Source organism: Watersipora subatra, chromosome 1 (assembly GCF_963576615.1).
Source record: "Watersipora subatra chromosome 1, tzWatSuba1.1, whole genome shotgun sequence".
NCBI classification, from domain to species: Eukaryota; Metazoa; Bryozoa; class Gymnolaemata; order Cheilostomatida; family Watersiporidae; genus Watersipora; species Watersipora subatra.
The window spans coordinates 67,820,323-67,955,583 of NC_088708.1; the positions used below are offsets into that span (position 1 = coordinate 67,820,323).

Below are 135,261 nucleotides of genomic sequence, written 5' to 3' on the forward strand. Positions count from 1 at the left end.
CAGTAATTCTTCTACCATTCTAAAGGCTATCCCATGTACATGTATGTAGAGAATCTATATCTATGTGCACCATGGATGATCTATGCTTTGCTTAAAAAAGATCATTGAACTTTTGCAGCAACCAAAACACATCTCTAGATGTCAGATTCAAACACTTTCTTTTCAAAAGCAGTATTCCTAATGAAAACCAACTGTTTGAAATCATGTGATATTGAATTTTCGAAGAGCTTTTATATCTTCTATCTCATCAATCTTTGAGCCATTGGTAGCTTCTTTTCATTTGCAGTTTTGTGAGTATGACCTTTATTGAAGTATACTTAGAAATCTTAAGCGACTGTAGAAACATTAGCCAATGGGAAGCTTTGTACATAACTCCAATTATTGAATACGACAGTCCACAGAATGTCTTACAAATGATCCTAAAAAGACCTAAACAGGAATTTGTCACCAGTTAATGATGGTAGCGTATCCTATAATCGACTTTCACACGCTCTGTAAGTCCATTATCGGTTTGAATGTCCGAACTTTAAAGGAACCATCGAAAGACCTGCTGACTCATTTATTCATTATATAAACAAAGCAATTGTTTTCCATACAAGTGACTCCTCATGACTCAGAAAACTTAACAAAAGAGATACACTTGAAATCTCTGCATCACATTGTACAAAATACTCCTTGATTAACCCTGTACAATAGAGAAAGACTATTTACAATGCTGACTACGGACAGTGATATCACGAATCAGACCGGGCTATAGTCCCGTACAAACTGATGTCATTTCTTCACCGTCGCTGGCTTGGGTTCAACATAAGCCTTGTTGGGTGTAGATCGGTTCAGTTCATAGACCTGCAAAGAATAATGAACATGACATTTATACCATTAAATGATCATGACATACAACATCATCACTTAAGACAATGATATCCAGCAGAAACAGTCGAGTCTCGACATACCAATTGTTTGAGATACAAGGTAAAGTTGGAGCGAACACTTGCCTCAACATACAAAGTAGTTTTGACATCCGATATCCAAAACTCGTCAAAACATCAAGTACGTTACAAGTAAAAATAAGACACAAGAAGCAGTTAATAACCAATCGTATAAGCAATAGGAAAAACATATTTAGGGCTAATTTAAACTAGTGTAAGTAATAGTAAGTTCAACCGTAGAACTTACACATTGCTGTGCCTACACTTCCATTCACTTGTCTCTAAAGTAAAGAAACAATAATCAACTCTTTTCTATTAGTTATTACTTTATTTTTCCAATTTAGTTTTACATATAATATAGTTATTTTTACACTCTTTTTGTTATGCATTTGCTTCAATACCGTATGTGATTACTTGTATTACAATTTAGCATTGTTATTATTCTCGAGCCTAAAACAATGCTAAATAGTAATTCAAGTAATCACATAGGGTATCGAAGCAAATGCATTACGTTTACTTGTGAAGTTAATCCATTCCAATATTTGTTTTGTTAGTCAAAATCATCATAATTATGTTAAGCACATATTTTTATCAGGATATGTTATATTTAATCTAGTTTATTCTCGAGCCTAACTAGATTAAATATAACATATTCTGATAAAAATATTGTCTTAACATATGATACTTTTGACTAAAAAAACAAATATTGGAATGGAATAACTTCACATTTAGAGGTTTGACTGTGTGTGTTTGCAGAAAGACATCTATTGGAGAGTCAGTATTCCATCTGGTGGTCAAGAACCAATCGCAGTCAACCTTAATTTTACTTACTCTGTCCACCACTAAAAGATTTCACAAAGTTTCCAGGCTATCATGGGTGCTATAGCATATTAATGTAGTAGAAGACAATGGTATTGAATGCGGTAACCAGGCATAAAATTTAACAATGAACATGTTAAAGGGGAAAGTCAGTCAACCATCACACGTGCTTTGTTTACATCAGGAAGCGGGTGAGTTAACAGGAGACGAGCCACACTCATCTTTTTTACTTAAACGCGTACCGAAGTTTGCGAAGACATAAAGAGATTCATATAAAGATGCTGAGAGCGTCACTAATAGACAGAAGAGACAATTACCATAGCAGGTGCGGAGTAAAAAGAGTGTACAATACAAGACAGAAAGAATAGCAAGTACACTTCCTTTCATCGAACCCTTTATGTCATTGCCATCAGTTAGTAAGAGATATTGTTGGGGAGCAAAGCTGAGGGAGATATGCACCTGCCATTCTATATACTAAATTCAGACAAATCTATCCAACATTGCTGAGATTCACGCACCTAGGCTTCTTTTGTATTTCCGCAGTAGTTACAAGGCAAACATACAATCAAACCTTGATTAAGAATCACCTCTACATATGACTGTTGAGCATATCATGTAACATTTGAACAAATGTTTGTTCAGTTCATGTGTTTCCATGATATAATAACAATAGAAGTTTACTTTTATTGTTACTACTTTATTAAGTCAGTTTACACTTTTACAAGTACATTTTTACAAAATTAAAAGGTTACACTAATTTCAATCCTAAATTTAATTACTATATGAGTATATGTAATTGTTTTTATAGTTGATTTTTAGTCTCTGGAACAAATTAAATAAAAACAACTTATTCATATAACAATATTTACTCCAACATATGAAAATTTTGATACACAAAGCAAATATCAGAATAGATTAATTTCGTATATCGAGGTTTGACTTTATTTATAGCATGGCGATGTAAGAAAAAATAGATCGATTTGCCTGCTCACTTCACATACTTAGCTGCCCTCCATGGCCTGAGCTCAAATGATGAGTGAATATAACCTAAACTATACGAGTTGTAACCTCCTGAAGATGCGCATGATCCAGATCTGTATGTAATGTGCTATTAGAAAATGCACTAGCTTTTCTCGTACCCTAGTTTAAATCTAGACTTACGACAAGCTGTGATACAGCTCTGACTCACAATTAGGCAGATTTCCAATCATGTTTTCATACGAAGTAGTTTAATATACTAATCAGTTAGGTTTTAAATGCATGAATTGATGTCTTAACAAATTCTCCAAATCTGTCCAATTCTCTGTCTTCCTTGTAAACCGCAAATGCAAGATTCATAACATGACCAAAATTCATAATACCCTACAGGATGAAAATATTCGACGAATTTAATAATTCGCGAACAGACGATTCCGCGAATTATTGGATTTCACGAATAATTAGTTCTATTTTTAAACACAAGGGAGAATAACTACTGCCTTCAATTAAAAACTAGTCGCTAGGCAGAAGTAGTAAACGTAGCCGAGTTCCAAATTAAAAAAAAATTATCACCGGGGCTTTGAGTTAACCTCATTGTCAATGCATCACACCTCTTTACAAAATTATTCAAGGTTGTCACAAGTTATTCGGAATTCAGCACGGCATCATCATCGAAAAAAATCTCCTGCAGTTCTTAACGTTGAAAAAACTCATAACTTATCACAAGTTGTTGGTTCACCAAAAGCCTCCAAATCAATGAACATTCATGAAAACCTCTATATGAAGCCAAAAATTTATAGCTTAGCATGAATTATGCTTAGCTTATGAATTAGCTTATGTATAAATATTTTACAATTGATTACAAATTTAAGTGTACAAATACAATATCTCAAATACAAATAAAATTTTACAAACAATGAATGGTGTAAACAAAAACAGTTTGGCCTATATAGCGGTTGTCTGGTAATAGAATTAAACTGTTACTCTTGCTAAGTAAATACTAGCGTGTAATGGTGCTCTCTGACTAATTATTTTGGTAATAGCAGCGCTATATCACCGTCACTGTCTTGGGCAGATGTCAAAGACAATTCTCTCGCTACTACATGGCTGGTAAGGCAGTTATCATCAGAACTCTCCTCGTTGATCACTATTGCAACGTTCTTCAGGTTGGCTAAAAATTTGTGATCGTAAAAGCGTTTTTGTTCCTTTTTTAAAATAGATATATTCTTCTCGTTAGCAGCTGCAGTCACTTCTACATCAATTTCAAGACCTCCCTGAATGATTGGTGATCCTCTAGGAATGACATCCAATACCCTTGCAGTCATTGTGCCTCCGCGTATGATGAAAAAGCTGTTTACTGTACTTATTTCACGGGGTAGATGACCAACCGTTGCGCAGTCTGCATTTATTATGGGTCGTGCAGATTATTGGGCTCCTCTCTCACACTAAAACGAATAACGAAGCGGTAGGGATAGAAAACATAAATACTGTGTTTTACCAAAGAACCAAAGTAAAATTCAATTATTAATTTAGTAAACAGTTTTGAAAAAACTCATTACTTACCAAAAGTTGTTGGTTCATCAAAGGCCTCCAAAGCGTTGAATATTCGTGAAAACCACTAGATGCAGCATAAAATTATAGCTTAGCATGATCGACTCGTAGTTGTCAGCTAAATAGAAACCTAAACATGCGGTGTACGCGTGCGAAGGGTTAACTCTATTGCTAGCTGCAATAGAGGTAACTCTTAATAGAGAGTGACTGTGTTCGAATGAATTAATGCTGAATGCTGCGAATGAATTAGTCCGCGAATATGCATGAAAAAGGCGATTTGCGCGAAACTTTACTTCGCGAATATTTTCACCCTGTAGGGTATATGGTTGTAGCTGTTCACACACTCATCTACATGCACTTTAAATGGGCCACAAGACTTGTCATAAGTATCTCTGGTGCGCGATGTCATTTCATTGGGCAGTTTAAAGAAAACTCTAGATAAGCGAAGCCTGCATTTTATGTACTAGAAATTCCACTGTTATACAGCCCACGACCAAAGTGATATTAGAAAAAAGAAAGGGTACTGATGGTTGAGAAATGCAATATTAGCAGTCAAATAGGATAACTGCAATGGTAGCTGTAATGTACTGGGTCTGGGTGTTATTATATACAACAAATAGCAATAATGAAAGGAAAAGATTATATGTTTATATCTCTCCTCCTGCAAAAAGAGAAATGCAATATTGGCCAATATTAGAAGTAAAATGCACTGATATTATTAGAATAACCAATATTATTTATATAGTAATAATATAAAACCAATGCACAATTTTTTTTACATTTCAAAATGGCATAGCTAACAATATCACGAAGTTGTGATATTTATATAGATTTTTAGAAAATCTGTACTACGTAGTCATTGTTCTGTAGTCACCCAAACTTATAATTAATAATTGTAATAATCTCATAAGAAACGTTAAAAAAATATCATCGTCTTTTGCTTTACTTACACTGCCATGGACATCAGTTTAAATGCGAAAGTATTCAAATGTGTCGGCAAATGAAAATGAAAAAATTGAAATCGGCAAAAATGAAACGATTTCTGTACTCCTATGTTAATTGCCGAAACCTTCGGCAATTCGACAATGCCATAGACTGGTGAAAAGTGCACGTTATTTTTTCGTGAAATGCGCAAGACTTTATCATTCTATTATCTGTCGCTCGGCGTTTCAATTTCCGGTCTTAACTTTTATTAAACCAAGCTTTTCAAGCGTTTTGTGGCGATTTTCGTCCAAATTAATTTGTCTATTTGTGTATATTCCGATCAGATGGGTTAGTTTTATGAATTTGTGGTAACCCTTCAAAGGCTTGGTAACATATTTAAATAGGTTTAAATGTGTTTTGTATCGTTATTATACTTTAACAACTTTACAAAATGATGCTTAAATTTGTTGATGAAATTTCTTGACGAGGGTTCATCTCATTGTTGATGAATAATTTTTTCGTAAGTTGTGTGCACATGCATTTATCATAAAAACTCCCACACTTCGCTCCGCTCATTTGGTCGTGGGACAATTTGCACTCTATCAAAGTAAAGTATATTGAAACATGGTTCATTAAGCATTTGAGAGTTTTTAAAAAGAGTCAAACTAATACTAGAAATGAATGATTAATACTAAAGCTGGTGTAATGCATGATTCAAAAGGTTTAAGGTGATATAATTTAGCACAAAGGACATGTATGCAAGTTTTTATAAGTTCAGACTAGAAGGAATATTCACTAACACAGAAATGTGCGTAATCTTAGCAGTTTAATCACTGCTTGATACTTATTGGGTAATGAGAAGTCTACAACATGTAGCTAGTGACTAACGAAGAATAACTCTAGTATCGATGGTTGAAGATGATGTGAGAAGCTGATAAAACTTCAAATGATTCATATAAGCTCAAATTTCCAAACAATATGAACCGCAGTTTCCTTTGACTTCCACCCAATCTACTGGAACAGCGTGAGAGTTACTGTCCTTTGGCATTCCAAAAGATTTGATCGTTTTTTAACTTTCATGCCTTGTCAATACTACTGATAACGGCAAGGTAAGCTGAACGTGTGAACCGTTACGGTTGTTCATATCAACAGACTCCACTAACAAAACTATTCTTGTCTGACACGATTCATAACAAGATACGACTACTGCAAGAATAGCTGCAGCGTGAAGTACAAGCCACTTTTGAACAGAAACAGCCACCAATAGTAATGACCTTTGACTATCTGAACTTGCTATATATATAATATTCTTAATTTTATTCTACTTATAGAATTACTCAAGGGACAATTCTGATAGTCAATTATTTCAAACATCTGAAATGCATTCCTTGGTTAAAAATCTCTTGGAGCTTAGAAGAAGAGAACCATGGCCATGAGTCAGAATGAGTGCCAGTGAATTCTCAATCAATACTTGTGTCTAGCCCTTCTATTCAGACACCTATCATTTTCCTTCCCAGTAGTCAGCAGACCATACGAACTGATGATAACATATAATCATCTAATAGCACGCCTCAGACTCGAGGTAGATGCAATATCATTAAGAAATCGGCATACACCGCAGCGCTATGGCTCTACCACCAATACACGCGTGTACAAAATGCCAACTTGACTAGAATGTTACACAAATTCAAAGAGAGCACCTGAAAATTGACCCATTCAAAAGAAAACAACTTTATAAAATAGCACCTGTGCCCAAGTGTAATAAATGAACGCCAAAGAATCTACCTCGATAAATCATAAATGGAGCCAGCCATTCATACTGTAACAGTATCAGCTTTAGTTGAGGATATCTTGAATAGTCTATGATGTAGAACATGTGGAAATCTTATAAAGATTACTAATAGAGAGAATCCTGTAAGACATAATTTTCTTCTGTTTTTGAAGAAATCCATTGGTTATACAAACGACCTGGTGTATTGAACTGAGGGTTTATGTTATTGCTGCTTCATACTATCATTAGAACTTTTACACTGTAAGCAAGACAAGCCTCTAGAGCTAAATAGTATGTCATTACTGTGGTAGCCATACCCAGCTATGGATATCCAGAGTCACTCCTCTGGCTGCGTGTCTTTTATTCAGTGTATTTAAACATTATGAGCAATATAGGCCAAAGCCCCTCCTACTTAAAGATGTGGTTGCGTCAAAAAATTCAATTTAATGAAATTAAGACCCATAAAAGGCTAAAACATCAGCTACAATTTGATGCCATTTTTGTCTTTGTAGACCAACCCTGTCCAGAGATATATGCGTTTGAATGAGGCCCTCTTTTAAAAAGCTCAAGTTCCAGCGGGTGCTTCTTTCGTAACGTCACAAGCAAGATATCTGAAACGAAACCACGAGCGATAAATATGAGGTCGCTTCGTTAGCCAATCATGAGCGCGAAATTTTTATATAGGCCGTAATAAATGTTATCACTCGTAAAACGCGTTGTCTGTGATCTCGAAGATTCTCATCGTTAGAAAATTCTCATCGTTACTGATTCAACGCGTTTCAACAATTACTAAGTTATACATAGTTTTAAAATGGCTTCAAGTTCGAGCGACTGTGACTCAGAGTTATTTGAGCAACTTTTAGTAAAAGATTGGAGTAGACAGCCTATGGTCAAAGCTGACAGGCGTCAGCAGCGTTTTGCTGCAGAGGAAGACAGAATGGAGGTAAATTAACTGTACTAATACTAATTCCATGTACTAATTAATAAAATTATAACTTTTTGCTATCACTAATCATCGTTTTATATTTTTTTATCGGTTCACCTAGCTACATTCGCTTCAAATTTTCTGTGGCATCTTTATCTAGTAAATTAGATTTATGATTTGACATTAGATGTTCACTTTTCACTTGTAGAAAGTGAAGAAAATCGATTGATCAATGCAAATCTTTAATTTCCAGAACCAAAGCTTCGAATCGTTGGCTTGGCGTACTTGTGCCTTTGTTAAACGTTTATTCGTTTTTAAAATTACACTCGCAATCTATTTAACTCCCAATCTGGAAGCTGTCAATAGATACGCTTTAGAATGACATATCTATGAATGACATATATTTATTGCATTTGTTTTACTGATTACAGAATGTTTATGTCGTCCCCCACCAGCCGAAGAAGCTTTGTCAGTGTGGAAACTGCCATAAAGGGGAAAGAGAGACTTGAATGTGTGCTGCATAAGCCATGATGTTTTATTTGAGTTTGTTGCAGTAGATGAATTTGTCTTATTGTATCAGCTAATACTATGTGAGTGGCCATGACTTGATGAATATTTTTAATAAAAGCTTTACGCCGAGATGAAAATATTTTTGCTTGTAAAAATTATATAATAAAATAATATTGTTGAAGATAATGCAAAACATGATTTGCAGAATATTGTAGTGAATTGGATATGGTATATGGATGTCCGCAGAACTGGAGAATGTGAGTTCAAATCCAGTTTGCAGCAGACTTCTCATCCTTAGAACTCTATCCCTATCTATATTCTTTTCAAAGACGTGGCTTGCTTATTTCACTTCGGTAGTATTCGGTAAGGATACTACTAGTAAGAAACTAGTACGTAGACGGTGTAGGCAATGATATACAGCCCCGCCCCAAGGATAGGCGACAGACATAATGTGAGCGGGACTTATGGGAGGCTGTATATCGTTAGTATGGGTAGCTGCAGAACTGTGCTGATACAAAGACCTCGTTCTACATAGTTGACTTGACAGAATTACCGTAGACCGGTAGAATTGGTAGTCGGTACCCAAATGTTTACACAACATTTGGAGAAAGTGAGTAGAACAAATTTTCAATTTTCGTTATTTGAGGCCTTTGAAAAATTCATAATAATGCATCTGTAGCAGGATTTAAAATTTTATTCTAGCCAACATGAGCAAATACAAAATAAGATATATGCCAATAGAGCCGCGTAAGACTAGACTTTTATCGCAAATAGCCGATGTGAATACGAGAGATAGAGACAGGTTGTCTAACGCGTGACATCATTTTGGGTAAGTCTGGACACGTTTTTGTGGCCTGAGCGTTTTTACGGCAATCAGATTTTTTTGGTTTTAATCTTCAAATATCTTGGCAATGCGATCGCGTAACACAACAAACAACATATCAACTGATAGAGAAAAAAAGCTTTCTTATAAGATCAACTTAAATTTGACGCAACCACATCTTTAATCTAGTTAAACAGCTGGTAATAATAAATAATCTTCAATAACTGTAAGCTCCACCCACTTTATTTGTAGTAAAGAAAACTCTGACCAGATCCTAATAAATTTGGTTATTCCACGACCAAACACGAGCGGAGCGATTGGTTGGGAGATTTATGATAAATGCGTATGTGCACACAACTCCCGAAAAATTATCCGTTAACGGCCGTCACCAAACCAATTATTTACCAATTATTACCAGATCCTAATAAATTTGGTTATACATAAAATATTTGTTATTCAAATTTATTATATTTTTTGTTTTATATAGTTATAATATATGCATTCATGATAGCTCAGTATGAACATATTTGACAAGCATTGAGCCACTGAAGGATCAAATTGATGTTTTATTGAGCAACTTAAAAGCTCAGTAATAGATGATTAGATATCATAGTAAATATAATATATAAATGTATATTAATATATACTAATAATATATATCAATATAAATATATATACAGTATATGTATATATATACAATATACATGTAGTTTTTACAAGAAGTTAGAAGCGCTATCATCGACAAAGTAGCTCTAATTTATTTTACATTACTGCACTATAATACTGTTATTGTATTTTTCTCAGCAAGCATGTAAACATGCGCTGTGTAAAGAATTATTGCTTGTACCAGCATCAGATTCCGAGACGGTACCAAACCAATTGTAAGGTAGAAAAACGATGAACTATATATTTAGGAAAGTACAACTAGAGTAAAAAACCTTCTTGAGAGCTGCTATGAAAAAAAATCTAAAGTTTGAGACAATATTGGAAACAGATTCCTTGAATGAACAGTAGATCATTAACCAGAATTAATCATTCTAGGTGAGAAGAAAAGCAGAAAATATAAGTCATATAAGCATCAAATGCATGAATTGATGTCTTAACAAATTTTCCAAATTTGTCCAATTCTCTGTCTTTATTATAAACCGCAAATTGAAGATTCATAACATTTTGTGGACCTTCAAGGATACTTGAAGGATACGTCAAGAAAGTGATATCACCGAACACACACTTCGTGAAATGAAACAAGATGAGACCAACCTGCACATAGCTCTCTGATAAGGGAATCATTTGTGGGAGCCTGTCCATAACATGAAGGTCCTGCAGTTCGAACCATTTCGTGCTTCCCTGAAAATATGGTGACCATTGATATATGTAAATACTGTGGAGCTCCATTTGGAACATACATGTTTGTATGCACTACAAATCATACCAGCGAAAGAGACAACTTATGTTATATAATATATTATTATGTTATATAATATAAATTCTATAAAATGAACTTTGGTCGTAATTACTAATGCATGGTTTTTGCTGAGCCAAGCCATGTTACAGCCATAGCCAGATAGATGTAGATCAAGACTTGAAAAGACTAATAGATTATGAACGCATTGAATGGTAGACAACCTACAGCGGTATATGAAATAAACTGAACTCCTTTGTTAAAAAACCAAATTTCACAGTTACAGCAATGTTACGCACGACTCATTACACCAATAAGTTTAAATTTCATCCACATCATTCCACAAATTGCGCTAATTTTAACTATGGAAACCAACATTTTGAAATTTTTTTATTTTTGAATTGTTATACAGCCAAAGTCAATTTCAAATGGTTGATGATAATCTGTACAAATGTACTTGGAATAGCGCATGCAGAGACAGTGACAGAGACACTGCTACTAGACAAATTACTGTAACAAAGATGCATACCTTATGCAGCACATGTGCGAGGTAGACACCTGACTTAGGGTCACCATCATGAACAATATTAGACAGCAAGTCATAGTGAGTGTATTTATGTCTTGTTTTTCCCTCATCTGTCAGCAGCTCACCAAAGTCTACATTCCTAAAATGCATTCAGACAAATATAAAGATATTAAGTCCCTATTAAGATACAAAACTAGCAGGTTTAACAGCATGTGTTATTACAATACGTTGAGAGGATAACTCTTCCCAATTACAAGAAAAAAAGCATCAATCTTGCCGCGTCAAAGGAATTTGGCTTCACCCTACCATAGCATATGTAAGCCACAAAACATCTTACTCTGAATATTTGGGGGCTGATGCTGCAGGTATTCCAGATAATAAAGACAACGCTTTCGCAAGTTTGTGGAGCTGAGATTTAACATATTCATTTTGTTCAAAGACTGATAGAGAGGGTCTCATGAACAATTGACTTCTCTTTTCACAACATACAAGCCCCTTAGCTTGACTGTTGATGAATTTGCTAGCAAAAAACAAACCTATGCATACATGGGTGGGTCACGAATGTTTTTGCACTCAATTAACTCTGATATCATTAAAAAGATTTGTGGAATGTACCACTTGGTGTCAGACTAGAGCAGTATTACTTCACGCTACAGTTTTCATGACACAAAATAATAGTTTAGACTTATACCTTTGTGCAGGTAGTGCATGCACAAACAGGATGTGCATGGCGTGCAAAACAAATAAAAATAAGGAATTTTGTTGTGGTTTTGAAACAGCACAACTGTAAGCTGATGCCTTAAAAATTTACTTTGGTTTTTCCTTTAAAAAAGGAAAGATTATTTTAAAAATACAGCTGTTTTAAGCAAGTGACAGCAAGGCAAATAGCAAAGATATTGTTTAGTTGATGTACAGAAATTAGCAGCATAATCCTTATTTAATTGAAAAATAATTAATTCCCATAAAATTGCATTAATAAACAAATGCTGCAGTCAATAAATCCATTTATATTTACTGAATCATATTTAAAGTATTTTCTTATCAATTTCACTAACTGAAAATAAGTATACTTCTGGTGACTTGTTACATTTTTTAATAACTAACACTTGAAACACTAAAATTAAATATTTTATATAATACGAACAACAAGTACAGTCAAACATGGATAACTCGAACTTCACGGGACCGAGCAAAAGTGTTCGAATTATCAGAGCGTTCAAGTTATCAGAGCACTGTCACAAGTCCATGTATTTACTTATTTATTAGTAGATACATGTACATATGCAAACTATAATATAAATCAAAAGCACAAATGGCTTGTTTCAAATTAAATGCTTCTAATGGTAAAGTTTAAAATGTTTTTATTAAAAAGTATAGAGATTTTTCTATCACTTGAGATTGGTTTGTTGTTTGAGGTGATGTTATTGCCAGGAGGTTTTTTTAGATTGACATTGGCAATACTTGATCGTTGTTGAAATGCTCAAAAGAAAAGACATCTTTTTCTTTTGAGCGTTTTACCCACGATCAATTTTGCCGATTTTTCTTGAAGTTTATGCAACTTCAAGAAAAAGTTACCAAAGAAAAATCCCTTACTTTACCTGGGATTCATTAAGAGCAACACTCCGAGGCAGTTCAATTAAAAGTTTTACGAGGTTTAACGGTACATTGTATATCACTCACGCTTTTTGAATGGGTACTTATTGCATGTACACACGTATTCTGTGTTTAGGTCAAACGATGAATAGTTTTTTTAGCTAAGACAACGTATACGTTTAATAAAAACAATTTTAAGACGTTTTAAACATTCAACATTCCGACGTTGATTCAACACGGAATCAACGTCGGAAAACTATTCGTCACGGGCTAGCCGGGTCATGCACTCAAGGATTTTCGCCACGCATATACAAAACAAAAACAACATGCTGTTTTTGTTTTGTATGTGCGTGGCGAAAATCCTTGCGTGCGTGACCCGGCAAGCCCGCGCTATTAATCGTATAGCAGTATAAATCAAATTTGACCAAACCTTTAGAAAAGTCGTTGACAAAATTATTTTGCCGATGGTGGTAATAACAACGCTTATGAATTACGAAAAGATGAGGTTTACCTCCATGGCTTTGAATAAAGTGATTTTCTAAAGCGATAACAACCGTTTTGGTAGCCGTTGGGCAAAAAAACAGTTCGAATTAACAGTATTGAGTTCGAGTTATCTATAGCAATTTATCATTACGTGGGAACGGACCAAAGAAACCGTTCGAATTAACCATGTTTTCGAGCTATCCGTGGCCGAGTTATCTATGTTTGACTGTATTTGCTAGTGCTGTAGCAGTTGCTATCTGAGCCTAGGAGGTGATATTTTAATGTAGCATTGCACTATTTATATTAATTAATAGTGTAACTATTATAATAATGTATCATATGTATAAACAATGCAATTATCATTATTTAGAAAATAAACGTAAATGGTGAACTACAATCAATCAAACATTGATTGATTACTCAATCAATCAATGTATTGATTGATTGAGAAATCAATCAATCAATACATTCAATTTTATGTAATACTATTCAATTTTATGTAAAAATAACAAATCGTAATTAAAAAACAATATAATAATCATATTCATAATGTTAAAGAAGAAATCAATTAGCTTTTATTTGCCTCGTTTACTTTATCTTTATTTACCATGAAAATAACAAGTCACAAGATTACTGTCTCTCAAAAGCACAATAACTTACTCATTAGTGGAAGGCAAACACATAGTAAACAGTATAATGTATAAAAACTTCATTTTAAATGGACATTTGCTACCAGTCTTGTTATTTGTTAACATCGCAAATAACTCACAGAGATGTAGTCATACACCAAAGAGTGGCGACTGTGATGATCGTCATTGTTCATACATACCCTCATCGGTATTACTATATTTAAAAAGGAGTAAAGCCAGTCTATGGTATTGAAACCAATAGAGAGCATATTTTGTGCAGTTTTCTGTATATTATATTTTGGCAATGAAGTATAGAACTCTTTATTCATTGTTAAAGATGGAGACCTGGAGAATTTTAAATTATCACTGCTGGAGTGATAATCATAGTTGATTTAGAGGTTTACGCTCACAATGTAAATTTTTTTACAACGCTTGCATTTCAAGACCAATTATTATTATTGTACAAAATTGCATGTGTCAAATTTTCTATTTTGCTAAAAGTTGGTCTGAATGGAGTAATGAGGTAAGGTTTACAAGTGTTAATTTTTACAAGTGTTAATTACTGTAAAACTGGTGCTTGGAGATCAAAATGCTTATGAGTTATATTTAAAATGTAACAAAAGTTCTTTCACTTTACTTTGATATTAATATTTCACTTTACTCTGAACATTTTAGAATTTATATTTTATCTTTATACAAAGAACAACAATGATAAAAACTGAATGATACTTCTGGACGCATTACCATCGCCACCTCATAGACCAATAAAACATTTATTTTAATTTATTTTTATGTTAGCTTTTATTATACTGTACAGTTTATAATAGAATAAAATGTGGAGATTATGACAATAAAGAACTTTTTTTGTAAAATGACACATTACAGTATAGTTTCAATCAAATCTTAATAGGTTCTACAATCTGGCGAAACTCATGAAAAATCTTACCCATAATAGCATTACTAATTATAAGTCGAAATACATAAAAGCTATTTTTGTACATAATGTACAACTTCCTTGAGCCTTTTGCAAAACTGGCTAATTTGTTGAAATTTTGATAACACTTATCATAAGCAAAAATTAGCTAAACCATACCAATTAACTCCAGTAACTGAAGTCGTTTACCCACAATAGGAGCAAGTGAAAAGACAACTCCTTTACTATGTCTACTTACTTGATAGGAAAGTTGACTATTGTGTGATTCTTTTCATGAACGAACTGATTCTTTGTGAACCTCTGTAAAACCAAGAAGGATTATAAAAACATGCTAACACAAATATGCTGCCTCCATGTAATCACTGCTAGCAAGCATCGCATATCCAACTTGCAATGAGATAAGTTTGGGCCCGAATTCAACGCATGACTGTATTACATGACTGAAAACTGACTCTAGGAGATAGAAGTTGGCCCTCTAACCAAATAAAATCAAACAGATGTCACAACAAAAATACTTGAGACCATGGCCAGCCAGCTAGGAGTACTATAAAGAGTTTTCTTATAGAGATGTGCTACTAACTGTATTTCGGTAACCTACCTATACGACCACAATGCTGTAAGACAAAGAGTTAGGTCAAAGGTAGAACAACCTTGTCGCAACATGATATAAAAGTGGAGGTATCAGACGGGAGATAACTAGGTACGGACCTTAATGAAAACAATAATGTATGGAGGCAACTTGGTGATCTCAAATCTCTTCATGGTTGACTCCTTGTAAGTCTTGTACTCCTTCTCCGTAACTCCATTAAACTTTGCTAAAATGCTTGCGAGTGGAACCTGCCAACATTTTAGCAAAGGATCAAATGTTATCTTACATCACCTGAGACTGAATGACTTGCGTAAATAAAAATAGTAAAACCTTATCTTGAAGATATATCATAACTAGTCGAATGCCCGGCGTTGCACGGGTATTAAAAACAGCTTATAAACAGTTGCAGGCAATCTAATTGCCTGCCACTTGCCATTAGCCTGGCACATTGCCAATGGCTAATTTGAGTAAGCTAGCATTGCTAAAATTACAAAGAGTTGTGAGAGCAAGCATTAAATGACATTGCCCCATCACGCAGAGCGGTGTGCGTATTTTCATCCGCATAACGCCATATATCGCCTAATGAACCCATCAATCTCAGTGGTTTAGCATATCGTCTGGGGAATTTAAGGTTCCGAGATCAAATCTTCTGCGATATGAATTCTTCATTCCAAGATTTTAATAGCCATAGCTGGACAGGCAGACATCCAAACAGATGAACAACTTCTAGATTTATATATATCGATAAATGCTAAAAAATAAAATTAAACGATAATGACACCAGCAGTTGATGACTCCTAACATCAACAAATTCATACTAGCTATATTCCTATACAGTAGCTTCCTTGTTAGAGCCAGCAAAAATATATGGATTATAGTTGACAAGATTATTGATGACCTATTCTCACGGTAACAAGGATTGGTGACGCGTTGTCATAGTAAAAAGGATTGATGACGTGTTGTCATAGTAAAAAGGACTGCTGACATGTTGTCAACTGGTCATACCCATCGTTGGGTCTCAAACAATTAAATATGTAAAAAAATAAATTATTTCAAAGATACAGCTGATGTTTCAAACAAGTGACAACAAGGTAGATACAAAAGGATCATATATATACTATTGAATGCCGGCATTGCCCGGGTAATAAAAAAGTCTTGGGACAGAAAATTTATCTTTATTTAACATATACAACAATTACCATTCTAACTTTTAAACTTCATATAATGAGAAAAGTGTTTTGTGCAGTTCAAATAAAATAAGAGAAAAATAAAGCAACTGTACAGGTGTTTAAATGTGGAATAATTAACAAGTAATGGCTAGATAGTCTGTTTTGCTACAATGACTACAATGAAAAATGATTTGACACTGTTACAATTATTATGATCTGAGAAAACAAAACATAAATCATGAAAATTTTGATATAAATGTAATTATAACAATTATTACATAGAAATGTTGTATAAAAAGGTTACTGTTGTAACCGAAGCGATCCATCCAACCTTTGAATACAAAGATATTGGTACCTCTCGACACTGGCACAAATGTAAAAATGAGATCTCGCACTGTTTTTGTTGGATGCTTTGTCTGAGCAAACAGAGAAAGAATGTAGATGCAAATCCTACTCGAGATACCACGAGAAAAAAGTTTGAAATTTAATAGTTTGTAGGGATCGCCAAGATGAAGAATCGGAAATTGAAACGCCACATTTGAAAATTACAAATTAAAAAATAGGTAATGAATTTTAAAAGCTTTTTAAAAAGCAAAACAAACACAAAAGGTAATAATAATAAGTACATCCTCATTTAGCGATAAAGATACTGTAGATATAATAGTTAAGAGTAGCTTAGCCTTGCGGTTAAGTGAACGTGTTTGCAAATTTGCGGTTTAAATCTTTGCGAGTTGAAATCCAGTATGAAGTGCATTTTATTGCCTAAAACTTTATCGCTATACTTGGACAGATGACAAACAATGAGATTTATCTATATTCTAGATGAATGCCCGGCGTTACTCGGGTAATAAAAAGGTTTTTGCACAGAAAATTTATTTTTATTAAACATATCCAACATTTACCGCTCTAACTTTTAAACTTCATATCATGAGAAAAGGTTTGTGCAGTGTTTTTGTGCAGTTTAAATAAATCAAGAGAAAAAATAAACAATGAGTAAATAGGAATTGTGTGTATACAAAAGTTTACTGCAGCAGCAGGAGCTCGTTGTGTTGAAAGTTTTGATATTGATACTGATACTCTACCTCTCGATATTGGTACAAACATAAAATGAGATATCGGACTTCCTTTGTCTGACCGAATGGAGAGAATGTAGAGGCAATTCTAACACCCGATGATATAATTGCATTTAGCAATTAATTGCAAAACATTTAACTTTTACAGATTTATCAAAACTGAAAATATGAGTGTAACGGCACATTTGAAAATTAAACATTACAAAAATAAGAAATGGCAAAAAAATTAGCTTTTTAAAAAAACGAAAAATTATCCAAATGTCAAAGGTAATATTAATTAATAATATAAAGTGCACATTTAGCGTGTGCAATCGTGAAAAGGATATACAATACATTATATGGTAAGAGTAATGGGAATGATAAGAGCGGCTTAGCCTTGTGGTTACGCACGCTTGTTAGTAGACATACAAACTTGAATGTTACGAGTTCTAATCCAGTACGAAGGTGATTGTTTGTTGTTGTAACTGTAACTGGACAGACTAACAACAGAAAAAAATTGATATTCATGTACACACATTGTAAATTGCAGATGCTAAAGCTAAATCCATATTAAACCTATATGATAGAATAAAGAAACACGATTCTTGCATGGGTAGATAAAACCTATAACCAAGGTTTGTCTCCACAGACCAATTAATGTGCGAGAATACATTGTAAAACACCTATACGTAGCAAACACAAAACCTTAAAGGTTGACTTGCAACAAAATTCACATTACAGTTATTTGGTATCAAAATATTCACCATGTCTTACTCTGTTGTGTTGTAGACGCCAAATATCTGGAAATGTGATTACAAGCGTTTAAAAGCTCAAAAACGAAAAGTCGCCGTAGATTGGAATATCTTTATTTATCTGACGTAGTCATTACAGTTTGGTTATCGTCTTGTCACGTGATGTTCTCACGTGAATTGAAAGGCCAATAAAAAGCTCAATATAAAACTTATCGTAGCACTAGTTTATGACAAACACTTTGGGTTTTACCGAAGACCCCGAATCAAATATAGATGCTCGCTACTTTACAGTTTTGTTTTGGTATTATCTAATCGTCAAGTCGTAACCTGATCATGTGACCCAATACTTCGAAAATAATTTTTGCAGCACTTTTCGATTATCACAGGTGACCAACAGGCTCGTCATGATTATCAGCCAATGTACTCCTTCGAGGTAAGGTTAAACAATTAAATGAATTTTTACGGTAAGTTATAAGGTATCACTGCTAAAAGTGACAGCATTAAAATGACGATAAAACAGACGCGTAAGAACAATAGACATGGTTTTATTGAATGCGTGAAGTATATTTGTGAAAATATTTCGATGAATAAGGTTGCATGAAAGTGTAAACAGAAACCATCTACCACAACTATGTCACATTTGAGCCGTTTTGGAAAGATAATCCAAACTATGGCGGTCTCATGTGGCTGCGATTAACTGTTCGATTTTGAGCTTTTAAGAGCTTGTAGTCACATTCCCACATATTTTGCACCTACAACACAACAGAGTAAGACATGGTGAGTCTTTTGATACCAAATAACTGTAATGTGAATTTTGTTGCAAGTCAACCTTTACTGATTTGAAGGAGAAACAGCATATCAAACAAAGGAAATAAAATCCTCACCTGAGGAATTATGTTCTCTTTAAGCTCATCAGGATAGAGGGGCATGGCAGGCAAGTCACAGGTGAGATAGAGAAATTGTGTGTCCTCAACCTTTTCCTCATATGCCCCAGAGTTGAACATGACGGCCTTTTCTGCTTCACTCGTTTCTGAGGTGGGTATTTTTCTAGAATAAACCTTCATCTTCCCTAAACAACAGAAAAAGTGAGGTGTCTGTAACAGCGGTTTGTCTGTGCGCAATAGTGGTGTGTATGTTAGCGGTGTGTATGTTAGCGGTGTGCACAATAGTAGTGTGTATGTTAGCGGTATGCATGTTAGCGGTATGCATGTTAGTGGTGTGTATGTTAGTGGTGTGTATGTTAGCGGTGTGTATGTTAGTGGTGTGTATGTTAGTGGTGTGTATGTTAGCGGTGTGTATGTTAGTGGTGTGTATGTTAGCGGTATGTATGTTAGTGGTATGTATGTTAGTGGTGTGTATGTTAGCGGTGTGTATGTTAGTGGTGTGTATGTTAGCGGTGTGCATGTTAGTGGTGTGTATGTTAGCGGTGTGTATGTTAGCGGTGTGTATGTTAGGGGTGTGCACAATAGTAGTGTGTATGTTAGCGGTATGCATGTTAGCGGTATGCATGTTAGTGGTGTGTATGTTAGTGGTGTGTATGTTAGCGATATGTATGTTAGCGGTATGTATGTTAGCGGTGTGCATGTTAGCGGTGTGTATGTTAGCGGTGTGTATGTTAGCGGTGTGTATGTTAGCGGTGTGTATGTTAGCGGTGTGTATGTTAGTGATGTGTATGTTAGTGGTATGTATGTTAGCGGTGTGTATGTTAGCGGTGTGTATGTTAGCGGTGTGTATGTTAGTGGTGTGTATGTTAGCGGTGTGTATGTTAGTAGTGTGTATGTTAGTAGTGTGTATGTTAGCGGTGTGTATGTTAGCGGTGTGTATGTTAGCGGTGTGTATGTTAGCGGTATGTATGTTAGTGGTGTGTATCTTAGTGGTGTGTATGTTAGCGGTGTGTATGTTAGCGGTGTGTATGTTAGTGGTATGTATGTTAGTGGTGTGTATGTTAGCGGTGTGTATGTTAGCGGTGTGTATGTTAGCGGTGTGTATGTTAGTGGTATGTATGTTAGCGGTGTGTATGTTAGCGGTGTGTATGTTAGCGGTGTGTATGTTAGCGGTATGTATGTTAGCGGTGTGTATGTTAGCGGTGTGTATGTTAGCGGTGTGTATGTTAGTGGTGTGTATGTTAGCGGTGTGTATGTTAGCGGTGTGTATGTTAGTGGTGTGTATGTTAGCGGTGTGTATGTTAGTAGTGTGTATGTTAGTAGTAAGTATGTTAGCGGTGTGTATGTTAGCGGTGTGTATGTTAGTGGTGTGTATGTTAGCGGTGTGTATGTTAGCGGTGTGTATGTTAGCGGTATGTATGTTAGTGGTGTGTATGTTAGTGGTGTGTATGTTAGCGGTGTGTATGTTAGCGGTGTGTATGTTAGCGGTGTGTATGTTAGCGGTGTGTATGTTAGTGGTATGTATGTTAGTGGTGTGTATGTTAGTGGTGTGTATGTTAGCGGTGTGTATGTTAGCGGTGTGTATGTTAGCGGTGTGTATGTTAGTGGTATGTATGTTAGCGGTGTGTATGTTAGCGGTGTGTATGTTAGCGGTGTGTATGTTAGTGGTATGTATGTTAGCGGTGTGTATGTTAGCGGTGTGTATGTTAGCGGTGTGTATGTTAGTGGTGTGTATGTTAGCGGTGTGTATGTTAGCGGTGTGTATGTTAGTGGTATGTATGTTAGCGGTGTGTATGTTAGCGGTGTGTATGTTAGCGGTATGTATGTTAGCGGTGTGTATGTTAGCGGTGTGTATGTTAGCGGTGTGTATGTTAGCGGTGTGTATGTTAGCGGTGTGTATGTTAGCGGTGTGTATGTTAGTGATGTGTATGTTAGTGGTATGTATGTTAGCGGTGTGTATGTTAGCGGTGTGTATGTTAGCGGTGTGTATGTTAGCGGTGTGTATGTTAGCGGTGTGTATGTTAGTGGTGTGTATGTTAGTGGTGTGTATGTTAGTAGTGTGTATGTTAGTGGTGTGTATGTTAGCGGTGTGTATGTTAGTAGTGTGTATGTTAGTGGTGTGTATGTTAGTAGTGTGTATGTTAGTAGTGTGTATGTTAGCGGTGTGTATGTTAGTGGTGTGTATGTTAGCGGTGTGTATGTTAGTGGTATGTATGTTAGCGGTGTGTATGTTAGCGGTATGTATGTTAGTGGTGTGTATGTTAGTGGTGTGTATGTTAGCGGTGTGTATGTTAGCGGTGTGTATGTTAGCGGTGTGTATGTTAGCGGTGTGTATGTTAGTGGTATGTATGTTAGTGGTGTGTATGTTAGCGGTGTGTATGTTAGCGGTGTGTATGTTAGCGGTGTGTATGTTAGTGGTATGTATGTTAGCGGTGTGTATGTTAGCGGTGTGTATGTTAGCGGTGTGTATGTTAGTGGTATGTATGTTAGCGGTGTGTATGTTAGCGGTGTGTATGTTAGCGGTGTGTATGTTAGTGGTGTGTATGTTAGCGGTGTGTATGTTAGCGGTGTGTATGTTAGCGGTATGTATGTTAGTGGTGTGTATGTTAGTGGTATGTATGTTAGCGGTGTGTATGTTAGCGGTGTGTATGTTAGCGGTATGTATGTTAGCGGTGTGTATGTTAGCGGTGTGTATGTTAGCGGTGTGTATGTTAGCGGTGTGTATGTTAGCGGTGTGTATGTTAGCGGTGTGTATGTTAGTGATGTGTATGTTAGTGGTATGTATGTTAGCGGTGTGTATGTTAGCGGTGTGTATGTTAGCGGTGTGTATGTTAGTGGTGTGTATGTTAGCGGTGTGTATGTTAGTGGTGTGTATGTTAGTGGTGTGTATGTTAGTAGTGTGTATGTTAGTGGTGTGTATGTTAGCGGTGTGTATGTTAGTAGTGTGTATGTTAGTGGTGTGTATGTTAGTAGTGTGTATGTTAGTAGTGTGTATGTTAGCGGTGTGTATGTTAGTGGTGTGTATGTTAGCGGTGTGTATGTTAGCGGTGTGTATGTTAGTGGTATGTATGTTAGTGGTGTGTATGTTAGTGGTGTGTATGTTAGCGGTGTGTATGTTAGCGGTGTGTATGTTAGCGGTGTGTATGTTAGTGGTATGTATGTTAGCGGTGTGTATGTTAGCGGTGTGTATGTTAGCGGTGTGTATGTTAGTGGTATGTATGTTAGCGGTGTGTATGTTAGCGGTGTGTATGTTAGTGGTGTGTATGTTAGTGGTGTGTATGTTAGCGGTGTGTATGTTAGCGGTGTGTATGTTAGTGGTGTGTATGTTAGCGGTGTGTATGTTAGCGGTGTGTATGTTAGTGGTGTGTATGTTAGTAGTGTGTATGTTAGTGGTGTGTATGTTAGAAGTGTGTATGTTAGTAGTGTGTATGTTAGCGGTGTGTATGTTAGTGGTGTGTATGTTAGCGGTGTGTATGTTAGTGATGTGTATGTTAGTGGTATGTATGTTAGCGGTGTGTATGTTAGTGATGTGTATGTTAGTGGTATGTATGTTAGCGGTGTGTATGTTAGCGGTGTGTATGTTAGTGGTGTGTATGTTAGCGGTGTGTATGTTAGCGGTGTGTATGTTAGCGGTGTGTATGTTAGTGGTGTGTATGTTAGCGGTGTGTATGTTAGTGGTGTGTATGTTAGCGGTGTGTATGTTAGTGGTGTGTATGTTAGTAGTGTGTATGTTAGTGGTGTGTATGTTAGTGGTGTGTATGTTAGCGGTGTGTATGTTAGCGGTGTGTATGTTAGTGGTATGTATGTTAGCGGTGTGTATGTTAGCGGTGTGTATGTTAGTGGTGTGTATGTTAGCGGTGTGTATGTTAGCGGTGTGTATGTTAGCGGTGTGTATGTTAGCGGTGTGTATGTTAGTGGTGTGTATGTTAGTGGTGTGTATGTTAGTGGTATGTATGTTAGTGGTGTGTATGTTAGTGGTGTGTATGTTAGCGGTGTGTATGTTAGTGGTATGTATGTTAGCGGTGTGTATGTTAGCGGTGTGTATGTTAGTGGTATGTATGTTAGTGGTGTGTATGTTAGCGGTGTGTATGTTAGCGGTGTGTATGTTAGCGGTGTGTATGTTAGCGGTGTGTATGTTAGTGGTATGTATGTTAGTGGTATGTATGTTAGCGGTGTGTATGTTAGTGGTATGTATGTTAGCGGTGTGTATGTTAGTGGTATGTATGTTAGTGGTGTGTATGTTAGCGGTGTGTATGTTAGCGGTGTGTATGTTAGCGGTGTGTATATGGATGTGATGAGTACATGGGTGTGGTTCCTCTTATACCCGCATTGTTGAGCATCTTTGACATCACGCATGACCTTGACAGAAGTTCAATGAGACAGCATATATCCTCTTCGAACAACTTACCTCTGAAAGTCTTATTAATGATGCTGCTGTTGAGTTTTCGAGTTCCATTGAGAGCCGTGTGCAGTGCGTTGAGAAACCAGGACATGAAGTCTACAGGGTCACCTGCATAGACACCCAACAGAGTCACATACACATAGCCTTAAAACCCAGCTAATGACAACCAGCAACTATGTAAGATCATTTACAGCCCACGCTATGAATATGCTAAACTTGCTGTCTTGTTGACAATGCAAACAGCCAAATAACTTTGGTGCAGATACCCAAAAAAATTTCGAAAGTTTATACGCTATCTATAAAAAGTAGATTATTACGACAAAAACCTATTCCTTTTGAGCAAAACACATTTGAATGATTTTTACAAGCCTAGCATGAATGCAAAGACACCTTCTGGACGTTAGCTATTTATTTTAGGCTGATGCCTTTGACAAATGACGAACAACCGCAAATTCCAGCGTACAAGTCGAAAATTTGACACTAAATTTCAAGCTTAAAAGCCCATCACGCTTTTTATGACACGAATTCTACTAAAATTCAACTTCAAAAACCATCGGAAATAAAAATTACATGATATGATGTTTAGGAACTTATTTATAAAATAGCAAAATACTAGTAATCCAGCTCAACATGAGATGGATCAAACAGCAAGTCCCAATCGTCACAATTCAAATTCACACGGATTAACATGTTTTTTAAAAATATGTTTTTTTGTGGTATCTGCCTCAAGCCCAAATTTCAAGTCATATAAGCGTTAATATGAGAGCGGAAATGACTCACAATGTACAGCTCATGAACAGCTTCAGTCATGAGAGTGACAGTGGATTGCTATTCGTAAACAAATGAATGCTATTCCATTTTCGAGGGCATCATAAAAATATGACAAAAAGAGCACAACGAATAATTTTAAAAACTAAAATTTTATAAATAGTAAATTTTGAATAATGTTTTTATGAATTCATATTTTTACTGAAGTACGGAAGCCATGAAAGCTGGACCATGAAGTAGCTACCAACCTTGTTTAGTAATCTGAAACCTTTTCTTGCTGCAGAGAACGACTGCCTGGAGCATCTCGTGTGGACTCACATGAGCCTTAAAGTTGCGAGGATTCCAGAGTTTGCGTATCAGCTCGCCGAACCTGTGTGGCAGAAGAGACATTTGATCACCAGGTGGTCGCTTTATCCCCTTATAGTTTTCCTCTCGTAAGAAATAGTCTCTGACAGGAGCCACATGCGAGAGTGTCTGTAACAGATAATATAGATACACATCAGTAAATAACATGAAATATTCAAACATGTTTTGTTATATCCTGACAGAACAAAGGACAGCCTGTTAAATACGCATTCATTTATTTCCAAATTTATGACAAATAAAGTGTGCCATATGACTTCCTTTGGTGACATGAAAAGCAGCATGTTACAAACAGCTTTTATATATTTGTGTGATACATAATTCACACGAACCTATGTATGTAATATATGACATTCACCCTTCAGATCTTGTGACCTAATAATCAATTTGACCAAACTCTCTGGTATTATGATTTCTATGGGCAGTACATACCATTTATACTTAGGTAAAGACAAACTATAGAACAATAAATTTTAGAAACACTTTAGAAAATACCCTACAGCGATGACAATGATCGAAGCTTCTCCTAGTTACTAGAAGAAATTATAATATAAAGCCGATATCTTACCTGCATAATAACGTTGCAATAGTCGTTAGCCTTGATGTTGTTGAGACCGACGATGCCTGCCAGATAGGAGTTACCATCGTAAGCGATGCATTGCTTGCTTGTGGTGTCCAACTGTTCGATCATAGTACGGGTAAACACTGGGTTGAGCACATACTGCAACATGGAAATATAGGAAATGTCGAGCTGATACTCGCAAGGACTAGATGGTGATGTCTTAATCATCTATCTCAATTCATTCAAACACATAATATCAAGTTTTAGAGTCATATAGCGATTCCGGTAAAGAGACATAAATATCGCAGTAACTTAATTTTTACTCCCAAGCTACAATCTTAAAGAATTGTGACTTGAGAATTTTACAAAATTTACCGAGTAACAATCTTTTCTCAATTTAATTTATGCTAAACTAAATTTCGGACTTCTCCCTCGATTTGTCATTGTGCTATGAAGAGCTCAAAAGCTGACGGTTACACTTATTGTACTGATGTCTGGGTAATCTATATACAGTATATAAATCTCAAAATCCTTGTAAATGCAGTTCAGTTTGTCCAGCTATAGCTATTAAAATACTGGAATTAAATATCCGTACCGCACATGATTTGATCTCGGAACCTCCCGTTCACCAGGCATACGCCTTACCAATTTAGCTGCGCGAGATTGATGGATTCAATGGCCGATATATTTCGCCATGTGGGTGAAAATACGCTACCGCTCTTCATGACAGCGCAACATAATTTTATTCCTGCTTTCCCGTGAGAGCAATTAGTTAGCTCTTATTAGTGAGCTTACTCAAAGTAGCCATTAGCAATGTGCCAGGCAACTACATAACCTTTCATTTTTATAAACTGATTTTTAATACCCGTGCAATGCCAGGCATTCTGCTAGTACTTCAAATATAGCCAAAATATGAGAGATGTATCAATTGGCTATATATTTCTTGGGCAACTGACATGGACAGTTTGCATGTAGTTTGTGTAATATTTAAACGGGTTCATGAACAATAAAAATTAAAGCGACTGCCATAGCAATATAATATTTCCATAGCGATAAACAGGGGCACGGAATATACTGTAATAACATGGAAGTATGTTTCCAAAAAATTAAAGCCATGACAATGTTCATAGTAGACTTATTTTGATGACATATTTTAGTTTATCTTAAACAATGTTTTACAAAATCATCTGCCAATAAAAATGAATAGAGATACGTAATGCTGCAACTTCAACACATTAGCCGATATCTACTACAGCAACGATAGCAACTATAGCAAGGATAGCAACTATAGCAAGGATATCTACTACAGCAACGATATCAACTATAGCAAGGATAGCAACTATAGCAAGGATATCTACTACAGCAACGATATCAACTATAGCAAGGATAGCAACTATAGCAAGGATATCTACTACAGCAACGATAGCAACTAGTCATGCCACTTCGCATGTATTTTTCTTCCGAGTGTTTTAACCGCGATCAAGTTTTGTCGATTTTAATCTTGAAACATACTGGCGGTCAGATCATATCAAAAGGCAAAAACAATCACAAATGATAGAAACATACTGATCCTTTCTGATAAAATCTATTAAAATTTTGTGTAAGTTCATCTTCAACTACAAAAATCACAGATAATAAACAAACAGCCCAATTTTAATCGACTTCACGTATAAGATTCTATACAAAGTTTCATACATCCTTATCTCTCAACAATGTCCACCCTGAATTACACAATCAGGAGTACCTAATATATTCTAAGGACTTATACTTGGAAAAAATCAGCAATCCAGTGGCTTTATATAATAAAAGATCACTTTTACTATAAAAAGCCAATTTCACAAGTAAAATTTCACAAATTTTTATACTTGTGAAATTTACTAGTTACTAGTTTATTTGTGAAGAAACGCATGAATTTAAAAGGATTGAGTGAAAGAGAAAACAACTCACAATGATGTCATCAAGAGAAGAATCTATGATCTCATAATTATCAGGTAGACAATAGAACTTGTGTGTTTCGAGGTTGAGAAAGACGTGGTGTCCTTCGAGTACACTATGAGTGTAGGCGTGCGACTTTTGCCCTCGGCCCTGGAAATACTTGCCACAGACGAGGCAAGCATAGCAGTTGATATGAGACAGCGAAACAGAGCACAGCTTCTCGAAATCAAAATCAAGCACAGACCTGAAAAATATATCAATAAAATATGCTGCCTTGTATCTTACAAACATGTACACCTTCTCTGTATGAGATATGGAATGATATAGTGAAAAGCATTTAACAGATTGTCCAGTTAACAATGCACTGTCAGTGTCACCACTGAAGCCTTTCATGAATTATACATTGTGACAACTGAGAGTTACCCTCTCTCTCATATTGGTTAGAAGAAATATCAGCTGTTAAATAGCACTGGAAGAATTTGAAATACTTTTTATCTACTCTGGCTAATAAAAAGACCTTAATGCTATGAGCAATATATTTTGATATATTGTAATGGAAAATGGCTCTCTTGGTTAAAAGATATTTATTAATAGTACTACTTGCGATTCTAAAACAGCAGTAGCTGCCAGATAAGTGCCTAATCATTTCACTCGAGTCATATAAATTCCGGCAAACAAATCCCACAAAGAGGGATGAAAGTTACCTACCGGTTAATAGTGTCCAAGTATGGACATTGCCTGCTCCTTGGGTCAACAGCAGCACGTTTCTGTTGCACAGTCACATTTTCTGCAAATCGAAAATGCATATTGATGTATAGGGTTTAAATAAACATTATATTGCTAACAGAGAATATATACAAGATTGCCAATTTAGCAAAGATACCTTCAGAAAAATAAAAAGGTTAGAATGTGGTTTGACATGTTCATTGAATGATGTAGCTATAAGGCAACATCACTGCCAGACGAGACACACGCACAAGTTTTTAAACTAGTCTTTTAATCTAGGCAGTACTAAACTGAAGGTGTTACACTCCCATTGGTTGAAAAAGTGACTACAGTACATATTGCACAATTTTATTAAATTGTTATTCATCTAATTTAATAACACTAAATTTGATGAATTTTTATAAGTTTGCCAAAGACAACATGAGTAACAAATTAAAAAATCTTTTGGAAGAGTATATCAAATTTTACATGATAATTAAAGGTTTTGTAAAATTTTTTGCGAATTATGGTTTTGTGAGGGAACAAGGACATTGTCACCTAGGCTTAAAATACAGAGCTTGATTGGTCTTTCGAGTTGTGAGAAAAACCGATTTTCTGCTATGAATGGTCGCCATTGGTGAAACCGAGTTTCCTATCATCAGCCAGGATTTATGAGATAGTCAAGTAGATATAGGCGCGTTACAGTAGAAAAAAGTCATATCTTCAAAAGCTACAGAAAAATCTTGCCAAAGTCTTTGGAACTGCGAGAGCGGACCATGCAAAAATGATGATGAAAAACCATACAAAGTGAAGAGATCACAACCATAAAACTTCTTAACCTATTGTAGTTAATGAGCGAAAGGGACATAAGCAGCTCATATACATGTAACAACAGCAGACACACCAGAATACTAGGTAAGGTTATGAACAGTCTCATTCCATAATAGTTAACTCTTGTACATAAACGTGAAGGCTAGATGTTCAAAATCTATGAATGATTATCTGTTTTATCTACTGTAGCTGCATCAACCAGTGTACTTGCCTAGATCAATTTTAGAGGTATTGCTTTGTTTGCGTGTGTATTATCATTGTGGCAGTGCTAACTAATATATACCTTCAATTTAAACAAGTAAAAAGAATGATTTAATTTTGCAGACAAAAAATTACTAAGGAGCTGAACTGACGTTTTTGGGCATTCGAGAAGCAATGTTTGCAACAAAGCAAACTATTGATGAAGGACTGCAACGGGACAGCAAACAGGAAGGACAGCAACGGGACAGCAAACAGGAAGGACAGCAACGGGACAGCGAACAGGAAGGACAGCAATGAGGAAGGAGTAAGAATACACATGCTGGCAGGTCATGATAATCTTTGCCTAGAAGAAAAGCTTACACGACTAAAGGTAGGGCCACACGTATCGTGTAATTTCAACTAATCTGGGAAATTCCATTCGTACGAAATTTCTGACCTGCCACACGGAGTTTCCCCACCACGGATTCGTACGAAACTAACTTTCAACTAGCCAATCAGAACGCGGTGATAAATTGAAGCCGATTCCGTTTCAATCATTTGCCTAAGAAATCACCATGCGCCAAAAAAACGACCTTCAACATTCAACTAACCTTTTCAACCGACCAATCAAACAACGATTCGTAGGAATATCTGACGTTTCGTCCAATTCAGGATTCGTTCATCATGCGCAACCAACGATGGACGAATTCGTCCAAATGTCAATTCGTCCGAATCGTTTCGACCAAATTTCGCCGATTTCGTGAGAATTTTGTCTCGTGTGGCCCTACCTTAAGTCTTAATTGACCTGTTGATAGAAGGGTCAAGCATACTGCTTGTTGAATCTGGCACCGGAAGAGTCTTAACAACCTTGCAAGCAAAACAAAGAAGCACGGAAATAGATGCTTTTTTACAATTATTACAGTAGCTTGCACTGTAATTACTGCTTTTATATTTTTTGACTTCAACAAATTATAAATTATGAATGGACGATGGATTCAATTGTGATGCTTCTTGTTATAGAGCAATGTTAGGTTTCAGTAGTCTGAGTTACCAGCACACTTTCATTTATCTGCAAGCTTTGTTACTGTAAAATACGAATGTACTACTAATTAATCTATTCTTCCTTATTAGCTAGTGTCACCAACCTCAATAGGTCCTAAACATACAAATAGATCAGCTAATAATTGTCAGAATGCTCATGTTCAGACAATAAATCGTATAATTTCACTAAAGAAAAAATTAAAGACAATAATATCGTCTGATTTTTTTGTTCAAATTTTATATAGCCAACAATGCAAGATAAACCTATTTAATAGCAACTCGAGTGAATAGCAGAACATTGAGCAAACACTGATGTGACTTCGCGATGTCGACAATAAAACCTCAACAATAGTTTAATGATTCTGCATTTCTTAGCTTGTTCATGAACAGCAAACAAACTTTCAACTCTGAGAAGCACTATTATAATAAGCTTAGAACGTCTACATAACTTCTCAAAGGTTTGTATAGCTATTAAGGCATATATTCTCAAGTGAGCAGCTGTTAAACTATAGTAATGCTGGCCTTGTATGATATTGGTTGTTCAAAAACCATTTAACCTCGGTTTGAGAAGTTGTGTGCAATATGTTTTTGTTGATTGTGTTAACCGTTTGGTACTGTAAAGTCATTGATTGCAATCGTAATGTATTTGTTAACTATAGCCTAAATATCGCTTATGATTATGATCAGTTTTTGACAGCAACTTATCTAAAATCTGCTCTATTCGTTTTATGTGGATCCATCACTACCAAACAATGTTTGTCAAATTATCAATAACTTATAAAAATAAACACACACAGCCTACATCCTATCCTTTCGAGTGCCATAATAAAAAGGCTTACTAAATGCCTCATCATAACACAAGTTTAATACTTTGAGACAATAACTTCCCTTGTGATTGTTCATAGCTTGCCCTGAAAAGTTTCAATGGGTTTTACACAGACTGATGATTCGAATAGTAAGGTTTCAATCTTAAACTGAACTTTTATAAAAAAAGTTTCACATGTTATTGAAATCAACAGACTCATCAATGTTAGTCACAGACTTTAACGAAAAATAAATGCAAAAACATTCATTGCCTTCTCTTGAACTTGCGAATAATATTAACAAAAATAATAATTTTAACTTAAGTTAAAAGTTCTGAGTAAATTGAATGTATTAACAAACTTCATGAAGTAGCTACGTAATTTTTATGTAAGTGCGAAAATTGATAGTGTTTGTGTAAGTGAAAACAATTGAGTAAATTATCAAGAAAAAACAATACATATAATAAACACATAAAACGAACATGCATTTGTGTAAAAATAGGTCTAAGTATCTCTAACACTAGAGTTGTCAATAAACAATAACGACAAAATAAGTATTTATATAAAAATACTAGTCGAATGCTCGGCATTGCACGAGTATTAAAAACAGCTTATAAACAGTGGCAGGTAATGTAGTTACCTGCCACTTGCCATAAGCCTGCATGGCACATTGCCAATGACTTTAGTGACACTGCGGCAAATCGCAGAGTCCTATGCTATTTTAATCTAAATATCGACTCATATCGCAATCAATGAATCAATTGCGTCTTGCAGAGCACAATGGGTTAGTTTATCGCCTAGTGAACGGGAGGTTCTAAAATCAAATCCAGCACAAAGCGAATCTTTCATTCCTAAATTTAAATAGCTATTGCTGAACAGACCGAACGATGGACTTTGAGAATTATATATATGGACTATTAATGAGTTAGTTTTTTCCTGATATGGCAAGGTGGCCACTGGTTAGAGAGACAGACTGTGAAATGGAGAATCCAAGTTCAATTCCCTAGCGAGGCAATTTTATTCTTGTCGCTCCAAGCGTGGCTTTGGGCAGACGAACAGTGCTCTTATAATGGTATAGATAGAAGAACAAGTGCGGCATTTGTAGCATAAATGACAGTGAACAATTACAATACTGACGATCGGTATGCGTTGCAATATGTACAGAATTGCTACATGTTTCAGATTTATGTTATACAAGCGAAAACAGGTTTTTAATGGGTGAATTAGTCGTATTTTGAAAAAGAATACTCAATCACACAAAAAGGTAAAGCATCTGAAATTTAAGGCACAAAAAACTATTTATTTCATTATATACATACACTTACGGATTTTATAATGAAACCAGGGCTAATTTCCACATCCAAAAACCCTAAAACCCGAAAAAAAATGTAGGGGAGGGTGAGGCATATTGCAACAAAAAACGCATCTTTGGCTATATATTTTTACTAAAATATTGGAATATAATTTTAATATACAGTCAAACATGGATAACTCGTCCACGGATAGCTCGAACACATGGTTAATTCGAACATTTCCTTTGGTCCGTTCCCACGTAATGATAAATTGCTATAGATAACTCGAACTCAACACTGTTAATTCGAACTGTTTTTTTGCCCAACGGTACCGAAACGGTTGTTATCGCTTTAGAAAATCACTTTATTCAAAGCCATAGAGGTAAACTTTATCTTTGCGTAATTCATAAGCGTCGTTATTACCACCATCGGCAAAATATTTTTGTCAACGATTTTTCTAAAAGTTTGGTGAAATTTGATTTATACTGCGATACGATGAATAGCACGGGCTAGCCAGGTCACGCGCGCAAGGATTTTCGCCACGCACATACAAAACAAAAATCGCATGTTGTTTTGTATGTGCGTGGCGAAAATCCTTGAGTGCGTGACCCGGCTAGCCCGTGATGAATAGTTTTCCGACGTTGATTCCGTGTTGAATCAACGTCGGAATGTTGAATGTTTAAAACGTCTTAAAAAATGTTGTAATTAAACGTATACGTTGTCTGAGCTACAAAAAACTATTCATCGTTTGACCTGAACACAGAATACGTGTGTACATTCAATAAGTATCTATTAAAAAAGCATGAGTGATATAGAATGTATCGTAAAACCTCGTAAAACTTCTAATTGAACTGCCTCGGAGTGTTGCTCTTAACGAATCCCAGGTAAAGTAAGGTAATCTGCATAAACTTCAAGACAAAACGGCAAAATTGATCGTGGGTAAAACCCCAAAAAAAAAAAGTCTTTTCTTTTGAGCATTTCAACAACGATCAAGTTTTGCCAATGTCAATCTGAAAAACGTCCTGGCAATAACATCACCTCAAACAACAAACCAATCTCAAGTGATAGAAAAATCTCTATACTTTTTCATGAAAACGTTTTAAACTTTACATTAGAAGCATTTAATTTGAAACAAGCCATTTGTGCTTTTGATTTATATTATAGTTTGTATATGTACACGTATCTACTAATAAATAAGTAAATATATGGACTTGTGACAGTGCTCTGATAACTTGAATGCTCTGATAATTCGAACACTTTTGCTCGGTCCCTTGAAGTTCGAGTTATCCATGTTTGACTGTATATTTCTCAAAGTATGTGTGCATGTGAGCTGTGTGTCCTTCCGGCTATAGTTATTAAAATCTTGGAATAAAAAATCTGTACCAAAAAGGATTTGATCTACTACCCTACCTTTCACCAGTCTAACACCCTACCCAATAGACCACAGAGAATGAGTGGTTAGCCAACTGATATAAGTCGTGATATGAGAGCTCACACTCAATGGCTTTGCATACCACACAGGGTGATTGCGTAAGTGTCATTAATTAGTTTACTAAAATTTTTCATTGGCAATCTGCCAGGCTAATAGCAAGTGGCAGGCAACTCTCATTACTTCTCATTGTTTATAAGCTGATTTTTAACATTAGGGCAACGCCGAGTAGCACAGCTAGTAGTCTCATAAGATGCAGAAATATGTTTTACATATGTTTGCCAAATGCCAATTCTGCTGGTTGTATACTTTGGAAAATATCACAAAAGTACTAATTGCATAATGGGTATGTCAATGTGCCCCGGTAGGAGGTACGTTGAAACACCCTATGGGGCATATTGAAATGTCCTTGACTTTCATACAAAATTTTAGTTCTAGAATTGTGTTTTTTAAAATATATTTTTAGCCAAACAATTCAAATTTCCACTGAGCAAGAAAAACTCGAAAAGAGTTGGCTATGAACTTCAGAACACTGTGTACAACAATCATAACAAACAAACTTCAACAGTACAACAAAACATATATATACATGTTGATCGAAAGATCAAACTTTTCTATTTATATGTTAGCATTTGCAGTCATGATATTAATATTGTCCAGAAATTTAGCAGTTCATCGTGAAGATTAACTTTTAACTATGTCAGCAAGGTTTGTATTAAACTGCAGCTTTAATGCTACTCGAGCTATTCCCCTCCATAAAAATAAAGGGGTAAGTTGAGACATGTTGCAACTTGCCCCTCTAATTTTATCATCAAAATATGTTGCAACTTGTCCCATACCCTTGGTGTTTCAACGTGCCCAAAATGGCTCTAAGTAACCAAAATGTTCACCCCAACTTAGGATTCTGTAACATCATGAAGTTGGTGGGCGCATTGTGAAGAGAACATGGCTATAGCTGCCTCCACTGCAGGGTTGAAAAAAATCATGATTTTTTAAAAAAATCGGACTTTTGTGATTTAAATTAGATTTTTTTGACTTGAATCGATTTTTTTAAAACATAAATTACCAGCTTTTTTTTCGTCACTGCTAACATAATGTTATTTTATTTTGTTGAAGTGTGCCACATGAAAACATTAGCAACATAACAAAACATTTTTGCATCACTTTAATTTATTAAAATTTGTTTTTATTTTAATTTTGACCAAGTTGTGCAGTTCATATTCACAGTAAACCCTCTATAAGTCCCATTTTTTGAGGGTCAGCCTTTGAGATAAGAAAGTTCTGAAGAAAATAAACTAAACATGATATTTTAGGATAATTTAAATCACAGCCTTTGACATGGAAAAAATCAAAAAAATCAACAAACATGATTTTTAAGATGATTTAAATCGGCTAACCCTGCTCCACTGAATGGTATGGCATTGGATGATGTACAAAGAAGATATGCAATTCTCTAAATTTTAATATAAAAATCAAAAAGCAAAAAACTACCAATAAATTTTACAAAATCATGGCTCACCTAAATTGCTGTTCTTTTTATTTCATGCAATCAAAATATTTCATAAAATGATCTAGAAAGCTCTTTATTTGGTGAGGTAAGAACTCAAAATGATGTGAACGAGGAAGAAATTTGAGGTGTGTTTCAACGTGCCCCACTCTCCCCTAAATAAGAATAGGGTGCCCATTTAAAAGATTTACAACTTAAAGGCTTGAATAATAAAGAATAATAAAATAAATATTAAAATAATAAGGCTTTAAAATAAATAATATTTTAAAGCCTTCGATCACGATTATTAAAATACTGTTTCATCTAAAACCAAGTGCTATTATGGTCATGTTGGCAAGCTGAAACCACCAAAATATTAGAAAGTACTTGGAATGTATCTATAGTGAGTTCATCATACACCTTTTCAGCAGCTACATTTCTTTAAACCAATATAACAACTAAATTTGGTAAGAAATCAGCATAACAAACGCCAACTATTAACTGTTGAAATTAATTAGCTGTTGCTGTCACTACCTCCATTGTTGTAGTATGAGGAAAGCTCAGTGTATAAATGAAAAACTTATTTTTTGGATAGAGGATTTTTTATCGAACCGAAGGCAATTTGTTTCCGTGGAAGATGCCAACTCTCCATTTTGTCCAATTAACTCAGGAGTGCCCCAAGGGCCAGTTATGGGACCCCTTCGTTTTTTATTGTACGTTAATGACTTGCCAGACCTTATGGTGTCAGAATGCCGACTGTTTGCTGACGATACTTTTTTATTTAATTCCCGCGTCAACAAAGCGGTATTGCAACAAGACCTTAGGGTACTCCAAAAGTATTCTAATGAGTGGCAATTGACTTTTAATGTTTCTAAATGTGCTGTTCTTTCAGTTGGAGAGTCGAATTCAAAAGCAAGTTATTTTTTATGTGACCAACGTTTAGACAATGTTGATTCACATCCATATCTTGGCATTGAGTTGCAAAATAACCTGAAATGGGAAATTCACTATGTAAAAATAATAAGCAAAGCTAATAGAACATTACATATGCTAAGGAGAGTTTTAAAGCATGCTGACACAAAAACTCGGCAGATTGCTTATTTTTCTTTGGTGAGGCCACTTTTGGAGTACGGTTGCACGGTATGGGACCCGTTTATGAAAAAAGATATCAAAAGATTTGAGAGAATACAGAACACCGCTTTAAGGTTCATTTTTAAACTAAAGGGGCAAGTCAGTTTTACAGAAATAAGAGCAAATACAGGGATCGAGAGTTTAGCTAAACGGCGAAAAGATATTAGGTGTGCATTTTATTTAAAAGCAGTGGAAAGGAACTTTACGGTCCCTGATTTTAAAAATACTATCAAGCACCACAACACTCGACAGAAAGCAGGTCTGTTTGTGCCAACAATCCGGACAAATACGTTTTTTAATTCTTTTTGGCCGAGAACAACTCGAAACCTGAGAGGTTTATAGTAAAGAATTTTTGTAATAAAAGAGTTCCTACACCTTTCCTTCTTTCTAGAAGGGTGTAGTGGGAAAATTTTAGATTAGATTAGTGTAGTGGCAAGCTGTTATTAATGCTTAATGCAAATATGAATTCTTTAAATGAATTCAGCTAACGAGTGAGTTTATGGTAAGGCAAAAATTTACCAATTCAACACCAACAAACGCATTGGATAAATGAAACAAGCACGACCGGCGTAATTTGGGACACTGTACTTGTTATTTTGACAGATATTTGTTGGGTAATCATTTTAGTGGTGGGTTAGCCTGAGACATGTATTTGCTGCAGTGATGCTATTACTCAAATACATGATGGCATGTGCCCCAATATGAAATCTTAGCACAATCAGCAACCGATAGAATGTCAGTGAACTGTAAACTGATTAAAAATAATCATGTCTTAGTAAAATAATTTTCGCAGTTGCTGGAAAGCAACTTATTATCACTTATTATCGCATGAGTTATGAAAGGTGTTTTATACAATCAATAAAACACAAAACATTACCTTCTTCAGCAGAAAATTTTCTTTTCTGTGTATTCACTTCTTGCAGCAATTCGGACATGTTTGTTTTGCAGAGTGCGGCGTAAGAAGTAGCTTTAGTAAGTTTTCGTATTTAGTTTGATAGCGTAAACAAATTACGTACTTCTACACGTAAACGTCAATTCGCTAACTTTACCTGCAATTACGCTACAAATAACAATATATTCGCTCTTGGCATAACCTGTGAGGCAAATTTATGCATACTTTTACATCGTTAAAGTTAAACAAGTCGCCCATATTTTACAAACTAAGGATTTAATGCACAGGCAACTGCGATAGAAATGACTCCTTGACGTTTTGTTTCACAGCTTATAGTTCTATATAAGTATAGTGATTCCTCGTTAGTTTTTAAGATCAAGTTGCATTATTTGCCATTATTACTGAGAGCAGAAACATCGAATGCCTAAGTTGATTTACTAAGGCCCAGCACTCTTTTGTAATGTATCAGCTGATAATCGGATGCAATTTTTTTTATAAACCGAGTAAGCTCTGAACTGATACATTCTATTTTTTAAATACTTTTTTAGGTATAAAGACCTTTAAATATTTAACGTTCTGAAAAGTACTATAGGTCATGACTATATAAATTTCAGGAAGATTGTCCACAAAGTATTGAATAGGTGTGATTCAGTGTAGCTCAACTTAATTATTTGGGCATACGCCACGAGCTCCGCATACAGGTGGCCGTTTGAAGCTGGAGGTGGATATGGGGGATGAGGAGAAAAGCAGAAAACGTTCAAAATAATTGGTATAAATAAGCACTAAAATAAATAATGGGCTTAAAAGATTTGTTTAAACATTCACAGTATAATCCACTTTTTTCTCTCACCTTGCCCCACATGTCAGTTCTTCCTCTCCTCATCTTGCTCCACATGTTCTTTCTGAACTGATGCTGCTACTAACTGCTCACGGTTTATTTTAATTACGTTCATGCATATCAGGTATTTTTGTATATAGGGTAGCAGGGGTGTCCAAACTTTTTGCAAAGGGGGCCAGATTTAGCGTATTAGAAATTTAGGAGGCTAACCTTGGCTGACATTTTTTTACATATAACAGCAAATAATTTAAATAGATCTTGCCGAGCCAATCTGTGTTTCAAATTTGCTTTTTTATTTTAATTTCAGCTATTTTAAGCATGTGTTTTGGTTCGTTTGAAACATGCATATCAAAATTGCATTGACATTATAACTGAAATTTAATAATCACTTAACTTCACTTTTTTAATACTAACTTTTTTTATAACAGTTGAACAGAACTAATTGTACTCTTGGATACAAATTAAATTTGAAACGGGAAACAGTATCTCACTATGGCAATTTAATAGTTATAGAATTTTTAAACACAATTACAGAAAAATGAACAAGTAATAGGCTTATCAACAAGTGCAGGCCTCATTTAAAATATGACAGTAACTATAAATGTTGATAGGATTTTTAAATGTTTAACATGCAGGTAACAGCGCTTCTGTCCAAGTTAGTAGCTCTTTCAACCCTGGTAATTTTTGTCAGTGGTGTCAGTAACCCTAAGCAATCTGTCCAACAATCTTAAGTTTTTAAACTTTTATTAAATATAACTAAACATGCTCATAATGATATTTAGTAGAACATCAGTAAAAAGGTCGAGCAACCCACAGCAAATGTCATCAAACAGAAAAAAAAACAATGCGTCACCATTATTTGGGCCAAAACTATAAAGGTTTGTATGATTTAAAAAAGACTCGTAAAAACATTAACAGTAGCATCATGTCCATTGAGCACATGCTCATCATCATTTCATGACTCAAAATATGTGGAAATTATAGTTAATATCATGAAATTATTTATTTGCATCACAATCATTTATGACCTACCAACAAATGAGTCGTATCAATTTTTTCGCGATACCGTTCTAATACAATTTGTTATCAAACTGAAGGAAGTGAAGTTATTTGAAAACTGTTACAAATGGATGAGACATTTCTGGGCAAAAATCTTGTGCAGGAATTAATCTGATTGGTTTACGCTGTTACTTAGAAGCTGCTTTTGTAAACAAAGCCATGTGAATGCCAGAATTCCAGCTGTTAGGGATTTTGACACACTCTACTCAATGCTGGAAAATTGCCCGTTAGGGTTCAAAGGGTTAATTCTTCAGGCGGGCCCATTAAACTTAAAACCCCTGGGGTTTTGAGTTCAATGGGTGGGCCAGACGTTATTGATTTTATGACAGAGGCTGCGGGTCGAATGAAAATTGACCCTGGGCCGCATTTGGCCCGCAGGCCGGACTTTGGACATGCCTGGTCTACATGAAGACTGCTAAAATATTACCAGTAGACAAACAGATCATTATCACGTAATTTAGTATGAATCAATTTTAATTGCTAGATACTTGAAATTTCAGCATTTGATATACGAACCAACTGAACTTTAAAAGATTCGTAAGCTATATGATTTTTCTCCATATTAGTAAAACTTGCTTCGTAGGCTGACTAGATTATTTTAAAAATCCAATCACCACCATCTATACTGTGTGAAGGCTATTAAACAAAACAAAAACCTATGACAAATTAATCAACCACGAATGCATAATAAAGAGTACCAATGTTAGGAACCCTGAAAACAGAGATGCTTTCAAGCAAATCACTCGATAAATAAAATTAATCTTTTAAACTTGAGCAACAGCACAAGCAATCAAAATCATTAAAACACAGTTGTCTCAAGTACATGTGTAATTGCTGTCTTTTAAAGTAAAATAATGGTGCAAGGTGTTGACTTAGCAGGATCTTCAACAATTTCTTCACTCAGTGTTGGAACCTTTTTTAATCATATGTCCTTGTTATTTGACTTGCTATTGAGCCTATTAGTTGGATCAGCATTACGTCACACATGTACTGACATTTTTAGTCATCCATAACTATCATCAGTGATGTAGATAAATGTTTCCCAATTATCACTGCCGTCTTCCAGGTATCATGTTTGTCTGTCCTTATCACCTGTATGAAAAGGCAGTCAGCTTTTAACTCATCACAGTAAACTCTGTGAACACAGCTGTCGGTGCTGCAGTGCAAACTTGTCGTCATAATTTTCCATGCACCACATTGATAATAGCTTAAGAATTTTAGATCTGTATTGCCTACCAAACAATATAATTTCAAAACTGTGTTCACAGCTAGAAACAACCTTTTCTTTCTTTTTCTAACAAAACGCATAAGCACCTTGTTTGACCTCGTCAACCTTCAAGAAAAAAGACCTATGTTTGACCATAGCTCTCAGTCATACCAGCATGAAATAGAAATTGTTTCCTTGAAATCTCAATAGTCCAGAAAGTTTGCCTTTAAAAATAACTAAAAAGCTTGTTGTGTGCAACCATTTTTTGGTTTGCATTATGTGTTGCAAAGATGAACTTGAGAGCTTGTGTGGAATACTAGCTATGTTTCTAGTAGTACTCTCTGATTTATATAATTTACTAAATCTACTCTCAAAAGTCTACCCTAAAAGCCACTAAGCCTATCACTTTATGCCTAAGACCATGTTGTACGTTGTGTGGCCAAAGGGATCTCCCGATGTTTGCTACATGCTTGAAAGGTGCCTTTAGATCAGTCTGAAGATCTGCTTAGTATACAGACTGGCTAAGGTAAACTCTTGTGGGTAATCTGCAGGAGTTCATTAGTCACAGTATAATTCTGCTCATCTGACATCAACAAGTGTGATGCATAAAAGGTGGCATGTTCATTCTGAACTAATACAACTCCTGAGCCCCACCTAAAAACAACTGTATGGCAATAGACTTGTTTGAGTCGCAGTAAGCTAAAAGTAGCCGTCTCATTACTACATTCTTGACCTCAAAGACACCAATCTACATTTGTTTCTATACAAAGTACTAATTCTCCATCAGCACTTTCAATAGTTGAATTAAGTAGAGAGATTAATAATATTAATCAATGTTGAATGCCTTTTTCTATCTTTTGGACACACTATCTCAGTGTTCACCTTGATCTTACCATGATCAGCTCTAAAAGTTTTGTTTCACACCATATGACCAAGGTATAGACTGAGCGAATTAGACACAAGATTAGTTGAATTTACACTTATTCTTAGTTACTTGGTCTAGCAGTGGCTTTAGATTGTTGTCACACTCATGTCGGTCCTGGCCAGTTATTATCGAATTCTCAAAATCCATAAACAGGAGTAGTAAATCAGTAGAAAACTTGCCATCTCATTTCTCAAAAGCTTTCGTTGAAGATTTAAATCCAAAAAAGTGATAGTGGCCACCATACCTATTAACTATACACCATCAACTATACACCATCAACTATATACCTATTAAGTATAGTTAATAGGTCTATGGTGGCCCCACACAACATTGGAGCTAGTAAATGCGCTTACTAGGACTTGGTACATGGTCAGAATAGAGAACTAGATAGATTGTTCTTTCTCACAAGTGCTTTAGTGACATAATTAGGATCTAATAAGAATTGAGAGACTCTTTCATTTTGAATTTGAGACTCCCAATTCTTTATATCCTAAGTATTTCAACGAAGCAGTAATTATTGAAGAGATTGCACTCAAATTTGAGGGAATAATCTATTTTTCCATTCTGACCATGTGCCAAGCATGAGCGAGCCCACTTATTACTTTTAATGCTGTGTGTGGCCACTATCATTTTTTGAAAATTTATGATAAAAAAATCTTGAAGAAAGCCACTCTCTTCTTTAACCATAAGCTAAGTTATTATTGATTATAAATTGTGTTTTTAGCTATCTCAAAGCTTCAATAGTTAATAGATTTAATAGATTTAATGTCATAAATCTTTATACTCCAGAGTGTCTTGACTAGCCAGCTAATCATTGGATGAAGTCAGAAGAGCCAGGCCAGTCACAGAGGTGAAATTAGTGAATATAAAATTAAACTAGCTTAATAAATCATATAGCGTTATGATATCAAATATAACAAAAATCTTTTACCTACATAGGGTGTTGGCATGTCGAAGTTAAATATGGACCATGGGTTTATTCGTTATATCACCAAGAACCAATGGGATAGGTGAGTAACATATCCGTGGTTATTCATTTCAAGTTGTTATGTTGGAATTATTGTTTATACAGATAGTAAAAATATATGTTTTCATCGGAAGCACCTCTATGCTGGAAGTAATTTTACCTAACGAGTCTAATTTAGTATAAAAAGTACCTTTTAGACTTTGTTGATAACAGTTTATTTTTACAATTTATTTTTCACAGTAGTTGGAGCTCAGAAATGTGAATGAACAGACAAAACTGGCTAAAAACCAGCTTTATCGCAAATAAGTTACACAAATTTATGGTATTATGAATATTTCTGTATAAAACAAACTATACAGTTAGTTTTTCATAATTTTGTAAACTATGCTCGGCATGTGTTTTACAGGGATAAATATGAACAAGAGTGTCGTCAGAAACAACATAAACTATCAACTGGCAACAAACCCAGACGTCCTCCTCAGGCAATTTATACTCCACCTTCTCGGTCACCAGCTCTCTCTTCACCTTCATCTGAAGGCTCAGAGAGGACGCAGGAAAACAAGCGTAAGTATTTTTAGTTTATTTGGTTTGATTGAAGCTGGTTTTCATCAGTTGGCATGCGCATTGGCATAACAATTTTAATAAATAGTGCCATCTCACTTACTCATTATGCTATACATGATACATTACAACATAAAAATGAACATTCAATCTGGTTGTGGATTTTGTTAGACTAGTACCCTTGGCAGTCCCGTGCACTGTGAGAGGTCGTAATGAGTAATCACTATATGCATAATTAATTAGTCAAGTGGCAAAGTGGCTGATTGGTTCAGTGGTTAGGATGCCAGATTGTCTAATGGAGGGTCTGAGTTCTATTCCTGAGTGAGGCAATTTTTTTTTCTAAGCTTTTAGCATGGCTACAGATGAATTGATGAACATTGATCTTATTATAGTAAATATTTTCATTTCTCTCCTGAACTATACTTCATGCTTATTCATCTACAATCGTATCTTTTAGCCGTTGGTAAGCTGAAAACATCATCATTCAACTCAAGGGTCCACTCCATTACTGCATCATCCGTTAAGTTTTTGGAACTATTTGATCTATGATGAATGCATTATTATGTTAGCTACACTATACCTACCTATATATTGACCTATATATTGACCTATATGTTGACCAGCTGTTTATTTTTTAGGCGAATAAAAACTAAACCGCTAAAAATATTTTACCAATTTTTAGTGTAAATTATCCCTCGAGTGACTCTCGGCTGCCTTAATGAAACTCCTGGAGCTATATAACATTTTTTTCAGTTGTAGTCAAGTATCATATATTTGCATTTGTCTATCCCTGGAAACGACCATAATTATTTATCACTTGTTTATTGTACCTAGAAATACTTGCATTGTAATAATAGCAGTGATTGTGATACAAATGATAACTGTAAGAGTTCATTTTGACATCCTTTTATTATTTTTTAACAGCGTCGAACTACAGCTTTGTGGACTCGCACAAGTATATTCGTCTTCTCCTTTATCTATTATTTATTTATATACATAAATCTCAGTGTTTGTACATCGTCTGTGATTCTGTGATTCGGTCTGTTCAGTTATAACTATTAAAATCTTGGAATGAAAAGCTTTCTTCTTGCTGGATTGAACTCACGAAGATTGCGACCGCAAGTTTGTAAACCAATCATGTTATAATCACAAGTCTATGACGGTTCCTACGATTCCATCGCTTTTACCATATACCCTTTTTCTGATTGCTCACGCTAAATGATGTATTAATTGATACATTATGCCTATGGGTTATAATGCCGCTGCTATAAAATATTTTTCGCCTAACTCTATGAAACACGATGCTTTTTCGTCCTCGCCATACTAGGGTGAATTTGTTTCCGCCATACGATATCGACAAAAAATGTATCTCGAATTTAAAATTCGGCGATTATTTTACTGATTACGACGAAACAACAAAAATGTCCGTATGCTATTCACTGAAATACCTCCCACAACGCCGGAAATAGAGATATACGTTGCTCGCTATCTCAGTTCAGCATATTCGTTAGGGTAAAATGGATTCGCAAACAAATAAGTGATGAAATTTTAGTTTGAAGTTTAGTAGTAAAATACATACTAAAACTGCCTTCAAGTATGTGTTGAGCAAGCTAAATTCATTTAAGTTAGATTCAGCGTTTATGTTATACGTCTGTCTCGAAGGTAAGAACTCCCTATGGTACGTACTGCACGTAGTACATTGTAATGTTACATTTTCTTGCTGATCATAACCTTTAAATACACAAAGGTTATTGTAGGTAACTATAGTCACTAGGGTTAACATATCGTTTTATTACTCAATATTAATGATGATCATGATTTTTACCAGGAGGTGTTTGCATTAGATAATTACTATAAATTTCTATACTACTCTATACATTATTTTCGCCCTATGATGCCAACAATGAAATGAATTAAAATCATATATATATATGATTTATAGATATATATGATATCGTATACCAAATAATTTTTCATTATAATCGTAGCAAAACAGACTTTATTTGGCCATTACTTGCTAATGATTTCACATTTACATTTAAATACTTTTACAGTTTTATTTTTCCTCCCAATTTATTTCAACAAAACACTTTCATGATATGAAATTTAAAAGTTACAGTTGTTTGAAAAGTTTAAAAACCGTTACAGCTGTTTTCTTTTTTCTCTCAATTCATTTGAACTGCACAAAAAAAACTTTTCTCATGATATGAAGTTTAAAAGTTAGAATGGTAAATTTTGTATATGTTAAATAAAAATAAATTTTCTGTTCAAAGCCTTTTTTATTACCCCAGAAAATCCGGGCATTCAGCTAGTTAGTATATGTATCTATCTCAGTCTTTGTTTGTCATCTGTCATTCGTGTGTCCAGCTATGGCGATAAAGTTTTAGGAGGAATGGGAAAAAAACTGCTTCGCTCTGGAATTGAATTTGAAACCCCGGTTCAGCGGACACATTCTGCGGTTCTTCTAACCACTACACCACCCAGCCTTACATTACACCCAGTCTGCTAGCTGGGTGTAATCTGGACATTATTGTGCACATACTTATTACACCTGCCAATCTTTAACGGCGACTGATTAAAAGAATACCCACGCTTCAGTAGCTCGATTGAACTAATTTAAAAGAAGATTTTACTAAAAAAGAATATGTGCCCAGACTTCCCGAACATGCTATAAATATATGTACAGTAGGTGCTCCTACAACATAAATAATTCGTTCCAGGAATGTTTACATTATAGGGATTTTACGTTATAAGAACAGTAAAATACATGTTAATTACCTAATCCATTTCAAGATCTTTTTAAACTCGCCCCTTTGGCCATGCATAAGAAAAAACTTGACCTAACACTTCTAATTTACAGCCCACAAATTAGAAGAGTTATGTCAAGTTTTTTCGTAACTGCAGTATTATTGATTTGCATCGACAACTTCTCTCCTTTTTCTGATTACAAGTTTTATGGACTATGATTGCGGAATCTTTTACAATAAGTTGATTGGAGCGCATATTTTCGACATTCATTTACAACGATTTGCTTTTTTGTTTAAACGGCAGAGTCTGTTCTGCAAAGTAAACCTAAGAAGAAATATTTCATACGTCTCCAATAAAGCAAAACAACAAAATATTTTTACTATGAAAAAGCAGTACTACTTTTTCGTTGTCTGTCTGTACACAGGGGTCAAGGTTAGGATAAAAGAACTTTCGACGATACTCCAACTCGTTACATTTAGATTGGTAGACCGATGCTGGAACACCTGCACCAATCGATCGCCTTTGTATTTATGAACATTTGCGCAGCAACTGTTCTCCGTTTTGTCAACACATCTGACGGTCTATCACAACGAACTAGAATGTCACGAAAGTTGTATATACAGTCAAACATGGATAACTCGCCCACGGATAGCTCGAACACATGGTTAACTCAAATGGTTTCTTTGGTCCATTCCCACGTAATGATAAATTGCTATAGATAACTCGAACTCAACACTGTTAATTCGAACTGTTTTTTGCCCAACGGCTACCAAAGTCCGAAACGGTTGTTATCGCTTTAGAAAATCACTTTATTCCAAGCCATAGAGGTAAACCTCAACTTTTCGTAATTCATAAGCGTCGTTATTACCACCATCGGCAAAATATTTTTGTCAACGACTTTTCTTAAGGTTTAGGGAAATTTGATTTATACCAAACATCCGCTTAGCGATCGCCCTTCGGAAGCAAGGTAAAGTGAGGTAATCTTTGCATAAACTTCAAGAAAAATCGGCAAAATTGATCGTGGGTAAAACGCTCAAAAGAAAAAGATGTATTTTCTTCTGAGTATTTCAACAACGATCAAGTTTTGCGAATGTCAATCTAAAAAACGTCCTGGCAATAACTTCACCTCAAACAACAAACCAATCTCAAGTGATAGAAAAATCTCTATACTTTTTGATAAAAACGTTTTAAACTTTACATTAGAAGCATTTAATTTGAAACAAGCCATTTGTGCTTTTGATTTATATTATAGTTTGTATATGTACATGTATCTACTAATAAATAAGTAAATACATGGACTAATGACAGTGCTCTGATAACTTGAACGCTCTGATAATTCAAACACTTTCTCTCGGTCCCATGAAGTTCGAGTTATCCATGTTTGACTGTATGTAACAGATGTAGTAGTAATATACATCAATCTCACGCGCGTCATTTTTCTCTCGCAAGTGCGGTGAGATTGAGTAACATTCAAATAACGTAACTTTATGTTATGTGGAATTTACATTATAGGAGGTATACGTTATAGGAGCATTTACTGTATATGTAGCATAATCTCAACCTCTTAGCATACACAGAAATAAACAAACACCATTTAAAAGTAAGAACGGTGAATGTCATATATATATGTTGATTTAAAATAAATTTTCTGTGCAAAAAATTTTTTTATTATCCGTGCAACTCTAGGCATTTGCTTAGTAGGGTATATATTATAAATGGCTAATTGCACTCTTTTGTTAAGCATTGAATTACGATTGTTGCTGAATTATCACCACAAGGTTGTGTGACACAATATACAGTAGGTATATAAAAATGTGTGTTGGAGTCGCCTCCTCATGAAACATACTGATGTTCATTTATTACTCCATTCTTATGAATCGTAATTATTTTGTTAACAGAACATAATATGAATATATATTGTATATACATGTATATACATATATACATACATATATATTCTGTTAAAACAATTAGGATTCATAACAATGGATTAATAAATTATTCTACAGTATGTTTCGTGGTGAGGCGACTCCAACACCTATTTCTTCAAGTTTTATCTGGTATATATGTAGCTGTAAAAAGTATTTCAGCAAAATACCAGCTAACTCTTTACAGCATCAGCAGTAAAGTCTTGCATGCACTGTGTCTTTTCATCTCTATTGTTTGATACAGTTTATATAGAGAATAATATTAACTTCACTCTTGTTTTTCTGTCAGCTTAGTTTTGGATTCTTGAAGTTGAGATTGCACGGAGTCCGCTGTTTCACGTTGGAAGAATTCAAACAAAGCTTTGCTCATCAGTTTTATGGGTACAATGATAGGGAAATGAGAACTACAAAATGAGAAATAGCAACTTACAAAATGATGCATTTTATTCGGTGTTTGTCTATTTTATTATGTGTGTATTTGTCTATTTTGTTATGCGTGTTTTTGTGTATTGTTCTGCATAGAGGCTTCTCAGGTATTAATTTTGCTTATAGCTAATCTGGTCCAACATTCTAAAGTAAGGGTTTGTTTCACTGATGAACATGGACAGACTCACGACTTCATGGTTCATAAGGTTGGTAGGTTCCCTAATTCTCAATCATCTCTATGACAACCTTACCCAAATCTTTCATCAAAAGTTTTAATGACAGACTTTGACAAAACCTGGTTCAGTGCTATTCTATTGTAGCTTACATGTCAGCACCTGTCTTAAAACTACAGTTTTTTGTCCATAGTGTCCATTTTTTTATCAATTTTCTCATCATGAATAATACATTCAATAGCATACCTGATATAATCCCACGACCAAACGAGCGGAGCGAAGTTGGAGAGTTTTTATGATAAATGCATGTGCACACAACTTACAAAAATTATTCATCAACAATGAGACGAACCCTTGTTTTGAAATCTCATCAACAAATTTAACCATCGTTTTGTAGTCGTTAAAGTATAATAACGATACAAAACACACTTAAGCCTATTTAAATATGTTATCAAGTCTTTGTAAACCGTCGGCATTATCTTAAAACTTACCCATCTGATCGGATTATACACAAAGAGACAGATTAATTTGGATGAAAATCGCCACAAAACGCTTGAAAAGCTTGGTTTAATAAAAGTTAAGACCGGCCTACGATACGTCAATAAAGCCATGCGACAGATAGTAGAACTATTTAGCATTGCGCATTTCACGAGAAAACCGTGCTCAATTCACCAGTCTATGGCATTGTTTACTTGTAATCGAATTTATTCGAAGGTTTCTGTAATAAACGTAGACCGTTTGAGGCGTAGACCGAATTACAGGTACGAAATTGTGGTACACAGTTTATCAGCCTATGTTTTTTTGTCCAATCACCGAAGGTTTCATTAATTAAAATGTTAGCCGAAATTCCTTACAACTTATGTACAAGCTAGGGCGGAACTACACGCCCTTTTATGACATTTTTTGTTTTGCTGCAGTTTCAGACGCACGAATGCTCATACTTGCTTTCTGTTAAAGATCGCTATCAAAACCATTCTACATTCAACGCAACCAACTTTGAAACTGTGTATAGTACACAGTAGCTTGCCATTTTACTTCTAATTTTGCATTTCAGAGTTATAATAAACATATTTCCTTATTGTTGTTGAATTACATACATTACAGTAGATTAGGCCTACAGCTTTATAACACTTTTATAACAGCTTTTATTTTGCTGCAGTTTGCAGAAATCTTCCAGACGCGTGAACGCTCATACTTGCTTTCTGTTAAAGATCGCTATCAATACCATTCTACATTCAACACAACCAACTTTCAAACTGTGTATAGTACATAGTAGCTTGCCATTTTACTTCTACTTTTGCATTTCAGAATTATAACAAACATAAATTATTTCCTTATCGTTGTTGTTAAAATACATACATTACAGTAGGTTAGGCCTACAGCTTAAATTAATATTTTTTTTATCGTTGTAAAACAGGTTTGAGATGGTAGTAGATTAGGTGTGATTTATTATTGTATTAAACCAAGCTTTTCAAGCTATTTCTAGAACATTTCTATTTCAAACAAGTCTCGTTTACACTATACTCTGTCAATTCCTGCTGAGAACTACTTTTTCAGCAATCAACAATACCCTTTCTTTTTTCCATTATCACTTTGGTCGTGGGCTGTATGACAGTGGAATTTCTAGTAGTAATAATAGTAATAATGATATTAATAAGCATACTTGCAACTTTTGTATAAAATCATCATACTTTCAGAGTGACGACCCTGTGGAAGTCGCAAGACAGTTTTGTGCTCGGATGGGCTACATTGATGTATACATCCAACCTCTGGCTCAGCGAATTGTAGAAGAATGTTCAGTCTACTTTTCCCCAGCTACTCAGTGATTAACAAGGGCATATGACTTTGTCGACGATCAACTAAAAAGTATTTTTATTGTGTACGTGTGCTCTTCAACTTAGCAAAACAAGTCAATTTTACAAACCTGATGTTTTTAAGTTAAAGATGAGAAGTCATCTGCCCTTGCTACCTGCTCAACAAATAATTACAACTGACAGCTATAGCATTCTGTTACAAGCATGTTTCAGAGGTGTGAAGCAATCATTAAGAATACTCAGCAAATATAATTTGGTGCTTCATATTTTACTAAAAGAATATGCTAAATAATCTCTTTAAAAGGCACCCAATCTCTGCCTTCATCCGTCTTGGTCTGTTATATCAGTTCTTGTTTAGAAAGCTTTACCTATAAGGCCATATCATACATAGTTGCTAGTCAAATCTTATCAAGTTGTGTATAATAAACATACATTTATTTTATCATTTATGTCTGTATTTTTCGTCTGTTTGTGGAATTTATTTTGAATTGTAATATAATGTTCAACTGCATGGAGTGCAATTATTTATTTAAATATAAATAATGCTTCCGATACACTACACACTGTATAAATGCTTAAAAATCACTGCTAAGCATAACACCATGAAAAATATGAAAAAGCCTATTGGAAGAGAGGTACTAGACAAGAAGGTAATGTTTGTGCAGCCAGGGTCTTGTCATGTACCAAAAAACAGTTATGCAGGAAACCAACAGAAGAAACATGGCAAGGTTTTCTGCCCGCAACTCCGCTGGGATTTTTCCCCCAGCTACAGGGTAAAGAAATGCCTCTAGAGTCCAAGGTGGTTCACAACTGACACACTCATCCATTTTCTTTTTCTCATACCTGCAAGACGAAACCAGATAACTGATGGCAATTACTGTCATACCAACAGATTTATCTTTTATGACAACTGTCATGGCAGTCAATCTTAGAGAAAGGAGACAATAATAGCGACTGCAGAAGAGATTTTAGTTGATGATAATATACGGTGAATGCGTTTGGGTTAATGACAACAAAAAGCTAGCCTGCAACGAATTCAAGCTAAATATGTAACCGTAATCAGGGAAATGGTAATTGTAGTGCTCTGCCTTTATTCATTTCTAACCATAACTTTTAGCATTTCTGTTTAAACATCGAAAGACAAGATGACAAGTTCTATCAGCAATCATTAAAAATACCGGCTATGCCATGTCAAAGAGTGTCATTAAGTGACCGCCGTCATGTCTCAGCAAGCACCTGCTATGCAGTGCCATTAAAATACCTGAGATAGGTTTGTGCGAGACCACAGATCAAAGCAATACACCTGCAGATTTTGTCGACACTGTGAAGGTTGTGCCCATGGAGTTTTTCATAATATTTTCACATTATTTACTGTGCATCTCCATGGATAAAAGCAATATGATAGTTTCGTTGTTAGCTCAGTTGATGTGGGGTGTGTGTGAGCAATTGGTTCTCTCATGCTCGAATTAGGGTTTCAAATATTATTTAAAACAATTTTTCCCGTTGTGAAATTACAGGTTTCACTATGCTAATTAAGCAACAAAATTCAAAGAGTGATAGATTACATCAGACAGGAACTTTGGATGATGAAGAAATGGGGCTTCCAAAAGATGCGTCTGAAGGTCACACCTCGCCCTTCATTTTCAGAATTTAATTAATATAATGAGGCAAATTTGTATTCCTAGCAAACTCATTCTTAGATGTGTAGAGCTTATTATATAAACTCCCCGTAGTACGAAACCAAAATATACTTCATTCATCATTTACTAACCTCAGGACAACGACGATTGAATCTAGTGCCCACGCAAGCCAGTTGATTGGATAAAGGGCTTTAAATGATTGCCGATGATTGGATTACCAGTGCTCTATTGGCACGCATCCAATATGTTCGTACAACCCTCTTTGTAACGGAAGGCACAACACATGGAGAGTATGTAAGGCAGCTGACTACACAGCTCTTCATATGGGTTCAAGGAAATCTTCTAGGCAATAACCCTACTATCTCTTAGACAGTACCATTACTATCACTGAGAATAAAAGGTTCGACAAGGTGCAAAAAATGATTACTTCTGGAGGACTATTACTGCTGTCTTGTATCCTATCATCGATCTTCTCTCAGGTTTTGGCAGGTACTGTATAAATACACACATGTCCATGCTTCAAGCAGTCTGTGCAAAAAAGCAACCGTTTGTAGCTTAGTAACTACTGAATAGCCTGTAGTTTTATAGCTTAGAGTTGATGGTAAATTGTATGTGAGCTTGCTCTTGTTAAAAATATTGGTTACGTTATATGCTAGGCTCCGAGGCAACGCATTTAGTGAAGTAATTGCCCGTATCAACAATTCTCTAGTATTTGCTGTGTCAGTCTGGGCTGGAAGGCTATATGAGCTGTCACTGTAACGCTATTATTGCCAGGTTGCAGCTACGACCATGATAGAAAAGAGTTCCACTGCGGGGAACATGGAGTGTGTAAAACAACAGAACTCAATAAGCTTTTGGTGATGAGGTACTGCGTCTGTGACAGAGGATACAGCGGAACAGAGACATGCAATAAACCATGCGGTAAATTTTTTCATATAAAACTTGGCTCGGTTGGTCTGTCAGTATCCAAGGATAAATGGCAGCTATGATTTGACATTTGCTATTCAAATAAGTGTTGCTAGACGTTTTTCACAAGCCCATTAATTATCAAAAGGTGGCAAAATAGGCATTTGTGGCCAGGTGGTTTGCAGTTGACACTAGATGACAGGTAACTTATTGCAATGTAGTCTTGCAGTTTTGCAGTCGACAAGGAAAGGGGAGATGGGTGAGAGGATTAGGTAGGGGTGAAGCGGGTAAAGGCTGACCTGGTGGTCTTACAATTGATAAGGATGAAGGAGATGAAGGGTGAGAGGCTGGGACAGGGGTAGTGGCTGACCTGTGGTCTTGCAGTTACTATGACTCAACATCTAGCGGTTCAGGGTTCAGGTGAACAGCAGTATCAACTTTGGAGGTCAATGATAATTATGGTGAATATAGACTGTGTGACATGAATGATAACCACCGTCTGTGAATATGAAGCACGCTTCCACGTGAATAAAATTTCAATATATTTTTATATCGTTATTTTAGTCCAAAAAGATATATAGCACCAAATTTATTAATTGGAATAAAATAGATTTAAAAACTAGTTCATGAAAACCTACCAAACAACAAAAACATACTTCCTGCTCTTGCTTCTACGCTTGTGAATTCCCCAAGAAACGCCGAGAGTGATTTTAGTTTGAGGCGACTTCAAACTCGGCTAAGAGTGTATCTCAGTCTATTATAGACTGATATTTGCATAGATATTTGCGAGAATACCTCAATAAGTTATGCTAAGCATATAATATGCTTAGCATAACTTATTGATATATTCTTACAAATATCTACGCATGCAACTCTGGATGGCTAGTTTTGAACTGAGAATAGTCATTCCAAACCTTGATTAGAGTAGCGATCAGTCTTCAATTGAGATCACGTAGTACTTACTGTTTTGCCGACAAAAACAATGGTAACGTTATTGTTTCTACACGAACAAGTGATACGTCGAGGAGAAACTGTTTTGTGTTCTCTGTTGAGTGTTTTAAAGAACTCAACTACTACCGACTTCAACACTAGAATAATATTGCATTATTTTGATGCCACATCATTGGTTCCTACGGTAGAGAGAGCTTCGATCCGTGCGGAGCAGAGCATAGAATTACCATCTTAATGCATATCCACTTTTTACTTGAATATTGGAATTTTTCTACTCATAGTTCATTCCGTCAATATTTTCTTTAATTAATAAAATTACATTGATATGTTTTATATTATAACAAAACTCCTCATTTATCAAGCCCATTGACTGGGTGAATGTTTGCAAACATGCGGCAAAGTTCCAGACAGTCAAATATAACTACCAGATTTGCCTGGCCTTATATGAAAACACTAACTATCGACCATCGAAGAACTTGTGATTGCCCCTGCTGAAGTTCAACTGTTTAAACGTAGACAATAGTAAAAAGATTGCTGTAGATAACAGCTAAACTGCTGTAGATAACCACCAGACTAACTGTTAGTCCGTACTAAAACCTAGTCTAATGATTCTTGCCTCGTCCCGTTGTGTTTCTATAGTGTAATTTGCTGCTAGTGTGATGCGACGCCAATGCATATATTCTAGGGCTTCTCTAAGGAGATTCAACCGGAATGTCAATGACCTTGAGACACTTCAAAACCTTGACAAACATTAAATACTTCAAAAGGTATTTGAGCAGGAGAAAAAGGATTACCACTGATCCATTAGTTTATGCAGAGGCTTTCAGCCACACAATTTCTCTTGAATGAGTTGATCTTCGCGCAACATATTTGAGTCACCTCATTGGTTCTCAAGCTTAGTCTGTATCCAATCAACAGCAAGATGGACCCCCAGGGTGCAAAAAGCATACCTTTCCATCCTTCACTACGTTTTTGGTGGTTACAAGTAAAGCTATTTGTGTTTAGAAGTAAGAATCGTTGATGCTGGGCTAGCCACTATCTCCCAGTCTGGAGACATTGTTTGACTTGACACTGATGAGCGATTTGCATATTTCTATAAGGGAAGCCTCATGAGAGGTAGCCAAAACATTACCACCAGCCGAAACATTGCCACTCGGGTCACCACAGTTGGAGGTCATTGCTGAATATGAAAAAAAACTGCCGATCAATAAACCCTGTTGGTGCAGACTCAAGTATTTCATTTGTTCTTCGAATGATTTAGACGTGTTTCTTTTGCAGACGATTGCTGCCAACAATTAGCTGACCAGTGCTATAGTAAACGTGTGACGGCTCACTGCAGAGTGCCCAGATGCTTGTCTAAGGCCCTCAGTAACAGGAAATGCCCTGTAAACTCTCCATCACGAAAGGAAATGAATGAAAGGATGCTGTCATACTTATCTGTATGTAAAAGGAAAGCAAGGGCATAGCTGACTCATAACAATCTACTTTTACCGAAGCTCCGCTGAAATTTATAATCACTAAAACGGTATATTTTTTTATTGTAGCATTTAAAATGGAATGTTTTGCATTTATTGTTGATAATATTTATTGACTTGGCTGGTTAACTAGTTAGTCTTTCTCTGATGCCTACCTCACCTAATATATTATCATGAATGGCACAAATGGTTCTTAACACAAACACATTCTTATTCTGATCAGATCAAACTGTGACTAGTAATTTATATTTCAAACTTGTAAGCTTATAAAACTTGTTCTGGCATTAGCATTCAACAAAAAATGATATTTTTCATTACATGCCAAAACAAAAAAGAGAAGACAGAAATCAGGAATTAGTGAATGAGTTGAACAGAAAGTGTTTTAAAGGTTGATGATCTAATAGTATAGGAGTTGGGATAGTGACGGCAGGTTTAAGTAACAGGAAGTTCATAAACTGAACCATATGATGGCGGATGTAGTATGTTGGTATAGGGAATAATATTTGTCCTATGTGTGGAAGGATAAATAGAAATATTTGGGGTATTCACTATGTTTCCATGACGCGCATCATGCAGATTTGGAGTTGTGCACAAGTTGTCTTACCCTGCGAATTAAGTGTTTCTATGGACATTCGCATGATGCAGATTGACTCCAGCGCCTTTTTGAGAAAAAGGTAAAGAATTGTACACCATAAGTTAATAACTAATACATTAATAATTGATAACATGCGATGCAGTTAGCGACGTACGTGTTAGCGACACAAACACGTGAAACTCGAGTGAGAGAGGAGGACAGAAGTATTGAAGATGATTAAAGTTGAGTAGCTGGTATTTCAATGCGCGTCATTTGCAAGTACTGTTTCTATTATTCGCAAGCATTATGGATTCGATAAAGTTTTGTGAATTGCAAAACTTGCATAGCTTGCGGATTTATGCCGTTTCCATGATGCGGGTAACTTGCGGATTGGCTCAAATTTGCGCATCATGCTCGTCATGGAAACATAATGATCGTATGCACAGGGTTTTTAAACCTGTAACTTGATTAACATTTGTTAGTTATTTCATTACCCAAACACGCTTATTCACTAGAGCATGCCATGAACGGATCTAGATATGCCTTTACGCAAACTGATAGTCTAGGTTCTCAACCAGCCTGGTTCTAAATTCTAATAGTAAATATTGGGTATTGATGAATAATAAATCACTATCTAAGTAAGAAGTTATTTTATAACCTCTGAGTGAACCTTTGGTCTATTGCAAGTGAATGATTTATGACTTTGTCATGTGTAAGTGCTGACTAGGGCAGAGTGAGTGGCAACTGAAAGGGAACCTAGTCTAATATTTCTTCAGAGCCCAAGAACTTAATGAAAAACGTTCCTACATAGAGAGACCTGCACGATTATTCAATATAAAGATATTGAAGAAAGGAATTTTGCTATTATCTTGGGAAAGAGAAGTGAGCAACTTCCTGTGACACACTCCTATGAACATAGCACCAGCCTATTTCTCACATGGAAAAATCTTCTCAGCAGATAACAGAGATTTTATCACTTGATTGTAAAATCTCTAGTGTGGAACTCTCAGCCATAAGTTGGTGAATGCCATACTTTTGAGGATTAGATAGAGCAGACACAACAAGTTCCCAGCATTAGTATTGACTGTGAAGTGTTCTGTTTTGAAAGTTTGATGCTAAATTTCGCTAAATTATGCCTGAAAGATTTCAGCAATGTATGACTGAAGATCCTGTGAGAAAACTTTACCGATCGACCGTAATCCTAATTTGAAACAAGCGCTTTGTTTAAATCCATGAAAAGACACTTAGCTTATGCCACAAACCTGGAAATTAACGAAGGCCTTGTGGATGGTATCTCTATGTATTCTGTGCTGAAGGTCAGAGAAAATTTTCCTTCCTCGCAGACATCATGCTGACAGCGAAACTGCCAATCGCTTGAAGTAACCCTGATAAGAACGTATACATAGACGCGTATACATAGATGCGTATACATGACCATATATTGCAGTGCAATACGCTACAGACAAAACCTTTTCAATAGATGTGGCGATGCTAGAATGACTTTGATCAAAAAATGTACATGACACCAACATAATTCTTTCAGCCAAATCGTCTACAGACGCTAGTAAAAAAGCTAAAATTAGAGCTATTCTACAGCAGTGAATTGTGTCAGCCCATTCTTTATAACGCTTTTGAATAATTTGTCAAAATAAAATATGTCAAATATTTCATTCCTGAATAAAAGAACTCCCAAATCTTCCACTCGCCTCCAAATGTGAAGGCAAGCATTTACTGGTGAGATGTCAGCCCTAATATGCATCACTGGCACAGAGCATATGACAAGCAACCTGAGAAACCGTGATTAATAATTTCTTTGAAACGTTGTGAGCAATATTTAGAAATCCGAGATGCTCATGGGTGATTTAATTAACATGACTAGCATCTCTACGTCTATTACAAAAGCAACCGTAGAGACCATGAACATGTGGGTAATAATAATGATTAAGGGGTGATTCATGACTAGACCGTAGATGATACTACTAGACCATAGATGATACGGCATAGACAAACAAATGAGCTGAGGTAAGCATAATATGGAGTAGGTAGATGTAGAGATGAAAGGTTATTTACAAGAAGAGAAGATATGAAAGCTTCGGTGTTAAAAGGTGATTAGAGATGTAATGGTTATCCACTCACTTAAAACTAAATGCACAAATAATATTAAGTGAGTGATGATAGCCAAGTGCCGAGGTCAGCGGATATGTAGGTAGGAGAGCTAAAATATCCACACAAAACAAAACTAAGATGCCATAGTAATTATTCCATGTTTGTAGTAAAAGTGAAGTATACAGTATTTAATAAGTGAGAGTGAAGTATATGTAATTAGTAAGAGTGAAGTATATATAATAAGTGAGAGTTAAGTATATATAATAAGTGAGAGTGAAGTATATATAATAAGTAAGAGTGAAGTATATATAATAAGTAAGAGTGAAGTATATATAATAAGTAAGAGTTAAGTATATATAATAAGTGAGAGTGAAGTATATATAATAAGTGAGAGTGAAGTATATATAATAAGTGAGAGTGAAGTATATATAATAAGTGAGAGTGAAGTATATATAATAAGTAAGAGTGAAGTATATATAATAAGTAAGAGTAAAGTATATATAATAAGTAATAGTGAAGTATACAGTATTTAATAAGTGAGAGTGAAGTATATATAATAAGTAATAGTGAAGTATATATAATATGTAAGAGTGAAGTATATTTAATAAGTAAGAGTGAAGTATATATAATAAGTGAGAGTGAAGTATATATAATATGTAAGAGTGAAGTATATATAATAAGTAAGAGTGAAGTATATATAATAAGTAATAGTGAAGTATATATAATAAGTGAGAGTGAAGTATATATAATAAGTGAGAGTAAAGTATATATAATAAGTAAGAGTAAAGTATATATAATAAGTGAGAGTAAAGTATATATAATAAGTAATAGCGAAGTATACAGTATTTAATTAGTAAGAGTGAAGTATATATAATAAGTAAGAATGAAGTGTATATAATAAGTAAGGGTGAAGTATGTATAATAGCAATATTCACAATAACACCAGATATAACACATATTCAAAATTCATAAAAACACACCATTGAGTGTACAGCTTGCATGACTAGACTGTTTGAAAGTATGTTAATACCTTACTAAATATTCCAGAAGCAATTTATAACTTTAGCATACTATAATTCTCTTTGAACAATAAATGGCCAGTTTATTTCACAACTATACATGTACTTGTTGTTAAACCTCTTCTAACTGGCCCATTTGCTGCCATAGAACTGGCCCATTTGCTGCCATAGAACTGGCCCATTTGCTGCCATAGAACTGGCCCATTTGCTGCCATAGAACTAGCCCATTTGCTGCCATGGATGTTACAGAACCCGAATGGACTATCAAACTTACTGAACTTTCACGCCATAAATGAGGTATATGGGGTATCCGGCTGATCGACCTGCGAGTGCATATAATACAACCAGACGAGCTGACGTGGGGACACTCGCACATTTGCCCATCAGTGATACCTGAGGTTCTTCGGTGATCGTCTCAACACCTGATAGAGGCATATTAGTGGCAGTGATAGGATCTGTAGTCGCAGTTGTATTCTCATCTGATGAGTTGTAGGCACTTACATCTCTGTTAAAAACATGATGTACAGTGGAGATAGTTAAAGATGTTCAATTTATAGGAGGGGATTGACCGATTCTGAAGTATTTAGTAAAAATATCCCTTCCACTGCGGAGATTTTTAAATGAGCAGTAAAGATTAAATAAACCACTCATAATGCAGAACAGCATTACCAACCAGACAAGCAAACACTTGTTAATAGAGTACATGTAATCATGTAATACCACACGGCTGAACAAACTTATCGTAAGCATTGCCTGATCTCACAAATTGACTAGAGAAATGGAAGAGAATGTAAAACTCAAACCAAAAAGTAATAAACTAACGTGTTTTGTTATGCAAAATCAGAAGAGCCGTACTGTAAGCTGTGGTATCCTAGAGCCTATAACTTGTTCTACTAACAATGGTGTGCACAGGAATGCTCTTTACTAAGTAAGCTGCCTTTTTGGTCTGAACAAAGGTTCATCTCTTCTAATCACACACTTTTGAAAAATATTACCTTTTGCTAGAGAGTAATACAACCACATTACCTGAAATATTTATACTGCAAAAACCCAACAATCCCACAATTTAAGCCTATAGATTATAGACTTACAGCCAACACTCCAAGCCATTATCTGCCCTTGATAAAACATGTAAAACAGAATAATACTGTGATGTGCTGAGAACCAAATGACAAAGGGTACAGTAAGAAATTATTCCTCCGCTAAACAAGTTTTCCTATAAACTCCAGACTTGGACAACATGAAATAACTGCAGTATGTATATGCTATAAATTGAGTGTTGTTAGACTGTTTGATTATGATGTGTCTACTAAGATTATGATACTCCCTAAGAGCAGACTCCAGCTTATAGCACAACTCACTGCTGAGCATCATATACAATGTTTGATAGATCATATAATTGCTGGATTAGCATAATTTTCATTACCTTATTAAAGGTAGCCACTGGCTCCCATCCTTGTAGTTGGGGGTGCCAAACTTGCTAATGTAGATGTCATCAGAAATAGCAGGGAAGAGCAACTCCAACTGCTGAAGCACGTCCAACCTAAATGTGAATAAATAGATCCTACTTGGTAAACAAGTTATACAACCATGATGATGACGTCTTTCAAGAAGCTTACAAATGAGACAACTAGTAATAAACTAGTCACATATCAGCTGGAAATTCAACAGAGTTAATCGCTTGCATATCTTTTAGAACCATCTATTGGACTAAACCCGAAGATAGCACTGACCTGAGGGTGTCACAGTCTGTGAAGGACTCAGCAGGTATTATTAACTGACACTGTGACATTTGATTGGATGCAAACTCTAGCAAGTTACTACCAGAATTTTTGCATAGTCCATCAACACCTTGAAACAGATCAAATTATACGGAATTTGAAACAAGGGGGCGACTGACACTTTGAAAAAAGGAGAGCAATACTTCGACAAAACCTCTTGAACTTAAATACAGCTGTAGGACTTTTTACTACTTAAGAATATATGCTATTTTTGATGACATTTCTCTATGAATATTAGCCTCGTCCTGTAACATGCATTAGGCAAACACGCCTACACGTATATATATTAGCATCTGGGATTCTATGCTAAGGTATGTCCTATTTTCAAAACCACTTATTACATTACACATAGATATATATACCTATGACAGGTATATATACCTATAGGTATATATATCTATGACATTACATCATAGCAAAATAATCAACTGGCAGTAATTAGTATTGTTCTTGAAGAAGCTCATGATTTGACGAGTTAAGTAAGTGATGGCATGCTGCTGTCATGTAGTGACAATGCTTGATAGTGTTCTCATGTCCTCTAGTAGAGAAACACACCGTTTTTATAAGCTACCTTGGGTGGTCCTAACACTGATCAAGGGCTGCTTCTGGAACTGTCAGATTAACCCGAAGGAATGCATTATGCAACACATCCAGTCTGATAGAGCCCAGTAGCCATTTAATTTGCCCAATGCGCAAAGGACAGAGGTGGATTTTTAACATGCCCACATTGTTAGTATGGTACACGGAGTACATCCAAAAAACTCTTTCAACTTTACAGAAGAAAGCTTGCTGAGAGTTTTTGTCAGATCAGCATTAGGCAGAACTTGAACCACCAACCTCATGGTTGATAATCAAAGACACTACCACTAGGCCACCCTGACACCCTAGACTGATTTGACGATAACGTTATAATAACGCTATGCAAGGGTTGACGTTTATAACCACTGACCACAGTAAGCTTTATCATTTTCCACTTTTAAAATGAAAAACAGCATGAATTGTCAGAATGAACTTACTTGAATTTACTTATAGCTTGTGAATAGTCTAGAATATTAGATTAACGATACTAGTCTAGTTGTCTATTAGCCCCTCACCTGCTATAGGAAGTGTGAGATGTGGTTCTGATACCAAAGTCGTAACATTGGTCTGATTTACTGAGATGACATTAATGGCCGAGCCGAAGTTGTAGCCTAAAATATCAAAAATTTTAAAGCATGCAATTCCTTTTCCATTCTGTCTAACTTGATAAACTCTTCCTATACATTTACTAGCAGTCTGCCATCACTAGTAGTCTGCCATCACTAGTAGTCTGCCATCACTAGTAGTCTGCCATCACTAGTAGTCTGCCATCACTAGTAGTCTGCCATCACTAGTAGTCTGCCATCACTAGTAGTCTGCCATCACTAGTAGTCTGCCATTACTAGTAGTCCGCCGTTAGCCCTCTTCAAAGCTAATCTTTACTATAATAAGAGCCGTGTGCATCTGTCTCTCTGAAGGCACGCTTAGAGCGTTAGGAAAAAAATGCATCACACAGGAATTGAACTATGACATTCAGCTTAGCAACCAGGCACACTACCCTCTGCACCACTCGACCACCCTGCCACATATAAAAATAGTATTACATATACGTATTACACCTGACTATCTTTCACAGCACACCTGGCTGCCTGGGTACTCATGAGCCATAATTCAGAGTGTGCTATCAAAGTTGCCCATTTTAAAGAAAAAATTTTTGTATTGCAACACAAAATGATGGATTTCGTATGGCAGACAGCAAAGGCTGCAATATTTCGAGAGTAAGGCTATGTAGGCTCGCGTCTCCTTTGTCAAGTGACAATATTTCGAGAGTAAGGCTATGTAGGCTCGCGTCTCCTTTGTCAAGTGACAATATTTCGAGAGTAAGGCTATGTAGGCTCGCGTCTCCTTTGTCAAGTGACAATATTTCGAGAGTAAGGCTATGTAGGCTCGCGTCTCCTTTGTCAAGTGACAATATTTCGAGAGTAAGGCTATGTAGGCTCGCGTTTCCTTTGTCAAGTGACAATATTTCGAGAGTAAGGCTATGTAGGCTCGCGTTTCCTTTGTCAAGTGACAATATTTCGAGAGTAAGGCTATGTAGGCTCGCGTCTCCTTTGTCAAGTGACGATGCATACACTAAAAGAGTCAGATGCTTATTTTGTAGAGCTTATCAATCCTTTCTTACGGTGCATCATTTGACAGTCAAAAGTAAGAATGCACTTATGACAAGCGTACTTTAGAAATCTACAAAAACACTGTTTAGAACAAATCCTTGTGACATTCTATTAGGCGCAGTGAGATTAGAAGCAAGTGGATGTCAGATGTAAGCGAACAAAAGGTGACACTCACCTGGCCTGCCGGAGTACCTAACACTTTCTGTGAGCCCAAATTGTTTGAACTGCACTCGGTATCTAGCAGCAAACTCCACAGTTCTGGAGGGCCATGTGTGGGTAACCAACTGAGTTCTGAGGACGGATACAAAGGTCGGAGCGGAAGTTGAATTAGTAGTATTTGAAGGAACAGTTTGATTGATTGGGATGCTCTCATACCATGAGCGAGTGTATTGTGTGCTCTCTGCGACCTCCAATGGAATGTCAGCCATGATGAAGCTAGCAGTTATCTTCTCTATGGATGTGTTGTTGTACTCGATTACATAAGTCACACCGACTACAGCATTTTTACACACGTTACTTTCCATGAATGGCGATGGTGGGTACGTCTGATCATCGTCCCAACTACAGTAACTTGCAGCTTCTGAATCAGTATAGTAGCTGTCTGCGCAGCGGAAACTAGTTTCAATAGGTACTGTATTAGAGAGTCCATGTTTACTGGCTACTTGTATCACAGGCTGAAAAGGAGCAGAGTTAAAAACACCATCGTTCCTTTGGAGATAGTTGGCAGCGTTGAGTCGTGACATGCTGTCTGTGCAAAGCCTCTCCTCCATGGTCATAGTGCAAGAGCTGTCCACATCATTCAGATATCTGGGAGATGAAAAAAGGACCTCTTGCACTGTATAACACATACTCAACACATACTCTATAGTAATGTTAACGAAGAGTGACACACTTGCATTCTAATAGAAAGCACGACAGGAAGTTACTGTGATTTTCAAAAAGTAACAACTTTTTATCTTTGGATTCTTGATAAAACTAACTTGAGATTTGCTTCCCATAGCCTACCATACATTCACATTTCATCGAAAATGCACTCTAAAGTTGCCTACACAATGGTATGTGTAATACAGCAATTTCATCACTCAAGGTCAGCTAAAATAAAAAAAAACTAACATGCTATGTTATGTAATACTTAAACTAAAAATAATAAAAAAGTTTAATAATTAAAACCTTGCTAACTTCGAATGATTCAGAATAGTGTTTGTTTTACAACTATACCAAAAAGGTAGTACATCCCTGAATTAGTTAATAAACACTAAAGAGATAGAGCTCCATCATAGACCAGCTGCACTCTGGTCAGTATTAACAGTCTGTGGTGTTTAGTAATCATAGGCAGTAATGATAGTAATCATCTGACATTCTAGAAAAACACCAGATATAACAACCGGGCATCAACTAACGTGCTAACTATACCAAATACTTGAAACATTATTTTATGAATACGTAATTTAAAATTAAAACTAAATCGTGTGTACAGTAATTGTTTGCCCAAGCCTGGCTTTGTTTAAGAGATTGGAGTTGTCTTATTTTTAATTACTCTGTCAATATGTCAAACAAATAGTTCGGTTGCATTTTATTACAAGCTTTTAAAAGAAGAGAGCTATAAGATAAATCTTGCGTTACGATCACCTTTGCATATGAATCTTCCAAAATACGATATCTGAAATATAATGAAACTTGGGCAAACATTTGTGTCGATCTACAACGTAGTTCTCAACATGCGATGTTTGAGATTTCATCTACATGTCCCTAAACACCTTTATGATAATCACTTTATTAATCTAGTTTGTACCGTTACTATATACATTTACACTGATCCACTTTGCTCACTCAACTGTCTACATAGTCTTATACTCTGCACTTGTTTGAATGCTATACATATACATGTATATGTACATATACATGTATATGTACATATACGTGTATATGTACATGTACACTACATATACATGTACATATACACGTATATGTACATATACATGTATATGTACATATACACGTATATGTACATATACATGTATATGTAGTGTACATGTACATAAACATGTATATGCAATTATAAGAAACATTTATCTTCGAGCTCAAGAATGCATTAAACAAAATACAAAATATTCTTATGGGCATATTCACGCCAATATATGACAGTTTCAACATATGAAGCAATGTTGCAAATCACCATTTTGCATCATTGCATCACTTTAAAGACATCGTTAGATTTGCCATTGAAGTTACCTTATAGGAACGGTGTCTGTACACATTCCATTATATGTAGCCTGAGGGATGGAAATGTAGCCTTCATTATCTCGATCTATCCAGGCACCTTTGTTATACCCGACAGACAAACCGAAAGGCGTCGCGAGTGGATATTCTCCAATTCTGCAACAATTTCAAATGCAAAACTGTTTTCAGAGTTAGCAGAGAGCTATACAACAAACGACACAAAAGATAAAAAATATAGAACAGTAGTACAGAGAATATTTTAAATATTAACGGATAAATTATCCTAGACAATTATGATGTTGACATTCTCTTTTGATGTAAAACTATAAGTTCACCATTTCTGTGTTAAACAACATATGATTCTCATAAACTAGGGAAATATCTTTTGTACTGAATGCTTACCTATAAAGCCATATGTACACAGATAACATTGACGACTAACTTTTGTCTGAAATTCATGAGCTCCATAAAACTGTTGTTTTAGATGAAAACTGTTGTTTTAGATGAAAACCGTTGATTTAAAGACCACGTAAATCTTTAGTTGACATTAGTTTTTATTCTTACCCACAATAGGCTAAGCGCACAACACCATGATTGTGTACCAGAGGAGTTAATTCAAGGTCAGACAACTCTAATAGAATTATTATTGTGAGATTATTAGTAAGTTTCTATAAAGCGATAGCGTAGCTACACACCCCCTTTATGGCGCTGTGATGCCGTCATGGAAACAGTCGTGACAATCTCATTTTGTCATGATTCAGTGTCGTTGTTTGGAGGCAAAACACTCACTCGATGTGCCAATTTTGTGACAAGAAAATGGCCTTGGCGCCATGACGTAGCACTTCCATGTGCGCATAGGTCTTGCTTTTATGTTGCTACATATACTCAAAGATACAACCTTGACATGAGCCGTTACATAACCATCACTCTACTATAGCGCCCTATCGAAACATGATCTGCTTGTCAGCCCGGCGTAGCACTTCGCCACTGGCACACCAGGTGTCACTACACTATCACTGTAAGGACACTTAGTATATAATGTCAATGACTGCTCAAAGGAGCTTACGTGACAAGTGTCACAAATCAGCTCTGAGTCATCAAAGAACAGGCGCCCTGCCATTCGATCAATCTAATAGACTTACCGGTATGAGTTGGTGGTTTGACTGGGAAGAAGGTCATGTTCTACGATAGGAAGTTGTGTGGCATAGAAATCACCAAGATAAGCACTATTTTCAAACTGTGTACAGAGAAAAGGGGCCCAATCAGCTGCCCCTATCCGATTGTTTTGACTGCACACATGATCAGCTGGCAAAGGGGCTTCTCCCCCAAACAAACCAGTAATGTTTCGGCCAAATATGGATTTATCTTCTAGGGTACAATCCTAAAAATAAGAAACTAAATTCAGAAATATTTCTCAAGCAAAGTAATACAACATAATGCTTTAATGTAATGAAAATTGAAGATACTCAACATTTCTCAGCTGAACAGCTGCTCGACGTTGAATTGCACCAGCAATTTTAAGGAACTAGCATGATTGAGGAAGGTTGCCTATATTCATAAATAAGTCCATATAGAACTCACATTGTCACAAAAGCAGTCAAAGTCACAAACGTCCTTGGAGAGGTCACAAGGACAAGGAGCTAAGTTGACATATGCAGGATTTAGCAGGGTGGTTGGTCCATCTACAAAGAATATTTGAGGATCAATGCTGCATACGTAATCGGCACGAAAGACAAAGTGTTGTATCATCGCTATATTACAAAACTTTATATGTATTCTAATGAATGTGTTATTCTGATAAAAGAAAATGCTTAATATAGACACTAGCAAAAAGCTGCCAGCTGATAAAGAAAGATGAAAAAGTTGAAGAACACAGAAATCACTGCCAAAGTAGATTAATTTTTGGTAGACAATAAATATCAGTGCTGCTGAAAAGACTCGCCTTTATAGTGCATTCGTTGTCGTGAAAGGGTTAGGTAGGTGGGCAAGCAAAAAAGTTGGTTGGGGCAGTTCGCCCCTCTGACCCAGCTTGAGAGAACCCTGAACAGGAGTACTTGATACCTAGGTCTTATAAAAACTACACCTACTACAATGTTTTATATAAAATTGAGAATAAAATTTGATGATAAATAACAATGTTGAAAGTGCATGTTAAAAATGTAAAATTCATGTTGTAAATATTATAAAAGAAGTTTGATCTAGATGACTGCTGTACACAGTGGGGAGTAATAGATATTGACGCAGGTGAAATTTGTATAGCGAAAACTGCCTTTATAAAATCCTATACAAGTGCTGCTCATTTTTTAGCCTACAGAATATGATTGCAGGTAAACTCTCTTGTTAAACTCACACTCAACAGCTGACTCATTTACGGGGTCTGTGTAAACGTAGTCAAACTCTATTCTCGAGATAGCACGCGCTCCTCCAAATCGCTCCTCTGACTTGTCCCTTACGGTACAACAAGAAATAACTAAAAATTCTTGAATTGACGACTGGGGTGGTTGGATCCGTGCCACTTCAAACGAAAGCCGTTGCTGATTCTACAAGTTATAAAACACAACTTCACTGTAACAGCTTAGTAAATATTACTACCAAAACAAGTTGCGCTGTAGATAAGACGACAAACTCACTATACTTACCACTGCTAAGCTGACAGTTGTGTTAACATAAGCTGGTAAATCCCATGTTGAAGTGTCTAAAGGTCTAAAACCTATATCTTCAGTGGTGAGCCTAGCGGTTGTAGAGGTAGTAGCATCTGTGGTTGTACTAGTAGTAGATGTAGTAGTACTCATACTATCGGTAGACGTTGTGGCACTAGTTGTGGTAGTGACGGTAGTAGTAGAAGTAGTGGTGGAGGTGGTAGTGCTAGATGTGCTACTTGTAGTAGATGTTGTGTTACCTAAAACACCCCATTCCATTTAGTGAGTGAACCGAATAAAATAATACATTCTGTTACACACCTGCTATGCGTTAGAACTACAAACCAAACAATTAAAAAAAGACAGCAATCTAGTTACAAAATTAAAGGAGTAATATTTAGAGCGAGTATACAAGTCTAGAAGCTGGTGAATGCATAGGAACCAATAAAGATAGTGCAGAACTGAACATCAGGCTAAAATAATATTTCAAATAGCGTTAAGCAAGCTAGCATAGCAAGAACAGCTAGAGTTTAGCAGGTAGCATAGCCGTGATAGCCGTAATCTGTACAAAAAAATGAAAACTGGAGAAAACAAGAAGCCAGCCGCCAAAAGATATAACTTAAAAAACAAATAGAAGAGTTTTCAGCGACTCATATATTACTGCCTTAATCAGACCTATTGACTTATAATTTTATTCATTTCTATTCATAAACAGATCAATGATACAATATAAATAAACATTTAACAACCCGACAGCCCGCTAGGCATAACAAATACAACGTCAGTGAGACACTATACCACAATGTAATGTAAGGTGCCAGATAGGAGAGAATCATTCGACAGTTATTTTCATTTCCCAAAAACCAGAATATACACGTACAAGAACTTTCAAAAAGATTTAGGAGTCATGGAAAGCAAAAGGATTTTCATTCTTGGGAGTGTATTGAAACAGAGGCTTCTTTTCGGTACACCGCCACGAAGAATACTGGTAAATGCAGCCGGCTGATAGCGATCATATAGCATTGATCAGGTCAAATCAATATTTTGTATGAACTGCAGATTTTAATGTAGTGTTAGAAAGCCATGAAGTTTTTTACCATCAATGACAGGCCACACAGTTTAGGAAGCTACAAATAACACTGCAGGTGAAAAAGTAAAATGTGTTAATGGGTTGATACACAACATGAAGACGTTACCTGCGTTTAGACTAGACGTACTACTACTACTAGGCGATGAGCTGCTAGTACTCATTTTAGTTTGTGTAGAGATTCTGGTACTTATGTTTGTCATTGTACTATCAGTTAAGTTACTGTTCCCAGTAGTTACTGATCTATCTGTGACCATGCTGTCAGTAGCAAGTGTAGTGTTAGGTGCTGTAACGTTACTGCTAGTTATACTCATTTTATTAGTGGTCACACTCGTGCTAGTATCACACTCGTTAACTGCGTTAGTTGCGTTTGTTATATTGACGCTAGTGCAATTACTCATTTCAGCTGTGGTTATGTCATTAACAGTGCTAGTATTGCTGATAGTAGTAGTAGAAGTGGTGGAAGTGCTAGTTGGTCCTAGAGTAGTAGTAGCAGTAGGAGTTGTGTTCTCTGTAAAAGTACAACATATGACAATTTAACGTAAACGCTGTTCTTTTAATAATAATCAAACCAATAGAAGCTTCTCCATTACAACAAAATTTTTACTCCAACAATTTCCATTAAAAATCATTTCCAAAACATTCTAAAACATAAAAATCGTTAATATATTTAAAGTTATATGAGGAAGGACTTTCATAGCCCTTGTAGACGTCTAACCCGCTTACCTATAGCAGGAGAAACGACTTCAGGGGTTGTTGAGTTGCTATCGATCATGGTGGTACCAATGACAAGGTCATCAGTAGTAAGAGCGAGAGGAGTAGATGTGGTTGGTACGGCTGTAGTTGTTGATGCTTTAAAACAATGGATAATGCATGATTAAATACGATCTTCACCGCTGAACCTTGTGTATTTCCATACCTGTCCCTAAACTAGACTAAGCCTGAGGTCTGTAATAGGAGAGTATTTAGTTGAGAGAAATAGCATTGTAAATAGATCCTTCATAACCAAGGGCTACGAGAGATGCACATTACAGAACAATCTGAACTAAGATTGAAGCAGCTAATAACATGTTATGTATTGCTTATTCATATAATCTATTTCCTCACAATTGAGTGATGACACAACGTCAATACTATTTTATGTATCACATAATCTAATTTACATTTCTTTGCACAAATAAAAAACACTGGGAGCTACCAGACCAGAACAAAGTTTAAATTACTGCAAGACAGTAGTACTTAGTCAATGGAATTATGACATTCGATGCATGTGTAAACCTAAACCAAAAAGATTACGAAAAAGCCAATTTGGACATAGCTTTAGGTAATCCAATATTGCAAAGCCTTACTGAGCCTTATGTCCTAAAATTAACTAATTATAGATAAATATGTAAGTAACCTGTAGAGTCCAAAATGTAATGGCAAACCGAAATAGTACAACTACGATAATATTAATAAAATTACGATACAAACTAGTACAATACAAATGATGGAATAAAAGTATTTAGGACATGGAGTGAGAAACAGAATGTTGAAAACCTGGAAAGACCAAGACTAGGTTAACCGTTAGCAGACCATTTAATAAGGAATTGAACAAAATAATATCCTGAAACTGAAGCAAGTTTCATGGAAAATATACGTATTTTAAATACTTTCTGTGCTCAACTTATGAACAATAAATTTGAAGCAACAACGAAACTGAAAGCACTACCAACAGCAACTAGTAGAGTCTAACTTAATAAATCAAAAGAGAGAAGATAAATCTTCAAAGGAGGAAAGTGATTGTAGAGGCAACTAAGACTTACGTCTGGTAAGAGGAGAAGGTACTAGACACTCATCACTAGGGTATACGGAGGCCTCAAAAGCAGAGACAAAAGATGCGACGTGGCATTGAAATTCAACAACACTCGCAACACTTTGGTCTACAGACAACGTCACCTACAACAATTGATAGAGACACTTGTATAAACATTATTACAATTATATGTAAGCGAACAAACATTGTGGCTAAATATTGTAGGTTGAGTGCAGCAAAACTAACATGGTATGTTGATATTTCAAGACAAATACAGGGAGGTTTGATGGATAGTCATGTCTAGCCATATATATGGGTTTCAGATACTCAAGCTCGTTGCGGAAGAAAAACTTTTCACACACAAATTTCCAATAAATCGGTCAATTTTTATTAGCGATTTTGTAGAAACTCAGAAAGCACTTTGATCAATCCAGCAAATGTCACCAGCAATTGTTCCTATGCAGAGATAGCTAATCATTACTAACTAATTCAACAAAGTGTTTATGCAAGAGCCAATTGATGACTACAAACTACAGAAAATGCCTTACTAGTTGGTTTACATAGTCTTCAGTTCTATGATTATAATTCAAAAGCTTGTACAAAGTATAATTTTAAAAATCATCTCAAACTAACTTGAAAAGAAGTCTCAGTAACTGTGCCATTAGGTGGGGAGAGTTCTGCTACACCACGGTCCAAGTTGAACGTCGTGTTGGAGGTAGACGAGGTATCGGAGCTATACTGGCTGCCTGTAGTTGACTGAGCAGAGCATATGACTATGGGGCTAACTCCGGTAGCCTTCCTATTGATTAAATAGTTCACCTATAAACACAGAGAATTGAAAATAGATTCAGCACTTTTTTAAGCGTTGGTACAAAGGCTTGCTAGGATTTTATCTCTATTCTATGTCTATATACTCATCATAACAGACATGAACCATCAATTTTTAAAATGAATCGATTTCTATCAAACATGTACAAACATTAACAGCAAAATAGTTAGCACAAGATAACAGAATGGACACAAACAAATCAAGTACAAGAGATTGGGTAACATTAGTTCATATAGTGAACCACAAGAAAAGTAATTTCCACTGATTCTTGATGGCTTCATTTTAAAAATAGAAACAACTAGGTTCACTTACTGTAGCCTGAGTACCTCCGGGTTGAACTGTGGTTGGTGAAAACGTCAGATCGGCTGTTTGAATAAAATATAAATATGCGTAAAAATGATGAATTATTTTTCTATATAATAAGTACATGCTATTTAGTTTATATCACTAATACAACACACTTGCCAAAAATATGCAAATACCAACCTAGCGTAGTCACATCAGTACAGAGCGGTCTCTGTAAGCGGAACACAAAATGGATAAGAATAATAGAACAGAACTTACTAGAGTTGTCGAAGGAAGTGACAGCACAGCTGATAGTCACCTCTGATTCAGCTGTGGTGCTACAATAGTAAAAACATACTGATAAAATAGGGCAGACGAGGGATAGTACTAAAAAGTAGACAGCAGGTAAAAACTAGTTGATGGTGTAATTGCGCTGAATGTAGCCTTGTCTGTGTTTTTTGTTGTTAACAACCTGCTTTACTGAAATGGATCTGGAGCTTTCCAACTTTAATGATTTACATAACTCCAAATAATCCATCAACAATCCCACTACTTGGATGTTTTACTTAGTTGATTGAAGCTCCGGACTCTTTTCTACAATGTACTCAACAGCAAGTTATAAATAGTTAAATAAAATTTAGTAAATGAGCAACTGTGCAACTGTCAACCCTTATAGTCTTATTAGCTGTGCTACCCGGCATTGCCCGGGTAATAAAAAAGTCTGGACAGAAAATTGATTTGTATTTAACATGTAACAACATTTCCCATTCTAACTTTCGAACTACATATCATGAGAAAAGTGTTTTGTGTAGTTGAAATAAATTAAGAGAAAAATGAAAACAACTGTAATGGTTTTAAAATTTTGTCAAACAACTGTAACTTTCAAGCTATCAGCCTGGAACATTGCCATTGGAAACTTGCAGTAAGCTGCTAGGCTTCTAATGACGGCACTCAATGACATTGCGTCAGCATTGTTGTCCAGCTGCAGTTATTCTAATAATAGCTATAGCCCGAATGCAGACAGACATACGACATACACATGGACATACTTTGAGAAATATATTTCTAGATTAGATGGCAAAATAAACAGGCTGCAGATTTAAATATACATGTATTTATTTATACCATTATTTACACATGTGGTTGCTTTGGAATATTGAGTATTGATTCCTCTCTAGAGAATATGTCTGCGCTTAGTTTATTTATGACAAGTAAGCGCTAGTAAAACATTTTTATCAACACAAAAAGCAAAGTCGATGATTTCAAACCAGCTATTTGATCATGCCTTAGAAATGTTACTAATAGATACAGAGTTAGGTGAGTAGTGAACTGCTTATTTTTTCCTGCAATAACAATGAGGATATTTTAGTCATGCATTCTGAGCTACTGTAAGCATACCATCAAATATGTTCAGATGTGTGAAGAGTGCTAGCTTTTGACTAAAGGATCAATGTTCTTACTTAAAATCCACAGTGAAGGAGTTGATATTTGCTATACAAACAGTCAAGGAACTGAGCTAATGTGTGTAGCTAAGTTAGTGATTGTGGTTTATTGTTATTTTCATATATTGCCATAAGTCAATTTCTGGTAAGAATTGATGAAGATTTGATTTTGTCTATTTGGGTGAATTGAATTGGGCTGATTCCTTGAAGTTATAATAGCTAAAGAATTGTGAATTGAATAGTGGTGAATTGTAAATTGAATCGATTTTCACATGACCTATGATGCAAAAACATTGGGAATTGAATTCGTTAATGTTTTAAAAATTGAATCAAACCATTTTTTAAAGTTTTAAAACATCTGTAGTTCTTAGCGATAAATCTGTCAGACTGTCACCAATAGCTCTGCATCTCAGGACATGCTGCTCCTCAACAATCTCATCACAATATTAATCATCAAATTATCAAATCAAACTTAGGGGACTTGAAAAAAGTTTAAATTAAATTATATTTTCAGAGAAAGTTTTGCGATCATAAGAAGCTGAAATAGGAATATTTTTCTTTCGGTGTTATGGGGTAAGTACAGATGTAATGCTATACATAGCAGCAACACTCAGATGTTTTGCAATACTCACTGTAATTTGCTAGCTAATATTAAATGTGTAATTGCACAACTGAGAGGTCTGGTAGAAGGTGTGTTTAAACATTAGTGTTGTGTACAACTCAAATACTGCACTGAGTGTGAGAAATCCCTCCCCAAGATCGAGTCTGATGTCTGCTTATTTAGTAGGTTGTATTGCTCTTAAAATACTCATAGCTCACTGCGAGCAGAAGCTATGAGTTATTTTAAGAGCAATATTTCATAAAAATGTTTCTCTGGTCATGGCTAGACATGTCTTGGCCGGGTGGCAAGGAAACTTCAATGATGAGAGATATGCAAGGTTGGAGAAAGCAATTTTAGGTTGAATGCTATTCCTGCCACCACCTTCCTCACCACCACCACCACCACCACCACCAGTGGCCTTTTCAGGAATTGAATCTCAACTTGTTGTTTGCAGGTCAGGTATTTCAGACTGCTAGAGCATGGCTGCTTTTTAATATTGCAGTTATATATGATAATTTCATTTAATGACAATAGAAAAGTGTGGTAAGATATAAACGTGTAAAAAATTACAGTAAACTTATGCAACCTCCTAGACTCATACGCCAACCTCGAAACTAGCAGAAAATTAAGCCTCGCGTGTTTATTAGTAGTTTTTGCTTATAAATATATTTTCATGTTTGTTTTCTTCTAAACTGATGACATAAAATATTATTTAAAATAATTCAAAAATACTGCACAACTACCAAAGCTGTATATTATTGTCTGTGTACAACATATCTGTATATCTTCAAAATATAAAACCATTTATATAAAAATAGAGAGTGAAGATACGAGATGCATTTTTGTGTGCAAAAACTTTCATGCATTCAAATACGATTCCAACTCATGGTAATAAAAAATAATACAAATAAAATAAATAAGCAGTATAATTTTGTCTGTCATCAGACTATTTCTCCAACCAAAACGGTTCAGAATCAAAATAACAATATTCAATATTTTCCTTTTTGAGGTCACATCAAATCATTACTTCTTATAGTTAATAATAGATTTTTAATACCGTTGCCCGGTATTAAAAATCAGCTTATAAGCAATGAGAAGTGATGAGAGTTGCCTACCACTTACTATTAGCCTGGCACAATGCCAACGGAAAATGGTATTAAAAATCAGCTTATAAACAATGAGAAGTGATGAGAGTTGCCTACCACTTGCTCACCTACCACTATTGGCCTTGCACATTGAAAATGAAAAATTCCAGTAAGCTAGTTAATAAGCGCTAGGCTTCCAATGAGGGTACGCCATGACGTTGCTTAAGCATTGTCCAGCTACGCTATTTTAATAATAGCTATATCTAGAGGGACACACATACATACACACATATCCACATACTATGAGAAATATATATATATAGATAGACGTCTATCAATTATGTAAAACATTTACAGTAATTGCACCTCTAAAAAGATTTTGAGAACTTACTTGTTCAAAGAATGCAAATCAAACACTTGTTTACTGACAGAAAACTATTTATGCAATAAAAACTACATGTAACTGTACAAAAAGTTAACCCAAACCTGACTCACTGCTATCTCTGTTATCTTAGTTATTTATGTTAAGACCATAAGGGAACAAAAAGCCCTAATATTGGAGTAACTCACCTAAGTGTAAGTTGAACAGAGGCTGTCCACTGACCAGCAACATTAGGTACTGTGATAGTGTCAGATGCAAAGTAGAGTTTTCCTGCTGCCAGTCCACGAATGTTGCTTTTAAACAAGGATCATATGCATCAAATACTGACACCAATGTACAGTAAGAGATAGCCTTGTGAGAGGCCAGAAAAGACAAAAAGACTATAGTGATTATTTGTAACAAACTTGCAACTCTTCAAGTGAAAAACCGAAATATGAAAAGCAATATTACATGTAAGTCAGTGTAAGTCACCGAAGGAGCTGTATAACTACGCATCAACTTACACTTCATTAGAAAGGGTGTTGACAAACTGATACTCTGTTCTATTCCCCAATGTATTAGCTTCGCAAATCACCTGGTTCACTCGGCCTGACTGCGTTAGCCTGCAGATAACATCATTTGAGTATGATCACATATAAATACATGTAACTACATTACAACATTCCAAGGTCCCAGTAATATCATTTAAATTAATCTACAAATGACACCAAGAAAATGCTGTGATAATCTCATATTTTAACACATCTCTCTTCATCATTGCATGTCTGTTAGTCTGCGCAAACGCTCTGCATCTCCACATTTTTTGCGGATTTCATTCAAACTTAACGAACATATGCTTCATGCTTGATGCCAGGTCACAAAAAAATATTAGATTTCAAAACTCTATCTGGTTCCTCAGATTCAGCCTCTTAGACACTCACATGCAGACTACCTGATCGTAAATGAAAGAGATCTCTTGACATCGCCGGGCTCTCCGCGAGTAAAATATAAATTGGAATGTAGGCTCACTGACTGTTGAAGCTAGTAAACAAAGATGGCAGTCATGAACATACCGAAAGTTGACTTGGAGGCTGCCTGAGGAAGCTGCTGTGCTGTTGTACCAAGTTGGGGAGAATGTTGCTTGAGTATAACCAACCGTATTGTAGGGGATACGAAGGCTGCAGTTGATCTCCACCTGGAGGATAACAAACCAAATGCAGCTGTTGCCAATGTGCTTAACTAGTTTCATAAAACTAATTTTGTCTTCAACTCGATACACTTCAGTTTGGAAATACTTGAACTAAAAATTTAAATAGTGTTAAAGTTAGTTAACAATAGTTAACCTTTTTTTCTCTCAGCTTTTTTATTTATGGGTCACTGCCGCAAATGGTGCATCCTGGTGCAGAATATATTGTGGCCAATTGCGTATGAGGTTTGGCACAGGAGTGATTGTGGCTGGATGCCCTTCCTAATACCACCAATGGTCCTTCTGTGATTCGAACCACTGACCTACTAATTGTATGCCAGCGCACTAACCACTAAAAAACGGCTGCCTCCTGGTATTAACGTACCTTGGTGTTAACGATACTTAACAAACTGTTACGAAAGTTGGAAAATGCTTACCAGCCCTTCTATGTTCACTTGTGAAGAAGAATCAAAGGCTTCAAGCGACACAGACAATGAAACATCTGGAGCGTTAAGTGATTGGGCTGTCAGGTTAGATAGTTTTATTGTCCCAACACCTTCAACAGCAATTATCAACTAACTATTTTACACCCAAAATTATTTTTTCAGAACCTAGTCAGAGTATTTACAAGGCTACCACTAAATTGAATCGCTATATTTGAACGCTATTACTAGCAGGCAAATAAGAACTCAGGCTATTTGCTGCTTTACTGTTATGATTCCATCAATTATAAGAAACCTATGAGTGAGCCATTTAAACATTTTTATTTGGATGGTACATTTAGATTATATACAGATGACATGCACTGTGTTAGCTGATTCTCATAGTTTAAGGTTCAACTTGTCAGTGAAATGTTTGAATTGCTCCAAGTTACAGTGTAGTGTGTTGGCATTAGTTATTCCTAATTTATAAAAACAGTCAATATGAAAATGGTTGAACACTCTTCTCCTTCAGCTATCACTTCTGATTATAAATCAAAGTCCATGTATTTCCATGTATCCAAGTCTTAGCAGAACGGAGCCATATTTTGAGCGTATTTTTGGCATAATAGTACTTTACCTAACACTGATAATTAGCTGTATTACTTTTGGATCTTACCTTGGGTCTAGCAGTATTTAAGAATTTGATTGAATGGCCCACAAGAACATGGATCGATAAAACTGTAAACTACAATTTATATATGGCCAAATAGTATAACATAGTTTCAATGAAGGTGTCAGTCAGCGATCGTGTGCTGCTATACTATTTACAGCTGCCACTACTTTTGAAGAGTATTGAAAAAAAGAAGAATTATAGACGCCAACTATATGTTGGCTAAAGATGCTACTAATATAGCAGTTCTTGCATTAACACACACTGTTCTGCGATTCCAATGGAAAGGACTAACTTGAATCTTTGCATTGGAGTTTGTCATGTTCCATAATTTCTAGAGTATTAACCAAGTAGATTTACTGCAGTTTGTTATTGTTAAAACTTTTTCTACATGTTCTGCTGTTTTATTGGTGCTATAGTGATATAGCTAAATATTTTTCAAGGAGCATTATACAAAAACTAGCTCATGTAGTTATGAATTACTTGAGTTGATTAAAAATGGCTCACTACTAATATCATAAACAATAAAACTAAAGGAAGTTCTCAATTGAGCCAGCACAAGGCTGCAACTTGCTCTGCTAGGCGTTATAGCTTTTCACAACTGTGATTTTCTCATTTTTCTATGTCAGTTTTATCAACTGGCTTCAAATCCATTAAATAGATATAGCAGTAAATAATACTCAACAATATCAGACTTAATATTGATACAAGAAACTGTAAGTAATATTGTGGAAAAGTAGTGTAAAAAATCAAAAGTTGCAAGCAAATAAGAACACAAAGCAAGTAAAATTCCTACAAGCAAATAAAAACACGAAATAGATTCTCCTACGCTGTACAGCGTTCAGTAGGCGTTGATATTTTTTTATTTGTGTAAAAATTTTACAAACTATACTTCAAAAACAAACATTTTTATCTACTGACTTGTATGAAAGGTTCGTTCGTCGATTAAATGAGAGCTTATTGATTGCCTGATAATATTCTAATATTCGTAATCACTGAGGCTGGCCTCTCTTAATTGCTGATCCTGACCTAGCTTATCCACATATCGTAACGGCCAAAAGTCATAAATGTCTGTGTATTTAAAATGTACATCGTGCTTCTACATAAATATTTTTTGCAATATTTTTTAATGTAAAATTGAGATAGCTGAATCAATATAACGCTAAATGATTCAACTAATATGCAAACTAAACGAGCGTGATCAGCCTTTTGCGGTAAAATAAAACTCCTACCTTGACCATATATTAAAATACATGATAGCAAAAAAGTAACTAGGTGAATTAATATCAGAAATGAAGAGCTTCTATTCATTCTTCTCAGATGAATTGTCAGCCATTCCTCGTTGCATAGAAATTCCAAGCGTAAAGCTGGTCGACATTGGTTAAACTACTTTGTCCCTGACATAAGTTTAACCTTGACAGCTTTAAACGTTTTCACTCCGTTTCAATTTTGTAGTTGATGGAGAACTACGCATCGTCATAAAGAGTGTTTATATGGAGCGTGTATAGCGCACTATCACCCACTCGCAGGTGCCCGCATCGGACAGTAAACAAGAAGAATGCGCACTGACAGCTGTTAGCCGTTTGAAGCTAGAAACTGTGTAGAGTCAAGCCGGTTGATGATCTATTATAATCAGTAATTATTCAATTTATTATTAAGTAGATAATTTTGCAACTTTCTTTCAAAATATCATTATGATTAGGATGTACCGTTAGATGCTATCATATTGAACCTCTGTGGAGTCAACTGCGCTTGGAAGCTCTTGCTAGTACTGATTCGATGTAATGTTATTGATTAGTACATTTGTTGAAATTTTGATTTATTGCTAGATAAAAACATTAAAAAATCCATTTTAAGTAAACTGCATAGGGTAAGGTTTTCTGTGTGTGTTTTAAGCTGTAGGCCTATGTAGGTTAAGTTAATGGTATTGTGGAATTATTGACTGCCTGCTGTGATGAAATTTTGTAGTATAAAAAACACTAATGGTTATTAAATATACTCATTTTATTAGGTGTTTGACCAATCAAAGGCACAACGAAAGATCTTTTGTCGAATTATGATGCACCTACGAACATAAAGTTAAAGCATACATGAAGCATGGCAACTGTAGCCTCCATTCAGTCAATCTCAGATGACTCTGAATGGCCAGACTCGGATACTCCTGCTGAGAGATGGGCACCTCTTGGCGCTGTGGCTGAGTCACCTCCTACCTCAACAGATAAGCAAGGGTGAGTCCTTTCAATCCTTCATACTCAGTAATGTCTAATAATCTTTCACCAAAGTATAATTATAAGAGATTTTAACAATAATCAGGAGCAAACAAATCTAAATGACAACTGTAGTGATTAAAACTCATCTCCATTGTAACAAAAACATCTTTTACATAAAGATATCATGTAACTGGTGGGTGTAGAGTTGGTGGAGGTTCTATTGAGAAATTTTGCAGTTTTTTTTCTACATATAAATAATTAAGCTTTGGTTGAATTGTAGCACATACTTGGGCCAGAAGGAACACGATGTCCACTCCTTACTTACAGAAAATGATAAGATGGCTAATTCTCTGTTGTCTTTAACATCTCATTTTGCCCAAGTCCAATTCCGACTCAAGCAGATTATTGAAGGTCCAGAAGAATCCAAATCGGTGAGAGTTATATTGAATCAAATGGTTTTTTGATGGATTTGAATTTGACTCTAACGAAAAAGTGTTAATAAATATATGGCAAAGGATTGAGGCATGACCTGTTTTTGCTTTGAAGGAACGACTCAAAGAGTTAGAAGAGTTTGCTGAGAGAGGAATTCCTGACATTAGGTCATGTGTGGTACCTACAACACAAGCTTCGTCAGACGAAAAGGTAATGATAATTATTAATGTAATTTTGAGGCTATTTATTACTTTTATAGTTTTTGTCCTTTATTTTAAGGCTTTTCTGGTTTGGTTTGTAATCCACTTTTCATCATATAAATTTGTGTGAATGTATCTTTGTTTGTGTCAGTTTCGCTTTTTCTATATATTTATATTATATTATTATTTATATTTTATTATATTATTTATATCTTATATTATATATATATATATCTTATGTATTTATATGCTCTCATTTTAGCCCATTTGTTCTCTTTTGTATCAGTCGATAGTCCTTCGTTTGTATACTATTTACTGCCAAAAAAATTCCAATTATTTTGTAGTCGTTTTCAACTTTCGGCATGGTCTCCATTGTCTTTAGGTCATTTAAACCTACGTATCTAGACACTCCATTCTTGCCTTTTCATCCGATGCATTTAACTGCATTCACCTTTTTCTAGATAGATTACAATAAAGTTGATTTTGGTATAATTGCTCAGGTTTATGTTAAACTGAGTGTTTTATTGGCTCAAGCAGGCTATCTCAAGACCTCTAGAAAGTTACTGGGCTGTAGTTGAATGTTGTTAACGAACCCAAAATGGTTTACATCTTTATTGATTACATTTAGAGAGAAGAAGAATATAAAAAGAGATTAAGTGATAAACAGCGAGAGATGATTGGTGAGCTGAAGAGCTCATTAGCAGACCTAGAGAGCTACGCTTATGAGGTAAGTGATTATCAGTGGTCTCTAGTGGGTAGCCTGGCCACAGTTATTATGTTATGCCGACTTTCATGCTACTCACGCTTTCTGTAGAACGGGCTCGCTCAGGAACTGCCAACTAGTAAGAAGCTTGAAAAGCAGGACATTATCATAGAAGAGATTAGAAGGAAGTTGGAGATCTCGCACTTAGATAATCTTGCTTCTCTCAGGTGTGTTTGTCTCTCATTCCACCTTGCAGCCATGACAAGTTTATTGTGGTTCTGTCATGCGCTTGAGTTGTCCCCCATTGTATGATGTTATACGCTAGCATTATCTTTCATGCATCATCACTACCCTTCGTTTGTACGTGGGGCACCGCGCCTGAGTGACTGGAGCATGTAACGTTACGTCACGTCAGCAAGTTTGGTAGGAGACTCGCTGACAGGATATGAGCTTTATTGATAGTAGAACCGGTCACTGGTCAAGACATGTAACCTGGAGGGCTTGTAGTAATAATGAGCAATAGATTTGATCTTCAAGTAACCCATCTGTTATTTAGCTATGTAAATGTTTTAGATGATGAGCCATACCCTTAATTCTTTATGTAACACAGTAAGTGTTACGCCATATGATTATTGATCCTGTTCTGATTGCAGTGCTGCAGAGCTTAGAGAGTGCGTGGATGAGGCTATATCTCAGGTGTGTATGGACCAATAGACATAGTTTTAATTATTGCCTGCCTTTTGACTGACTTCAATGCCTTCAGCTAATGGGTTGCACCACAAAATATTACCGTAGTTACTTCACAGTGGTCAGGTTGAAACTTTTTTTTCTTTCGAGGAGCTACCCAGAGATATTTTCTGTAATGTAGGGATGTCATATGGAAGGTGATGTTGCTGTTTTCACTTAATTCTTTTCTTTATTGTTTCCTTACTCTTTTCTCACATTGCTATTAGAGATCTACAATTGTCCTGTGACCAGAAGATGGATAGAAAGCAACTAGTAACAGACATTGGTTATATATAATCAATAGCACTTCTTACTAAATATGCTTACAGATTGTAAATCCTGCCAAAGTAAGAGAAAAACAAGTGGAACAGCTACAGACACAAGTTGTAGATCTTGAACGATTTGTTGACTTTCTCCAAGGTAACATATAATTGTGTCACTCGCCGTTTATTATTCATCCTTTGAAGACGTGCCTTAGGTTGGGAATGTACGGAGTGGATGGTCATGTCTTCTTCACGCATCACTTTTATGGCTAGCTTATCAGTTTATAAAACATAGCTAAGGGCATCGAGTATGCTGTAGTACTTACATATTTAGTAGCAGAAAGGGCTGTTTCTTTTTTACTCGCTTATGTACAGCGTAATACTATGTACTCTCTTGGCTTTATTCACTTATCATAACTGCCGTGGTCCCAGACGTCAGCATAGCCTGAGCCCCACAAACCCTTTCATCCAACAGAGTCGATCGCATATTTCTTTGAAATGCTTTAACCAGTTGCATTCCATCTGTTGTTACCTCTCTGTACTCTTTTGTTCATGTGCTTTTCAAGCAATGATGACATGAGGACAGGACATAGGGTTACATTTAATTCTTAGCATGAGCCACTCAACAAGGTTGGTGCATTGACAATGAGAAGACGAATCACAGTAACCACCCTTACTCACCCGTAGAACAAGGGTGGGCTCAAACATAGAGGATAAAACATCCAATTTTTGTGAAAATCATGTGAATATATTGCTTGTAAAAGTTGAAACTTTAAACTTTAGCTCATCGCCATCATTTGTTGCACAAGTTCAACTGCTTCCATAGGACAGTTTCTTTTTCATCTAGTAGTATCTAGTTATAGACTATCTGTATTGTAGTTCACTAGCAGAATTAGGCACTAATCAAATTTATAGAGCTGTTCGTGTTGGTCCAGGCTTTACCTATATATTTCATTTTTGAAAAATTAGTTTATTTTAAAGAACAGTGTTGCCTTTGTTGACATTTAAAGTGATACAGTAAAATGCATTGTGGTGTCATGATATAACAAATGGCTTTGGAGCTATTGCTTTGTCTGATTGCTGCTTTGATTCAACTGACTTGTAAATAAAGGACTAATACCTATATGTCAGTTTAGCGTTTATTTAGATAATTGTTGTTCTCATCTTGACTAGTATGTGATACTGTTATACTGTGAACACTAGAGAAATTGCATGTTGGGCCACCTTGTTACAAAGTTAAAGAAGAGAGGTACTGGTATTGTTACATTATGGCTACATGTTGACTTGTGAAACATACCCATCACCCACTTCATTCCACTCTAGCTTAGTGACAGAGCCTGATTAATCACTCTAGGTGAACTCTTGTAGCCGAGGTAACTCAAGCGCAGAAAGAGGCTCAGAGCAGAGCTCCGACAAAAGTCAAGTCTCCCAAGAACTCTCCCCTCCTTCGTCCTCATATGCACGCTGACGCGGTGAGGACCCAGGGAACCGGCAGCAGTGTCAAGGTTGGTCTCTATTTCATTGCTCTACTAGGTGACATTTAAGAGGGTCCAACATTGCACACTGTCACTCAAATTTTCATTGGATTTCAACTTTTCATAAACTTGGCATTTGCGGTTTCTCGCTGGTTGCTGTGGCTCAAATGTCTACCGCAGGGTTAAGGCAGGTGCGGTTCTTGAGGGCCATCAATCATAACCAACAGACAGCTAGAGATACATGTACATACATGCTGCAGCTTTTCTTCAACACACTTGGCATGTTTATGCCATAAGATATGCTTATCTCAGATATATATATGAAAGATGTCATAGTCATGATGCTATAAGGATATAAGAGCATGAGACCTTTCATCGGGAACCTTCACTGTAAACAAAGTAACAAGTTTGCCATATTGTGCTGTGTGATAATGTTCTCTGAAATTATATGGTTAGCTCATAAAACGTGAACATTTTACCTACCAGCACTGACCTGGCTTATCACATATCTAAGAATTTGCTTCAACATAGATTTTTGGTGAAAAGTTTTTTGTGTCATAGTTACTAGCAAACCTAAACATTACTTTATATGTTGCACTTACTGTTGCAAGGATGTCAAATCCCTAGGACTGAATTTTCATATGTCATGGTCAACATGACCTCACCTTATTGTATATTGGTTATCTTTTTTACATTTAATTTTACAAAGAAGACCCTTTAACCAATAATGATGATGCAGGACTTCCTTTCCATATCATCCATTCACAAACCATGTATAAGATGAAAAAAATAAACATGAGTTCTTACTTATCTATAAATAAACTTGCTTCATCTGGAGCATTTTATAAGTTAGCGACGCGTGGCAGTCATTGGTTTGTGAAGTAGTCGATCGACAGATGCTTGCCATCCATCAATGGCACAGATTAGTGTCTATGAATGATATTTGTGTGGACAGTGTAACATCTATTATTGTATCTCTGTGCCGTGCTGTGAACAGGAACATTACATTGTCAATCATATTGCTGTAGCCAAACTGTTCATGACTTCAGGCCTAATACCAACATGTATTGACAATAAGTGTGTTATATATATGTATACTACTGAATGCCCAGCGTTGCACGGGCAGTAAAAAGGTTTAGCACAAAAATTATTTTTAATCAACGGATAAAAAATTTACAATTCCAACTTTTACATGAAAGTGTTTTGTCTATTTCTGTGTACTGTGTTTATTTCTGTGTACTGTGTTTGTTTCCTTATAATTCATACTGTACTGGCTGGAGTGCCTATTACAGATCTATACTGATTGCAATAGCCTTGTTGGCCATTTGAGTTGAAGCATTTTTTTTACGCATGGCACGCATTGGCATGCATTTTTTCGTCTGGTAACTTTACGGTAACGCTAGCTGAAGTGTTAAGCGTGAAGCCATGAAGGATTGGCATCTGTAATTAGTATGTGCCCAATTTATTCCATAGTATAGCCAGTTGGTCAGTGTAGTATATTGTATGAATGCCTGTCTGCAAGATTGGAGGTTATGAGTTCAAATCCAGTGTGTAGCAGATTTTTATTCCTAAATCTATCGCTATGCCTGGACATGTGAACAGACAGACAAACAGAAAACAGGCAAACATTGAGATTTTTATACGTAGATATGTTGATTAGAGTGAGGAACAAGAGCAGGTAGTAAGTGTGCTATCTTGTATATTAGAGTGAGGAATAAGAGTAGGTAGTAAGTGTACTATCTTGTATATTAGAGTGAGGAATAAGAGCAGGTAGTAAGTGTGCTATCTTGTATATTAGAGTGAGGAACAAGAGTAGGTAGTAAGTGTGCTATCTTGTATATTAGATTGTGGAATCAGAGTAGGTAGTAAGTGTGCTATCTTGTATATTAGAGTGTGGAATCAGAGTAGGTAGTAAGTGTGCTATCTTGTATATTAGAGTGTGGAATCAGAGTAGGTAGTAAGTGTACTATCTTGTATATTAGAGTGAGGGACAAGAGTAGGTAGTAAGTGTGCTATCTTGTATATTAGAGTGAGGGACAAGAGTAGGTAGTAAGTGTGCTATCTTGTATATTAGAGTGAGGAATAAGAGCAGGTAGTAAGTGTGCTATCTTGTATATTAGAGTGAGGAACAAGAGTAGGTAGTAAGTGTGCTATCTTGTATATTAGAGTGAGGAAACAGAGCAGGTAGTAAGTGTGCTATCTTGTATATTAGAGTGTGGAATCAGAGTAGGTAGTAAGTGTGCTATCTTGTATATTAGAGTGTGGAATCAGAGTAGGTAGTAAGTGTGCTATCTTGTATATTAGAGTGTGGAATCAGAGTAGGTAGTAAGTGTACTATCTTGTATATTAGAGTGAGGGACAAGAGTAGGTAGTAAGTGTGCTATCTTGTATATTAGAGTGAGGGACAAGAGTAGGTAGTAAGTGTGCTATCTTGTATATTAGAGTGTGGAATCAGAGTAGGTAGTAAGTGTACTATCTTGTATATTAGAGTGAGGGACAAGAGCAGGTAGTAAGTGTGCTATCTTGTATATTAGAGTGTGGAATCAGAGTAGGTAGTAAGTGTGCTATCTTGTATGTTAGAGTGAGAGACAAGAGAAGGTAGTAAGTGTACTATCTTGTATGTTAGAGTGAGGGACAAGAGCAGGTAGTAAGTGTGCTATCTTGTATATTAGAGTGAGGGACAAGAGTAGATAGTAAGTGTACTATCTTGTATATTAGAGTGAGGAACCAAAGTAGGTAGTAAGTGTGCTATTTTGTATATTAGAGTGAGGAACAAGAGCAGGTAGTAAGTGTGCTATCTTGTATATTAGAGTTAGGAACAAGAGTAGGTAGTAAGTGTGCTATCTTGTATATTAGAGTGAGGAAACAGAGCAGGTAGTAAGTGTGCTATCTTGTATATTAGAGTGTGGAATCAGAGTAGGTAGTAAGTGTGCTATCTTGTATATTAGAGTGTGGAATCAGAGTAGGTAGTAAGTGTGCTATCTTGTATATTAGAGTGTGGAATCAGAGTAGGTAGTAAGTGTACTATCTTGTATGTTAGAGTGAGGGACAAGAGCAGGTAGTAAGTGTGCTATCTTGTATATTAGAGTGAGGGACAAGAGTAGGTAGTAAGTGTGCTATCTTGTATATTAGAGTGAGGGACAAGAGTAGGTAGTAAGTGTGCTATCTTGTATATTAGAGTGAGGGATAAGAGTAGGTAGTAAGTGTGCTATCTTGTATATTAGAGTGAGGAATCAGAGCAGGTAGTAAGTGTGCTATTTTGTATATTAGAGTGAGGAACAAGAGTAGGTAGTAAGTGTGCTATCTTGTATATTAGAGTGTGGAATCAGAGTAGGTAGTAAGTGTGCTATCTTGTATATTAGAGTGAGGAATCAGAGCAGGTAGTAAGTGTGCTATCTTGTATATTAGAGTGAGGGACAAGAGTAGGTAGTAAGTGTGCTATCTTGTATATTAGAGTGAAGAATCAGAGCAGGTAGTAAGTGTGCTATCTTGTATATTAGAGTGAAGGACAAGAGCAGGTAGTAAGTGTGCTATCTTGTATATTAGAGTGAGGGACAAGAGCAGGTAGTAAGTGTGCTATCTTGTATATTAGAGTGAGGGACAAGAGCAGGTAGTAAGTGTGCTATCTTGTATATTAGAGTGTGGAATCAGAGTAGGTAGTAAGTGTGCTATCTTGTATATTAGAGTGAGGAACAAGAGTAGGTAGTAAGTGTGCTATCTTGTATATTAGTGTGAGGGACAAGAGTAGGTAGTAAGTCTGCTATCTTGTATATTAGAGTGAAGAATCAGAAGCAGAAGACTTGGTATCGAAAGTGAAGAGAATAGCAAAGGTTTTACACATTTACATAATCAGTGAGTTGAGCTGTGGCAGGAGGCAGCGGGACGTACAGAGAAATGATATGAAGCACAAACCGCAACCTCATTACGGGTGCGTTAGAAGTATTCATGCAACTGGACTGTTTTATCGTATTTCTCTATATCTATGGAGCGTTCTTATCTTCTTTATATGTCACTTTGAGTGCATTTATTGCATGAATTTTTATATGAATGTGGGATGTTTAGCCACCTTCAAAATTGTTCGACAATATTGAGATCTCTAAGCGCTGTCACTGTTTCTACTGATATGCTATAGAATGCTAGAATTCTGTGACATTTCTACTCGCTACTAATTACTCAAAACTACTATTGCATAGGCCTAGCCATATTTTGTCGGCATTTTTATTATCAAAGTTACTTGGAACATTGGTGAGACAGTCCTCTCAATCCTTTTAGCTACTGTTACACCGGGTCTTGTTCACTTGTGTTTGAATCTCTGGTTCATATGACTGCATGGCGTCTGATATGAACAGGGGTGCGTTATACAAAGATACAAGCTTGAGATAGAACATCTTTGCACATGTTTGTAAAATAACGATTGGTTATACATATTCGGAAATTCATATTTTATGTTATGCCTCTTATTATAATTTCAAATCCATGCATTTAAGTTTCCACTGATTTATTAGGATTCTAAAATTTGAAAAATTATGGCTCGGCAAGGCAACCACTTCTATCAACTATTGTTTTAGTTTATTCAATGCAAAATGATTTCTTTTTAAATATACCAAGTATAATTACTTTTTAAATTAATTCATGTTGTATCTAAATCTGGTTTTTGAATGAAAATTTGCCCATTTACCATCAAATAATTAACAACGTCTTCTATTTTTAAGACGGTCAGCAGCATGTATTTTGGTTCGCTGCTGCTTGTGAACTGTGGAGCGATAGGCAGAACATTATTTCAAATATAATGGGTAAATTTTAGCTTATATGGCAGTTTGTGACTCACAATCGCTGTCTTTATATTGCACTTACTTATCTTGTATCATTTCATAGTGCTTACGTAATTAAGATTCCTAGGACAACAGGGCTACTGTGACAGCGACACTGTAGTTAACTGTATTAACAGTTAAACATGTGTTGATGGTATAACTAGTTCTATGTATGATATCTATGATAGTTGAACATGCGCAGCTTTATCTTTAAATTGTTTTTGTAAATTTTTTCCTAATTTTTCAGGTTATAGCGACTGCAATATGTATTTTTCAAAACATGGTTTCGAAAGATAGTTTCAATACAAATAGATTGCATTTTGTGCGGCTTATACATATGACAATCCGTAGATTCTAGAATTCTAAACATTGCTGTATTTATATTTTGATATGAATATGAAAAGACCGTCTATTCCATTTTGACATTAAAGGCAATGAGGGCTATCAACTGCTTGTTATGTTCTTGTGTCAGACACTCCTGTGAACTATTATTATAATAGGGACCTCCTTGCTGAGGTGCAGATGGCAGTGGATGCATTGGTTGACACGGCGGAGCAGGTGAAACATGAGAAGCAGAATTCTATCCTGACTGACTGTGACTATTTAAGTGAGGAAGAAACCTACATATCAGAGAGCAAAGAGCTGACTAAATGTGTAAGGAAGCGCTTTGCTTCTTGCCTCAAATCTATAATAGAACACGGGGCCGCTGAGGTAAGCCCGGCATATTGTAGTAATGTACAAGTCCCTTCACCTGTGGCTATTTGGTTGTCATTAGTGGAGGTACATGTACGATCAAATATGAGCTAACTTATTTATATCCTGGCTCTAGCAATACGTAGTTGAGATACTAGTCATTTGTGTGCAATAGCTCTGAAAATATAAGTGACTTATCTCTTCAGGGATTCTGCCTTGGGGATTAGTTCATTTTATATTGATTAGCTATAATGAACATGGTCAATAGATTCACATTTGTAAGTCTGCGTTGGGCCCAACATATCATGAGTGTTAATCATTGCATTACAATTTCAGAGGCATTACAGCCGAGCGCTGATCCCATTTGCTAGCTGTGGTACTAGAGCATCGGTGAAGGTGCATACTAAACATGCCCATGCATGGGAGATCATACTCAAATACTATGAACTAAAGGTCAGGGAAATTTTTTTTCTGGTTACCCATTCTTTCTTAAGGATTGTAAATAGTGTCCTCTCTATGACAGCCTTATCCTTAATTGTGATGTCATCAGGTTTGGAGTGCCTTCTTGTCTGTTTTCATGATTCTGGTTGTAAACATTAACTCATCTGGGAGTTGACTCGGACATCCACTATTGATGCTCACATGAAGATAATGGATGTTTACAAATAATCTCTCTGCTAACAGGATGGGAAGGTGTATAATCAGTCTCCCTCACAGAAACTCGCTAATGCATTTGCGATGGATGAAATGAAAAACAAGACTTTGACTGTGAAACAAACTTTACTCAGTGCCATTTGCACGATAGTGGAGACACATGAGCCATATCAAAGAGGTCACGACTCCCAGTTCAAGGCTTTCGTCAGTTTAGCTCTCAAGTATGTAAATTTTGTTCAGTTGATGCCTGGTTTTGGTGCATCTTACAGGCTCTTTTAGTTTCTTTTTTCCAAAAGTTTTTATGAGCTGGATCTTACTCATTTTGTTCTAGTTGCCATCCTCTCGTTATAATGATGTACTTTGTAGCTTTTTGTTTTCGTAATTGATGCCAGCGGCACTACAACCTTAGCTCTTTTACCTCAGTGTTAATCTCAGTGTATGATAGCAAACTGTGTAGGAAGATTTGAGATCAGCAGGATGGATAGTTACATGTTAACAGGCTGCCTAGTCTACAAGTGTTTCTTTTAAAAATCCTTTAGTATAGTAGAAATGGGTACTCCGCTAAAGCTGTGACTACATATTCTAGCAGCGAATGCCTATATTTGGGACTTTCACTTTCTATGATTAACCATGTTTATCTTCTCCTTTCTTTCTTGTCATCAATGATGTAGCCCCCCCCCCAAGGATGGGCGACGGCTATCCTATGGGCTGGGTTTAATGGTTGAGTTTTATTGGGATTGTGCTAGTCTGGGTTTCGGGGCTAACACAGTTCTCGCGGGGCAATACCTAACCAAAAAAATGGATCCATGGAAAATAAAACATTTCAAATTACCTATTTTTACGAATTTGAGATTGGTAGGGGTCATAATATATGCTTGAAGTTAAATATATTTTACCCAGAATCACCCGAACAACGTCCTTTTTTCCCTAGTTTTTGATTAATATTTTGCCACCCCTAATATAAAATGACAGTCTTTCATCGTTGTCACATTGTTTGACCTCGCCAATAAGATGGAACAGCAGGCAAAGCTGGGCAGTGTAGTTCTCATACTCAAAATCTAAATATAAAACCAAATTCAGGCCATTTCACAATGGCGGCTATTAATATTACGAATGCTTGTGAATGGCAACTGACTGATCATAACGGTGACAATATTAGGCAACTATATTTATTTGACAACAAAATGAAACCAACAGATCAGTAAAATAACTACCATTGTTCATAATATTTGTAAATTTACAAGAGGCTTTATTCAGCATATTTCTTTGTTCTGGTGCTATGTTCAGGTTCATCCCAACAGAGCTCGATCATTAAACCCCGCACATATGATAGCCATCGCCTATCTTTGTGGGGGGAGGGGGGGTTTATATCATTGTTGTCATTTACAGTCTCACAGACTTGGCTCATATGCTTTCCAAGTACAGTCAAACATGGATAACTCGCCCACGGATAGCTCGAACACATGGTTAATTCGAACGGTTGACGTAACGATAAATTGCTATAGATAACTCGAACTCAACACTGTTAACTCGAACTGTTTTTTGCCCAACGGCTACCGAAACGGTTATTATCGCTTTAGAAAATCACTTTATTCCAAGCCATAGAGGTAAACCTCAACTTTTCGTAATTCATAAGCGTCGTTATTACCACCATCGGCAAAATATTTTTGTCAACAACTTTTCTAAAGGTTTGGTGAAATTTGATTTATACCAAACATCCGCCTAGCGATCGCCTTCGGAAGCAAGGTAAAGTGAGGTAATCTTTGCATAAACTTCAAGAAAAATCGGCAAAATTGATCGTGGGTAAAACGCTCAAAAGAAAAAGATGTCTTTTCTTTTGAGCATTTCAACAACGATCAAGTTTTGCGAATGTCAATCTAAAAAACGTCCTGGCAATAACATCACCTCAAGCAACAAACCAATCTCAAGTGATAGAAAAATCTCTATACTTTTTGATAAAAACGTTTTAAACTTTACATTGGAAGCATTTAATTTGAAACAAGCCATTTGTGCTTTTGATTTATATTATAGTTTGTATATGTACATGTATCTACTAATAAATAAGTAAATACATGGACTTGTGACAGTGCTCTGATAACTTGAACGCTCTGATAATTCGAACACTTTCGCTCGGTCCCGTGAAGTTCGAGTTATCCATGTTTGACTGTACATATATTCATAAAGAAAACAAGCAGGGTTTCTGCTCAACCTTAACTATACATAGGTAAAAGATGGTTTACAATTATTTTGCCATGTCGTTGCAATACTTCAACAATAGTTTGCTATGTTTTATTATTTTGTAATGGCTAACAATATCAATGCCATTGAATTTTCAGTTTATTCATTTAGTTGAGTGAACCATTGTGTAAGCAGCTGTTGAACTTGGTTTTAAATCAAATGTTTAAATCATACTAAGTTATTTTCACAGATTTGTCTTGTGAAAACAATTGATGAAAATATTCTGCAATGTTTTAATAATCTTCTGTTGTCAGTGAAAAAAAGCTGGTTCCATGGTTACGACAGATATTTCGTACACCGGCGATTATAGACCTCTACTATGAGCCATGGAGCTACCTAGTCAAGACTGGCTTCGAAGACGTTTTCTGCAGCATGAACAAACTCAGACTTTATGAATTCAACTTGCCAGTGAACCTAGCTGTAAAACAATTTCACGAGATTAAAGACGCATTTTAAAAATATGTGTAATTATTTGTGCTACATAGGTTCTATTTTGTTTCTGTTTTATCTTTGTTATTAGATTGTTCTTATATGTACCACCACTTTCTAGTCATACTTTCTCAGTAGTAAAGTGACATCATTACATTTATATTAATATGACTAATACATTCCAACTATTGTCTGGTATTATTTTCCACAACAAATAAGTATGTAGCAAGCAGATATTTTGCCCGAGATCAAGGTTATATTTTACATTTGGATAAAATTTCATTGCATTCAATCAAATGAAAGTTAACATATTTGCCGAACAAACAAATATGAACTGCAATGATAACAACAAATTGTAAACAAAGCACTAGAAAACAATTCATTGAGGTCAATGAAAAACAATTGACAAACCTAAAACCTTGAGGAATATCTTAGATCCATTTCCACTGCAATGTTCAAGAAAAGGAATAGAGACACTATTTCTTTCCCCCCCACCCACCGATCCAGCTTTTAACAAATCCTGAAAGACCAGCGCGCTGTTGCGTCTCAACCTTGTGACTTAGATTAGGCAGCTGTAAGTGGTTACCGGCAAGATCATAGAGCATGGGCTTGCATGGAATAGGTTGCATGAGTGGGGGTGATTTGATGAGTGTGATGTTTTTGGCTGAAACCTTTGGATCCTCGGGCAAGTATTCGTCAAGTCTGTCTATTAGCACCTGCACACAATATCAAGTCTGTATATTAGCACCTGCACACAATATCGAGTCTGTCTATTAGCACCTGCACACAACATCAAGTCTGTCTATTAGCACCTGCACACAACATTAAGTCTGTCTATTAGCATCTGCAAACAACATCAAGTCTGTCTATTAGCACCTGTATATAACATCAAGTCTGTCTATTAGCACCTGCACACAACATCAAGTCTGTCTATTAGCACCTGCATATAACATCAAGTCTGTCTATTAGCATCTGCAAACAACATCAAGTCTGTCTATTAGCACCTGCATATAACATCAAGTCTGTCTATTAGCACCTGCACACAATATCAAGTCTGTCTATTAGCATCTACATATAACATCAAGTCTGTCTATTAGCACCTGCACACAACATCAAGTCTGTCTATTAGCACCTGCATACAACATCAAGTCTGTCTATTAGCACCTGCACACAACAAGTCTGTCTATTAGCACCTGCACACAACATCAAGTCTGTCTATTAGCACCTGCACACAACATCAAGTCTGTCTATTAGCACCTGCACACAACATCAAGTCTGTCTATTAGCACCTGCACACAACATCAAGTCTGTCTATTAGCACCTGCATATAACATCAAGTCTGTCTATTAGCACCTGCACACAACATCAAGTCCGTCTATTAGCACCTGCACACAATATCAAGTCTGTCTATTAGCACCTGCACACAATATCAAGTCTGTCTATTAGCATCTACATATAACATCAAGTCTGTCTATTAGCACCTGCACACAACATCAAGTCTGTCTATTAGCACCTGCATACAACATCAAGTCTGTCTATTAGCACCTGCACACAACCTCAAGTCTGTCTATTAGCACCTGCACACAACATCAAGTCTGTCTATTAGCACCTGCACACAACATCAAGTCTGTCTATTAGCACCTGCATATAACATCAAGTCTGTCTATTAGCACCTGCACACATCATCAAGTCTGTCTATTAGCACCTGCACACAATATCAAGTCTGTCTATTAGCACCTGCACACAACATCAAGTCTGTCTATTAGCACCTGCACACAATATCAAGTCTGTCTATTAGCACCTGCACACAATATCAAGTCTGTCTATTAGCACCTGCACACAACATCAAGTCTGTCTATTAGCACCTGCACACAATATCAAGTCTGTCTATTAGCATCTGCACACAACATCAAGTCTGTCTATTAGCACCTGCACACAATATCAAGTCTGTCTATTAGCACCTGCACACAACATCAAGTCTGTCTATTAGCACCTGCACACAATATCAAGTCTGTCTATTAGCATCTGCATATAACATCAAGTCTGTCAATTTGCACCTGCACACAACATCAAGTCTGTCTATTAGCATCTGCACACAACATCAAGTCTGTCTATTAGCACCTGCACACAACATCAAGTCTGTCTATTAGCATCTGCATATAACATCAAGTCTGTCTATTAGCACCTGCACACAACATCAAGTCTGTCTATTAGCACCTGCATATAACATCAATAATATTAGATCTACCATCTTGCATGGGAACTAATAAAACCATTTCGTACATTAGCTGTAATATCTCAAACGCATTCAGATTAATGCTAAACAGAGAAGGGACGAAACGACGCGTACCCTCTTATCCGCCGTGATGGACAGCTTAGCCATATCACCACTCAAGTCTTGGCTAGAGTCTAGAATGCTGGAAGCCTGAGTCTGTATGAGGAGTGCGTCTATTTGTTTCAGCACAGCTTCCAACTCGGCCCGTATCTGCAAAAATATTCGGTGTGATTAAAACATGAACATTTAGAAAAACACAGGTGAAAAACTGAACATAACAAGTACTAATTTATGTCAATTTCAGAGCAGTTTTATGCCAACTATAAGGTAACACAAGCATAGAGGTACAATGTACTATCTTCCGAATTCTTTTCCTAGCGAGTACTAGGGACAGTTACGTTAGTCAACTAACATTTGCAATAAAATAATCAGGCTCTCATTGCCATTCTGATTTTTACAAGGAGTCATTTGCATTAGATAATTACTATGAATTTCTATACCACTCCATACGAAATTTTCGTCTTTTGATGCCAACACTGGAACAAACTAAAATCATATACTTCTATACCAAATAGTTTTTATTGTAATCGTTGTAACAGACTATATTTAGCCACTACTTGCTAATGATTTTACATTTTAAACACCTGTACAGTTTTATTTCTATTCCTAATTTATTTCAACAAAACACTTCTTTCATTATATGAAATTTGAAAGTTACAGTTGTTTGAAAAAGTTTGAAAACCTTTACAGCTGTTTTATTTTTCTCTCAATTCATTTGAACTGCACAAAAAACACTTCTTATGATATGAAGTTTAAAAGTTAGAATAGTAAATGTTGTATATATTAAATGAAAATGAATTTTCTGTACTAAGACTTTACTACCCGGGCATTCGCCTAGTACCTATTATCTATAAGATAAGATACATGTCCATATATAAATCTCAAAGTTTGTGTGTCTATGTTGGTTTGTCCAGCTATAGCACTTAAATTCTTGGAATTAGAAGCTCGCATCCTGCTGGATTTGATCCCGGAACCTTTCATTTGCCAGGCAACTATCTTACCAATTAGGCTACGCAAGATTGATGGATTCCTTGGGCGATATATGTCGCCATGTGGGGGAAAATACACTACAGATCTCCATTACGACGCAGCATCCTTTTATGCTTGCTCTCACAGCCATGATTAGTAAGAGCCGTAAACAACTAGCATACTCAAATTAGCCATTGGCAATGTGCCAGGGTAATGGCAAGTGGCAGGCAACTACATTACCTGTAACTGTTTATATGCTGATTTTCAATACCTGTGCAATGCCGGGCATTCCGCTAGTATAAATATATACTAGCTGTGCTACCTGGTGTGCCCGGGTATTAAAAATCAGCTTATAAACAATGAGAAGTAATGAAGTTGCCTGCCACTTGCTATTAGCTTGGCACATTGCCAATGGATAATTTGAGTAAGTTTACTAATAACAGCTACTCCTCTCCATGACGTTACGTCATCACGCTGCATCGTAACGGAGAGCGGTAGCGTATTTGCTCTCATATAGCGACATACATGTATATCGCCTAATGAATCCATCAAGCTCATGTAGCTGAATTGGTAAGACAGTTGGACTAGTGAACGGGAGGGTGCGAGATCAAATCTTCTGCGGTACGGATTCTCTATTCCAAGATTTTAATAACTATAGCTGGACATATACAACGACGGACGACCAACTTTGAGAAATATATGTAAGATATGATGACCACACCAAGATTCGTCTAAATCCATCCTTCGTATACGTTATTAAATTAAAAGAGAGCAACATGTAACTAAATACTTGACCAACCTCAATTTGCTGACTAGCTAAACGTTGTTGAGCCATTTCAATATACTCTTTGGATCTCTTGGTGAGTGCAACTACTTCTGGCCACTGCTTGTTGACAGCGAAGGATTTGGCAAGGTAGTAGCACCTGCGATACAACAACAAATATAATATATGTAGCTTGTTACTCTTGAGTCGAGCTCCGCACTACGAACGACTGCCCATGAACATTTCTTGTTAGAGATGAGCAAACACGCAGAGTGTTCCTTGGCTACTAAGCGTTGCTCATTAGAATTCTAATGTCACCAAAGCTTCAGGAGTTGACAACCCAACTGAAAGGCAGAATAATAATCTTGGTAGTGAACAGTAAGATACACCTGCTATGATCTCAAGTTGGCAATTGAGATTACGTATGCTTACAATTGAGCTTGCATATGTCTCCTGTTTCAACAATATAACTACTTATACTTAAAATATAATGATTACAGTATTCGAAAAGAAAAAAAATAAGTGTTTCGTTGTGTTGTACTAAATGCTGATGCTGGATGACCATCGCTGTCCATCGGATCAGACCATCGCTGTACATAGAAAGCTGTAGAAACGAGACTGCATTAAACCAAATACAAGTGAAAGATTTCATGTAGATAATAGTAGATGACTTGATATAATACCTGAAAGCTTTGTTGGCAATAATGTCAGCCTGCAATTCCTCTTCCAACTCAGCATCTCCTTGTAGGCCGGGCAAGGAGATCATCTCGCCCAGACCTTGGATGATCATCTCATATAACCTAGCTATGTCCTGTGGCCTAATGACCTTCTGGCCATCACTCACTGGTTGACCTGAAAATGATTTCTTAATGGAAACTATCTTGTTATGCGAGTGAAAAATATATCAAAGCATTTTCATGGCACTAAAAATAAATCAATGTTAAAATCTTGGATGTCACAGTCATGTGACAACCATGTGATGCATTTGCCGCCACATTGCTAGGCAACAATAGACAAAAACTTCCCAGCATAGTAATTCTTTGTTGGAATGAGAAGCATGAAGATTCCTCGCACTTAGAAATTAAAAAATTATGTTGCAGAACTCACATGTACTTGTGTACAATGTATCAATTCATTTATCTGGTTGCTGCCACACAGAGTATACCTATTTGTGGTTGCTGTGCTGCAATGAGCAGGGTCAAATATATCACATGCTCGAATTAAAACAAAAAGTGTTGTAAAGCTACATGAAGGGTACAGAATTTTGATTGTTATTAGAGCAGGTTTTCTGTTTGACACTACTGCATGGTTAAAACACTTATTCACCATAGACAAACAATATATTTTAATACTAAGTTATAAATACCGGTAAGATGTATATGCATTGCATATACATGTACTATCAAGGAGATAAATGTCAACTATTAAACATTTTAGTTAGAATCATGTTCATGTACACACTTTGTCAGCTTCAGTCAGTTTGGCGTATCAATGGCGAACAGTGTAAACAAGCCTTTTAACCTGGCAGTCAAAATAGTACAAGTTCAGTAGACCAAATAAATGGCGAAAACAATTAGTTTTAGCGTTCACATGGTCGACTGACTAGCCATGGTCGACTGACTATCCATGGTCGACTATCCCTTGCAATAAGATCGCTGAAACTACTTTCTTTGGTATTTAGCATCTGATTTGTCTTTTCTATTTCTCCTAAATAATAATTTGCTGATAATAACTAAACAAAAATTTCATAACTAAACAGATTTTTTCATCTCCAGCAGGTTAAGTGACACACAGTATTTAACTCTCACTACCGCATTAAATTCTGACCGAATGATTATTCTGCCTGGAATAATTCAAACAGATTTTTTCGAAAAACCGATATACCGCTAGTATTTAAGCAATATCTCAATAATCACAACAGATACTGTAAACTGCAACTTATTCAGAAAAAAATTCTCTACAAGATAAGTATAAAATTGTTTTATGAATCCCACACTCGTAAATTTTCTGATGCTTTATTTGCGTTGAACAAACGCGGTGTGTTTCTTATTGCTATGACGATAACGATCTGGTTTTCCTATTTGAAAAATAATTAGAGATGGAATTGTTGAACCAAAAAATTTATTTTTGGTTGCACATGATTGGCAACAAGGTTGTTTCATTGGAAACAAAACTTGATTGGTTTGGCTAATGTGTGGGCATCGTAATGAAAAGAAAAGTGAAACCCTATTGATAAGCCGATACATCGGCTTAAGGTCAGTACTTATATTACCGCGAAAGACGATACATCGGCTTACGGTAGTGAAAGAGATGAGAGTAAGAAAGATGGAAATATTTGCCCACCGAGAAGGCCTCTGTACAACTCTATCATGACGAGGTAGCGCTGAATGGTTTTCTTTATTTTGATGTACTGAAGGTAGGTGTGGAGGAATATCTGAAGCGGTACACGTCCTTCAATCTCTTGACCTCTCTGGATCTGCCGAAAAGTCTGCAAGAAAAGAAGACAACAGCCAGTAAAACTGATTTCATCATCAATAAGAAGCGACTAGAAACCACTAGCTCATGATACAACACCATTGGTTTTGTTTCATTTTGGGGTACTACAGATGAAGTCCTGAAAATTAAACACCTTCGCAAACAATGCTTTCGTAGTACTTAGTTGTTTTATTTGGTTTCTCGTACTAAGATAAAGCAAAACAAAGTACAGTGAAACATGGATAACTCGCCCTCGGATATATCAAACACATGGTTAACTCGAATGGATTTGCTTGGTCCGTTCCCACGCAATGATAATTGGCTTTATATAACTCGACCTCGGCACCGTTAACTCAAACAGTTTTTTGTCGAATTCACAAACGTGGTTTCCGTTCAATTTATTTTGAAGGAGTTTCCACTAGTCGCGGAGCTGAGACTACTCTGCTCTCTTAACGAAAGCGCTTTTATACGCGTATAGTGTACATATAATTTCCCCCGTACCGTATAATGGAACCGAAAAAGAAATCGTATAAAAATGATTAATAGGGTCGCTAAGACGTTCGCTTAGTTACGGCCAAGCTATAAACGTTAGAAGGTATTAGCGATAAAAATTTAATAAAGATAGACACAGCATGCAAAATACATATTGTAACAGTGATTATATGCGGATACATAAAGATAAAATGTCACAAATAGGCTCGTGGCTTGGCGTCCGCTACAACAGACATCCGCTTTACGATGGCATCACGCAAGCAAAGAAAAGCGTGGAAACCTTCTGACAAACTTAAAGTACTCGAGGAAATCGAAGCAGAACAAAAGCTATCAGCATTATCAAAAAGAGAAAATCTTCCAAAAAGTACAGTGTCAACATGGATTGAACAAAAAGAAAGAATAAGATCGTTATGTGACCAAAATTCATCAAGGCTAAGAGATCGTTCAACGTCGCACGATGATTTGGATGGTGTATTATTGACTTGGTTTAGACAAGTGCATAGTGAAGGCGTACCTATCGATGGGCCAATTTTGTTAGAAAAGGCTAACAAGTTTTTAAGGACTATAATAACTGTTTAAAATCTATTTCTCCAATAAGTCACACTGTTGATCTTTGTCAAAAAAATACCTTGTCACAGACTACACTCGATAAGTTTTTTTAAATGAAACAACTGATCAGATGTAAAACATGCTTTTTTGCATTGGTCATAAATGTTTACTTATGTCCAGTTTTAAAAATTATCAGAGAGAATAGATATTTTTCTATTGGGCTGAGATTTGTTTGCAGTTTTAGGTGATGTGACTGACAAGACGTTTTAAGATTAAAATTGGCAAAATTGATCTCGAGTAAACCACTCAGAAGAAAAAATGTCTTCTGAGCGTTTTAACCGCGATTAGGTTTTGCCAATTTTAATCTGAAAAAGTTCTGGCAGTCACATCACCTAAAACAACACACAAATCTCAAGTGTATAAAAATATCTACCATATATTTTCTAATAAATACTTTAAAACTCTACATCAGATGCCCTTTAACTTACAACAAACAACCTATACTTTAGTTTTATGTATACATGTAGTTTGTATATGTATCTACTGATAAATACATTCACTTGTGACTGTGCTCTGATAACTTGAACGCTCTGATAACTCAAACACTTTCGCTCGGTCCCGTGAATTTTGAGTTATCCATGTTTCACTGTATTGATCTAAACTTTATACCTGCCGAGTAGATATGTGACAGATTTGGCAAAAGAACAAAAAAAGGCTTATTTCTGACTTGTGGACTAAATTGAAAGCATGAAACTTTTTCTCTTTCTATTTGATAGTTTCTTGTTTTACATATGAAGACAAATTTGAACATTAGTAATTTTCAACTACCGACAATTCTAAAAATATGTTGATCGTAATTTTATTGTATTTCTTTTAAGGTAATAGAGTTTTCTCATTGATGTTTTGCAAGTCTTGATATGACTAGAAAATTTGTGCTATGGCATGACTTAAACTCTACAAATATGAATTGCGCGGCCGCAAGAAAAATGACTCACTGTATTATCCCAAGTATTTCGAGTGAATTGATAAGCTAGAGATTGCTTGTCTTTAGCGAGGCTAATGAAGTTGAGCAGAAGAAACTAAATATAAAATCTAAATAAAATGACAAAGAAAAGACGATTAAAAGCTATGGCGGTGAGGCAGAAAGAATTTGAATATAAAATGAGTTAAATAATATCGGCTGGCTGGAGGGAACTCCATAAGAAGTCATTCACGGAAAAGAGAGTTGTCAAGAGGGAAGCACTGTTAAGACAACTAACGCCAAAGGAGAAGGGTGGCTTTTTAGCCTGTGAATATTGGAAGAAAAAGTAAGCGAATAAAGAAAGGGTGGTTGCGTAGCAATGGATACAAATAGAGAAAACAATTGTAGCAACCCACTGGATCCGACTTGAGATCTTCCTTGATGACTTGGAGGGACTCAATGCAGTCCTTAATAATCCTGTCATACACAGTTATCTTAGTCTCCAGATCACCCGCTGCCTTCACCTCCTCCTCGCTCTCCCGCTCAGCTAATAGAAAGACTCGAACCTGAAAATGTGAAAAATAATAATGAATTGCAAACATGAAATCTGGAAGAATAGATTCATATACTTACTACAATAGATGCACCTACACCTACAACGTAAATAATTCGTTCCAGGAATGTTTACGTTATAAGGGATTTTACAGTATACGAACAGTAAAATACATGTAAATTACCTTTGGTCCTTAAAAAAGGAAAAAGACCAGATTTAACTTGCTAATTTAATTACTACCGTAACTGTAGTATTATTTGTTGTAGTGACAACTTTTCTCCTTTATATTTTCACTTTCACTCAGTTCATGGTCCATGATTGTAATTTTACAAAGAGTTAAGGAAACCAAATACCTTCAATGTCAATTTACCTCGAGTTTTTCTCTTATCCTAGACAGCAGGGTCTATTTTGCAAAAGGAAATAAGAAAAATGTTTTATATTTCTAAAAGAAAGCAAAAATATAAATTTACGAGTAGAAGTTTACGATGATTAACAAGTATACTTTTACGACGATTTCTCATGGCGAACTAGACTGCAAGGGTACTACTACTACTCTATATCATAGAGATAACTCTATATGTCATCTTCTCTCTTAAAGCAGCAAGAGGGAAAGCGATATTTCAAGGCTAACCCTGAGATGTGAATTATTCAAATTGAATTTAAGAACTTGCGCTGACTTCACACTTTATGTTATATGGATTTTTTTTACGTCATACATAGCAAAAACTTTACATAAATTCTTTACGTAATTTGGAATTTAGGGTAATAGGAGGTACACGTTATAGGAACGCCTACTCACTCTACTGTATCAGTCATTGAAAGATGCTGTTGAACTATAAAGATGTCAGGCATTCTGCTAACAGCGTGTTATGCTAAAGAATCTTTTACATACCCTACAGGATGAAAATATTCGTTGGTTATAAAAATTCGCGATTTCGCGAACAGTCAATTGCGCGAATTATTAAATTCCGTGAATAATTAGTTCAATTTTTAATCCCAAGGGAGAATAACTACTGTATCAAATTAAAAACTATCCGCTGGGCATAAATACTACACGTAGTTGAGTTCCAAAATATTTTTAAAATCATTGCCTGGGCTTTGAGCTTACACCATTGCCAATACATCACATTTCTTTACAAAATTATTTAAGGTTGTCACAAGATATGCAGAATGGCGCCATCGCAAAAATAGCCGCTAGGCAGAAGTCCTAAACGTAGCCAAGTTCCAAAACTTCTTTAAAATCATCACCGGGGCTTCGAGTTTTTTTGCCATTGCATCAAAGTTTACAAAATTATTCAAGGTTTCCACAAGTTATTCGGCATGGTTCGTCATCGCAAGAAATCTCTTCTAGTCTTTTTACATTGAAATCAACTCCATCAATCTCTAATACCGAAGTTGAGGACAATCATGATTCTGATCTGGACATTATGGTATGTATTTGATTTGCAGTGCAGATACGTGTTTTTATAATTAACTGCATTTGTTAATTATTTTGTTTAAAAACTGATCGCTTTCATTAAATACTTCAGCTATTGTTTTTTCACTTCTGTACCACAGCACGTTTTTGCACTTTTAATGTTTTTTTGTGTTTACTGCAGATTGAGAATGAAACAACATACTCCGATTACGAAAACTAGAGACAAGTAGTAATATTCATCAAGGCAGGAATATTGGCAGAGAAACAACCAGTCAACCTAGACCCCTTTATCGACAACAACTCCTTGATATCGCTGCAACAAACACGAATATATTATATATTTCGTGTATAGATATATTATAATTTATTACAAACTTGAATACAAATAAAATATTTCAAATACAAATAAAATTTTACAAACGATGAATGGAGTAAATATAAACAGTTTAGTCCATATGGCGGTTGTCTAACAATAAAATTGAACTGTTACTCTTGATAAGTGAATACTAGCGTGTAATATTGCTCTCTGACTAGTTATTTTGGTAATAGCAACTCTATATCGCTGTCACTGTCTTGGGTAGATGTTAAAGGCGATTCTATCGCTACTGCATGACTGGTAAGGAAGTTATCATCAGAACTCTCCTCGTGGCTTACTATTGCAAAGTTCTGCCGGTTGGCCAAAAATTTGTGCTCTTAAAGGCGTTTTTGTTCTTTTTTTAAAACAGATATATTCTTCTCGTTAGCAGCTGCAGTCACTTCTACCTAATTTCAAGACCTCCCTGAATGATTGGTGATCTTTTAAGAATGACATCTACCACCCTTGTAGTCATGGTGCCTCCGTGTACGATGAAAAATCTCTCTCACACTAAAACAAATAACGAAGCGGTAGGGATGGAAAAAATAAATATTGCGTTTAACCGAAGAACCAAAGTAAAATTCAACTAATTTAGTAAATGGTTTGAAAAAACTCATTACTCACCACAAATTGTTGGTTCATCAAAGGCCTCCAAATCGATGAATATTCGTGAAAACCTCTGTGCAGCAAAAAATTTATAGCTTAGCATGATCGACTCGTAGTTGGAAGCTGTGGTGTATACCGCGTTTCGGTGTACGAGCACACGCAAGGTGCGCATGCGTATGATTAACTCTATTGTAAGACGCAATAGAGTTAACTCTTCATAGAGAGTGACAGTTTTCAGCCGTTTTTCAGTTTTCGCGAAATATAACTCCGCGAATAAATTCATCCTGTACGGTATAATAAGCACACGGTGTTTTGCCACCAACTTGAAAACATCTGAAGTGTCAATAAGTTAACTGAGAACAGATACTCCCATGTGTTATTGTTGATGGCAGCTGACCAATGAATTAGCAGCATGCAAACCTTAAATGTAAAGGTGCGCGCACACTAGAGCGAATGTGATACGAAAGTGAAGCGATGCGACAAAGCGGCAGTCGCAGCGGCAAGATTGTGGCGTTTTCAGAGCGTTCAAACATGTTTGATTTTGGGTGCGACCTCTTGCACGCTATTGGCTGTTCCAAGGTCATAGACCGCGAAAATTGCAAGCGTGGTCGTATCAAACACTAGTGTATTAATAATAATATACTGATTAATTAATTAATAATAATAGCGTGATCAGATGTGGAAGAGCAACTCATGGCGCTAGTAAGAGAGAGGCCATGCCTCTATAATCAAAGACACCAAAATTATAAAGGAGAAAATATCAAGAGGAATAACTGGTGAGAACAAACAAAAGAGTTAAAAGTTAGCTGGTAAGTAAACAAATCCTAATATTAATTAATATATTTCAATTCAAATTCAAATTAATGCTGGATGGAAGCGAATGATATTACACCAAGTGTGCTTAGAAGTGACATTCGTTTGACACCTCAGCCGCTACAGCTTCGCTTAATTCGCTTTCAGTGTGCGCACACCTTAAGACAACCAAATAAAACTGAGCTGAATCTCTCAGTTACGCTATTGAATAGCACAAAACCAGATTTAGAGACGTAGAGGCAGATATAGGACTGTAACCATCAACAGCATCTCTTTTGATTAATTCTAATAATAAAATATTTTATAGAGTTTGCAGACTTAAGAACTAAATAATCAGGACTTGCATTATTGAGTTATATGCTGCGTCTTTAGCTGACAAAAACATTAAATGCTTTCAAGTGAAACGTCTCCAATTCTTAACAACAATATTACAATTGAAACGATTTTGTTACAATACCTCGCGTTATCCAAAAAAAAATAAAAAAAGCCAATCAGTGAAGAAATGAGGCCCACTATTCAAATGTATTCCAAATTGCTGGAGATAGTACAATAATATATAGTACGTATTTGACAAAGACATGCAATATGTAAAGCAAGGTAGACAGCATGCGTTACAAGGGGTGATAATGGTAGCCAATGAGCAGCAATGAGCCAATATTTACCTTATCACTTTTAACAGACATGACTCGGCCTCTCCATGTGACCTCATGGAGGGAGCCTGCTTGTCGCTCTCTCGACTTTTGAATGAGCTCATCTAACACAGTGTCCGTATGACCCATGGCCAATCGGATTCCGACTAGATCATCGACTGCTGAGGTGTCACCAATGTTATATGCGCAGTACCTGAAAACAAGCAGAGCTCACAAGTGATACACGCATCAGTAAAAGAATGTTTATATATTCATTCAATTAGTTGTATACTAGCATTTTGAATGCTAGATTCTATATTTGTCAAATAACTATACCCCGCTTTGATTCAAGTTTGGAAAACATCTTTAACAATAAGCTGCTACCAATATCTGACAATTCACAAATTAGTGTCAAAAATTTCTAAATTTTTCAATTTTATTATCTTCATTATGATGCGTAAGACGCCGAAGTATGGCGATTCCCTGTTCATAAATATACTGGTGCTGTAAAAATGCTTATCAATTACACAACGGCTAAAACCTAGATGCGAGTCGAAGACATTGAAATGTATAACATGTTTTTCAGTTATGAAAAGTTTTTTCCCACAATACAATTTTTGCATTCAATGATTTAGAAGTTTTGTACGCTTTGCCACATATGGTGACATATTTACATTTGAGAAAACTGGGCCTATACCAAACAGGAGTACAGAAGAAGTGTGCGGTGAACCTTTCTGAAACGGAAAGATACATCAGAACAAAAGCTGAAACTGTAAACAGGACACACCTGATACTAGGCTCGATATCGGTGACCTTCTGCTTGTATATAAGAACAGCATCTCCTGAGAGGGCCTCACACATCTTTTCATATATTACCTTGGCTCTCGTGAGAAGCTCCATGGCTGAATTCCATTGTTTGAGCTCAAAGTGCAATGTGCCAGACATCCACTCCTTATATGCCTGCAATTCAGTGCTCCTAGTTTTTTGGCTTGTTAAGCAATTGAGCGGAATATAATAAGCATAACACATATAATGAATAACACACAACGCAATGTCATGAAAAAAGTCATGAATGAACAGTAACCTGAACTTCTAGTTTGGTGCGAGGGTCAACATTCACTTTATCACAAAGGTCAGACAACTCTTGTGCGTACCGCTCAGCCTTCCTCAATTTGTTAACCATGTGATGTTTTTTCCTGTGTTCCTCAAGGGATTCAGCTTTGAGCTGCATAGCATAGCTCCAACAACGTTCTGCCTCCACAAGAGGGATGTAGAGACACCTAGCCATAAACAACAACACAAATAATCTTCAATTTGTTCAGAAACGATGCTAAGAGCGGATACCCAATAAAACAGCTTATCGACATGAGGCAAATGAAAATTAGAATACAATTCCACATTGACTGAAGCAACAAATACATTTGGCAAACTAGTGCCTATGAGCTCACCTTTCATCTACCACCTGCTCAGCTGTCATATGTTTGGGCAAAAACCGCTGCCGCACACCCTGAGCAAGACTGACACACTTTCTGATCCTACGTAGTCGTCTACTACAGTACGTTCTGTACCTTTGGTAATCCCCATGTCGTAAACCATGCTGTTGTTGGGATTCTTTTATCACAGCCAAAACTAAAATAGCCATTTAACGTACAGATAGGTAACTCTTGACACTTTCTTTATAGTGGTTGCAAGCCGACACATATATATTCCTAAAGCAGACTAGGCTATTGACCAGACCACATGCAAAATACCAAAACAACTAAAAACAACCCTAGCGACGCCACGTGTACATAATCACATAGAATAATATTTTATACGGCGTTCAGTGAGAGCTTAAAAATGCACCCAGTAAATTATGTGCATTACTCAAACCAGTAAAAATTCCTATAACCTAAACACCCAATTTAAATGCAAATCCACAAAATATGTGGTGTATATATAGACAAATAACGGGAAGACTCACTTAACACGAAGTGACTTATAATAAATCAAAAAAAGACTACGAATGAATAAGGATGACTTGAATCTAAAATAAGTGAAGGTTCAGTTTAATAGAAACTTATCCCAACCTTCCATAGCTAATGCACGCGGTTCGTTCTGTTCCGTCGGTGGAACTTCTTCCACATCACGGCCTTCTTCGCCATCAGCCATGGTGAGGTGATCGAATCGTTCGATCGAAATTACTTATTTTGAAAAACTCAATTGGATCGCCGAACTTTTGAAGAGCGGAGCGACTGACCGTGCAGTCAAGGTCAATAAAAACCTTAACCTACGTTCTAGAACTAAAACAAATTTAATCATAAACAATACATAAAGATAAATCTATAGTCTTGTCGTGCTCACTGCATAAATTTTATACTGTGCTTACACGCATAAATTTGGCATTTTAGGCTACCCTTGGCTCCCGCGGTTTGACGGTCATGGACCGTGCTTACGATTAACTCGCTAACCGTCTGTATTTTCATTGTTAGTATTAAATTAGTTAAAAACCATATATATATACTAGTTTTAGCTACACTGCGATGGCAGAATTAAAGCTTGACAAGGAGAGATTTCTTAAACGGCTAGAGGTTTTAACATCTACATGGAAAGTAAGTTTGTGACCATATATACCTTCTCACTATTGTTGTAGCTTATGCTCGCTAGTTTTCACGCGTACGTATAACTATTTGTAATATTGAGATTTACTCCGTGCACTTTGCTGTTCTAGCAACAGAAATCACTGTTAAAAACTGATCGACGGTTTTACTTATGTTCATGCTTTGGAGTGAATTCTCAAAATGTTTAATGTCAACTGCCCATAATAGTGTACATGGTGCAGCTTGGTTTTTTCTGAATAGGCAGCCTCTCAGTAACATTTTATTTCCTTAAACTTGAATTGGATGCAGAATTTATTCTCAATAGAGAGAGAGTAAAGTTCTCAACAGGAATTTTACTTACATAATGTAAGGGTTAAATATGGAAATTCACATCCATATCTAGGCATTGAACCTAGTTGTAACCTTAAATGGGATAGGCACATAAATAACATAGTGGCCAAAGCCTCTATACTATTAGGCATGTTGCGGAGAGTGTTAAAAACTGCAGACACAAACACAAGAAAGGTTGCCTATGAGACTTTGATTAGACCTGGACTAGAATACGGATGCCAAGTTTGGGATCCATACCTAAAGGGAGATATCAATAAATTGGAAAAATGCAAAACAAGGCACTGTGCTTCATATTTAGATGTGAGAGGTCAGATTCGTTTTTCAAAGCTACAGGAAGGCACAGACATTGTTTGATTGGCAGGGAGGAGGGAGATAAGAATGTCTTTGTTTTTTAGAGTAAAATCTAGTGAGGTTATATGAGATGCATATGATAACGCACCAAAACACTCATATGATACACGTCAACTTTTGGGTCTTTTTGTACCAACAATTAAAACAAACGCACTCTTTAATTCTTTTTTGCCTCGTACTATAAGGGATATCCTAGGGGAGGTCGTAGGTTGCACTGAATAATGTATATACTTGTGGCTTTGTATTTTGGTTATAGAATAGTAGGTAAAATATCTATGAATATGTATAAAAAAAAGTTTTGACATTAATAAATGAGTTTTCACGCACTTTGCTTCATATTGAGGATCTTATTCCTCAATATGAAGCAAAGTGAGAAAACTCCATTCTGATTCTGAGTCAAATAATTCCGCAAGGAAACCGATGGGCGACTCTGCAACCCAGCGCCGGTGTCGTTCATAAATGAAAAAAAGTTAAAATCGTAGACCTTTAGTCTGACGTACGGCACCTGATTTATTTTAATATTTAATTTATGCAGAGGCACTGTGGTTCTTTGAAGGTGTGCATTTTAGTGGGCTCTCCACGGAAACAAATTCAGACTAGCCAAAGGTTGAACTCTAGACCATCAATACTAACAAAAAATGCTGCAAGCTCTTAACGACAAGCAGATAATATTGATCTATTTACATTGACTGTGCATGACCTATACATTTTCAGTATCAATAACATAGCAAAAGTAGCTGAAACACCTGGTGTTGTTCGGGTGGTTTTTGCCTTAAATACGTGGTTGCGTCAAATTTGAGTTGATCTTAAAAGAACGCATTTTTTTTCTCTATCAGTTGATATGTTGTTTGTTGTGTTAGGCGATCTCATTGCCAAGATATTTGAAGATTAAAATCAAAAAAATCTGATCGCCGTAAAAACGCTCAGGCCAAAAGAACATGCCCAGACTTGTCCAAAATGATGTCATGCGGTATTTATCTGTCAATATATCTTGTATTCACATCGGCTATTTGCAATAAAAGTCTAGTCCTATGCGGCTCTATTGGCATATATCTTATTTTGTATTTGCTCATGTTGGCTAAAATAAAATTTTAAATCCAGCTACAGATCCATTATTATGAATGTTTCAAAGGCCTCAAATAACGAAAATTGAAAATTTGTCTTACTCACTTTCTCCAAATGCTGTGTAAACATTTGAGTACCGACTACCAATTCTAACGGTCTATGGTAATTCTGTCAAGCAAACTATGTAGTATAAGGTCTTTGTATCAGCACAGTTCCGCCACTACCCACACTAACGATATACAGCCTCCCAAAAGCCCCGCCCACATTATGTCTGTCGCCTATCCTTGGGCTGTATATCATTGCCCACACCAAAAACTGGTTTCTTACTACCGTAATAAAATAAGCAGCACGTCTTTGAAAAGAATATACATAGGGATAGAGAAGTCTGGGATGAGAAGTCTTCTGCAAACTGGATTTGAACTCACATTCTCCAGTTCTGCGGACATCCGTATACCGTATCCAATTCACTACAATATTCTGCAAATCATGTTTTGCATTATCTTCAACAATATAATTTTATTATATAATTTTTACAAGCAAAAAGATTTTCATCTCGGCATAAAGCTTTTATTAAAAATATTCATCATATCGTGGCCACTCACATAGTTTTAGCTGATACAATAAGACAAATTCATCTACTGCAACAACTCAAACAAAACATCATGGTTTATGCAGCACACATTCAAGTCTCTCTTTCCCCTTTATGGCAGTTTCCACCCTGACATAGCTTGCTTCGGCTGGTGGGACGACATAAACATCCTGTAATCAGTAAAACAAATGCAATAAATATATGTCATTCATAGATACATGTATGTCATTCTAAAGCGTATCTACTGAAAGCTTTCAAATTGGGAGTTTGATAGATTGCGAGTGTATTTTTAAAAACGAATAAATTTTTAACAAAGGCACAAGTACGCCAAGCCAACGATTCGAAGCTTTGGTTCTGGAAGTTAAAGATTTGCATTGATCAATCGATTTTCTTCACTTTCTATAAGTGAAAAGTGAACATCTAAAGTCAGATCATAAATCTAATTTACTAGATAAAACTGCCACAGAAAATTTGAAGCAAATGTAGCTAGGTGAACCGATAAAAAAATATAAAACGATGATTAGTGATAGCAAAAAGTTATAATTTTATTAATTAGTACATGTAATAATGAGTACTAAAATATTACCTTTAGTATATTCATCGATCTAAGCCATTGTATTGCTAGATGCTAAAGATTAAAAAGAAGCCGTCAAGAACTCACTGTATATACGTATCTCGCACGCGCAGGAAATTACATTTTAGCCTCAAACAGGCAAATATAATCTGAATGTAAACTCAACAGGAAACTCTATAGGAGACTCAAAGTAAAAGATAAATTTACCTCCATTCTCCGATCTTCCTTCATAGAACTTTAACTACCTGATGCCAAGAAAACTCGGAGTCACCTTCGCAGCAATTTTTACAATTATGTTGTTCGCCTATAAAACGTGTTGATCGAGTAATTCATTAAAGTAACGATGTTAATTAATTTACTAAATGTCGATGTCCATGCGATTTAATAGTAGAGTTAAATCCCTAAAAGTGAGATCACAGACAACGCGTTTTACGAGTGATAACATTTATTACGGCCTATATAAAAGTTTCGCGCTGATGATTGGCTAAGGAAGTGACCTCATATTTATCGCTCGTGGTTTCTTTTCAGATGTATTGCTTGTGGCGTCATGAAAGAAGCACCCGCTGGAACGTGAGCTTTTTAAAAGAGGGCCTCATTCAAACGCATATATCTCTAACAGGGTTGGTCTACAATGACAAAAATGGCATCAAATTGTAGCTGATGTTTTAGCCTTTTATGGGTCTTAATTTCATTGAATTGAATTTTTTGACGCAACCACATCTTTAAACTTATTCGCTCCCTGCTATGCAGCTGCAAAACTACATCTCACGTTCAAATTACTGAATAACAATTTAAATTGAAAAAATTTGTACCAATTGGGGCACTGGCAAGCCTTTTTTGTTCACCAGCATGTAGAAATTTATGTTTTCAAGGTTTGAAAAATGACTCGATTCAATTCTTATCAAGGAATTAACCATTCAATTCCCAATCTTTTTCCATCATAGATAGTATAGGAATTGATTCAGTTCGGTATTTAAGCAGAACACCTACAATCCAATTCTCAATTTTTTAAATATCTTAACTTCAATGAATCAGTTCAATTCAATTTACTCAAATAGGCAAATCAGTTATTTATCAATTCTTATCAAAAATTTAACTTATGAATTCCATCAAACTAGCAATAAACCACAATCACTAACTCGAAGGTTGACTTGCAACAAAATTCACATTACAGTTATTATTTTTGTATCAAAAGATTCACCATGTTGTACTTTGCTGTGTTGTAGGTGCAAAATATGTGGAAATGTGATTACAAGGTCTTAAAAGTTCAAAAACGAACAATTAATCGCAGCCATCACGAAAACGCCGTAGATTGTAATCCCTTTCAAAATGGCTCAAATGGGATATAGTTGAACATGATAGCTTCTGTTTACACTTTCATACAACCTCATTCGTCGAAATATTTTCACAAATATACTTCACACATTCAATAAAACCATGTCTATTGTTCTTACGCGTCTATTTCATCATCATCATTGTAATGCTGTCACTTTGGGCACTGATATCTCAAAACCTACCGTAAAACTTTGCTCAATTTCTAAACCTTAGCTCGAAGGAGTGCATATTATCCTCTGATAAACATGACGAGCCTGTTGGTCACCTGTGATAATCGAAAAAATGTTGCAGAATTTGTTCACGCTATCTGGTAGGAAGTATGGGTCACATGATCAGATTACTACTAGATGATTAGACCAGGCTGAAATGAAACTGCAAAGTAATGAGCATCTATATTTGATGCAGGCTTTCCGGTAGAACCCGAAATGCTTGTCATAAATCAGTGCTACAAGACGTTTTCTATTGAGCCTTTTATTGGCCTTTAGTTTCACGTGGTAACATCACGTGTCAAAACAATAATCACATTGTTTTAGTACGTCGTCGAAATAAAGAGATTCCAAACTACAGTGCTTTCTTGATGGCTGCAATTAAATGTTCGTTTTTGAGCTTTTAAGAGCTTGTAATCATTTTCCACATATTTTGCACCTACGACACAGCGGAGTAAGACATGGTGAACCTTTTGATACCAAATAACTGTAATGTGAATTTTGTTGCAAGTGAACCTTTAACTACTCACGTAAGCTCAGCCTCTCGACTGTTGGTATAGCAAACATTAAGGCAGGTATTAATAAATATAAAACAATAAATATAACCATTAGGCTTATAAATAATTATAATTTAAGCATAAAAAATAACCATACCTTTCTGGATGGCTAATATGTATACGCCTAACAAACCTACATTTATTTGCTTGACAATCAAAACAGCATAGCTAAGCTTATTGCTAGTGCGCAGGCAACCCACAGCACCATACTATATTGGTGTGTAGTACATATTATCGATCATTAAAATATATTGGTGTTAGTGATATCGAGGTCTAGTGGAAACATGTGCATCCAGCAACGATGCATTGCACTGTCCTCTTTGTTTCAACTCGCATCATATCATATTGGTTTACTGAGGATATCACTGTCCGCGATGGATTTTTGTCAACGTGGTAATCATAGAGGTATTAATAATATGAGGAAGCATTGATGCATTTTAACTGGAGTTGTTTTGCTTATTGAAAATGGAGAATCGAGTCAATTCCTCTATGGTGACAGTGAAGAGCCGATTCAATTTTACAGGAAGGATGTGCCAATTCAATTCTGTAGCAAGTAAAAGATACTAGAAATCAATTCAATTTATTTTGTGGTTGAGCTTTAAGGCTTGCTTGAGCAAGCAAGTAAACTTGAGTGCTAAACTCTACCAGCAGGTTGAGTCGCTGTTCAACATGCAATTCAACAATTTAGAGGTCATTAAGGCAACACAACATGGTTTTTCCAAAGCTTCGCATCTGGCACATTTGTCTAACATCTACTTGACAGTACTGAGTAAATCGCCGTCTGAAATTGACTCGGCGGCGATCTGCTTGGTACGCTTTGAAATGTGTAAAAAATTTAATTAAAGTCTAGACTATTTAAATGGTTTATCGATTTGGATTGAGTTTTACCCAGCTCAAAAGTATTTTGAGAAACTTGTATGTAAAAAGCAACCGATTCAAAAGCGCAAAATGTCAAAATATAATCGAGCTTTCATCATTGTATTTAATCCGTGATGTGGCATTTATATACCCTACAGGATGAATTTATTCGCGGAGTTATATTTCGCGAAAATTGTCTTTTCATGCATATTCGCGGATGAATTTATTTGCGGCTGAAAACTGCCACTCTCTGGGAAAAGTTAACTCTATTGCGGCTAGTAAATTATAGTTGTTCCTACGCATGCGCACACCGCGTGTTCCGGTTTATATTTAGCTTACAACTGCGAGGCGATCATGCTATTCTACGGTAAACAATTTTTGCTGCGTCCAGAGGTTTTCACGAATATTCATCGCTTTGGAGGCCTTTGATAAGCCAACAACTTGTGGTAAGTAATAAGTTTTTTACATTTGGGCAAGATCACAGTAAATGTTCACTTTTGGTGTGATTGCAAACATTATAATTTTGAAAACAGGGTTGATTTTTGTAATGCTAGAGGGTCTTAAGTACCAGGAAACAGCAGTTGTTATTACTTTATTGCTACGAGTTGGGAATTATCAATGGATTACTGGCACCATGTCAGAAAATTGTGTTAGTTTCGGGACAAAACTTAAAATAGGCTGTAGGTTAAGATAGGCAAGCAAAATAATTTTTATGCAATTGGATTTCTTGTACATCTTCTAAGGAAGCAACGATAGCAGTTCATTCCACTATTATTGCACTGGTTCTTACAAAGCAGGTGTACTTCACTACCATGCGTCCCGTAACTAACAAAACAAGCATGGTTTTCTTTTTTCTAGTGTTTAAGATCATCACAGCATGCCAGTTTTTATTTTCTAATTAGCTGTGTTGGTGTGCAACAATATAAGAGGCTTTAAATTTGAGTTGAGTTAAGTCTACTCTGTGTATGAGCCAGCAAACATACTGTTAGTTTCGGGACATGTTGTGAGTTTCGGGACAAAAATATGATTTAAACCAGGATTGTACTGTGATAAATGACCCCTGCTGTTTTCATTCACATGTTTTAGCCTTACAATTACTTATCTAGTAAGAAATACAATATATTTGGTTTAATCAGCATGGTCTGGTGGTGAAAAAGGCATCTGGTGGTCATGTCAAAGGTCAAGTCATAATACCTCTTTACGTTGTAACTTGTGTTGTCACACAACGTTATTGCCTTCATTGTTTGACTGGGTTGCATGAGGGTAACCTATCTATACTGAAATTATGGGTAAGACAAGCAAAGAAAGGCAAAGAAATTATGCTCAAAGGCAACTGGCAAAGGACGCTCAGGGTTACAGGAAAAAAAACGAGGCCATTAGCAAATGTCGGCTTAGAAAAGCAGCTGTCATGAACAAAGCAGATAAAGCTGAACAACAGGAATACGAAAGGATAAGAAAACGCGAGCAGCGACTAAAGAAAAAAGCTGGGATAAGTGAAACAATCAGCCAGGACAAGGAGAATGCTGGAACACCGAACTCTGCACCAGCTTTCTTTTCATCCACACAGTCTTTTGGTAGGTAGACATTGAGTGACATTAGGATTTCCATCCTTGTCAAACATGGGTATTTATTAAAAATTTTGGAATGAATGATAAGGATGGGGGAACTGAACAGGTATTGGTGACCAAACAACAACCATTCATACACACAGGTTAAGTTGATGTAATAGTAATTTTGTGATTGGATAGCAATTAAATTTAAACTATTTTATTTATAATTTTACAGGACGAGCTATGAAGAAGGTTGACAAAGTACTGCCTACATCCCCCAGAAAACAAGTGATTGTTCTAGATGGTGAACTGGCCAAAAAACTAAATACATTATCTCCAACAACTAAAGCAAGATGCAATCAAAAGATTGGGGAATGTAGATCTAGAAGGACAAGGCGCTCAGATGCCATTGATGAAACTACTGAACAGCTGGTGAGAAAGTTTTTCTTGAGCGACAGAATAAGTAAAACATTACCAAGCAAGAACCATGTTGTAACTGTGAGAGATCAGAATGGAAAAAAGAAAAACTTCAAAAGAACCTATTAATGTTTACAACACAAGATGCGCATGTCATCTTCCAAGAAGAGCGCCCAGACATCAAGATTGGTTTGACTAAGTTTCGAGAATTTCGGACCCCTAATGTGCTGCCAATCACTACCAATGACCGAATTGTATGCGCGTGCTTTATCTGTGAAAATGCACAGCAACTTTTCGATGCTGTGAGGTCAGCTGTGCCAATGCCATTGGAGTGCTCCACATTATATCAGATGTTGAAGTCAACTGTGTGTGATATAAAAAATGAGAAATGCTGTGGACGTGAATGTAAAAAATGCAAATGTGGTGTACAAAGCATATTTGACAACACCAGTTTACGTGAGGAAGGGACGATGATAGTGAATCATTGGAGACCAGACCCGACCCTGGAAGCTATCTAAATTTGCTGCAGGAGAGGATGCAAGTGAATGATGTGATTAAGAGGTTTACAGATGTGCTAAAATCATTTGTCAATCATGAGTATGGAAAAAACCGCCAGCTAGGAGAAATTGCTGCTTTAAAAGCGGATTTGCCTGCTGACCATATCATCATACAGGAGGACTTCAGCGAGAACTATACCCATAAACAGCAAGTTGAAATTCAGAGTGCCTACTACTCCACCGTATCAGTAACTCTATTCATTGCTGTTGTCTGGTACAAATCGTCTGATGGTGTGGTCACTACACGTAGCTATGTCATCGTATCCGATAATCAGGCAGATTGAATGAAGAGTAAGAAGAAGTGAGAGAGAGTAGTGAGAAGAGTCATCAACTAGGAGATAAAGTGGCAGTCGCTTATGATATAGATGAAATGCATGTTGGAGAGCTTGTTGAGAAAATATCAGATAATGAATACGGCATGAAGTTTATGGTCAGGCAGGGCAAGACTTTCTCAAATGGCCAATTAAACCTGATATACATCCTTTCCACCAAAACTTCATACTTACAGTTAAACCAATTCTAAGACCCTGTTCGGCGAACTTTAGATCATTCATAGTTGAGAATTTTGATGAAGTATTGTCAGCTTTAGATGATTATGCAGCCAAATTCTTCAAGTGAACCAAACAACTTGCTATTATATGTGATTGTGTGCTTAACATTATTAATTTCAATAAATTTGTGAAGTTATTTCAATAAAAATAACTATTTTAATTTTGTCCCGAAACTAACACACTATTTCACACTCAACTACCACTTGAAGTAAAACCTCACAGATTGGCAATAAAAATAGTCACTTTTTGAACAGACAACACCCTAACTTATGTTAGAAAACTCAAATTGCAAACCTCAAATCATTTACTTCATAGCAATTGGCCAATGAAAATTAACCATAAAAGCGGGTGATCAAAATTTGTCCCGAAACTGACTCAAAGTTTCATCCCGCTGTTCGAGAATGATGCTTTGTTGAAAGGAATATTTCAGTTGCATTTGATGATAGTAACCTAAAGTTTGTATGTACAATTATTTACTGATATCTAATTCACCTACTAGGCTAGGGGCTACATTGACACACCATTTGTCCCGAGACTGACAACTGTGATCATGCCCATTTACTAAATTAGTTGAATTTTACTTTGGTTCTTCGGTAAAACGCAATACTAATTTTTTCCATCCCTACTGCTTCATTATTTGTTTTAGTGTGAGAGAGAGATTTTTCATCATACACCGAAGAACAATGATTGCGAGGGCGGTAGATGTCATTCTTAGAAGATCACCAATCATTCAGGGAGGTCTGGAAATTGAGGTTGAAGTGACCGCAGCTACTTACGAGAAGAATATATCTGTTTTTTAAAATGGAACAAAAACGCCTTTACGAGCACAAATCTTTGGCCAACTGGCAGAACTTTGCAATAGTAAGCCACGAGGAGAGTTCTGATGATAACTTCCTTACCAGCCATGTAGTAGTGAGAGAATCGCCTTCAACACCTACCCAAGACATTGACAGCGACAGAGCTGCTATTACCAAAATAACTAGTCAGAAAGCACCATTACACGCTAGTATTCACATATCAAAAGTACCAGTTTAATTTTATTGCTAGACAACCGCCATATGGACTAAACTGTTTATATTTACTCCATTCATCGTTTGTTAAATTTTATTTGTATTTGAAATATTTTATTTGTACACTCAAGTTTGTAATAAAATATAATATATCTATACATGAAATAAAATATATAATTTAATCATGTTTGCTACAGCGATATCAAGGAGTTGTTGTCGATGAAGGGGTCTAGGTTGACTGGTTGCCTCTCTGCCAATATTCCTGCCTTGATGAATATTACTACTTGTCTCTAGTTTTCGTAATCGGAGTAGGTTGTTTCAATCTCAATCTGCAGTAAACACAAAAAAAGAAAAAATATTAACGAGTGTTGAGGAAGTACAAAAACAATAGCTGAAGTATTTGATGAAAGCGATCAGTTTTTAAACTAAAGAATTAACTAGTGCAGTTGATTATGGAAAAACGTATCTGCACTACAAATCAAATACATACCATAATGTCCAGATCAGAATCATGCTCGTCCTTGACTTCGGTATTAGAGATTGATGGAGTTGATTCTAATGTAAAAAGACTAGGAGAGCTTATTTGCTATGCTGAAGCCATGCCGAATAACTTGTAAAAACCTTGAATAATTTTGTAAAGTTTGACGCAATGGCAATAAAGCTCGAAGCCTGGCGATGATTTTAAAGAAGTTTTGGAACTCGGCTACGTTTAGTACTTCTGCCTCGCGACTATTTTCGCGATGACGCCATTTTGCATATCTTGTGACAACCTCGAATAATTTTGTAAAGAAATGTGATGCATTGCCAATGGTGTTAGCTCAAAGCTCAGGCAATGATTTTAAAAATGTTTTGGAACTCAATTGCGTTTAGTATTTACATTAAAAACTAGGCTAGCGACTAGTTTTCAATTTGATGCAGTAGTTATTCTCTCTTGTGATTAAAAATAGAACTAATTATTCACTGAATTTAATAATTCGCGGGATTGACTGTTCGGCAAATCGCGAATTTTTATGACCAACGAATATTTTCATCCTGTATGGTACTAAGTATTTAAAAATTAACTATCTAGAATCCTTATTCTATACACTAAAGTCCATTCAAATGAACTCTGTTATAGAAAAGCGATTTGTTTGGTGTGGATGCTCTCGCTATGGCTGTCGGAAAAGATGACAACGTTGTATATTCAAAATCCACAGCTCTTCAGGTAGGTTACAAGTAATTCTAACTATTTCTTCACAGACTACTCTTGCAATTTTATCTCCTTACGTAATTTACCTATATGGTTCTGTAAGACTTACTAGTTTGTTGCAGTTATTTGCAGTCTACTTGTATAACTGTTCATTTTGCAACAACACTTTTAGTCCTGCATAGAATTTCACACAACACAATGAAGGCAGTTTTCTGTCGGACAGCTTTCTCCTTTTCTATTTAGGGCTCATGTTCAAACCAAACATACATGTCACTTAATTTCAGAGTATTCACAACATATTTTTTTTACTCCTATTTTTGTTTTTGTATAGTAGTCAGGTTTCATCATCTTACAATTATATATTGTTTGCTCTGCACTACTGTACCATTTTTGGCATACATGCTGGATGTACTTGTAGACCTGGCTGTTTGGATATGAACTCCCTGACACATTGATGGTGCTTACTGACCACTCCGCATATTTTCTCGCCAGTAAGAAGAAGATAGAGTTTTTACAGAAGGTTGAGGGCAGTCAGAATGGCACTACCATCCATCTGATGGTCAGGGATAAGGTGTGTATATCTCTGAATGTTACTTTTTCTAAGCACTCACCTGTCTGCTCTTGCTTTGATCGCATCGTTGAGTAGGTTTTGTATTGTTTGGTTGGTTTTGTATTGATTGATTGGTTTCGTACTAATTCGTTCTCGTTTTGACAGAAAGATGATGACAAGACAAATTTTTCGAAGCTCATCCAGGCAATGAAGTCTAGTAAGTCAGGCTCAACGATTGGTGAAGTGAGCAAAGACAAGTTTGGAGGGGATTTCTGTGAGGCTTGGCGCAAAGTCGTATCTAGCAACCCCTTTACCAAAGTTAGTGGAAGTATCAAGGCATCTTGTTTGGTGCAAAGCTGCTATTTAAATATCAACCCTGGTGTGTCTGATTCCGTGATTGTCATCATCATTAATGGCAGGCCCACACTTTGATCACCTTTCTCATATTCACAGACCTCTCATCTGCCTTTAACTGCTGGCTTTATTTATTCTATGTATCGCATATCATCAGTACTTTGTTATTCTCTCTTAGTCATCATTCTATTAATCTCCCTCATCATGTAGATATCTGCTACCATCAACCACCTCAACAATGACAATCTCAGTTGATCTATTCTAGGCAGTCTGTTATCGTTTGTAAATTATCTCGTATGAACATTTTTTGAGCATTATATCAAACACCTTGCAATAATTTTTGAATATTATTATAGAGTTTCAACTTCACTTCTTTTGCACTACTGAGCAAGTTGATATTAGCGTTGAAATAATTTTTTTAGCAGAGTAAAACTTTTACGCATTGCATTTAATTATTTTGATGCAGTTATTACTTATTTCAATTGTGTTGCTTTCAAAGTTTTAACGGAAAAAAATTACAAGCTTTGGAGTTGGACAATGAGAGAATAAATTATTGATGTTAACAGTTCATTATTAATACGATTTTATGGACACTTTTTTACAGATCACGTGCTATTATGGGTTTGTAAAGATCAAAAAATGTCAAAGTGGCAGTCAAATGAAGGTGGCGTCCCCATTTAAATATGGCGCTCTATTTTTTCAACTCTTCTCCCATGGTGGCGGTCAAATAGAGGTGGCGTTCAATTAGAGGCTTTACGGTATATACGTATAATGAATTAATGTTTATAGTAAATGTTATATTAAACGCTAAAATGCACAATAAATTTTTACTTTCACTTTTTGCTCATTTTCGTTTTACTCATGCAGTATCAAGCATTTACGAAACACGAACAATGTTGAACAGAGAGAGCGCGCATCATATCTCTTTCGGGCATTGTGGGAGGAATTTCGGCGAAAAGCATATCAGCATATTCGTTATTCCCACATATTCATCTCACCGACAGCCATGTTTGAATTTTGAAAAAAATTTTGGTTGATGTTGTATGGCGAAAAAAATGCCATAAAGAGGGGATGAAAAAACATCGGGTTCCACATCATAAGGCACAAAACCGTAAAACAGGGCCGTTGTAACCTTGGGGTGCACTGTGTAGAACAGTCTGACTTAGAGACAGCAGTTTAGTTGTTAATAGTATCGAGTCAATTTTAACATTTTGTTTCTAAGCTTTGTTAGTTCTTTTCAAGTCAGTGCTGTGGACAGTGCTTTTAACTATTATTAACTGTGTCCTATTTGATATCTCTAGTTGTGGCTCTATTTCATTGTTTCAGTACTTGATGCCTATTTCTCTCAATTTTAATTGGACTCTGCTGCGGTTACAACTGAAATTGTTTGATATCCAGATTATTTGTACTATGAAGAGTCGAGTCTTACAATGATTTTGAACCCTGGAGACATTCTGTTAAGGGTCTCATTTTGAGCTGTTTTCAGGTTTTTGAGTTGACACATTGTTTGGTTTTCAGAAAGATATCAGTGCTGGACTGGCTTACGTGATGGCACCAAAGGACGAAAGCGAAGTGCAGATAATCAAGAAGGCGTGTCAGGCGACGTGCGATCTCTATAACAAGTATCTTAAAATCCAAATCATAGATGCGATTGACTCGGAGAAGGTAGGACATGCTTCATGGATTTACTTTATTCTGACCGGTTGTTGGCATCATTGTGGGTAATAACTACTAACCAAGTAGTTGGAGATATGCAAGTTGTTACTTAGCGAGTCAAATGCCGTCTCTCCCTTCCATTAGGCCTAATGCTACACATGAGTATTTTTATGTAGAAAATTCGGCATAGCAAGCTCTCAGATGGCGTGGAAGAAGCTGTGCAGAGCAAAAAATATGTTAGCGGTGTGGATATCAGCCAGCTCGAGATGTGCTACCCTGCTATCATACAGAGTGGAGGCAACTACAGCCTCAAGTTTTCTGTTGAAAGGTTGGTGTATAGCTTACAGTTTTATCTGATGTTTTGTCTAGGATTGCCATAAATTTGTCCAGCTACACGCGATATACTCTCTACAGGCATCATGAATCTTCCTAACAAATGTTATAATGTATCATGTTTTTGTACCCAGTGGTTAGTGGTTGTACCCGGGGCGCAGTGGTTAGTGGTTGTACCCGGGGCGCAGTGGTTAGTGGTTGTACCCGGGGCGCAGTGGTTAGTGGTTGTACCCGGGGCGCAGTGGTTAGTGCGCTGGCATATAATTAGTTTTTCAGTGGTTCAAGTCAAAAAAGGACCATTGGTGGTGTTAGGAAGGGCATCCAGCCGCAATCATTTCTGTCCCAAATCTCATGCGCAAATGTGACAATATATTTTGTACCAGGATGTACCATTTGTGGTGGCGACCCCTAAATTGGAATAAAGAATAAGATCACGTTATTGTAAACACTGATTTGATAGGCTACCTTGTTGTCTTCGAATAATAAAAGGAATGTATATGAGCTCCCATGTCTTTCTCTCTTCCTGTCTACAGCGACAAAAATACCCTACATTTTGGAGTAATCACATGCTCGTTGGGGGCCAGATATAAACAGTATTGCACGAACATAGTGCGTACAGTCATGGTTGACCCTTCCCAGGAACAGCAGGACAACTATGAGTTCCTATTGAGTGTTCATGAGGAGATCCTCGCCAAACTCAAGCACGGTGGGTGAACGTCTCACATTGTTTGTTCCTCTCTGTTTGCACGTTGCTTGTGTTGAGAACTTCTGTATAAATAGCACGAATTTGTTTTTAGGTGTGAAATTAAAAGATGTGTACAATTCTGTACTCCAGTTTGTTAAGTCCAAGAGACCGGAACTCGTCGATAAGATCACCAAAAACTTTGGGTAAGTTGTCTCCTCTTATTACATGGCAGGCCTCTGCTGGTCCCAGCCAATGGATATACATCTATCATGGATATACAGGTGCTTAGCTAAGAGCATGAAATGGTAGAAACCTGAAGTTGAATGGTTTTCTCTTCCAATATCCTGTAATATCATATTCTAATGTTGTTGCGTGCCTTGTAGTGTGGTTCCAGTGATAGCCAATGACTGGATCACCAAAGTTATTGGTATGATACATTAAGCAGTGTTTGTTGCATCAATTACCCTGGCACATTAGTGATGACACATAGATAGGTATCAGCGTATGAACAAGATGCAAAGTTAGTGATGACACATAGATAGGTATCAGCGTATGAACAAGACGCAAAGTTTTAGTGGTGGCGGTTCAACAATTATATGGTACATGAAATAGACCTCAGCCTTTAATGCAGTACTAATTGAGACTAGCTCTAATACGTTTTTGCTGTAAAAGTGTTTCTTGACCCATTATATGTAAGTTGTGTCAAGGAGGCAACTGTGACGCTTGTCAAAGTAGATTGAACTTGTTGCATTCGCATCGGCGAGTGGCATTGACTGGATTGCTACGACTCAAGTTTTCATTTGGTTTTATTTCATTTATTTCATTTCAATTTATTACGGTTACTCTTGAGACAGCTTTTAGGCTAACACCGTTAACAAACTGTCACTTCTCACAGGTTCGCTATGGGCATTGAGTTTAGAGAAAGTGCCTTCCTGATCACAGGAAAAACGGAGGCTGTTGCTAGGAAAGGCATGCTGTTTAATATCTGCGTCGGTTTCGCCGACTTGAAAAATAGCTCGGCAAGTGACAAAGTAGCAAGAACCTACGCTCTCTTCATCGGCGACACTGCTCTGGTCAAGGAGGATGAGCCGGCTACCATCTTAACACTGCTTAAAAAACGAGTCAAACACGTCTCTGTCTTCCTCAAGGTATCTTTTTCTTACAAAATGGCTCTTCTCCAAATAATACTCTGTTATTTATTCAGTGGAGCGGATGTACATCATTATCTTACATACTGAATGCTGGGGTTTTAAATCTGTATGTTTTTGCTTGCTGGGCTTTTTAGGACAGTTTGGTTATACAGATTCAAATATAGTTGTGTATTATTTGCCAATTTTTTATTTACAACAATTATGACATTTTACCATTTATTACCGTTTTAGTCTGTTCTTTCTAGATAATCAGCACACTTGTAACTGATCTTCCGTTGATACATTTTTTGAAAATTTGGTGACCTAGGATAGTGTACAAATGACACTGTTTGTATGATACTCTGAGCTGCTCCTGTCTACAGTAGTGGTTGTCTTTCCTTAGGATGAGTCTGATGAGGAAGATGAATCTGAAAAGGAGGAGCAATCAGAGCAGATACTGGGGCGGGGTGCAAGGAATGCTGTCCTGGAACAGAGAACGCGTGCAGACACGGGCAATGAGGAGAAGCGAGCGCAGCATCAGAAGGAGCTAGCTCAGCGAATTAACAAGGAAGCAAAGATACGGCTGCAGGGCAAGTCGCTCGGTATTGATGACAAAAAGTGAGTTAACAATAATATCAGGTGATAGCGGTAATGTCAGCAACTTCAGGTTATACATGGCAGCCCATCCCCTTAGACTCTGTTACTGTAGCTGTTATTATAACATTTCATAGAATGAGGAAGTCTACTGTGGCCTACAAGAACTATGGACAACTTCCTAAGGAACCTGAGCTAAAAGAAATGAAAATATATGTTGGTGAGTGCCTCTGCATGTGTGTATGCATGTGTATCCTTTTACACTCAAATTATTTTGATTGAACATTATATATTTCACAATCTAGTCAAACATGGATAACTCGCCCGTGGATAGCTCGAACACATGGTTAACTCGAACGGTTTCTTTGGTACGTTCCCACGTAATGATAAGTTGCTTTAGATAACTCGACCTCAACTCTGTTAACTCGAACAGATTTTTGCCCAACGGCTACCGAGACGGTTGTTTATCGCTTTAGAAAATCACTTTATTCCAAACCGAAGAGGTAAACCTCAACTTTTCGTAATTCATAGGCGTCGTTATTACCACCATCGGCAAAATATTTTTGTCAACGACTTTTCTAAAGGTTTGGTGAAATTTGATTTTTACCAAACATCCGCTTAGGGATCGCTCTTCGGAAGCAAAGAAAAGTGAGGTAACCTTCGCATGAACTTCAAGAAAAATCGGCAAAATTGATCTTGGTTAAAACGCTCAAAAGGAAAAGATGTCTTTTCTTCTGAGCATTTCAACAACGATCAAGTTTTGCCAATTTTAATCTAAAAATTGTCCTGGCAATAACATCACCTCAAACAATAAACCAATATCAAGTGATAGAAAAATCTCTATACTTTTTGATAAAAAGTTTTGAACTTTACATTAGAAGCATTTAATTTGAAACAAGCCATTTATGCTTTTGATTTATATTATAGTTTGTATATGTACATGTATCTACTAATAAATAAATAAATACATGGACTTGTGACAGAGCTCTGATAACTTGAACGCTCTGATAACTCTAACACTTTCGCTCGGTCCCGTGAAGGTCGAGTTATCCATGTTTGACTGTATTTATAATTAAGAGAAAGTTTGCTTCATATGAATGATTGTTGCATCTGGTATGATAGTTTGTCAGGACCTACAGATTCCTTTGCAACTAGCCTCATTTCGGAGCAATATTGTATTGGTAAAGGTTTAAGTGTACTATTTGTGAATTTCTATTTCATTAACAGCTTCTGCTTTTAAAGTTTAGAGGTTTTTAAAGCTACGAAATTTGAAAGCAAACCGTAATTTGAGTTACATAAAAGTAGACAGGGAACGGCGCAATACACTCTGGGTTGTTTTAATGATGTAAAATCTATGTTTGAATATGCAGATCGGAAGTATGAGACGGTTGTGCTTCCTGTATTCGGCACCCCAACCCCATTCCACATATCGACTGTGAAGAACATCTCTCAGTCAGTCGAAGGAGACTACACATATCTCAGAATCAACTTTTTCCATCCTGGCTCTTCACTCGGTGCCAAGGAGTCAGGACAGTACCAGAACCCCAACGCTACTTTCCTCAAAGAGATGTAAGTGAAATAGCATTGCCCTGTCAAACATCTGTCATCCAAGTTTAATATCTCTGTGGTCTCTGTGGTTGTGTTCTTGGCAAGTAAAGCCACCCATTTCTCCTTCTCCTGTAGGGCTATGAGACCTCCTTATGCCAACATAATCAGAGCTTTTCTTTTCCAGGTCTTTCCGAAGTTCCAACAGCAAGGAACCTGGGGAGCTCTCCGCACCCTCGTCTAACCTCAACACAGCATTGCGTATCATCAAGGAAGTACAGAAGAAGTACAAGACTCGTGAAGCCGAGGAGAAAGAACTTGAGGTCAGTACTACTTATTGTTATGAGATCTAATCCTGTACGAGGTAATATTTTTCCCAACCTCTAACCATTTCTTCAGACACACGGACACTGGTCTTATTATAGTAAAGATTCTTCTGTTGAGGAAATACAGGTTGTTGTGTCTTCTGTACCTTTTAGGAGTGTTTATATGCAGTTATTGTTGTATTCATCAGAGTTGTGGTACAATTATGACTAAGTTGTTGGTGCTGTCATACGCCTTCATCCGTTCCTAGAAACCTTTATAACCAACATCCGTTCCTAGAAACCTTTATAACCAACATCCGTTCCTAGAAACCTCCATAACCAACATCCGTTCCTAGAAACCTTTATAACCAACATCCGTTCCTAGAAACCTCTATAACCAACATCCGTTCCTAGAAACCTCTATAACCAACATACGTTCCTAGAAACCTTTATAACCAACATCCGTTCCTAGAAACCTCTATAACCAACATCCGTTCCTAGAAACCTTTATAACCAACATCCGTTCCTAGAAACCTCTATAACCAACATCCGTTCTTAGAAACCTCTATAACCAACATCCGTTCCTAGAAACCTCTATAACCAACATCCGTTCCTAGAAACCTTTATAACCAATATTCGTTCCTAGAAACCTCTATAACCAACATCCGTTCCTAGAAACCTTTATAACCAACATCCGTTCGTAGAAACCTCTATAACCAACATCCGTTCCTAGAAACCTTTATAACCAACATCCGTTCCTAGAAACCTTTATAACCAACATCCGATGTTCAAACAGTTGCGAGCCCGCTACAATACCAACATTGCTTTGTTGCAATTGTGTCGTTTAGTTTAACGTCTAGTTTGTGTCTTTTAGTTAAGTTTAATATATTTAATTATTATTTATTAATAAATATATATTAATTAATGTAAATTAATATATATTCATTTTTTATATAAATAATTAATATATATTTAATATGTAAATTAATTATATATTAATATATATAATTAATTTATATATTAATTATATATTAATATAATCTATATTATATAGTATTCTATATTAATTGATGCTCATTTAATTATTGCTAATTATTATTAATTATTTGTAGAGCTATTGGTTTTTTTTTGGTAGAAGTGGTTCTCTAGTGTTTGATCAATGCTCTCTTGCTGTTTTTCAGGGATTAGTGAAACAAGACGCTCTGCAGATTAGCAACAATAGAAGCAACCCCAAGCTGAAGGACTTGTACATCAGGCCAAACATTGTATCCAAGCGTATAACAGGCACCCTCGAGGCCCACAGCAATGGTTTCAGGTAGCTAGCTACCTTTGGTTCACAACTCGATCATCCGTAATATGGCCATCATTGATGGTTCATTTCAGCTAAAATAGTTAAAGTATTAGTTACTTCGGTAATAATGCAATTAGTATGCAATTGTCAAGAAACTTTGTCTGATTCTTTTTTTTTCAAATCTTTATGAATAGTTATTATTATTTTCTTCACCTTATGGAGCGAGAATTTCTTTGAATAACTGAAAGCTACATGTTTAGGTGCCTTAAAGAATAGAGAAAGCATAATATTATTATGCTTTATTAGTTATCTTGAGGTGTTGACTGATGTTCTAAAAAAAGAATCAAGGAGATTGACCCCCTAGAAGCTGAGATATAGACAGCCAAACACAGGTCTACCTAATAAAGAATCAGAGGAAAACCCTTCGAAAATCCCGAAAACTATGACGTATAAAATCGACTTAATGGTCATGTGCCGGAGTTGCGCACCCTTACCGCCGTTACTTATAATGATTGTTTTGGCTACGAGATGTGAAACGCTTCTCGCGATAGTAAATAATTTACATACTAGCTCTGGTTTCTCAGGAAAATCATCCAAACATTGTGTGGTAAAGGCATTTGCCCACAACCCCTCGCCATGATTTTTTAAAGCAGAAGAGCAGATTTTGACTATTGTGCTTCAAATTTTAACTCGATCTCCACGGATATGCTCCGAAGATCATCTGTTCAACGAACGGCGCGTGTATAGTCTATATGCGATATCCGCGATTGCAGTTTGTTTAGAATACGAAATAGGAATGGGACTTTTTGTTCCTTCATCATTTTTCTACTGTGTATCTACTGCAGCATTCAGTTGATTTTCATGATTATCGTCACTATTAACAGACTGGAAGTTCACTACAGCCATAATCTTAAAAAGACTAACTTGACCGTGCTGCTCTTGCTATAAGAAAAGAAAACGATAACTTTTGCTTTGATTTTTCTATTGATCTATTATCTTATCTATGATTATTTTTTATGATTTATATAATATTCATAATGCATATTATACAAAATAATAATATAACTGCGTATAGAATAAATGATGTAACTAATATAATTTGTAGAAAATTCCAAATGATAACCGAGATAAATGATTGATTTAATTGATTCGATTTATTAGCTATAGTTAAAAAATCTGAACAACGCTAAAAATGAGTCTGAATAGGGAAGCTAAGTAGGAGAACAACAAAACTGAGCTGAACTAGCAAGATAGCGAAATGTTGCGAAATAATAGATGCGTGTAATTATTTTATGCTAAAACTAATCTACACGTCAGAGGGACTGGTTCGGAATTCTAGGAGCGATGATTGTTAGGCCCAATTTGATTGTTCTATACTTCCAGGGATTAAACCAATTAAAACGCCGTGATTGTTATAGGAGAGCGCATTAGTTGGCTTAATTGACCAATGACACACAAGTCGATTTCATACGTCATATATTGATGATTACCAAAACACTTTTGTTTTTTGGTAGACCTGTGTTTGGCTGGCTATATCTCAGCTTCTGGTTGGTCAATCTCCTTGATTCTTTTTTTAGAACATCAGTCAACACCTCAAGATGAATAATAAAGCATAATAATATTATGCTTTCTCTATTCTTTAAAGGTTGACTTGCAACAAAATTCACATTACAGTTATTTGGTATCTAAAGATTCACCATGTCTTACTCTGCTGTGTTGTAGGTGCAAAATATGTGGAAATGTGATTACAAGCTCTTAAAAGCTCAAAAATGAACAGTTGATCGCAGCCATCACGAAACCGCCGTAAATAGGAATCAGTTTATTTCTCTGACGTAGTCATTACAGTTGGTTATTGTTTTGTCACGTGATGTTCTCACGTAAATTGAAAGGCCAATAAAAGGCTCAATATAAAACGTCTCGTAGCACTAGTTTATGACAAACACTTCGGGTTTTACCGAAGACCCGGTATCAAATATAGATGCTCGCTACTTTACTTGTTTCGGCTTGGCATAATCGTCTAGTCGTAATCTGATCATGTTACCCATACATCCTGCCAAACGGCGCGAATAATTTCTGCAGCATTTTTCGATTATCACAGGTGACCAACAGGCTCGTCATGTTTATCAGACAATGATATGTACTCCTTCGAGCTGAGTTTAAAAATTAAACAAATTTTTACGGTAAGTTATAAGATATCACTGCTAAAAGTGACAGCATTACAATGACGATAAAACAGACGCGTAAGAACAATAGACATGGTTTTATTGAATGCGTGAAGTATATTTGTGAAAATATTTTGACGAATGAGTTTGCGTAAAAGTGTAAACAGAAGCCATTTTGTACAACTATGTCCCATTTGAGCCGTTTCGGAAAGAGATTTTAACCTTACGACGGTCTTGTGGTGGCGGCGATTAACTGTTCGTTTTTGAGCTTTTATGAGCTTGTAATCACATTTCCACATATTTCGTACCTACAACATAGCAGTGTAAAACATGGTGAATGTTTTGATATCAAATAACTGTAATGTGAATTTTTTTGCAAGTTAACTTTAAAGTCATACAATTTCAGAATATACAGTATATAATATAATACAGTATATAATAGGTTGTGGAGAGTCTAACAACTGCATTATATTAGATTGAGTTTTATTTTATGCAGAAACTTTGCAGAATGAAAAAGCGATGTGAAACACTATAATGTTTTAAATTTAAGCCCAAAACAACCTCATCAAATGCAATCTGTGGTATAGACACAACAATGTGGCTGCTAGTGTACTGACATGTATTGCACTAAAATTGGATTATAGTTATGTGTGTCTAGCAGAGGTAAGTCGGTGCAGAGGTAAGTCGTCCTTTGCGGTGCTCATTTTTGTTTGGACATCATTTACAAAAAAGGAATTTGTATTTCACTATTGATGGAAATTCGGTGGACCCCGTCATACAACATGTTTTCGTTCCCATGTTGGTATTAAAAGGCGAAAATGTCGTGTAAAGGGGTATAGAAAACCATAGAAATTTTCTAATGCAAACACCGCCTGGTAAAAAACACTAATTTTATATACGTACTGTACATATTAAAAATTAGTTACAAAGTACTATATTAATCTTGGTAATTATAGTTACCTACAATAATTTTAGTGTATCGTTAAAATAATTTTCTTCTTCCTTTAACGTCGTTATTAATCTTAGGACTTACGGCTGACTAATTAACCTATATAATGTGTGTAGTTGTATACGTATAACAAATTAAAGTTCACAGTAAATATTAAATAATAAATGCCAAAATGCAATCAATTCTCTTTCGCTTACTTTTCACTAATTTTCGTTTCACTCACACAATATCAAGCATTTACGAAACATGAAAAATACTGAACTTGGGGAGAGCGAGTTTCGTATCTCTTTCCGGCGTTGTGGGAAAGATTTAGGTGAACAGCATATCGGCATCTTCGTGATTCCGAGATATGCAGCACACCGACCACCAAATTTGAATTTTGAGGGATATTTTTGTTGATGTCGTACGGCGAAAAAATGCCGTGACGAGGGTATGAAAAACATCGTGTTCAAAACATTGTAAAGCGAAGAATCAGTAAAACAGAGACATGATAACCCGGGGGTGCATTGTATTGTCATTTTGTGAGTCATCTCATAAACAGTTAAATAAATGGCGAACAGATATGAGAAACAAAGTTAAAACTTCCCTTTTGCTGCTGGAAAATGTCATCATCTTTAGTTCATGTGACCAGAGTTATCATCTCTTGGATTAACAGTAAATCAGCTTAGAAATGTGATGATATGTAAATTGAACCTGCAACTTAGCAGCAGTTTGAAATTTGTTGGCAACGTTAGCCGTTCAGTTGATCAAGAATTAGTAAATATGTATGCTTGTGAGTGAACAATACTGCTGCCATTTCCATGTCATATGATGATTCTCTTTTGTGACAGGTTCACTTCTGTGCGTGGTGATAAGGTAGACATTCTATATAATAACATTAAGCATGCATTTTACCAGCCTTGTGATGGAGAGATGATCATCCTTCTGCATTTTAACCTCAAGGTTTGTTACCTTTTCAGTTGGTATGCTGTAGTTGTCAATGTTTATGATAAGGCTAGCCGCATTACAAATGTAAATTGGTCGATTTTTGATGAATTGCAGTAAGTACTGACTCAATTAGTTACAGCGATTTTTGTGGAAAATATACGAAACTCGTTCTTCATATCTCTGTCTATACTATCTACATACTTCTGCATTGTCTTTGCATATCCCTACCTTGTGATTTTAGCATGCCATAGTGTTTGGTAAGAAGAAACACAGCGATGTACAATTCTACACAGAAGTAGGAGAGATAACTACAGATCTTGGCAAAAATAACTACATGCATGACAGAGATGATATGATGGCTGAGCAGGTTAGACTATTTGCCTTTACAAGAATGTGTTCTCTCCTTCTTGATAGCATAACGTCTACCATATAGTTATTTGACATCTTTCGCAATAATTTTTTATTGAGCCAGTGAGTACCTTGGCATGATTTGGTGTGATGTCACATTGTCCCTGTCGATTTTATGACATGTTACATTAGTCAAAGCTTGCTGTATCTGTACACGGCTCCATCGTATATCCTAGCTTGACTGAGGTGTTTATAGATCATGGAATGCGTGTCATGACTGCCTTCAGAGGTTAGATAGCTATGTAATGGTCACTTTCTGTTTAGGCTGAGCGGGAGATGAGGCAGAAGCTCAAGTCAGCCTTCAAGGGATTCTGCGAGAAGGTCGACTCATTGACCAAGTCGGCCATAGAGTTTGACACCCCATATAGAGAGCTCGGTTTTAATGGTGTTGCCTTTAAAAGTACTGTTTTGCTACAGCCAACTAGCAATGCACTTGTCAACCTCACTGAATGGGTGCGTACCTCTTTCCTTTTCTTCCTAAGCCTCACCTGTCTCTATGTGTCACAGTGGGTGGCATGATAAATAGAATTTATGGCCTTATTTAGTAATTGTATTCTTCAGCCGGTCATGGTGATAACACTGGATGAAGTGGAACTCATACATTTTGAGAGAGTCCAGTTTCATCTTCGTAACTTTGACACGGTGTTTGTCTTCAAAGACTACAACAAGAAGGTGGCCATGATTAACTCTATACCCATGAACTCCCTCGACTCTATCAAGGACTGGATCAAGTAAGTTCATCCTCTTCTCTCCAGTGCTTGCCATAGGCTACTGCCATTATCATTCTGCATCGAGTTGGTGATATGAATTTCGGTCGAAGTTTGTGTTCAACGCTCTATCTTGATAGCACCTTCAAAATTTTAATGAGTGGCAATGCAGAGGAATGATAATACTGAATGGCGTTTCTGAAAGGCTAAGCCTAACTACTGCTCGACTTTGTCTGTGAATATATACTTCTTGACTACTTCTACAATACTATTTATACTACTCCCCCTCCTAACAATTTTGGACAATTTTTAAATGTTTAAACAATTCAAATCCAATGGCAAGGTTTTGTTTACTCTAGACGGAAGATAGCATCATTTTTAAACAATAGCAGAGACATGTGAGTGTACGGCTTTTTACTATTCTGTATTATAGCTTGTTTTTCTATGTATTTAGCTCTTGCGATATCCACTATACCGAGGGAATACAGAGTCTCAACTGGGTGAAGATTATGAAAACGATTGTCGATGATCCCACAGGATTCTTTGAGTCCGGAGGATGGACCTTTCTTGAACCGGAGTCAGATGTGGGATATAAATGTTTATCGTTGTACCATATTTCATTCCAACTGAATCAATATTAGCCATGTTTTATGAAAGTTTAACTTTTATTCACCTCTTTCAGGCTGAACAAGACGATGATGATGAGGATGAAGATGAAAACTTCGACCCTTCAGATTCTGGCAGTGGTGAGGAGTCATCGGGCTCAGAGGATGAGGAGGAAAGTGACTGGGATGAAGAGGATGACGATGACTCCGGTGAGCAATTGGTGTTGATCTTCTGTATTCACTTATCTCACTGTTACCTATATTTTCAGTAGAGGTAATGGTGCTATACATCTCTCAAAATGTTATCTTTTTCTGGTTTATTACAGATGAAGAGCTCGACTCCGAGGAGGAAAGTGGAAAAGATTGGAGTGATCTCGAGGAAGAGGCCAGAAAAGGTAAGGAGGGCTAACGTCTTGTTCTGGCTTACATTTCATAACTAAGCAAGTTGGTAGGCTGATACCTTAGCTTCCCTATTTCTTCTTGTGGCCGTTGCATCCATAATAAATTCCATGGGCTGCCTGTTCATATTGCTTCTCACCGCCGCATGATTAAGGGAGATGATGATAAATGGTGGTATGGAGCTGAGTTTTGTATCAATCAGAGTTGTCCATCCTTGGTGGTACCGCAAGCACTGGCAACTTATAATATGACCAGTTATCTTCAATTATTTTGTCATTAGCAGCCAAGAGGTTTCTTCCGTGTTCAGTCTGATGATTCATAGTGGACTAAAACTATTAATGTTGAACTGCCTTGAATCGTTTACATGCTACATATGGTGCCGACGGTCGACAAGCAAATAAGCTTCATAAACTTGTCCTTTTTCTATGAAATTAACACGACTTTTGATCAATTATCCCTGACTCGCTCTTATGTTTAGCTGACGCTGAAGATAGATATGTGGACGATGAAGACGATCACAGAGGCAAGAAGAGAAAACACTCAAGTCCATCTAAATCCAAATCTAAAAAGTCGAAGCGTCGTTAGGGACTCCTCTTTCAACCTTTTATATCCCGTCATTATTTTAAAATCCAAGCTTTGTGCATTCATACTATCTGGTCTGTCTCTACTTTCCATTTCATGTACATAAGGCAGTATTTTTAGTTTTCACATCGGTATACAGATAATCCCGTCACATGAAATGTTTATGTAAATAAAATATCGTATTGTAATTGCGTCCACCTCTCATTAACTATGTATAGCATCATCATGAGAACCAAAGATCTTTTTGCGCATCAACTAATACAATTACCTCAAAATAATCTATCAGTTGTCATTGTACCAGAAATCTGTACGCTTTTGTAAATTACTTATATGCATGTCACCTGTGATATATGTAGCCATAAATAGGCGCATAGTTATGATTGTGACATTGAATTTACTAAGAATATCTTGCTGGATGCATAAACACATATAATTGCAAAGCTGCTAATCCATGTCAGATTCATAGATTTGATTATGCTGACATTGTGATCACTTAGGAATGTACATGTAGACTGTATTGCCTAACAAGAACATCACAAATAATAGGTTTTTGTTGTAATGATAGACTTGACCATATCACACGTGAATTAGTTCCTCTATGACAGTTAGAAAGTGGCACTATTTTTGTGTTCCCTCTTTTCCGTTTTGTCGATCGTATCCTCTGCTTGATGAATACTTGCATGCTGATAGGAAAAACAGTGTCGATGAGCTTGGTTATACCTACAGATTCTCAGTGTTGGTGCTCTTGATTTACAACTTTTAACATACGGTCCTGTTTTATAACCTTCACTTCTCTTGGTTTGCGTAATCCACGCTGCCAGCCCTCAACTGACACTAAACATTCCACATATTGAGCTATATTACCATCAGGTATTGCTTTACCTTTGCAATGAACTTAGTAGATCCTTGGGTTAGTAAATACTACATCACAGCATTTGAGTAAAACAAATTTACCTAACAGTAGGAGTGAATTGTCCCGATTTCGTACACAGAAACCTGGCAGCAGTGCTTGCTGGTAGTTTTTTAATATGCTGCTGCGAATGTTTAGCTGATTACTGTTTGTATTTGCGCCACTTCCACACCAACCAACAGAAATGTCAACCACTTCCACACCAACCTACAGAAATGTCAACCACTTCCACGCAAACCAACAGAAATGTCAACCACTTCCACACCAACCGACAGAAATGTCAACCACTTCCACGCAAACCAACAGAAATGTCAATAGTGCGCTCTTCGGCCTTCATAAAGCAGGGTTTTTCATATTATCAATAAGCAAGCAGTCAGCTATGGGCAGGCTACACAAAAGGCGACATGAAGTGGCAAATAAAAAATCACAATAGGTAAAAAGTGTAAAAAGCTTATATCAAGTTTTATGCAAGCAAGATACTAGAACAAGAGAACTAACTTAGTAAAGTCATAGCAATTGTCATGGAAAGAGTGCTTCATAGCACTCTGACAGCAGTTAGTTATGCCTATATGAATGAGTTCGGGCCCAAGCAGCCAACACAAACTCCTCTATTCCGCTTTCGTTTCTTCCTCGAACTATCTTGAATGTTCCATCCTCCCCCCATGTCGGCCCCCAGGAATTCACTGCCAACTACAAATACAATCATT

At 36.2% G+C, this 135,261-nt stretch overlaps 7 protein-coding genes across 8 annotated transcripts; 4 read left to right on the top strand and 3 right to left on the bottom strand.

Annotated features, from left to right (window-relative positions):
• Positions 1-439: 439 nt before the first annotated feature.
• On the bottom strand, positions 440-37,149 carry LOC137396769 (ubiquitin carboxyl-terminal hydrolase 39-like). Its single transcript, XM_068083083.1, has 12 exons — positions 37,049-37,149; positions 27,982-28,060; positions 27,286-27,517; positions 25,345-25,497; positions 24,662-24,887; positions 23,652-23,753; positions 19,244-19,428; positions 15,506-15,634; positions 15,036-15,097; positions 11,162-11,297; positions 10,491-10,577; positions 440-846 (listed from the first exon to the last, which is right to left on the bottom strand). The coding sequence occupies exons 1-12, from the start codon at positions 37,104-37,106 to the stop codon at positions 775-777; spliced, it is 1,521 nt and encodes a 506-aa protein (XP_067939184.1). The 5' UTR covers positions 37,107-37,149; the 3' UTR covers positions 440-774.
• A 329-nt stretch (positions 37,150-37,478) lies between these two features.
• LOC137401486 (UPF0561 protein C2orf68 homolog) lies at positions 37,479-50,262 on the top strand. 2 transcript variants are annotated; one of them, XM_068087872.1, is made up of 5 exons: positions 37,479-37,566; positions 42,032-42,102; positions 42,466-42,623; positions 47,849-47,928; positions 49,593-50,262. In XM_068087872.1, exons 2-5 carry the CDS (start codon positions 42,041-42,043, stop codon positions 49,719-49,721), a joined length of 429 nt encoding a protein of 142 aa, XP_067943973.1. In that variant the 5' UTR covers positions 37,479-37,566; positions 42,032-42,040; the 3' UTR covers positions 49,722-50,262. The 2 variants fall into 2 exon arrangements, with proteins under 2 accessions (XP_067943973.1, XP_067943965.1); XM_068087864.1 differs by lacking the exon at positions 37,479-37,566 and adding an exon at positions 41,874-41,942.
• Positions 50,260-67,362, bottom strand: LOC137390744 (tectonic-2-like). The gene is made up of 12 exons (XM_068077070.1): positions 67,210-67,362; positions 66,921-67,110; positions 66,152-66,252; positions 65,713-65,951; positions 64,583-64,726; positions 62,526-63,157; positions 61,256-61,351; positions 60,114-60,231; positions 59,807-59,923; positions 58,655-58,885; positions 56,518-56,640; positions 50,260-50,552 (listed from the first exon to the last, which is right to left on the bottom strand). The coding sequence occupies exons 1-12, from the start codon at positions 67,360-67,362 to the stop codon at positions 50,348-50,350; spliced, it is 2,349 nt and encodes a 782-aa protein (XP_067933171.1). The 3' UTR covers positions 50,260-50,347.
• On the top strand, positions 51,633-54,861 carry LOC137385426 (uncharacterized). The gene is made up of 3 exons (XM_068071880.1): positions 51,633-51,639; positions 52,097-52,270; positions 54,485-54,861. The coding sequence occupies exons 1-3, from the start codon at positions 51,633-51,635 to the stop codon at positions 54,670-54,672; spliced, it is 369 nt and encodes a 122-aa protein (XP_067927981.1). The 3' UTR covers positions 54,673-54,861.
• An 11,138-nt stretch (positions 67,363-78,500) lies between the features above and the next one.
• On the top strand, positions 78,501-92,004 carry LOC137393760 (RUN domain-containing protein 1-like). The gene is made up of 14 exons (XM_068080451.1): positions 78,501-78,607; positions 78,984-79,200; positions 79,463-79,613; positions 79,729-79,824; positions 80,443-80,541; positions 80,629-80,744; positions 81,171-81,213; positions 81,573-81,663; positions 82,875-83,011; positions 86,758-86,909; positions 88,293-88,503; positions 88,822-88,938; positions 89,170-89,360; positions 91,632-92,004. Exons 2-14 carry the CDS (start codon positions 79,070-79,072, stop codon positions 91,831-91,833), a joined length of 1,737 nt encoding a protein of 578 aa, XP_067936552.1. The 5' UTR covers positions 78,501-78,607; positions 78,984-79,069; the 3' UTR covers positions 91,834-92,004.
• A 38-nt stretch (positions 92,005-92,042) lies between these two features.
• On the bottom strand, positions 92,043-106,945 carry LOC137393749 (signal recognition particle subunit SRP68-like). Its single transcript, XM_068080439.1, has 11 exons — positions 106,793-106,945; positions 106,172-106,352; positions 105,808-106,003; positions 105,511-105,683; positions 104,757-104,937; positions 100,767-100,916; positions 98,217-98,361; positions 96,557-96,725; positions 95,910-96,033; positions 94,157-94,291; positions 92,043-92,522 (listed from the first exon to the last, which is right to left on the bottom strand). Exons 1-11 carry the CDS (start codon positions 106,872-106,874, stop codon positions 92,283-92,285), a joined length of 1,776 nt encoding a protein of 591 aa, XP_067936540.1. The 5' UTR covers positions 106,875-106,945; the 3' UTR covers positions 92,043-92,282.
• Positions 106,946-107,153: 208 nt separating this feature from the next.
• LOC137385940 (FACT complex subunit SPT16-like) lies at positions 107,154-133,834 on the top strand. Its single transcript, XM_068072565.1, has 22 exons — positions 107,154-107,314; positions 118,391-118,477; positions 118,881-119,033; positions 119,178-119,330; positions 120,885-121,031; positions 121,199-121,350; positions 121,889-122,061; positions 122,153-122,243; positions 122,936-123,188; positions 123,574-123,788; positions 123,902-123,984; positions 125,135-125,333; positions 125,497-125,632; positions 126,796-126,929; positions 130,847-130,958; positions 131,185-131,310; positions 131,616-131,804; positions 131,913-132,082; positions 132,513-132,642; positions 132,741-132,873; positions 132,990-133,058; positions 133,541-133,834. The coding sequence occupies exons 1-22, from the start codon at positions 107,246-107,248 to the stop codon at positions 133,645-133,647; spliced, it is 3,081 nt and encodes a 1,026-aa protein (XP_067928666.1). The 5' UTR covers positions 107,154-107,245; the 3' UTR covers positions 133,648-133,834.
• Positions 133,835-135,261: the final 1,427 nt, after the last annotated feature.

What these genes read in the sequence shown, in the direction of transcription:
- LOC137393749 (XM_068080439.1), bottom strand. Translation starts at nt 106,874, where the DNA reads ATGGCTGATGGCGAAGAAGGCCGTGATGTGGAAGAAGTTCCACCGACG. An exon ending in GAGCAGGTGGTAGATGAAAG is followed by an intron (nt 106,004 to 106,171) that starts GTGAGCTCATAG and finishes GTTTATGGCTAG; the next exon opens with GTGTCTCTACATCCCTCTTG. An exon ending in TAGCTAGTCAGCAAATTGAG is followed by an intron (nt 94,292 to 95,909) that starts GTTGGTCAAGTA and finishes ATATTTTTGCAG; the next exon opens with ATACGGGCCGAGTTGGAAGC.
- LOC137385940 (XM_068072565.1), top strand. Translation starts at nt 107,246, where the DNA reads ATGGCAGAATTAAAGCTTGACAAGGAGAGATTTCTTAAACGGCTAGAG. An exon ending in GCTACTTTCCTCAAAGAGAT is followed by an intron (nt 125,334 to 125,496) that starts GTAAGTGAAATA and finishes TTTCTTTTCCAG; the next exon opens with GTCTTTCCGAAGTTCCAACA. An exon ending in CCGAGGAGAAAGAACTTGAG is followed by an intron (nt 125,633 to 126,795) that starts GTCAGTACTACT and finishes GCTGTTTTTCAG; the next exon opens with GGATTAGTGAAACAAGACGC.
- LOC137385426 (XM_068071880.1), top strand. An exon ending in GACATGCAATAAACCATGCG is followed by an intron (nt 52,271 to 54,484) that starts GTAAATTTTTTC and finishes TTTCTTTTGCAG; the next exon opens with ACGATTGCTGCCAACAATTA.
- LOC137401486 (XM_068087872.1), top strand. Translation starts at nt 42,041, where the DNA reads ATGTCGAAGTTAAATATGGACCATGGGTTTATTCGTTATATCACCAAG. An exon ending in GAGGACGCAGGAAAACAAGC is followed by an intron (nt 42,624 to 47,848) that starts GTAAGTATTTTT and finishes TTTTGCTTATAG; the next exon opens with CTAATCTGGTCCAACATTCT. An exon ending in ACGACTTCATGGTTCATAAG is followed by an intron (nt 47,929 to 49,592) that starts GTTGGTAGGTTC and finishes TCATACTTTCAG; the next exon opens with AGTGACGACCCTGTGGAAGT.
- LOC137390744 (XM_068077070.1), bottom strand. Translation starts at nt 67,362, where the DNA reads ATGAGTACTACTACATCTACTACTAGTACAACCACAGATGCTACTACC. An exon ending in CAAACCACCAACTCATACCG is followed by an intron (nt 64,727 to 65,712) that starts GTAAGTCTATTA and finishes AAATTGTTGCAG; the next exon opens with AATTGGAGAATATCCACTCG. An exon ending in ATTTATGGCGTGAAAGTTCA is followed by an intron (nt 56,641 to 58,654) that starts GTAAGTTTGATA and finishes CGTTCTTATCAG; the next exon opens with GGTTACTTCAAGCGATTGGC.
- LOC137396769 (XM_068083083.1), bottom strand. Translation starts at nt 37,106, where the DNA reads ATGTCCGAATTGCTGCAAGAAGTGAATACACAGAAAAGAAAATTTTCT. An exon ending in CTTCTCTTGATGACATCATT is followed by an intron (nt 25,498 to 27,285) that starts GTGAGTTGTTTT and finishes TCCATGTTGCAG; the next exon opens with TATGTGCTCAACCCAGTGTT. An exon ending in ACATTATTGTTTTCATTAAG is followed by an intron (nt 15,098 to 15,505) that starts GTCCGTACCTAG and finishes TTGGTTTTACAG; the next exon opens with AGGTTCACAAAGAATCAGTT.
- LOC137393760 (XM_068080451.1), top strand. Translation starts at nt 79,070, where the DNA reads ATGGCAACTGTAGCCTCCATTCAGTCAATCTCAGATGACTCTGAATGG. An exon ending in TAGAGAGCTACGCTTATGAG is followed by an intron (nt 80,542 to 80,628) that starts GTAAGTGATTAT and finishes CGCTTTCTGTAG; the next exon opens with AACGGGCTCGCTCAGGAACT. An exon ending in TCAAATACTATGAACTAAAG is followed by an intron (nt 88,939 to 89,169) that starts GTCAGGGAAATT and finishes CTCTGCTAACAG; the next exon opens with GATGGGAAGGTGTATAATCA.